Genomic DNA, 143613 nt, shown 5'->3' on the forward strand with positions numbered 1-143613 from the left:
TTCCTGTCCCGCAAAATACCCCACTAGACTTAAGGGTCAAGTGAGACACAATTCGAAGCTCAGTTGGATGGACCGAAAGAGGGATTGTTTGCACGTGAGCCTGTTCTGTGCACCTGATCCAGACGCATATCCATCCAGTTCTCGTATTTCGTCATTAATGCATGAATTAGAACACTAGAACAACAGGTACCGAACTCCTGAATGGGGAAAAAGGTACTTGCTAAAGGTAATATTGTCAAATTGTCATCAATGATTGCAACCTTGCCGTCTTGGAGTTTAGCTATTTCTTGCACAAGTAACGTGCGTCCCGTTGGAGTGATCACCTACTCTTCAGACTAGCCCGAGCAAGATTTGCATTTTCAAAATGCAATCAGAACACTGCTAGCATCTAGTACCTTTTCTTTGGCAATTTTTCCATGCTTTCCATTGGAGACTGTTATTCTGATCTGAATTTCCTGAATGACAAAACAGCTGCCTTGGTCATGTCCAGTAACCTAATTTTTTGAGTTTAGAGCTGCTCTTATGTGAACTGAGATTTGTTTCAGGTTTGATTTGTACTTTCGCAAGAACCCATTTGGTGGTGAATATACCATATTTGCGGGTTTGGAAGAATGCATAAGGTTCATCGCCAATTTCAAAATCGCTGAGGAGGAGATTTCGTTTATCAAGCAATGCTTGCCACCTTCATGTGAGGTAAACTTGTTTGGTGTCGATTGATTGACTGTTTGGTTTGCATAGATTGGTCATGTGGTAATGGGGGTAACATTTAACTACTGCATTTAGAATTCCATTGGTCAGTTTTACTTGGCATTCGGTTGAGTTAGATGCCCTTCCAAATTCGACAATTGTTTGTGAGAAGCTGTTGCACTCTTCAAGGATGTGAAAGGTATACATGAGGTTGCATTTTCTTTCCAAAGTCATGGTTTTGGTCATAAGGACAAAAGCACAGTGTATGTGCTTGTGTTCTTGCCCGAAAGTTGCTGAAGAGTTCCCCTCTGATGGGACATGCTGGAGTTTCCCGTATCTGCTCCAGTTCATGTGTCCTACAGTAAGACTTCTGTAGCTGAAATTGAGGACATTTGGCACATATATCAAGCTGCATAGTCCTTTTCTCTTTTCAATATTTTCTTCTTAGGAGGACATTATTGCAATGTCAAGTGAGTGAATCCCAAAACTAGTTTTTTCTTTAATTTGCGGATCAAATAAGCACATAACTCAACAAACATCCTAATCTCATCGAACATCCTGATCTCATCACTCTTTTCCCAAACATATTTGGAACAGTACATTATTATAGACAAATTTTCAAGAATAACGTCTAGATTTTAAACATCACATCATCAGCTGAATGCAGGAGAGCCATGTAAACAAGCATTCCCTGGAAATGCATTTTCAAATGGATGCCAAGTAGTGCAACTCAGGGCTTCGCAAAGGAAATAGAGCATGTGAAACTTGAATGGGAGTTTCCTCTCCTTTCTTGAAAAGTGGAATTTGGAATGTGGAAAAAAGAGTGCTTGCCCTTTCAGACTTATGCGTTCATGTGAGGTTGCCTCCTTGAACTCATATCAAGACCAGACCAGCATATACCATCATTCCTCCCTTTCATGGGCAATCTTTTGTTGGTTGAACAAGGTTGCCCAACTCTTCCATGGTAAGCTAAGGGACTCAGAAAATGCTCCCTCCAACTGGCCCAAGATAAAAGGGCATAGGATGATTGACCAGAGCTCTCATTAACCTGAGAACTAATTCTTAGTAATGTTCTCAGATGTGCTTATATCATGGATAATATTGACAAATGTAGAGCCAAAAGGTTGACATGCCCAACTTTACCAAAAAAAAAAAAAAAAGGTTGACATGCCCAAAAGTTGTGTCAGGTTTGCACTACTGTAGTCTCCTGAAGACCTGCCAAATACATGATTTGTTGCACTGGAAAACCATAATTAGCAGAATTTCTTCGTCTGATGTCTATCTGTAATTATGCAGGATGGGTTTTATGATTATCTAAGAGAAGTCAACTGTTCTGATGTTGAAGTGTATGCCATTCCAGAAGGGTCGGTAGTTTTTCCAAAGGTTCCCCTGCTGCGAGTTGAAGGGCCGATTGCTGTGAGCGTAGTTCCTCTTATGTTTGCTTAAATGTTCTCCTATTGGAATGTCTCAAGTATTTAATCTTCTTTGTGTCACTGATTTTTTTATGTACTTATTGAATAATTACTTTTTAATTTGATACTTGTAAATTTTCATGTCCTTAGGTTGTCCAATTGCTTGAAACACCATTTGTGAACCTTATAAACTATGCATCACTAGTGACTACGAATGCAGCAAGGCACAGATTTGTTGCTGGAAGATCAAAAGTTTTACTTGAATTTGGGCTTCGACGAGCTCAGGTTGGGAGTTATTCTGACAATTTCTTTTACGACTGTTCCTGTCTTTTATAATGAAGAATTACCTTTTTCTCCATTTTAAATCTTAGGGGCCTGATGGTGGAATAGGAGCATCCAAGTACTGCTATATGGGTGGATTTGATGCAACGAGGTATCTTGTTGTCCTTTTAAGATATAGATGTTGTGCCATAGCCAGCCAAGTATCATTACTCTTCTTGCATGTTTGTTGATGAATGATCACTTCTCTATCTTTTCTGATTTTTAATGGTCTCAAATGCATACTGCATCAGCAATAAATGTGTGGACTATGTAGCATGAGCATTAAGACTTGCAATGCTCTGATATTAGGTATTTTAGTTTTGTTCTCCTACCTAGTACATTCATACCTAGATAGTTCAAAAATGATTAGCAGTAACCATTCAGATTATGTTGTGGTCTTTGTGTTTTCCAATAAGAAACGGTCCGGTCATCCTTGCCAATAAGAAGGGCCTTGCATATTGTACATGAAAAGAAAAAGGAATATTTTAAGAAAAAAGCTTTACTGTAACAGACAGTCGCAATTTGAGTTTTCATCTAGACATAGTTTGAGGAGCTTTTTCAATGAATTTATCTCTAAATGCTCCTCCACTTTAGTTTTTAATGTTCCTCTGGTAACTTATAGACACCAGTTACATTTTTAAATTCGATCCAGGCTCCTTCTAGAAGCAACCTCTGTAATCTGAGTCAATTCTTGAGTCTTTCTCTTGACAACTTGAATGTATACTAGTATAATGTACTTTCTGATTTTGTATTGACAGCAATGTTGCTGCTGGGAAGCTGTTTGGCATACCAGTTCGAGGAACACATTCCCATGCTTTTGTTAGTTCATACATGGTATGTAATTTTGCATGTATCTTTATTTGCTTTTATTTGAGAATTGTCATCGGCTCAGCCAGAGCATACAAATTATTATCATCGTCAATATAATGTACATCTTTTTATCATCACCTCTTTTTCTTCATTTCATTCTGAAAGAAAATATCTGTAAAATTGAATCAGGTGGGTACTCTTTTACTATATTCCCTGAAACTAGATAATTTCCAGTATATGTGCTCACACTCTATCCTGCAGTTTGTATTGCTACCTGCTCACGCTCTTTCAGCTCATCTTTACTATTTGACATTTGGAATTCTACATCACCTTTTTTTGGCTTTTAAATTGTAATTTTCTGGCAGTTATGCCATGCTGCACCTTCCCTGTTCTCATATGCTTGCTGATCACAGAGTGTAGATGAGATAGCAGAGAAGTCTCTACGCAGTTCTGATGGCTCAACTACATGTGAGGATTTTGTTAGCCTGGTTCAATCATGGTTGGGAAAAATCCAGGTGCTTTATTGGGAATTTATTGCTCTAGCAGTAATGATTTGATTCATTGTTATGCATCCAATTTTGTTTTAGTTCACAGGAAGTATACCTTTGTTAGAGAACCAACTATACCCAAATTTTAAATCCTTACGTAATCACGTCCATAATGTAAAACAGCACGTGTTAGAGCTCTCCCTCATAAGTAGATACTCATAAATCATTATCATTTTTATCCAGAAATATAAAGTTTGGACCATACTGGCTAGACTGGACTGGAACTGAAAGCAAGATGGGATGCAGTCGGATTTGGATGGAAACATTGGGAAGCTGCTAAAATGTTGGGTCGTTTTTTAATCCCGAGAAATCTAAACACTGTGGGGAAACAAAAAGAGATGTACAATATTATTGAGCTGATGGTAGTGCATAAAAATAGTAAATTAGAAAACAGTTCATATTTAAACAGTAATGATATGGAGAAAAATACTAATGATATTTTGTCTCCACCTGCAAGGTAAGGTACCACAATATTGAAGGTGACTCGTCTGGAATATGAGTACTAACTTGAAATTGTTAAGCAAGCTGGCTGAATGAAACTACTGCATTTGACTGGAAGCAAGGAGAGGCAATCTTACACGAATATTAGATAATGATTAACTATATAAACTAATAGTTTAAAAACAAGATAAAATGGACATGAAATTTTAATTGCAGCATCCCTGAAAGAACATTTTTTATGATGTTGAGAAAGGTGGTACTGGTGCAATTTATTTCAAATAAGTTTAGAATACATAACCAGTGATCATATGGGAATTATTGCTTCTTTCACCACTTTGAGAGAGTCCTATGGTGTGGCTGTTAAGAACTTGATTTTTTTTTTCGTTAATCTTTATTTTTGTCTTCTGCATGTCTTTCAGCGGTCAAAATCATTACATGGCATATTTGGTGAGACCAATTTAAGTGAGCTAGCAGCATTCACTTCTTATGCGTTGGCATTCCCCACAAACTTTCTGGCTCTCGTTGACACATATGACGTACGTGGATCAAATTTCTTGCACCTGGCTGTTTTTTTTTTTTTAATCGATTTCTAAGGCAGCTTTCTGTTATGTTGTTTCTTTGTATTGTCCATGGCCTACATCAGTCTAATATGATTCTCACTGTTAAATTGACAATTTTTTCCTGTTCATAACATTGTGCTTCTGATATACAATATAGCATGTGATTGTCTTGGAGCAATTCATGAACGTTGATGTCAGTATATGCCAAAGCCCATCTTTTTCTCTAGTATGTTGCATTCAAGGAATCCGTAGCCTGGTCACTTTCAGAGTAAATGAGGAGCAACTCTAATGATCATTAAATGGTTCTTGGTTTCTCCATACAGTAGAGCTGGATATTAACGTATGAAATAACAGAATTATTACCTGATAATTCTCATTTGTAGAAGTTGTCCATTCTTGTCCACTTGTAAAGTTTTGCTCTAAAGTCACAATGTAATTGTCTTATCTCTTCAATTGAGTGTTCATGTACTTCACTCATGATGGTAACTCCTCCTGTCTTGTACATGATACTTTTCTTATCTATTTCAAACTTCTAGTTATCATTTTTTTTTTCAACATAACAGCATTTATTTCCATTTCATCAGGTAATGAGAAGTGGAATTCCGAACTTTTGTGCAGTGGCGTTAGCACTCCACAGTTTGGGGTATATAAAACCGTACTCCTTGTCATTTTACTTGGAGAACCAGTTAACTCAGTTGAAAACTTTTCATTACTTGCTTTCTTGTTCCAATAGAATAGTTTGGGGATCATTGGGACATGCAATCTGTGTGTGAGATGTTTATCAGCATGCATCATCAGCAAAAATCATTTTTTTATTGGATTCAAAAGCACTTTAATGATGAAAAAAAAAATGGATCAATGATGAAAATGAAGAGGAGAAAAAGTCACAGTATGTGATCGTACTGGCGCCCTACAACAAGGTGGTGAGAAACATCAGACATTTCATGAAAGGATTAGAATTATTTTTGAGACTTTAGAGCTTGCCTGCAGACCCAGCTATCTATCGATCAGTCAGATAAGAGCTACTGGGGGAGGTGTAATGTGTGAGTAGAAATTAAATTTATACCAATTTATCTGCCATTACGGTGTGATTACACCTCTTCTGTTCATCTTTAACATTGTCGTGTCGTGATTTTCTTTATTACCTATGCGCATCGCATATTGAGGAATCTGGATGCTTAGTTCTAATCAGATAATGTGCAGATATAAAGCAATAGGCATCAGGTTGGACTCCGGGGACCTAGCGTATCAGTCCTGTGAAGCTCGTAAGTTCTTCTACAGTGTTGAGAACGAATTCGGCGTGCCTGATTTTGGAAAGACAACTATCACTGCTAGCAATGATCTCAATGAAGAAACTTTAGATGCCCTAAACAAACAGGTAACTATCTCACGAGAGGCTGTTTGATGAAGAATCATAGTAGATTGTTGCCTTGAAGTCTGCATACTCTATAGCATGAGGTTATGAATTTCCAAAAAAGTAAGTAGAGTGTTTGAAGATCTCTTTTAATATTTTACTGAATCAAGCATGTCAACATGTAATGGCTAAGAATATTGTTTGTATCTAGCTTTTCACGTGACAGTTATCTAATTACTTTTATTGTCAGCGCTCTTCGTTAAAAAGCTGTCAGTTCATCCGTTTCCTGTGTTTTCTTATGTGAAATGATTTGTCAGTGAATTGTATGCATCACAACCAATTCTTCCAGATGTCTGGACTAACTTGAGAAATTCAGGATGGAGAGCTCACAGGATGCCTAGTGTAAATTTTCTAAGAAGAGGCTAATTTGCACAATCTCACTATTTACTGGAATTTATGTAATTTATCCTATATCTGGACAGTTAGTTGATTCTTGGGTCACTTAGCATGTTACTTGTTAGAAAATCGAGGAAAGAATAGGAAAATAACAAATGAGATTTACGTGGTTGGGCATCTTGTGAACTAAATCGACAGAAGAGAGGACAAAAGGTCCGGTAACCCAAATGAAAGAGTGGGTACTCTGCTTCTGGGCACTCGACCTCCTCTAATGCCCTATATCATATTGTAGCAAAGTGGTGGATCAAAACAGCTTAATACAAGAGAAACTTCACATGCTGTTCAGACGAATTATAGACTAAAAGGTGACGTGGTCTATTTTATGGGAGCTTCGCTCACCTGACACATGTATGCTAGTCTCATCTTTGCTCTTCGGTCTGATCTTCTCTTCTACCAACTTGATTGCTGGAATTTTCTTAATTTTTTTTATTTGTTTATTTGATTGGGTCTTCAAATTGGGTCCCATTTGTCAAAACAGGCTTCTTCTCAATACTTAAAAAATGTCATCTTTTTTTCAATAGACAGTGGTTGAAGATCCCTCCGCCCTATTAGCTGATTGGTTGTAATTCTTTGCACATTTTTGAAGAGAGAATCTTCAAGCTTGCAAGAGGAAAAATTGTATGCTATGACAATCATTTGCTAATAAGTGGAATATCTATTTCTAATAGGGTGGATGTTACAGGCGTTTCTTGAGTTTCCCATGGGAAGTATAACTCGTCATATGCTGGTACTGAGCTTTTCTTGCACAGGGTCATGAAGTTAATGCATATGGCATTGGAACCTATTTGGTCACCTGTTATGCTCAAGCTGCTCTTGGTTGTGTATTCAAGCTTGTTGAGATAAATAATCAGCCACGCATCAAACTGTCAGAAGACGTTTCAAAGGTATGATCAAGATTTTGAGAAATCCACTGTAATTAACTGGTATTTAGTGGTTAGATTAATTCCTTTTAGGTTGCAGGTATCTATTCCTTGTAAAAAGAGGAGTTACAGATTGTATGGGAAAGAAGGTTATCCGCTGTTGGACATAATGATAGGGGAATATGAACCGCCTCCTAAGGTACTTGATTGAAATGATGCTCCACTAGTCTCTTTCTGTTCCGCCCCGATTCTGATTGGATGCTGGCTTTGAATGATTTCCGTTTGGTTAAAGCCTATATAGGTCATTTTATTTGGAAAAAACCTTTCATCAATGGCATTTAACCAACCTCCATCTAAAATAAAATGTTTTTTCTTTTCATAAATCAACATAAAGATGAAGCTCATTATTGTCACGGGCTGTACGGGTTTCTTTCTGACTAATCAGGTTGGAGAAAGGATTCTCTGCCGTCACCCTTTTAGTGAATCAAAGAGAGCAAATGTGGTTCCACAGCATGTCGAGGAGCTGCTCAAGTGTTATTGGCCTGGATTATCCGGTGAGAGACTCAAAGACGCTTGATGTTCTTGCTCTCTGGTAGCGAAATGGAGCGGGTCTTATGTGGACGGTTTTCCGGCATCATTGTCTGACAAATGATGTTTGATGGTTTTTGTTCGGTGTTTGACACTGTTAATCTCCATATTAGAGTAGATTGCCAACCGGTCTCTTTTGCATCAGCTATTTTTTAAGTGCGCTGATGATTTTTGTGAGACGGGTTTTGTCCACCAAAGAGGGACCATATGTAATTTTCTATTTGGTTGGTTGGTGAAGGTAAACGAAGAGAAGAGTTGCCTCCTCTTAAGGCACTGAGGGAGCGCTGCATGGAGCAGCTAGGCCAAATGCGCCCGGACCATATGAGGAGACTCAATCCGACGCCCTACAAGGTTCGGCAGATCCACTCTTTATCTTCTTGTTTTACTCTCTTTTGCAAGAGCTCACATGCATATCCTGATTTCAATGGTCAAACAGGTGAGCGTGAGTGCGAAACTGTACGATTTCATTCATTTCCTGTGGCTCAACGAGGCACCCGTTGGAGAGTTGGAGTGAAGACAGTTCAGTGTCTTCGGGGGCTGTGTCAAATTTGCAAGTCGGAGGAGCCACTTGCTGGTAGTCAGGATCTACATAATGTCATTCCGAATAAATTCGCCATTTGGTTTTTGTTGGACAATAAGTTGATTTCCATTGTTTAATAGGATGATGAGCGCCTTCCCTTTTTTTCGTTTCCTCAATGGAGACGATTCACCTCCAAATTTTTGTACATATGTAGACTTCTTTATTCTCTGTCCTAAACTCTGGGCTCTGGTGGATTTGCTACGGTGATGCCACGGGAGACATCTCTGTTGGAGGTGAACCACCAGTGGCCGCCTTCTTATCTCTCTCGCGGAGCAAATACGGAGTGCTGCAACAGCCATTGATGGTTTGCAATCGCGAACCGATTCGCTTGGAAATAACAGGGAGAACCGAAATAAGAGAACACTAGATCATGGTGACTGTCGACTCTCTGTATCACGCTCGAGTGCCGCCTCACTGCAAGGTTGCAAACATGCTGTCGACGACGTCTGAGACTGATTTGAGTACTCATTCGTGGCCAGGAGCATCTCATCGCCATACAACTAAAGACTTATAAGACAAAATAGAGTCTAGTTCAGCAGCTAAAATGGCAGCAGAAGTTATATTTTGCTTGCATAATTGCGGCGAAGAACTAAGGACCCGCATAGATCTCCATCCAGTATGAATGGCTAAACACTGCCTAAACAGCTTTGGCCTCTGTTTTCAATGCGATACTGCAGCTAATAATCGCATCCTTCCCTTAACTCAAATTTCGAGTCCATGAGAGCTACGATTCTATATATTGTCTGCCAACTCGTGCTTGTGCTCGACACACCCCGTTTCCCGCATCTGCTCGAGTCTTCCTCTCAGCCGGAGATGTTAGGTCTGAATATAACAACCAAGAGGGGCGCGACTATCGAAACGCAACAAAGAGTGATGTCTCGAGCTCTTTTCCAGCAAGGTGCAGATTTTGGAACTTTTACAAGCTGCAGACTCTGAACCTTCTGCTAAAACTATGTGTGTGGTTGCGAGAGTGATCTCAAACAAGTATAACGCAACGACAGAGAGAGAGAGACCCAATTGACGCCGCCGTGCAGAACTCGTTTCTCCTACAGTCCACCTTTTGGAAAACTAGTTCCCACATTTTGGCAGTAGAATCGACTTCTTTCTTTTTGCCGATGCCCCGCAAGTGCTAGTGTTTAAAGAAGATTTGCAGTGAAATCGGAACGCAATCAGACTGATAATAGCATTAGCTCCCAAGCACGAGCCTGTGTCCGCAAATTCGAGTATGTGCAGTAATTCTTCTTCACATCTCCACATGCTTGCTCTCGGATTTACAGTTGTCCAAATCTCAACACCGTAGCTTGAAGTTGTGGCCGTTGTATCAAACTTAAACTTCCTTGAATAATATAGCCGTTAATCTAAGAAATCGGCTGTCAAAAATATCTTCCAATCTGTCCAGTTACCACCTCGTAGACAATCTTCTACATATGCCAATGTATCTCATGATCTTTGATTAGCAATCAATTGCCAGAATTGGTCTGCAATGATATATAATACATCAAGACAGTATCCCTGAGCCGGGACATGATCATCCTGCAATGATTATGTAGAGCATACGTCTTCTGCACTTATGATTTTCAAAGTACATGAAGTAGATTGAAATATACATCAAGGTCGTAATGTCTCTTTGTGTGTTCGCTCCTTCCTTTCTCGAGAATTAATTGAAATGTAACATTCGAAACACGAATGTTTTACTTTTGAGGATAGTGTAAACTCGTAGAAGATCTTTAACCTGCGATACTTCTTCTGCATTCACTCATAAAACTCATCAAGTACTTTGATAAGGTTTTGTGATCATTAAACGATCTTAGGGATTCCAACGTTGGTTTTCAAATTATCCAATATCAAATCCTCTGCCCACCAACATGACCTGATCCGTAAGGGTTTGTTCATCATAGAAACTTGAGAGACAAATTTAGATATCTCAGGTCCATCTCCAGCATTATAGCAGACTCTTTCCCATTCTTTTTAGCAGGCCCAAAAACATAACCATGTTTGTTTTCAGCTAAAATGGGCTGACAAAGACCCGACCCACCAACTTGTGGTTTCTTTGGAGGAAGCTATTTTGTAATGATCTTTTGGGAAAATGATACAAACGATCCATAAACTTTGATTCAATATGTAAAATTTAATTACTAAAATTTTAATTTAGTCAATATGCATCCTGAACTTTAGCTCAATGTGCAATGTCGTCCTTGAAGACAACATTAAATATTTTCATATAGTCCCGAGACTAAATGACCAAATTGAATAAATTAAATGTTCAAAACGATATTGCACATAAGCTCAAAGTTTATGAACAATTTGGGTAACTATCTCTAATCTTTTTTGGGCTGCTTAACCCTAGTGTCTCCATATTGCCAAGCTTTAGGAACAAATACGTTATTACACTTGGCATGTAACTTTTGCACCCTTTTAGCATATAAACAAAATGGCTCCACTTCCATGTATTTAAAGATTCACCTCATCATTAGTTGAGATCCTACTCGTACAAAGATCCTTCGTCAACGGCAACTTATCCAACCTCTGGCTTGGTCAACCCCCGCTGATCTATCCCCTGCCATAGTGCTAACAAAAATTGGTTCATCAAGGAGAAATGCCACGCTTTGCAGTTGTTTGAGCAAGTGGACATGCAGAGACCTATTTTCTCGACCCAGATCATCTTCTCCATCTAAAACATCATATCATCGGTTAATCAATACCCCGAAACTCCTTGTTTCGAAGCATCGATGATAGATTTTTCAAAATAAAATTCTGAAAAAATACCCAAAACTTGAATTCGTGACCTAAATCATATCGGCTCTGATACCACATATTAGCTGCGATTTTAATCCTTATGCACCAACCCAAGATCATCGTGATTAGAGACATGAATCACTATAATGGAGTAGAGGAATTTTACACACCTTGTTTCGGATCCATCGTTCTTGACGCGGAATTTGTGACGATCCGTTACTCAAGAGTTTCTCTTCTATGAACCTCCCTTATCACCGGCTTCAATGAGACGGCCTCTCACGTATCGCTCCCGACGACCCTTTTTGTGAAGTTATGTGGACATTATGGTTTAGAAGAGGGATTTGAGCTCTATTTATAGAGATTGAAACCTTATCCCCTCATTATAGATAAGGTTTATCTCAGTCCATACTATCCGATCTCATCTCCAACTAGAATTAGAAAATATTTTATCTATCTTTATTAGACCAATTAATATTTACAATAACAATTAATAAAGCCCACATTGAATATTAAAAATATATTCTAACATTCTCCCACTTGGGCTAGATTAATTGAAATTGTACTGTATATGCACATCTTTATATTGGTCTAGAGGTAATTCCCAATAGTCAATCCGATCCCATAAAGTCTTAAGCACTGAATCATAGCAGTAATCGCATCAAAAGACACAATGCCATTCATAGTCACAAATGCTCTTAACTTTACTGATATGGGTTTGATATAGTAGTATGGCAAACGGGTAACATCTAAAAAATAGAGACACCTTATATGTTATCCTCTTTTTCAGTCACCATTCTCTTACTTTTTGTGTCACAAAACCCGATGTGTCATACGAGAACATTCTTATGGTTCTAACGAACCCACATACATCTTACCTTTATAGTTAACTATACTTCATGTATAACAAGACATATGCACATGGCAAAAAATAAATGTCCCAGCCATTACTCAAGGTTTACACAATACCTTGAGATTTTCAATAGATATGCATTCAATAACACATTCATAAACACTCAATTGAATGTAAAAGAGTCAATACATATCAAAAGCATTACTAAAAGTAACATAATATAAATGTAAACTTTATTAGAGTAAAAATAGAAAGCTCCCACTAAACAATGGCATCCCACGATGCTTCTAAGCCCATGCTAATAACATGTCATTCAAGTACACAAAGGCGTAGACCTTTAGTTAGTGGATCAGCAATCATAGCATCCATAGTAATATGCTCTACTACAACGTTACCATTCTGTACGGATTCCTTTATGGTAAAAAACTTGACCTCCATATGCGTAGACCCCTTGAGACCTCTGTTGTTGTTAATGAACAACACTGTAGAGTTATTGTCACAATACAACCGTATGGGTCTATCAACAAAATCAAACACGGTCAACTCCCTAATGAGATTTTGGAGCCAAATAGCTTGAGTAGCAGCTGAAAAGCATGCTATAAACTCCGCTTGCATAGTAGAGGATGATATCGTTTTATGTTTCTCACTTTTCCATAATACTGCACCACCTGCTAGCATAAAGATGTACCTCGTTGTCGACTTCTTGTCATCCCGACAACCAGCATAATCCGAATCTGAATACCCTATTAGCTGCAAGTTTTGAACATATTTATAAATTAGCATATAGTCTCTAGTCCTCTTTAAGTACCTTAAAACCTTCTTGGCAGCAACCCGGTGATCGTGTCCTGGATTTGAGCGATATCTGACTAGAAGTCCTATTGCAAAAGCAATGTACGGCCTAATACAAACCTGTGCATACATGATACTACCAAGTGCACTAGCATGAGGCACATTCTTCATCTGTGCTTTCTCAATATCTGAATGAGGACATTGTGAAAGACTCAATTTATCACCTTTGCAGACAGGAGCAATTCCTGGTTTGCCTTGTTGCATATTGAATTTCTCCAAAATACGATCAATATATGCCCTCCGAGATAAGCTTAATATGCGATGAGAACGATCCCTGTGGATCTCAATTCCAAGGACAAAAGACGCTTCTCCAAGATCCTTCATATCAAAGTTTTGTGACAACATTCTCTTTGTCTCATGCAGTAATTCAATGTCGTTGCTAGCAAGCAAGATGTCATCAACATAAAGAACGAGAAAAATAAATTTCCTCCCACCGACCTTGTAGTAAATACATTGATTTAACTTGTTCTCAATGAACCCAAAAGAAGTAACAACACTATGAAACTTCAAGTACCACTGTCTAGAAGCTTGCTTCAAACCATAGATAGACTTTTTCAATCTATAAACTAGACTACATGTATCACTGCTGCAAAACCTTCAAGGTTATGCCATATAAACCTGTTCATCAAGGTCTTCATTTAGAAAAGCAGTTTTGACATCCATCTGGTGAAGCTTCATATCAAAATGAGCTACTAAAACCATGATTACTCTAAAAGAGTCTTTAGAAGAGACTGGAGAAAAAGTTGTCTCTTAATCTACTCCATCTCTCCGAGTGAATCCCTTAGCTACCAATCTGGCTTTAAATTTTTCAATCTTTCCTGTGGAGTCTTTCTTGGTCTTAAACACCCATTTACAACCGACAGTTTTATATCTTTCGGGTAAGTCAACAAGCTCCCAAACATCATTATATTTCATAGACAACATCTCATCATTAATCGCATCTAACCATAAATCAGACCGAGGACAAGAAATAGCTTATGCATAAGTCACTGGATCAACAACACAACCGATATCATAATCCTACTCTCTTAAATAAACTATGTAGTCTGGTGGTATAGCTGATCGTCTCTGTCTAATAGATCTCTTTATAGGAGCATCCTCTATCTCATTCTGTTCTTGAGAGACGTGAGGAACTTCATCGGGAACCGCTTCATGAATGGGTTCTTGAGCCTTAACAAGTTTAACTTGTGGAGTAGGAACCTCCACAATTGTCTGCATAGGTATAGAAAATGACATAGAAGTACTCACTCTACCGTTATCTTCAATAGTCTGCGAATAATCACCTTTTTCTGCCACATCAAGTTCTAGAAACTTCGCTGTCTGTGAATCCACAATTCTCGTTCCTCCATTGGGATTATAAAATCGATATCCCTTTGAATGATCTGGATAAGACACAAAATAACATCGAGTGGTTTTGGAGTCCAACTTGCTCAAAATTAGATTATACAATTTTACTTCTACGGGGCATCCTCAAACTTTTAGATGATTCAAGTTAGGTTTCTGTCCGGTCCATAACTCGAAAGGAGTAAGAGGCGCATATTTCGTAGGAACACAATTCAAAATATAAAGCGTCGTTTTCAAAACTTCACCCCACAAAAAATCAGCTAAATTAGTTCTGCTAATCATATATCTCACCATATCCATAAGTGTACGATTACGCCTTTCTGCTACACCGTTGCATTCGGGACTACCGGGCATAGTAAACCGAGCTACAATCCCGTAATCCTCTAAGTACTTGGCGAATGGCCCTTTAAACTATCCAACATCGCCATGTCGTCCATAATACTCACCACCACGGTCGAGATCGACAATTTTTATGACTTTTCCCAACTGTTTCTTGACTTCAGTCCAAAAAATCTTGAAATTGTCAAGAGATTCAGACTTTTCCTTAATCAAGTACAGATAACCATATCGGGAATAATCATATTTAAATGTGATGAAATAAAAAAAATTTACACAACGTTGCTATATATGGTCCACTTATATCTTTATGGATGATCTCTAACAAATGAGAACTACGGACTGCAGTTTTCTTTTTTATTTTAGTCATATTACCTCTACAACAATCTATGCATGCGTCTAGGTCACTTTTGAGAGTGGGTAGAATATCTATTTTTATCAGTTTTTCCACTCTTTCCTTGGAAATGTGACCAAAACGTTTATGCCATAATGCGTAAGACTGTTCCTTAGGTAGAGGTCTTTTAGAAATAACTTTTTTAATTGTATAAGCGATGTATATTTCGTTGGGAGACAAACATAATCTGTATAATCCATTGGACATAGTGCAATACCTAACTTTATTTGAATTAAAAGAAATAGAAATTGCATTGTTTGAAATCTCAAAAGAGTAACCACACATGTCTAAACTTGATACAGAAATTAAATTCCGTCTAAAGGAAGGTACACAAAATGTATTCCTTAACATCAAATTAAAACCAGAATCTAGAATTAAAATGACATCTCCCACGAACTCGACGTTACCCTTATTGTTGTTTCCTACGGTGAGCTTTGATTCTTCCTTATTTAGCTTGCTCCGATTTATGAATCCTTGTATGGTAAACGCAACATGATTAGTTGCACCGCTATCCGGCCACCACAACTAAGATGGGGCTTCTGATAGATTAGATTCACAAACTAGTGCCAAAGAATCATTACCTTTAGGCTCACGCTTAGACAACCAATTTTTATACTTAGCGCGGTATTTCTTTACGTGTCATCCCTTCTTACAGAAGAAACAGAAACCATCCTTACCAGCATTACCATCCTTTTTAAAGGTCGGTTTCTTTGAACCCAAGTTGTCAAATGCACCAACGGATGAATGAGTTCTTTTGTGAGCACGATTTTTGTGTCCCTTACCCTTCTTAATACCAAAACTAGAAATAGCATACATAGCAACATATGCTTTACTTTTCTTCAGCTTAGTCTCCTCTAACACCACCCTTGCAATCAAGTCATTGATTGTCCATGGCTGATTGGCGATATTATACGGTGTTTGGATAATACCAAATTCGGGTGGGAGGGAGTTGAGTGCAAGATGTACAATACAAGCATTAGGGATAAGAACATTAAGCGCTTTAAGCTTTGATTGCAGATCAACCACCCTTAGGACATAATCCCTAACATCAGCAAAACTATCATACTTGAAACTGAATAACCCCGACATATATGTACCAACTTCGGCATGAGGAGAGTCACGATTTCTAGCCACCAATGCCTCCATCATCCGTCTAGCGGTGATGTCAGCATCAAAATCACTTCTAAGATGTTCCTATATGAATCGCTTCATCGACAGTAAGCAAATGCTATTGCTCTTTTCCCAAGCAAAGAACCGTGCTTTTTGGGCATCTATACTAGCATCAGTGGGAGCTATCGGTCTATCCTCATTAAGAGTATCATGAACATCCGCTAGTTCCATACCAAACAGAAAATCCTCTCTCTACTTCTTAAAATTAGAACCAATAAGAATCTCAACAACCATGGAGTTGCCGTTCATAGAAAAGGTGACTGAAAAAATTAATATCTATAATTAGCATAACGTGAAAATTTACTTTAAGAGTTACATACATCATCATATAATCACCTTTGGGCAGAAGACATGATATGCAATTATATACTCTCTACATTACGGTGGCCATGAGAATTTATTTTAATGTTTGTTAATCACCACCTTTAAATGCATGAAAACACTTAGACCAATCAATTCTCAACCATATGTTGTACATGCAACCCTCCATATAATAATACGTAATTACCTCCTTTGGGAGTATAATTACGCATTAAAGTAGGAGACATCCCAATATTTTATAAACCGTTATTTATTAAACCAACCAAGTGTGCCACTTTGGTGGTTACAACCCAATTGAATTTTTCTGAAATTGGGATATAAACTTTATATTTCACATTTACCGTATGCAAGTAATTTCATAAACTAGGGGCAATTATCTATAAATTACATGCTGTGCAAATTCACTCAACAATACATGTTAAACCATATACATGTAATTGATAAATTATGCTCCACATATCCGTATGTGGTACTCACATGTGAGATTGCACTTGTATTTCACAAAATCATATAGAAATACATAGAAATACCCCAAAAATACCCCCAAACAATACACATTTTTAGAGTTCCATAGGTATTTTCCATCCATAAATGCATCAAACATATAAAATAAAATATACCACCTTGTAGAGCATGAGAATACGCGCCCGTCAATACCTAAAACACCTCGAACGCATCACACGCGCGCCTTTCTCTCTCTACGCGTGGTCCCCACGTGCTAACACGTGCATCGCACGTGTTCGGTCTCAACCAGTACTAAAAATTGGTCCGACTGGTTTATCCTATCCAACCGCTCCCCTTGACCGGACCGGAGAACTAGGTCATGCTTAACCCAATCTGACCGGTCAACGATCGATTCGATTAGGAAACCCGAATCAACAGTCAACCGATTCGAGTAGAGAGTCATAAGTCGAGTCGGGTCACCGGGTCGGATCGGGTCACTCGATCTTGAACAACGTCAAGTGACGTCAGCTTGCACGTGTCGTGCCATGCGGGCCCAAGTCTAGCATGCATGGGGTGGACAAGTGTGCTCCATACAATGCGAACATGCACTTATATCGCCCTTCTTTTTTTATTTGGCGAAACAGTAACGGCACCGATTTTCTTTTAAGGGAATTCAACGATGAGTCAGAGGAAGTCTTATTTGTGCAGACTTGAGCCCAAAAAAGAAGAACACGCCAACTTAAGCAAATTGTGTAGGCACAAAACCTTTCCTCCGTTCAGATTCTTGATGGACCGTTTTTTTTTTCCTTCTTTTGCGGTTCTATTGCTATATCAAGAAAAGATTTTGACTTCAAAAAAAAAAAAAAAAAACCTCATAACGCCAAATCCTTCATCGATAGAACGAGTCAAAATCGGTTCGATCACTGAATCATTTTCAAATTGTTCGCGCAAGAGGGGTGGTTAATCAATACCCCGAAACTCCTTGTTTCGAAACATCGGTGATAGATTTTACCAAATAAAATTCTGAAAAAAATACCTAAAATGTGAATTCGTGACCTAAATCATATCGGCTCTGATACCACATATTAGCTACGATTTTAATCCTTATACACCAACCCAAGATCATCATGATTAGAGACACGAATCACTATAATGGAGTAGAGGAATTTTACGCACCTTGTTTCGGATCCATCGTTCTTGACGCGGAATTTGTGATGATCCGTTACTCAAGAGCTTCTCCTCTATGAACCCCCTTATCACCGGCTTCAATGAGACAGCCCCTCACGTATCGCTCCCGATGACCCTTTTTGTGAGATTATGTGGACATTAGGATTTAGAGGAGGGACTTGAGCTCTATTTATAGAGATTGAAACCTTATCCCCTCATTATAGATAAGGCTTATCTCAGCCCATACTATCCAGTTCCATATCCAACTAGAATTAGGAAATCTTTTATCTATCTTTATTATACCAATTAATATTTACAATAACAATTAATAAAGCCCACATTGAATATTAAAAATATATTCTAACAATAAATAAATGACTTTTGGTCTAATGTCTAATGTTATGAATGAATTTTTAATTTATTTACTATGATTCATAAATTATTCGTAAGTGTTCCATCTAGTTCCTCAACTTTCCATAACGCAATCAAATAAGTACTTTGATACCATGGGTGAGCTGTTTTGGCCCTTCCAGGGTAGGTACCCGAAATCCGTCCTGTCGAGAACGGTTCTCGACTTTTGAAACTTAGAATCTACCTTGTATGCCTTGAAACCGAATATCCAGTTCTAGGGTTGATTCCAAGATTTACCTAGGAACTAGCCAATTCTCCTTTTTTATTCCTTTTTTTTTTCATTTTTTAGCGGAGCAAAATGAAACTTAAAGCAACAACCAAAAAACCTATCTACCAATAGCAACAATCCATAACAGATGAATAAGTAAAATGAAACAAATAATAGAATTTCAAAACTCATAACATAAAACCTAAAAACTTCATCCCTTGTTCATCCATTAAAAATTGCACTAAATTCTAACCACTTAAAAAGAGAAAAACAAAAAACAAACGTAGGTAACCACTTAACAATAATTTCATACTAAAAGTTCTATTCATTGAACTAAAATAATTATAGGAAAACCTTGCCACATAAATTCATTCCACTTCAATTTGTAAACTTCATTTACATATGGTAATCCCCTCGCTAAGACAATCAATATCTATGAAGAAAGAAAACATTAAATAAAACATTCACCCATTAGATAAACAAAGGAATTACTATATTAAAAGAATATACATCACTTACCCAAATCAAACTTTTTTGTATTCTCGATGCACTCTTCAATATTAATTGGCACATGAGCATCTGTTACCCAATCTTGATGCAAATCAAAGCTTCCCCCAATTTAGGAGTCAAAGAAATCAAAAGCCATCAAGCACATGACCCGATATACTAAAAACTAACTCTGAAGCAATGATATTAACAAGAATAGACAATACATATTGAGTCATCAAAGATCGGATTTTATACTTGAACAGGTAGTCTTCCACTACATTAAAAGGTCAAAATCAAGAACATCTTCACTTTTAGCTTCTTGATACAAATTAAGCTAAGATTTGTTGTCATTGCACACTTTGTTCTTTGAGTGCAAAATGGTTTTCCACCAAGCTTGGATGCCATACTTGTCGTCACCTTTATTGTCATCAACATTGAAACCACTACTACTAGCGGTTAGACTTGAGACACCAAAATTTTGATTACTAGAACTAAGAGAAGATTGCTCATAAAATTCATATGTTCTTCATCTTATCATGCATCTCATCAATTTTCACTTCATCATCATAGAACTATCGGGAAAATTACCAAAAAGGTCCTAAACCTATTGTAATTATGCTAATTTAGTCATAAACGTTTTTTTTTTTTTGCCGATTCAGTCCTAAACCTTTTGCAATTGTATCAATTCAATCCATCCTGCCAAATTTGGCCGGCCGACTATGACGTGAACGTCGGTCAACGGCGGCCATCCAGCGACAGAATATTTTAGTTTTTTAAATATTTTTTAATTTTTAATTTTCTTTTTCAAATTTTTTTCCTTCCTTCTTCATCTTCTTCCCCTACAGCAAGTGGCTTAGGCACTCCGTAACTTAATCTTGTCCTACGATGTCCATCACGAGCGGCTTGGAAAAATATCAATGTCCCAACAGTGAACGTGAAATCCACCTCGCCGGGGGCCGAGCGAGGCTTGCCATGGATGGCCGAGATGTGGCGAGGTTTCGGCCTGTCTCGCCCGGGCATCGCCGGACGAGGTAGGCCCATGCTTCGTCCGGCGACGGCAAGGTTGAGCCTCGCTATGGATGGGTGAGGCTCGATCTCGCCAGATCCGAGCTAGCGAGGCAATGGCTGGGTGAGACAAGCCAAGACCTCGCCAAATTTGAGCCGGCAAGGCTCGGCCTCCCGCAGCCCCAACGAGGTGAGCCTCACCCGCCCATAGCAAGACCCGACGATGGGGAAGGCTCACCTCTCCAGTGGGTAGTGGGGCGAGCTTTACTTGAGGCGGGTTGCTGTCCAAAGGAAGAAGATGAAGAGGGAAAGGAAAAAAAAGATAAAGAAATAAAATAATAAAATTTAAAAAATATTAAAATAATGTGTCACCGGACGGCCGACATCCACGTCGGTGCCGACCTGCCAAATTTGGCCGGATGGACTGAATTAGCGCAATTGCAAAAGGTTTAGGACTAAAACGGCACAAAAAAATAAAAAATGTTTAGGAGTGAATTGGCACAATTGCAATAGGTTTAGGACTTTTTTGGTAATTTCACCTAGAACTATCCATAATAGAAATTCATATAATGCAACCTTTTTGTAGGATCCACCGCAATAGCAATCAACAACATCATATTTCATTTATCAAAACTCCCATTATATTTGTCAAATTCCTTTTAGTTTTAATACCATATCTTCAAGCTTAGGATTCAAAGCACTCGCCACATCTTTCAAATATTTATATAAAAAAGCTATCCCCTAAAAATAATCGTTTGAAATTTGATTAGCGGCATCTTAAAATTGTTCTAGAAATTTAGAAAAACTAATGGCATATGGTCATTCTTCATTTTTAAGAAGAACACCGTAAGCTTGCCTGTGAAAGATAAATCATCTTCTTCCATCATTTGAAAAGCATTTTTAAACTTCATGGCGATGCAAAACATGAGGTAAGCATAGGTGACATCAAGATAGACCAGATCCTTGTAAGTGATCCTTTTACTCTCAATGCAAAATTGTAATGTTTTGACTTTCATGAGAGAATCCTTCACATACCATAACTACATTTCACATACGTGTAGTAGATTTATATACCTCAATCAATCCATCTCTATAATCAAGTTAAATATGTGAGTTGTGCACCTCATTTGTCAAACATTACCATCTAAGATCATTACCATTTCTCTTGAAATTTTTTGTTTCAAATAGCCAGTGTCAACATCATTTGAGTTAGCATTATTCATGGCATCGGTAGATATCTTTTGTTGGAGCTAACAATACAACCGTAATCTTCAAGACAATTTATAATCGGTATGTACTGCTCTTATCAAATTATAGATCACACTATCGGGACACAGATGCTGCTATCACTCTTATATTTGATCTTTTCACAATTACATCCAGTAGCACCTCACATAGATGTTATTAGAAGCACACGGTTACTACCAGCTATTGATGCCTACATTTTGGGACTCTATTCATTGCATAGAAAATTAGGGATCGATCGCGGCCGCTAGCAAAAATAATTTTCATTAATATGCATATAGTTTTAGGAATATTTTGCATATAGGTTATTTCAATTAATTGCATTTAATTGGACCGGCGGTGAGAGGACTAAAATGAATGGTTCGGAGCTTAATTTAGCTAGTTGGACTGAGCAAATTGATAATTGGATTTGTGGGGATGCGGTGTATCTCTTAAGAATTTGAATTTGGAAAGTAAATTGTAAAGAAAACCCTAGTCCATTATCTATATAAAGAGGTTTTAGGGTTCACAATAGGCAAATGCTTATTCGGATGATTAAATGGATGAACAACCTTTTTTGTTGGTTGAGCATGTCGCATTCTGTAATTTTATCAATCGGTTACAACCTCTCTTCAACCACATCTCAAGATTTACGGTGGCTAGAGATTGCATAAGGTTGTATCTTGGTGAAAAATAAGTTTGAAGACTTAATTTCACAAGCTTAAGTCTAGGGTCGCAATCACGATCGATACATGATGTTCCATTCAGAACTTGAACTATTTATTTCTCACTACATATTTTATTGATGGTGACTGGAAATTGCACAAAGGGATAATCAATTTGGTGGTGATGTCTAATGACAAGGGCAAGGACATTAGGGAAATGATTGAGAAATGCATCTACTAGTGGGAAATAGAGAAACATGTGTCCATAATTACTGTGGATAATGCTAGTTTGAATGATGTAACCATTAAGTTTTTGAAAGAAAAATTATTAAGAAATAAGCTGTTGATCTTAGATGGTGATATTTTACACATGAGGTGCACGACCCATAAACTTGATTGTGAGGGATGTTTTATCAAGATACGCGATTCTATTGCATGTATTCAAAATGTGGTTAGGTGTGTGAGGGGTTCTCCCATGAGAGCTCAAACATTTCAAGCTTGCATTAATAGTGTAAGTTGAATTAAAACTCTAAAATAAGTGGAGAAGGCTTTGGATCTTAGGGTGAAAGCTATGGCGTGAGGATAAAGGAAAATTTTGACAAATACTATGATAGTTTTGAAAAAGTAAATATGATGGTGTTGATTGCGGTAATATTGGATTAAAAAAAAGTTGAACTATGTGTAGTATTGCTATCAACTAGTCTTTTGATACTAATAGTAATTGGAATCCCGATAGCCATGAGCATGGTAATAAAGATAAGCTTGGTTTCCATGTGAACAAGGTGTATGAATGCTTTCTTGATGAGGAGAAAAGTGTCCGAGGACATCTTATCTGAGATCGATAAGTATCTTAAAGCCGAACGTGAAGAAGGTCGTGATATTGACCTTTTGATGTGGTGGAACACTACTGGCCAAAAGTTTAAAATCATCTCTTTGATGGCTTGGGATATTTAGGTTATTCCTGCGATAATCGTTACTTCGAAGTCCACTTTCAGCGCATCTGGTCTTGTGCTTGATGGCTTTGGAAATTCTTTGACTCATAAAGTGGTGGAAGTTTTGATTTGTACTCAATATTGATTGTAGTTAACAAGACGATTGATGTTGTGGAAAAATTCAAGTGGAAGAAGTTATGGATATATTTTTTATCTTGTGGCTTTTCATGCATCTAATGAATGAATGCTTTATTTAATATCTTATTTTTGTTAATTTTGGATGATGTTCACTTAGAGCTTATCGGTAAATAGAGTTCACAAATTGAAGTGGAAAGCGGTGAGATTTTCCATTAACTATTTGATATCGATTTCTAGAAATTTCAATTTAAAATTAATGCTCAATGATCACATATATTTGTTGCAGTTGGGCCGCTCTTATGCTTCATCCATCAACCAACAAGAAAGGACTTGAAGACGAAGTATTTCACTACTCTTTCAGTTAATGATCGACAAAGATGATTTTTGTTTTTCTTTTGGGTGGGCTTTTAGTGGGCTTTTTTGCTGATCATATGAGTATATATTTGTTATTGTGTTTTGAAGCATTAGCCTCGACACTGAACAATGTTTAAGAGTTGTTGTCTTTGAATTGTTGTTATGTTTCTCCAACAGTGTTGAGAGTTTGTGCTTCATTTTGAATTGTTGTTGTAATTTGGAGCATTAATCTAAACAAGCTCCCCGAATTCTATGCATTTTGAATTGTTGTTGTGTTTTGGAGTATTAGCTTGGACATTGTTCATATTAATGAGGATGATTGACTAATGATCGAGGAACATTGATAATCAATTATCGTTATTTGTATTATGTAATGGATGTGCTTTTATATTTAGTATTTTCATTGAGGAAACTAGAACATGGTTATGCATAGAATAAGGATCAATTATGTAATGGGTGTGCTTTCATATCTGGTGTTTTCATGGAAGAAACCAAAACATGGTTCCGCATAGAATGAGGATCCTGCCTTTCCGAACTCGACTAGCTCCAGCGACCTCCCGTACACGGATTCGCAAATTGGGAATTGGTCCCTCCAATCCGATTCTCACTGCTGGGGTGGGATCGGACCGGACCGGGAACCGATCACCTCTAGTTAAAATGAATATCTCCTGGATCCACTTAGAAGCATGTGTGTCGGGTTTGAATTTCTTGCTTGAAGTGGAAGAGTGTTGCCGATATTGGAGATCAATAATAGATGTCATGCAGATGGGGTAGGCTTTTCTTAATTAATCTATCTTAAAAACTAGATCGTTTGCTTCTCAAATCGACCGGATCCTCCCTTATTGAATATTGTGGTGTGCTCTACTCACCCTCAGCAATTCAAAACCGAGACGACTATTTTGTAGAGGAAACTGTGAGATTTTTTGGGGTCTAAAAACTTAGGATGTCAAATCAGCTCTCTTGGTTAGTGAGACCTCTAACTCAACATGGTATAAGAGTATGAGGTCCCGAGTTCAAATCTTTCTAAACTCCATTTACCTCTCCAATTAAATATTTTCATGCTTACTACTTGAAAAAAAAAAACAAAAACAAAAAGGCCGGACCAAGCATGAAGGGAAGTGTTGAAATAATTATATATTAACGCATTCATTTAACAATTTAAGCTTTTAGAATAATTGACAATAACCATGTTGGTGAAAGCATGGTTGCATCATTGTTGACATTGTAGCGCGGTGTGCCCAGCTCCGTTACAATCTAACAAGAAAGATGAGGTTTAGATCCAAAAATACCTCCCTTGGCAAATGGGGGAACATAGGACCTTCAACCACCATGAGGCCAACTAGAGCAGTGGAAAGAGCAACCAGCATAGGGGGTGGAGAATGACTGTGTATTGAACTAATCATTGGATGATTGCCAACCCCGTGATCAAGCAAGAACCATCCACCTTTTAAATGAAGTGGCATGATTGATCAAAGCATGTTGAATCACGGATGAAGACGAGGTGTTCAATTTACAGAGAAATCATTCTTCTTGGATGAAGAGGCGTGACCGCAAATCACCAAAGGAAAGAATAGTAGGGCCATTAATGATCATTGTGACAAAAGATGATACTCTCATGGAAGCCAAATGGAATGAATTTGTACCAATATGAAAAGGTTAAGGACTAAAAATAAAAAAGAAAAGAATAAATCAATAAAAATTTATTTGAAAAAATATTTAAAACAAATTTTAAAAAAAATGTCCATAGCATCCGTCAGTAATTTCCGGCCTAAATTGACTAAATAGAATGAATTTGTACAAATATAAAAAGATTTATGACAAAATTAGTCTAATTGAAAGGTTTAGAAATGACTTGTACCAATGCAATATGTTGATGGCTTTTTTTTAAAAAACTTTTCCCTTCTTAAACGTGGTTGTGACTTGTGAGGTGATGACTTAGTAATCGGCCTATTTCCATTTATAACATTATGATCTCAACCGCCAATTGGCAGAAATTTGGACCCGATGAACCGCGGCCTTGAGAGAGCACTTTTTGTATGTCTATTCAACGTCTAGATGCGTCGAAACGAAGCCATTCCCGAGATTTGTTTGACCGAGGAGCCCTACATGGCACCAAGTGCCTTGCCGTCCGGAACGCTTAGGATCAACTACTTGGGCGATCGAACGGTCTTGCATTGGCGCAAAGCGTGATGTTTTCTTTGGGTTAGAGCGAGAGACAAGTCCAACCCGTCCTCGATGCCGGAGGACAGGGGCAGCCCGTGTTGATGTCGGAGCGAAAACTGGCCGCTGAGGGGATATTCGAACAGATTTTACTAGTGCGTAACGAAAATGGAAGAATTGGTTTCAATGCGATTGCAGGTGAGCAATGTGGACTAGGTAATGGAGAAAGTTTCAGGAGGCTCTTGGGACACGGTCTATTTCGTTTCCTTCCAAGATTTCATCAAGTGATTGTGCTGATTCCAGACTTCCTTAGAGAAACAAAGTTGGGCTGCCCGAATGCAGCAATCCGATAATGGTGAACTGAATGCGAGTTCTAAGTTCGCTCTCACTAGGGAAAAAAAATGGACTTTTCGATCACGATCATCTTGAAAGTTCACGAAATCTCTAAGTTATTAACTAAGATGAAATTGATGATGATTTTTGGCTCTCAAATACAGTCGAGGGGACCCAGCAACAGGGTAGCGAGTATGCTAGTGCCGACCTAAGTTAGCCGGTCGGCTTTAAGGTATTTGAGAATCGATTTCTCTAGATCATTCGGCAGAGTATCCCACCAAGACGGAAGGATGTCTTATTTAGAATGAAAAAAGCCGAATACAACGTCATCAATTTCGCCCTGTATAGAATTTATTCCTAGATACAATGTGGAAAATGCTGAAGGGCGACAGTATACCTCCCATCCTCTGGGTTCAAAAATCAAATAATGAGGTAAATGCACAAGATGGAAACAGTGAAAAAAGCCTTTCATAACAAGGAAAGGAAAGCAGTGACGGAGAACAACCCAAACAGCCACCGCAGTCGAGCTGGCCTTGCATCAGAATGAGCAGAATTGGAGTCTGGGGAGGATCCTCCGGTGCTTGTGGTGGTTAACGCAGCCGGTGGAGGAGGCGCCAGTTGAGGGACATCACATGTTCCAAAGGTTGCATTTGCCTGCTTATGTGTGACACAACATTTCATAGTACAAATATCTTTTGTTAATGTCCTCTCTCTCTCATATGACAATAAAGAGACTTAAATACAGCCATATTCCCTTGTAATTCATTAACCAAAAAGTCTATGAAGGATGAGAAAATAATTACCTTGCAATATGAAATGCTATCACACCCACAAGTCAAATGGCCATTTGCTTCATCTACAGCTTCTGGAGCTCCGCCTCCATCACTTCTCTACAACAACAATTGAAGCCAAAATCAGCAATAGACAGACAACTACTCTCCTGTTACAGTATCCTTCTACAGAAGAAGTTATACTGCTTAACTGAAAAATAAATTCTCTCAGAAAAAGAAGAGAGAGAGATCTAGGAATTCCTGACAAAACCTGATAAAAGTCGACGGCGATGAAGTTTGGCCACCTTTTACTGGCCGCTTTGTAACAAGTATTCATCATGCTAATCAAGGAAGCTGAATTATCCATACAGGCTGCTGATGCATTTGGATTATCAGGGAAATAGTTCTCCAGAACCAGAGATATTGATGTGGTGTTCATTGGTGGAGATTCAGCACGATTTGGGCACGAACCAGACACCATTCCCGCATCTCCATCTGAAAGTCAGCGTAACATGGAAAGCAAGAAAACATCAACATATGAACAAATTCACATCATCCGTAATGAATAAGTTATAGACCTCCCTTACTTTAATAAACCCAAATGTAACACTCATAAAAAATGCTAGAGCAAATTTCAAAATGTAAAATCAGCTAAATTGGCTCTAGATGAAATTAAGAAGGGAGTCTTACACTGATTTTCCACGACATATTTCCACTGATAGGCAATTCCTTCTGTAGCCTCTTTCGACGACTTAGAAGTGAAAACAACTAAGCGCTGATTCTGCCGGACCATGTCATCCACTGTAGGCCAATCTGCGCCAGTTTTGGGCATGCTAGATACAGGGAACCAGTACTTGCTAAGACCAGACTCATTAAAGACCTTTGTCAATCCTAGAGTGGAAGTGACATAATCCTCAATAAAAATGGTGACTATCTCAGTAGGATTTGCTTCCAGGAACGTCTGTATCTCTTTAAGAACATTGATGGCCGGTTGCTGAAGGAAGAAAAATTGATTAGTTATCAGAAAATGTCTTTCTTATATCTCTTGATACAACTTATACACTGTGAACACTTACAAAGGCAGTGTAATTGTAGCACTTCCCCTCAAAAGAGTGGCACAACCATATGTCATTCTCGAAGTCGTACATGTCAAGCATAAGCCCTCGAACTCCATTCTATGTACACAATCAATCAGATTGTCAGATCAAATAATATAGAGAATTTCGACCAGAAAAAGAGGGAACAAGAGATTGATTTTTTTCAAAAAGAAAAGAAACTAGAAGCAGAATTGATAAGTTGACCATTATTAGAAAAGAAAACTGAAAAAGGTTTCCATGATCATCTCAAATAAATTCAAAATCCTTTCTGTGCCATCTGTTATTCAACCTATGATTTGGATCCTCAACTTCCTTTTCTTAAAACTCTCAAACTACCGCCCCCGAATGATTTCCTCACAAAGTTGTTCCAAATTACCCAACGGAAAGAAACATGCCAATGGCGAGAGCTCTCATTTCCTTTTAATATAGGACAATCACGCCTTTTTTCTTCCTTTGGTCATCCCATAACGCAAGGTAAAGCTATATTTTTCTTTTCTAGGTCAGAAAGGTAAAGCTATATGAAGTGTATCATAAAACAGACTAATCATTTCTCTTGTTGCACCCCCCTCTAAGATGAGAGGTGAAAACAAACCCAACATCAGAAAATCTGGCAGCATCAAAAATTTGTCAAGGGATAAATGGATAAAAGGGATTGATATCGGCAGAGGGACTATTTCATGCTCATGTTTTGCTGTACAACCTTTCTGTCAAGCTATGTGGTAAATGCTGGATAAAATTTTGAATAAATCTGCGGCAGCAACATTAGAATGCCATCTGTTGTGTATCCCTTTTACTCCGTGAATACTAATCACAAAAGAAATCGATAAATGGGATCAGCATGATAGGAAAACATATGAAGGAGGTTTAGCATCCTCATTCACGTCAAGGTTCAACCCCTCAAAAAGAGAGGTGCAGGACACCAGGCCGAGAAACCCGGCTAGCTCTGGGTTCGAGTGGCCCAGTTCAAGAGGACCAAGAAGTCACAACCGCCAGATATGTCAAGTTCAAATTAGCCAGCAATGACGATATACCAAGTCTACCAAGTTGGTCAAGATCATAGTCATTCAGAAGCATCATTTGAAAGTTTCCCATGTTGCCTGTAGACCATTGTGATTTTCGCTTTCTTCTTGTTTCTTGGAAGGTCAAAGTTATGGCGCTATACGCAACAATCTTAACATATTACCAGTCATCCAGAACAAGTCAAACTAAGAAACCTAAAATCTAATCATAAATCAGCAAGAAAGAAACACGGGCGAGGAAAAGTACGTACATTGAGCTGACTGGTGACGGAGTCTTCTTGATTGGTGGGAGAGAGGAGAGCCGAGCCGGTGTCCGACTTGACACCGGAAAGAGCGTACGAATTGTGGGTCGTCAACCACGAGTACTTGTTGAACGGCAGGCCATTCACCTGTTAAAACCCAAATTTATCAAAAGGGAAATAAACGGAATTCGACGTTCCAATAATTGCAAGAAGTTCATCGTTTTAAAAATTACTTTGGAGGTGGGGCTCAGGGGTTGAATCCGGGTGCATCTGGGTCGGGTGTTGCCATTGGCGGGGCAAGTCTCGCACTTGAGGCCGGCGTCGCAGGCGCTGTCCGACGAACACGTCTCTCCAATCTGCGATTCAAACAAAGCAGACATTCAAAAAACCAGTGCGCGATTTCATCCCCACTGACGTTAAAAATGCCTTTCAAATTTAGGCGTTTGAGGGAACACCTGGAGGGTCAAACCGCGAGCGAAGAGGCCGAGCAGAAACAGAGCACCAAGAGCGCACGAACCCGCCCTCTGAAACGGAAAACGCGAAGCAAAGGGAAGGAAATCGTTGGTGGGGTGTTAGAGAACCGTCGGAAAAGGGAAAATTACCAGGGAAAGAAGGAAAGAATGGCGGGGATGGAGAAAGACGGCTTACCTTCATCTTCATCTCGTGATTACCCTGTTTAGAGAGAGAGAGAGAGAGAGAGAGATGGAGGAGGTGGTGGTTGAGAAGAGTATTGAGTTGAGATGCGTACTAAATTGGGAGTGGTTAGAACAGAAAAAAGGGTGATGGGGTGCCAAAATATTGGCGGGTTTGAAACTTTTTTCTGAGTTTTGACCCTTCCCCTCCTCCCTCTCTGCTCCGTCACCAACTTACTTACGTCTCCATTGTTGTTCTCATTTTGCTCTCGCTTTCAGGTGAGAGAGAGAGAAACGCGTTTCGCCTTCACTAGCCGTTGTCGCAGTCGCCTGTCCTCGCTTCCTCCGCTTTCCTTAAATTTTATTTTGTTTAATGATATGCCCGAGAGTCAAATGAAAAGAATGTTCCGTCCAAAAAATTGTACTGACACGATACTCACCAACTTCTAATTTATTTTAACTTGATTTTTAGATTTTTAAAGAATATTCAATTTAATTTTTAGACTATAGAAAAATATAGCATGTTAAAGGTATTTATTGATTTGACTTATATGAATTTAAAGATAGAATCAAAATTTATAGATCATTTATATCATTTTTTTCTATAGAATTTCATGCTTTTCTTCGTGCTAACATGAATCCTTTTGGATTTAGTGCCAGTCCGAATTGGCACAAGTCGTCCTTAGATTAATAAGGATAAAAGAATTAAATCTTCCTAATTTAAAAAAAGTAAATCCACGTTTTTTTTTATCAAAAAGTAAATCCACTTTATACTCTAGAAAACATGACATGTTGCTTAAAAAATTACAGATGCTAGTTGTGTCGAGATCTGCTTCAAAATAGTGTTATGGGTAAAAATGTGCTAACATTGATTTGAGTGTCATCATTTGAAAGCCACAATTTTTACAGAAAGTTAATATCATAAAAAATCTCAAGTTGGTACACTTATGATAAATTTAGCCCAAATTAATTTTTTAACCATAAAAAATTTCAAACTAATACACTTGCGATAAATTTATCCTAAACTTGTACACCTATGACAAATTTACTCTTAATTTTCGTTAAATTTAATCATCAAATTACTGAGTTAAATGGCAAGTGACAGTTCACGGGTGTATCGGTTTGGAATTTTTTACCTTCTATTTGTCACAGATGTATCAATTTGAATTTTTATGATATTAACTCAACTTAACGGAGAGTAAATTTGTCATAGATGTACTAGTTTTGGATTTTTTATGGTAAAAAAAATTAGTTTATGGTAAATTTATCACGGATATATCAGTTTATGAGTTTTTGTGCTCAAAAAAATAATTTATGATAAAATTGTCGCATGTGTATCAGTTTAGGATTTTTCATGGTATTAACTCTTTTACAATACATTCACTCAAGCTTTATTTGTTTCGCGAAAAATGACGGGTTGGAAAAACATTTTCATCATTCACGAAATGTTTTGGGCATAAATCGATGTTGATAATAAAAATATTTTTCATTGATTAATTATTTTCAGCAATACGAGCAATTATTTTTAGGAAAATGTTTTCCAAATCATTCATTTTTCAAGAAACAAATAGAGCCTTAAATTTTATAACTTTTCAATCGATCACTTGAGAGAGGGTATCATAATTTTTAGAAAACGTTCAAGCAAGTGTCATGATAATCCAACAATCGATTGAAAAGTTATAACATTCAAGGATACATCATACAAAAATTACAGCACTCAAGTTAGTGTCATATGAAAGACATGACACTTGTGGTATTCCTTTTTTTCCGAAATAATTTATCCGCGTGTCATGCACAGATGGGATTCAATAGATAAGAAGAAAGTCAATATTGGGATGCTACGAAAAGGTAATTGAAAACATCGCGAAATAAAGTGTGAAATGAACGACTTCTTTGGGAAGGCGCCGGTGAAGTTTCGAAAATCTCTAGAAGATTAAGATTTACTTTAACAAATTGACAATTGAATAGTCTTTATAAGATTAATATCTCTCTCTCATGTATATAAATAGAAGAAGGTTCTTCGGCTGACAAATTCACAACGACATGCAGATCCGATTGACTTGGGAATGTTATGAAATATAATTCTATTTGTTTCGCTTGTCTCGCGAAAAATAAATAATGGAGAAAGCAGGTTTCAGAAAATGGTCGCTTGTAATTCTTACAAGAATGAAAAATATTTTCATGATCCACGAAAACTTTTAGACAAGAATCGTTGTTGATGATGAAAATTTATTTCATTGACTAATTATTTCAAATAATATAAACGATATTGTGAGAAAAATATTTGTCAAATCATTCATATTCCGTGAATAAACGGATCCGTAATGGAAAATAACATGTCGAAGGGCTGGCCACTTGGCATAAGATTAACAAAAAATTCCGGGATTAAAATAAGAGTGAACCGCGTGGGTGCTTCCTCTTTCTTATTGACTTTTCAATTAGGTGAATTTTCCCTAAGATGCTTGAACTTCTATTTTTTTTTTAATATTTGTCAGATTAATTGTATATTCTTTAACAGTTCATCAAGTAGGATCACGACCTTGGAGCTCTAGTTTGTGTGTTTTTTTCCTTTGGTTAATGACCATTAAACTAATAACAAAATGGGGGGTTGTCGAGCTAACCAAATGGCTCCATGGAGAGTTGTTAAGACATGCACGTGTAGCCACATTTGTGTCGTAAAATTATTGCACTTTCAATAATTCAGTTCTAAATTTTTAATTATATAAATTCGGTCTTAAAAATTTTCATGTTTTGCCAATTGAGCTCATTCGACTAATTTTGGCTAAAAATCACCGATGTGGACATCGACCAGCCTATGTGGCACGGCTGGCACGGAAGTAGATAATTTTTTAATATTTACTTTTGTTGTAATATTTGTTCTAGAATTAGATCCACAATTAGTGGGCTAATTGATGGAATATCATAAATTCCATGATTAGTGGGCTAGTTAATGGGATTTCATATTTTGAGGGATTTGATTGTCACATTGTTAGGGATTTTATTGTACGTGATTGATTCTCCTATTAATATAAATACGGGATGATGCTCTAAAAAAGATCATCAATCCATTCCAAAAACTTCTTTCTTTTTGCATAAAATTCTACATGGTATCGTAGCTAGTTTTCTGGTTCCCATCTTAAACTTCTCCGTTGTTGTACCATCACCACCACCACATCTTCCACCACATCTCTTTGCCGAAGCCTACAACTCTCTTAGTCGATCTCGCTTTCTTTTATTTTTTGGCCTAACCTCGGCCTATAGAGGTCACTTTTATGATCTAATCAGATCATAATCTTTTTTTTTTCTTCCATCTCGAGTTATTGTCATTTAGCGGTGATGTCGGAAAATTCTGGTGATAAGGTTGATTCTCTTACTTCTGAAACCGGGCGGAAATATGAAAAAATTCTCTTCCCCGCCGGTTCGGTTCAGTTTGATGGCCTTAATTACCTACTTTGGTCACAATCTATGATGATCAGTATTGCATCGGGAGAATGTACTGGTTTTCTCACGGGGGAGAAACCAAGACCTACTACTCCTCCGACGGCCCTCTCGAGATGGTTGGCTGAAGATGCCTCTATAAAGGCATTTCTTTTGAATCATATGACTGATGGTATTCGTAAACAATATGTTTTTATGCGAACAGCACGGGATATTTGGGTATTGGTTAAGGATACCTATTCTGAGACAAGAAATGATGTTCAGATTTATGAATTGATGAAGAAGATCCAGGAATTTCGACGGGGAGGTATGTCCGTTAGTGTTTATTTTTCAGAACTACGTACTTTGTGTCGGGAGCTGGAGGTTTATGATGACACTTATGAGGGACTTGCTGCGGACGTCGTTGTTCGATTTCAACAAAAAGAAGATAAGAAACGTGTATATCAATTTCTTATGGGTTTGAATCCGGAATTTGATATTGTGCGTCAAAACATTTTGCAAAAAGATCCTCTTCCTACCCTTCAGCGAGCCTATGCCTTGGTCCATAAGGAAGATAACCGGCAGCGCTTATATTCTATAACTCCTACTCCCGCTCCCGACCGTTCGGCTCTTATCATGTCTTCCACGTTGAGATCCTCTCAAGTTCATATCCCAAGATCAACAGATAAGTCTTCTATTCGCTGTGATTATTGTGGTAAACCTTATCATATCGTAGAGCAAGCTTGGAAACTTCATGGAAAACCACCAGGAATTGGCAAGGGCAAAGGTGTGAATAAGGGTCGTTCACAAGCTCATGAAGCCGAGGTGGTTGGGCCAACTAGTTCTGAGTCTACAAGTCCTAGTGATATTGGGAATTTTGTCACCAAAGAGGAGATACATCAAATTATCAAGGATATGATTAATCTGAAGGGTCCTAATTCCTCTCATGTGGCATCTAGTGCATCTGCCATTTCTTCTACTATTCATCCTTTTTCAGGTATATCTTCCCATTCATCTCCTTGGATCATAGATTCGGGAGCTTCTGATCACATGACGGGATGTTCGAGTCGGTTTGAATCATATAAACCATGTCCCGGATGTGACAAAGTTAGGATGGCCGATGGATCTTTTTCTCTTATATCGGGAAAGGGATCAATTTCTTGCACTCCATCCTTGATATTATCTTCGGTTCTTCATGTTCCTAAATTTCCAAATCAATTACTTTCAATTAGTAGTCTTACTCGAGATCTCAATTGCAAAGTAATCTTTTATCCTACATATTGTGTCTTTCAGGACTTGGTGATGGGGGTGAAGATTGGCGGTGGTAGTGTACGTGATGGACTTTTGCGGCTAGATGGATCACCGGCAGCACCTATCCAGGCTAGCACTGCAGATTCCAATTCGATCGCTATTTCTTCTTTGTGACAATGGCATCGACGTTTGGGGCATCCACCACTTCATACTCTCTATTCATGTTTTCCTAGTTTAAAGAATCAAGTTAAAGATCATCAGTTTTTTCGTGATACTTGTGCTTATTCTAAGCATGACTAGAACTATTTATCCAGAGTCAAATAATAGAAGTCTCGTTTCATTTGATTTGGTTCATTCTGATATTTGGGGTCCTTCCCCTATTAAATCTATTACTGGGTATGATTGGTTTGTGACCTTTATTGATGATTATAGTAGAGCAACTTGGATTTTTTTACTTAGACATAAAAGTGATGTTTTCGAGGCCTTCAAAACCTTTTTCAAAATAATTAAAACCCAGTTTAATGCTACCATTAAGGCTCTTCGAACGGATAATGGTAGAGAATATTGTGCCTCTTCCTTTCAATTTTTTTTTAAGAGAGCTTGGTATTCTCCACCAAACTAGTTGTGTGGATACCCCCGCACAAAATGGTGTGGCAGAGCGAAAAAATAGACATCTTCTTGAAGTTGCACGTTCTCTTTTATTTCAAATGCATGTCCCACCATCCTACCGGAGTGAAGCTGTTCTTATAGCTGCCTACTTAATTAATCGTATGCCATCCAGGGTTCTGCAAAATAAAAGCCCAATTTATGTGTTGACTGGGAAAAATACATTTATCCTCCCACCAAAAATCTTTGGGTCTGTTTGTTTTGTTAGAGATCATCGGGTGAAGAGTAAATCGTCTCCTAGGAGTCTTAAGTGCATTTTCTTAGGTTATTCCTCTTCCCAAAAAGGCTATAGGTGTTATCATCCATCCACTCGCAAGTTTTATGTCTCCAAAGATGTTATTTTTAATGAGTCTCAAGCTTTTTTCGATAATCCACTCTCCGAGATATCTAGTTCGACATTTATTGAACCATTCCCCGAGCTCTCGGTGCCATTATCAACGAGAGCGCATGAGAGGAGCCTATTGTGAATCAAAGTGTAACCCCGGAAGAGGTTTCACCTGTTCAAAGAGATTATTCACATGTTTATTCTCATAAACAGGCTGCTATGCCCGGTAATCCTCCTGGTGAGTCTTCACGGGTAATACCAGAATCCAATACAACACCGCCGGAGCCTAGTCCTATCGATGACAACAATATTGAGGATGAAACAACTCCAATTGCTCTCCGTAAAGGTAAACGGTCTTTTGTTGGTAAGCCTCGGTATCCTATCGATGAATATACTTCCTATTATGTTCTTTCTCCATCATATTCATCGTTTGTTTCTTGTTTAGACTCTGTGTCTATTCCTAATACTTGGCGGATTGCTATTCAACAAAAAAAATGGAAAGATGCCATGTTAGAGGAAATGGAGGCTTTGAAGAAAAATCAAACTTGGAATTTGGTGCCCCTCCCTCCTGGGAAGAAAACAGTGGGGTGCAAATGGGTCTATGCGGTTAAGCAAAATGCTGATGGAACCGTGGATAGGTATAAGGCTCGACTAGTGGCCCGGGGATTCACTCAAACTGCAGGTGTTGATTATCAAGAAACGTTTGCCCCCGTAGCAAAGATGAATACGAGAAGGATTCTTATATCATATGCCGCAAGTTATGGATGGGACCTTCAACAATTAGACGTGAAGAATGCATTTCTTCACGGAGAACTTGATGAGGAGGTGTACATGGACATTCCACCAGGTTTTGTAGATAGCATGACCATTGGAAAGGTTTGTCATCTCAAACGTTCTTTATATGGGCTTAAACAATCACCTCGGGCTTGGTTTGGCGGGTTCACCAAAGTTATGCGAGCTCGGGGATACACTCGGAGTAATGCCGATCACACCTTGTTCATTCGTCGTAGTGGTTCTCTCTCAACTTTCTTAATTGTGTATGTGGATGACATTGTGGTGACTGGAAATGATGGTAGTGAAATCATTACATTGAAGAATGCATTGGGAAAGGAATTTGAGATTAAAGATCTTGGAAAACTGCGATATTTTCTTGGAATTGAAGTAGCTCGCTCCTCACATGGGATCTTCCTATGTCGGCGTAAATACATACTTGATCTTCTATCTCGGACGGGAATGCTTGGATGTAAACCTATTGATACTCCACTTGATTCAAACGCGAAGATTCAGGCCAAGACAGGGGAGCCGATAGATCGCGAAAGATATCAAAGACTTGTTGGAAAGCTCATCTACCTTTCTCATACACGTCTTGATATTGCCTATGCTGTCGATCTTGTAAGTCAATTCATGCATGATCCGTATACTACTCATATGGATGTTGTGACTCGAATTCTTCGTTACTTGAAAGGCACACCGGGTAAAGGTATATTGTTTCGGAACCATGGTCATTTGAAGGTTGAGGCATTTTCTGATGCGGACTAGGCTAGTAGTGTGGATGACGGGCGATCTACTTCGGGTTATTGTTCTTATGTTGGAGGTAACCTTGTTACTTGGCGAAGCAAAAAGCAAGACGTTGTTGCTAGATCAAGCGCAAAGGCTGAATTCCGCTCTATGGCTCAAGGCATGTGTGAATTATTATGGGTTCAGAAACTTTTGGATGATCTGGGATTCCAATTTCGGAAGCCATTAATGATTTACTCCGATAGTAAATCTGCTATCGGTATTTCACATAATCCCGTCCAGCATGATAGGACTAAGCATGTGGAAATTGACCGACACTTCATCAAGGAAAAGCTTGATACAGGAGAATTTTGTACTCCATTTGTTCAATCCTCAGAACGGACCGCAGATATATTCACTAAGGCGGTAAGCAAGCGAGTATTTGATTATCATGTGTCCAAGTTGGGCATGTGCGACATCCATGCGCCAACCGGAGGGGGGGTGTTGTAATATTTGTTCTAGAATTAGATCCACAATTAGTGGGCTAATTGATGGAATATCATAAATTCCATGATTAGTGGGCTAGTTAATGGGATTTCATATTTTGAGGGATTTGATTGTCACATTGTTAGGGATTTTATTGTACGTGATTGATTCTCCTATTAATATAAATACGGGATGATGTTCTAAAAAAGATCATCAACCCATTCCAAAAACTTCTTTCTTTTTGCATAAAATTCTACAACTTTCAAATTATTTATTAATTTATTTATTTTCTTTTTTTTAAATTGTGGCCGGCGAGGGTTGTCGGGCCCTCGTCGGCCACAAGAAAAAAACAAAGAAGGAAAGGAGAATATAATAATAATAATAATAAAAGATTAATAAAAAATTAGAAAATATCAAAATATTATTAAAAATTCTTTACATCGTAGCCGACCATGCCATATAAGATAGCCGACGTCCACGTCGGTGATTTCCGACTAAAATTGACCGGATGGACTCAATTGGTAAAACGTGAAAATGTTTATGACTCACTTTACTCAATTAAAAAGTTTATGACTAAATTGATAAAAACACAATAGGTTTGAGACTTTTTGGATAATTTCCCCACCCTATAAAGAATAAAATTCAACAAAGAACATTGTAGAAAGTTGAAATTTATTGCATATCACGGAACCCTCGTCCCTCGTCATAACTTTTAAGAGTTTTATCATCCTCAAGTTGTAACATGACATAAGAAATCGTGGAATTGCACACCAATGAAAACATAAATCTACATCATAAGGCTAGGCCTCGGCATGGCAACATACTGATGATTGACATATAAGAATAGCAGCTCCCAAGTCAGAAAAATTATCTGATGAACCTCATACATGTGGTAAATACAGTAAGACCTATGAAAAATCCACGTGGAACTTACTATATATATATTACTATATGTGTGGCGGCATCCCAATCCCGCCACCTACTTACCAATCACGCTCTGTTTTAATCTGATATTACATATATAACAGAGAATGCATGCGGAATCCCGACACCTACTTACCAATCACGCTCTGTTTTAATCTGATATTACATATATAACAGAGAATGCATGCGGAAGGCTACAATTTAAGCATACAAGTCGGGCATACAAGTCGGCCATACAAATACATAGAAGTGAATGCAAACAAAAGTAGTGCTCCATACGTCAACTACCACTGTGGTACGTAGCCTCCCACAATGCATGAAGGAAGGATAAGGCTCAGTACGCACCTTCCATGGGAGCACAATAGGCATGGGTGTGCCAAAGTGGTAAACAACCCTGGCCGGAAGAGGAGTAGATGACATATCTAACTAGCTGAAAAAAGATGACAACCAACGAGGGTGGATACGAAACTAAGCAAATAAAGTACTAATTCAAACGGCTAAACAACCCTTTGCTCGGCAAGATCACAATGGACTAATGAAAATAACATTAAGGCAACCATAAGGTAAAATGGCAATAATGACACGTAAAAGAGATTTCGGCAAGTCAAGGTTTGGTCGGAATGCAATATTCAAAGCCACAACGCGCCACACAACTAGGACCCAGCGGACAGGACCTTCACAAACTACCTTCCTGAACCGCCACTGTAACCCTCAACAATCAATCGACAAATCCATGACCAGCAGAAGTCACCGAACCCCAATTCAAGATCACTAATCTTCAATTCACCTCCCCCGTACGCCCCACGCAAGCACACAAAGCACCCTAACCCCAATAGACTTCTCGGCCAACCCACTATCCACGCCGCAACTCGGACTTTCGCCACCATGACAACGACTACTACGCCCCAAGCTTCGGGACTCGACCACCCCCGGCCTGGGGTACACAATTTATCAGTGAAACCAATCCTCAAACAAGAACTAGTATATGCCCCTCATGGGTTTCTCGCCCGCCACTCCTCTACTCCCCTCCCATTCCAAATCTGCTCATTTTAACAACCACAACGACGATCAGCCTTCAGATATCGCTTAACCACGTCCATAAGGATAGAAGTTCGTCTTCTACGCCAACATGCATCGCCATTCTCTAGGCCGCGCAAGAGCTTTTCATCTTCGGCAATACAAGGGACCAATCTGTGCCGACTAACCCAGTTTGCGGACAATAGCTATTTTAGTAGTGAGAATTAGTAAACCACTTGCCTTAGGATCATGCTCGAGGAAACGGGACTCAGATCATTGTTCGAACGAACTCGGGTCGCCTCCTCCTACTCGAGCGTCACACAGGATTGCGGGGACAACGGGCGAGCAGCGGGCTGGGTGACGACGGGACAGCGGCCGAGGAGGAACTTGGTGGCCTTTGTGGACCGCCTGCAAGCTGCAACATCGCTGGTGCTTGCTTGAACAAGGGGGAGACATAGCACGATTTTGCCTTTCTATTTATCCCAAATGACGATTTTGCAAATCGTTCCGAAAATCCCGAAAATTCCCAAACAATCTCTAAAAGTAGGAAATGGGTCCATTCAACTCGGCCAATCCTTTTTGGTGATTTTGCTTCTGATTTTTCCTAAACCCTGCCTAATTTGTTGCCAGAATACCATGCTGCATCGGTGACTATTCGCATGGTATCCAAAGGTAAAACTGAACCATCTATGTGGTAGAAACGGAATCTATTCATTCTGAGCAATAAAAGATAATCAGAGTCACCTCTTTCATCCTTGGCATATGCATAGTCTCAAGAGAAGCATGGAAAAGCAACAATTTTAGCGTATTATCCTTCTAATGACCAAATCTAAAGCATCCATATTTTAGCCAAAAAGATGTCATGATGTAAGAGGATCTCAACTATGGGATTTGAGGAAAGTCATCAAACGTGATTATGTAATTATTTGATTTAAAAGAGAAATTGGGAAGAGAAATTATTTCCCAGAACGGAAATTTTGTGCGGTTATCAAATGTGTTTCTGTTCCGAGAGCAGAAATTTTATGCGGTTATCAAACGCATAACGATTCTCTAAAACTCATCTAGGAAACAAAATCAAAAAAATTGATTCTAATTAGAATTACTTTTTTGGAACAGAAACGTTACCAAATAAGCCCTTTGTCACGCTCCGATCCTCAAGCATCCAAGATCCTCGCCAACTCGTCCCTCGGGTCATAAAGGATAACATCCCGGGCACGCCATCGACCCTTGAAATTAACTACGCATGCGGAAACGTATAATATTCCCGGACATTAATATAAGGCATGGATAGACAAGTAGAAATCGCGTCAATTCAAAAACACAATTTCATTTACAAATACGTCTTAGGCCAACTAAGACAACACGCTAATCAGCCCTACACTTCGGGCGGGGGTAGGATCAACTTCGTATCTACTCCAAACAAAGTTACATCACCCTCGTCCTCATCGACTACTAGCTCCATTACTCGGAACCCGAAAATGGTTTAACAACGATAGGGTGAGAAATAAATCTCGGTGACTCAACGCATAAGCCTGGCTAAGGCGTTGATTCGTCCAAAACCCCTACTAAGTAATCATAGAATCATATTATGAATATTTCGGTCAAATGCGAGCTTACCTGCCGGAAGCCATACATAATGTAATGTAAAGCATGACGCGACAGTCATATCAATCGGATCCCGGGCTAGGCATCACATCGACTCATTCGGAACGTTCTATTAATCAATTACATATTTCAATGCAAATATTTCAACCACATGCGACTTATCCGCCAGAATGCCACACAAAATGTAATGATAACTCGAATATGTGTGAATATGTGCTTCCGTCGTTCTATTCAATTCGTCACATACCAAATTTTGTAGTCGAGATGCACATACACTCGCCCATGAACGAGTCACAATTGCATACGATCTAATTATTAACGGTCGTTTGGCCCGGCACATTAGGCGGTTGGTGCACAGCACACTAGCGGTTAGTGCTCTACCAGCATGACCCGATCGTCCCTTACTTTCAGCGATGGCATCTAATAGTTCGTGTGATTTCGATCGTCACGGCACGGAATTACCGGGAATTCTTGTAAGGGCTTCGATCCGTCACAAGCCGCAACCAGCATCCGCTCAATCCGGCGTCACGTAAAGGCATGCATCTAACAAGTCGTGGGATTCCGATCAACAAAGCAAGACATTGTCGGGAAACCCATTATGTGACCACTTAAGCACACTTGACAATCCATTAGTTTATAATTCCATTTTTAGCCATATGCTTACACGATATGCTCGTAACTCGACCCAAGGCCGTTTTCATGCCAATACATGCAATTGATGCCGAATATGGTCATACGAGTATACGGAATTATCTACTCGACTCTACATGCTTAGCGAGGCGATTAACCCCCAAAGCGGACCAATCAGTCAATAGATAATCAATCCATTCAATCGGACAATCGATATGGATGATCAATTCAAGCAAAGCCAAGCGTATCAATATGAGAATTTAATCCAATCTCGCTTATTTAGGCTTGATTCATACATCAATTCATTATTACTCAATCTGATCGTCAATCGAACGTACACTCGTCTCTAATCTATTGCTCGCTCGCAATCAAGCAATAACAATCATTCAATGAATCAATCTAATCTAATTAGCCACAAAATCATAGCTAATCAGGCTAACTTAACCAATTATGGCTATTGAACCCGAATCAAGTTTCTAACCTAAACCGGTCCTAATCGAACTACCTAAATACCTAATAATCTAAATAAACTAATCCAAATGTAACTAGCGACCTAACCAAGGATTCGAGGTCAACTCACAATCAATGGCACGTGCCAAGTACAACGACGATCCTTGAAAATCCTCAGGTACGAACTTAGGACGTGGCTCGGACTCACGGGCACACGGTCTCGGTCACTTGAGCCCAAATCTTCGGACACGTGGCCCACGGTCTCGGCACACGGGCCTAGACATTCGGCACAAATTTCTCGGCCACGGCCTGGCACGCGGCCCAGGTTCTCGGCCAAGTTTCCCGGATACGGCCCAGGACAGGCTAGGACATGGCACGGGCCAAAATGGGCCACGGCCCAGTCTTTGGACAGGACACAGCCCAAGGCTGACCGGCACCACATCCCGCGGAACAGAGCACGAAACAGGGGCAGAACAGGGCTTCGGTGGCTGGGGGAACTACTCCGCGGTGTGGTGGCTCGAGGCGCGGCTGGTTGAGGTGCGTCGGGGATTGAACGACAATGATGGATGGCCAGGACGGCGAATGGCAGCAGCGGGCAGGAGCTGCGACCAGGAACAGAGGCAGTGACAACAACACCAGCAGAAACAGGGACGAAAACAGGGGAATCCGAGCAAGGGGGTGTCGGTTCAAGGCTGTTCTGGGGTTCAACGGGCAACGGGTGGCCTTGAGCGACCATGGTGGGCGACAAGCGGCTGAGAAGAGTGGTCTGGGGCAGTCGGGACAGCTTGTAGGGGCAGGAACGAAGCAAAGCAGAAGCTGTAGCAGCAGCTCGAGCAGAGGAGGGGGTCGGGAAACAGGTGTCGGGAGCAGGGGAGGTCGGGTTGGGGTCTGTTCAGCGGCGGCGGTGGCCGTAGGTGGAGGAGCGAGGCGTCGGTGGGTGGTGGCTGAGGCGACGGAGCAGGTGGGAATGAGTGGGAGGTGGTGTCGTTGGGCTAGGAGCCGAAAACCAGGACATCAAGAAGAAGAAGAAGATGAGAGAGAGAGAGAGAGCGTGTCGTTCCAAGGAAACAGAGAGAGAGAGAGAAATGAAATTGTTGACCTTGAAGGGGTGAAAAGATGAGGTGCGCCCCACTAGAGATCCTAATTTTCTTACCTCACATGCATAATTTGAGGGGAAAAACGGTCATTTCACCCTTCGAAACAAGCCGGACATTTAGCTCAATCAATGGAGGGTATTTTAGACTTTTCTCAAGTTTTGCTTAGTTAGGATTAGGCTCGGGCATGAAGATTTCGATCTTAAAGCGCAACGACTATCAATCGGAGCCTAAACTAATCCGATCAACGTCTCAAGAAAAATTCAAATATCGTCACTTAATTTCTTAAAATCCAATATTTTGTGACGAATTGAAATTCAATATCGGATCTTTATTGAATTTCGTTATCCTACCGACGTCGAGATTTCAAGGCGTCACACCCTTTGTATATAGTTTGGATATAAGACAGCTCTTCTAATCAACATTTACTTTTCTTTGGGTGACTATATTCTTAGAGTCCCCTCATAATTTAATGAATTCCTAAAATTATTGCCTACAACAAGAATTTGAATTACTTTCAAAAAAAAAAAAAAAAGGAAACTGCAATTATAGAGACCAAATCAAATTACAAAAATCTCTTCTAAGTTATTGAAATGAAGTAAAGTAAGACTATGATGACTAACGCGAAAGTAAATTAAGCATGCTCATATGATTCTATTGAGTAATTCTCTCTAAAACTTGACCATAGAAACAGTCATATACTAAAACCGTGCGCAGTACGGGCAATACGACCAGTGTCGTGCTTTTGCACGTTACATGCAATAATTTTTTAATGAAGGATCTTTTCCAAATGAAAACTTAAGTTTCGATGGAGGCTCGAGCTTTGGTTTTTCAACCTAAAGTGCAAGATGCTGATCACTTATATCAGGGAAAAGGCAAAAAATATAGGGTTAATATCATGAAAAATCTTAAATTGATACATACGTGACAAATTTATCTTCTGTTAGATTTTCTTGTCAAATTGCTAAGGTAGATGACATGTGAAAATTGACTGGTATACTAGTTTGAAATTTTTACTATCTATTTGCCACATATGAATTAACTTGGGATTCTCGTGGTATTAACCATTGTAATGAAAACTAACAAATAGTAAATTTGTATCAATTTGAGATTTTTGGTGGTCAAAAAATTAGTTTGGACTAAATCCGTCAAATGTATACTAGTTTGAAATTTTTTGTGGTCAAAAAATAGTTTTGGGTTAATTTGTCACAATATAACAGCACCAATTTGGGATTTTTTATGATCAAAAAAATAATTTATGGTAAATTTATCACGTGTATTTATGTTTGGGATTTTTCATGATATTAAACCAAAAATATAAGATGTTCTTACTTCAACTACCTCTTCGATCCGGAGTTAGGTTCAAATTCATTCACAAAAAGTGACAATTGAATGTTAGTGTGTGTTGGGGTGCGATTCATGCTCCTTATCGATAAGAAAGCATGGGAGTTTCGCTTTTCGTTGAGCGGACGAGGGTCTCTTGGGAGCATTGCCCCTTGGATGTCATAGAATTTTTATAGTTTGAACCCGTATTTTATTGATAATTTGTGTTTTCATCTATGAATAGCTGCTAGTATGTATATTCTTTTTCGTTTATAATTGAGTGCTATAACAGAGAGGTAAAATATGATAATCACAACAAAATCTTCGATATAGTCATAGTTTAAGATGAGTCGGGATAAACCTTGTATCTCAATTTTTCTTTTTCTCTTTTACGGCCTGTTTCGTTATGGTTGTGTGTCGAATCTAACAGCATGCACGTGTCAGAAGAACTTAGGGTTCTTGCTTTCATGAAAAAGTTTCACCATGGGAGACCACCGCAAAGCCTTTCCGAGCAGGACTAACGATGAAAAAGTTGCCCCAGCTTCAAATATCAAGAGAGGGAAAAGCAACGGAAAAGTGTTTGTCCCAATGAGCCTATGAGGTGTTTCCCACTTACCAGCATGCCTTTAAGAGAAAAGAAGTCAAAAAGCAACAGACAAAGCTTTGGCTAAGAAACACAGAGAAGCACTAAACATTTCATTCCGTTCGTGTTTCGAATGAAGCTGAGAAGATTTTGGAAAGAAGAGAGCGAATTGAAACATAGCACAGAAGCAATCAAGGCCATGTCCAAGGTAGCAACCACGCTCTGCTTCGTGATCCTGCAGTTTTTGCCTTCTTGTCGGTCACAATCCAAGTCCCAAACTTACATCGTTCACATGGACGCTCGGTCCATGCCGAAAGTGTTCCCTGACCAGCGCAGCTGGTACTTGGCCACTCTTTATTCCATATCGGAGGATGGAACAATATCGAATCCTCAAGACAAGCTCATCTACGCTTACAGGAGCTCGGTCCACGGCTTCAGCGCGACTCTCTCCCGGCCGGAGCTTGAAACTCTCAAGAGATCCCCTCACTACGTGTCCTCTACCCGCGACCGCCCCCTCGAGCTCCACACAACACGCACTCCTGGCTTTCTCGGGCTGAACTCTGTCTCCGGCGCTTGGCCTGCTTCCGAGTATGGCGACAATGTGATAATTGGGTTTGTGGACACCGGGATTTGGCCGGAGAGCGCGAGCTTCCGTGACGACGGGATCCCCCCTGTTCCGGTGAGATGGAAAGGGTCGTGTGTCTCTGGAGGCGACTTCAACGCCTCCTTGTGCAACAGGAAAATAATTGGATCCCGGTTTTACCACCGGGGCTTACTAGCGAACAATCCAGAAGCAATTAAAGTTTCGATGGACTCGGCACGCGACACTGCTGGCCACGGGACACATACTTCTTCAACGGCTGCCGGCAACTGGGTGAGAGGCGCCTCTTATTTCGGTTACGCTCCTGGAACAGCTGTAGGAGTGGCGCCGAAATGCCGAATCGCCGTGTACAAAGCGGTTTGGAGACATGGGGTCTATGCTTCAGACGTCATTGCAGCCATAGATCAGGCCATAGAGGACAGAGTCGATATACTGTCACTGTCCTTGGGCGTAAGCTCCGGGGACGCCAGTTCGCTTGGGCAAGATCCGATAGCAGTGGCGACTTTTGCTGCTATCAAAAGGGGGATTCTTGTGGTGGCATCAGCTGGGAATGATGGGCCGCTTCATTGGACATTAGTCAATGGTGCGCCGTGGCTGTTCACCGTGGGCGCGAGCACCGTAGACAGAGAATTCCTTGGAACTTTAACATTGGGAAACGGTGTCCGGATCGACTTCTCAACCTTATACCCTGGCAAACATTTCTCTAGCCAACTTCCTATCACATTCATGGAAGCTTGCGACAACGTCGAGGAATTGGAGAGATTTCGGGACAACATGATCGTGTGCGTCGCCAAACTTATTAGCATCGGTAAACAAATCGATAACGCATTATCTGCTAGAGTGTCCGCAGCTGTTTTCATTTCCAGCATCTACTTATCAGAATTCTACACTAGAAGCTCGTTTCCAGCTGCATTCATTGGCGTGCAAGCTGGTCAGGCCTTGATAGACTACATCACTAGGAGCAATGATCCCACCGGAACGCTCGAATTCCGAAAGACCGAGCTAGGAAAAGAGCCAGCGCCGCGTGTCGAAGGGTACAGCTCAAGGGGGCCGTACTCGAGCTGCCCCGACATCCAAAAACCCGACATCATTGCCCCGGGAACACTAGTATTGGCATCCTGGACTCCAAATACTCCTGTTGCCAAGGTTGGATCGGGCCGCCTTTTGTTTAGCGATTTCGATCTCATGACAGGCACGTCGATGGCCACTCCACATGTGGCGGGTGTGGCGGCCCTAATAAAGGCAGCGCATCCAACATGGACACCCGCAGCCGTGCGGTCTGCGCTCATGACCACGGCCTATCCCCTGGACAACACCGGGAGCTCCATAAGAGACGCTGCGAACTTCGACCTGCCGGCCAGCCCGCTCACCATGGGATCGGGCCACATAGACCCAAACAAGGCTCTCGACCCTGGGCTGGTCTACGACTTGCGGGCCGAAGACTACCTAAACCTCCTCTGCGCGATGAAGTACAGTCCGAAGAAGATCAAGATCATCGCGAAGTCCAGCCACAGCTGCAGAGACGCCTCCAACATCTCTCTCTCCGGCTTCAACTACCCATCTTTCATTGCCCTTCTCGGCGGCAGCGGCGAAGCTGGTCCAGGAACCGTGGCGAGAGAGTTCAGGAGGGAGGTGACGAATGTCGGGGAAGGCCGATCCAGTTACAGTGCAAGAGTGGCGGGCATGGAGGGGTGGAAGGTGAGGGTGGAACCACCGAGGTTGGTGTTCAGGCGAAGGAATGAGAAGCTGAGGTACAAGCTCATCGTCGAAGGGCCGAGGGTGTTGAGAGATGGGTTGGTCCATGGTTCTTTGAGCTGGGAGGATGATAAGGGCAAGTACATTGTGCGGAGTCCCATCGTGGCCACAAGCCTTGTTCAGGAATCCGCTTGAAGGGCACAACTGCTGTGACCAAGTAAGCGTGTCATGTTCTATATTGTTATGACGGACGACTTTGTGCCATTCTTTTGGTATTTTGCTTTTGATGTCCGTGTATTTTCAACGCCTTAGGTTCTCTTTGGTCGTCCAAATTCGAATTGGGATAGGATAGGATAGGATAACGTGAGATTAAAATGTCTTCCGGATTGAAAAACATCCCGTTGTATGTTTAATGCAACCTAGGATAAGATTGAAATTCTTTCTTTCGAGATACCGTACCGTGTCCGGCTACTGCAGCCTCCACCCCGCCACTTCCAGCACTCTCCATGGTGGCCCGAGTCTGTTGCCGGCTGCCTCAAAAGACTGTTAACCCAGAGTCGTTTTCTTCCCACTTTGATGGAGGAGGAAGAAGTGAAGCACGAACAAGCACTGAGCAACATCCGCAAGAGCAACGAAGCAAAGGACCAAATCGACTTCAGATTACTTTTCACACTCAGTCGTTGGGAACCCAATCGGCGGCAATCGGAGGCGACAACGATCTCGCGACGGTCAGAAGTGAAGACGATTAGGGTGTCGCGGTGGTGGCGCTTACGTGGTAGTCAGCGACGCAATATCCTCATTCATCACTCCATCTTTATAAGATGACAGGGTTTGCTTGTTCTTCTTCTTCTTTAATGTGATGGTTTAGTCTCATATGACTGACAGAGGAAAATTGTCCAAAAAAGTCTTAAATCTATTGCATTTTGCCAATTCAATCCTAAATCTTTTTAATTTTATCAATCGAGTCGTAAATCTTTTCACGTCTCGCCAATTGAGTTCATTCGATCAATTTTGATTGGAAAATCGCTGACATGAATAATTTTTTTTTATATTTTTTATTTTTTGAATTTATTATTATCTTTTCTTTTTCTTTTCATTCTTTTTGAACGGCCAGCGTGTCCGAGATGAGTTATAAGACGTCAAAGGAGTCATTATATAACATTGCGAGCCATCTTAGTCTTGTGTTGAATACTTGGCCCAAAAGAACTTGGACTAGGCCCGCGTTTGATTTAAAAATAATAGCATATCGGATACCGAGCCCGCCCAGTTTCGATTTGGGCCGCTCACTTGGGCTTTAAGCCCGCATCTTCCCCGCTCCGTGTGGTTAGTGGGATATTCTATAGTTCGAGGTTATCGTAAAGGATAATGGCACAAATGGTCTCTGAAGTTTGATTCAATATCAAATATGGTCTATGAACTTCTAATTTGTTCGAATTGGTCTCTAAACTTTTGATACATGCTCGATGTCGTTCCCGAACTATATGAAGATGTTCAACATTGTCCTTTCATTAATTCAAGACGATAGACAATATTAAACATTTTCATATAGTCCATGAATCACATTAAACAAATTAAAAGCTCGAGGACTATACTGCACATTGGATTAAAGCCTTGATTGAGTCAAAGTTAATGAACCATTTGCGTGATTTTCCAAGACTGGTTAATTTAAGTGATTATTTTTACAAAAATGTTCAAGTCATTGATTTTTTGCGAAACAAATGGGAGCCTTGGAGCGTGTTTGTTTGAGTGAAAAACAAAAACAAGGGGAATTAGTTTTCTGAACTTTCACATGTTTGGTATACTATAAACGACTAGAATGTTACAGTCAAAGGAAAACATGCCTGAAAAGATAAAAAAAAAATTCCCTGGAAGATGATTTCCCAAAAATAAATTTGTCCCTAAAATGGAGTTTTCAGTGAAACACAGAGAAAACTTCATGATAAAAGAGAATTGTTAGTTTTCATCCATTTCAAACGCACGAGAGCCGGCTACTCTTGCAGAGATCCCATGAGGGGGTTGCTAGCCTTGCCAGGGAAGCTCGTTTTCCCCTTCCTACGAGGGTTATCGGCCCTGCCGGTGAGACTCATTGCCCTCTCTTTTCAAGTTTCGTTTTTATTTTTTCATTACAAAAGGGGAAAAAAAAATCAGTCGACGTTGATATCAATATGTAATGCAAAATAATACCGCATCAACAAACGCATATCACATTGTTCTGGTTGAACCGTCACGTTAAGTGCTAATCGAGACAAAGATTGACTCGAGTGGCTGAACGGGGTTCGCTTCAACAAGCACGAGGTACCAAAATTGAGTAAATCAAAGTTCAAAGATCAAATAACATAAGCTATCATTTGACGTTCATCCTAGCCTTTAACCTCTTGGAAACACCTCTTTTGCAAGTCAAGTAAACACGAATTCCACACATCATTCACGATCGACACTAGAAAGAAACCATTACAAGCCCCACTTCGGAGATTCCAATTAGGGGCTAATGCAATTTGCTTTATTGGGACATTCACTGAATTATTTTTTTTTTCCATTTATTTATTTTTGTCCCAAGCTTTAAGTGAATTTTACTTAAAATAGAGAGGAGGAGCAATGAATGCGTTCATACGCGGGAATCGCATAAAGACAAGATGCTCTATGGGGAAAACCCTTTTTGACTTGTGGGATTATCAGGAACCGACCCCGCCGCTAGTCGTGCTTGGTTTTATTCTTCCCATCATTTACCTTAAAGAACCGAGGAAGGGTCATTCGTGTCTCCAACTTGCCTCCTCCACCAGCACTCTGGTCCGGCAATCGTGCCCAATTTGCTCAATACCCATGTCATTTTGTGGATTAAAGACAAAAAAAAAGCACAAAAAAATCACCATGAAAGATCAACTTTGGTTAAATTTGGCGAGACATGGAAATTAGGGCCTTTTTATTTTAGTAACGTGGGGGTTGAGTACTTCTTCGCAAATATCGCGACATTTATAGGGCGCTCGTTTTGGCGGCATAAATTTAAAAAAAGACGTTCACACCACAAGTGCTATGAATTTTAATGCCGCGTAGAGTTTTTCGGTACTAGAATGATCAGTTGAAAAGTTACGACATTAATATGAACGATTCAAAAGTTATGGCGTTGCTTTGAAAAAGCATTCACCACAAGTGTTGTAAATTTTGATGCCGTGTCGGATTTTTCGACACTTAAGTGATTGGTTCAAAAGTTATGACGCCAATATGAGCAATTTTTAAAAGTTATGCACTCATATGAGCAATTAAAAAATTAGTACACCAAAGCGAGTGCCATGTGAAGGCTATGGTACTTGTGGTGCCCTTATTTCCTTAAAATTGTGTTTGAAGAACCAAATTTTTCATGTAAGAACGAACTTGATTTAAACATAGAATCCTTAGAGATTTTCAATTAAAGCTGCATTCTTTCGCGGGAAAATTTTAAATATTTTGCGAAAGTGGAGCCATTTTCTCAACAACAACAACAAAATTGTCGAAAGTGGATTTAGTTTCAAATAAAGATATGGAGTGAATAAGTTAGTCTCGAATGAGATTTCGAACTCACCAACTGTCCAATGCACTATGGCAATTTTGTCCAGAATTTGCAACGGGGGTTAAAAAAAGGGGTAGAAATCCTAAACCCAATCAACCCCCCAATCGAAATCCGGCCGAAGGGTTCTTATTGAATTCTTCCGTTCTCCGTGTGCCGCCGCCGGCGGTGACTCTCCGCGATCCTCGATTTGGGCCCTAATAGTTTCATACCTAAACAAGAACCACGAAGATATTCTTGTAGCAATTTCCTAAAAGAGAAGGATTGGAAGAGAAGGGTGGAAACCCTTGAAAGGCAACTTGCTCGTGTCGGAGATCATGGACCCTGAATCCAAAGCATGTGATGGGAGCGGATTGGATCGGAATCAAGAGGCATCAATTGAAAATCCGAATCCCGCGCGCCTAATACAGCCAAAAACCCAACTTGCACTTCTCACCATTCTATTCTTAGGCGCCAAAAGCAGAAATTACTAGTAATCCCACTGCTTTTAAATTGATGGTCAACTGCTTCACTGCAATCAATCCGTCAACACTCCACTTGGAATGAGTCGCCAATCAAATCAAGTTAAAAACAAAAAGTTGGCAGAGCATTTCCGTCCAACTTGCACAAACTAATTGCAGCCGCAAAAAAGATCTGACCTTTCTTTTCCATTGCTTCGTAGAAATTATCTGTCTGTACATCTCTCGTCTGCATTAACCGAATCTATCTATATTCACAGTCGCAAATTGAAAAGAAAAAAAAAAGCGAATCGATTGAATCAGAATCCTGGATTGAACCAAAAAAAAAAATTCCCAAGATTCTGCTCTGTTTGCTCTGTTCTAGTGAAGAAGCTTGACTCTGCTTTCGCAACTGGAACGATTCCTATCATCTCACGGTGACCCATCCCTCCGAATGTTCCCAATTAGGCCTCTCCTGGCTTGCCAACTCACCAATCCGATCGATCACTGATGAAGAATCATCTGCCCAGATCTCCAACGCGGTGAGCGACGGATCAGAATCTATCTCCGAGGAGGGCGAAAGGGATCCCGATTCCCAACTCGTTCTCGAACATTGCGTGGAAACCCAGTCTTGGAAATCGAAGTGGCATCTCGGAGAGGAATCAGTGAATTCGGCTCCGCAATCTCTTACGACCTCCTCGTCGTTGAGGGCTCCGTCGAGGGCAAGGAAGGGGTGCTTCAAGAGCATGCGGGCGGTCCACCTCTTCTTCGGATTCTTTGTGAAGCACTTCGTCAAGAAGTCCTTCCCCTGCTCCGACAATCCCTCCGGAATCTCCGGGATTTCGTCTCCGACCCCGATTCTGATCATAAGAGCGTACGCGTTCGACCCGGCCTGCAACCCCCATGCTGGTCTCCCCGTCGCCATCTCCACCACCGCGCACCCGAGTGCCCAGATGTCCGACGGCGGCTCGTACTCATTGCGGTTCACTGACTCGGGCGCCATGAACATAGGAGTCCCCCGCCACTCGAACCCGCCCAGCTTCCCGCCCTTTGCCAACCGCTCACCCGCTCTCTTGGCAAGGCCGAAATCGGCGATCTTGACATCTTCGCCGCCGCCGTTGGGGAATACGAGGATGTTCTGGAGCTTGACGTCGCAGTGGACGTACCCTTTGGAGTGGACGAACTCCAGGCCCTGCAGGATCGACCTCGTGTGGCCCCTGATCTCAGGCTCCCAGAGAGGCTTCCCTCTGGACTTGAGGCTGTCGGCGAGGCTGCCGCCGGCGGCGTACTCGAGGAGGACGTTGTAGAGCTCCTCGCAGCCGGTGAGCGCGTCGCCAAAGCAGCGGACAATCCGCGGGCAGTCGCCTAGTTCGCTCAGGACCCGGGTCTCGTGCCTGAGGGAGGAAGAGAGGGCCGCGTCGCAGGACTTGACGGCCATAACCGGAGTGTGGTCAGAGGAGCAGGTTTGGGCGGGAGTGGCGAGGTGGACGGTGGAGAAGCCGCCGCGGCCAATCTCTTTGCCTCGGACCCAATCCATGGTTTCCCAAATCTTGAGGGTTTTCAAGGTTTTCAGAGAAGCTTTTAGAGAGAGAGAGAGAGAGAGAGAGAGAGAGCGCGCGCTCTTTTGCTCTCTCTGTGTCTGCGCGGGTTTTGGCTTTTGCTTGGTGAGGAAGAATGAAACAGGGGAAGACACTGATGCGCCTCCTTTATATACTGACGAAGGAATAGAAGAAAGGAAGGAAATCTCTCGTTTTATTTTATTATATTCCATTTATAAATTTTGCCCTTTTTTTAAAAAAAAAAATTCTTTTTTTATGTGATGTTGGAGATGAGGGCGCTTTCGCAAAAAATGTTCTAGCTTGGCTTGGAATGGGCACGTGAAAGATAAGATTAATGAAGTGGGGATGACCTAGACGAGTTTCCTTATATGGCTTACCAATCGCGGAAAAAAGCTTTCACATATAATATCTTTAATAATTTTTTGCGAATATTCTAAATAACGGATTGAATTGTAATTATTTTATTAGATAAGGGCTTGAAACGCATTCATTTTCTTAAATAAGGGTCTGAAGTGCGGTTTATTTCAAATAAGGGCTTGAAGTGGCCATGACTAAATAGCACAGACACGGACGTGCGACACGACACGTTATTTATGGAAAAAAAAAATAGAGAATTTTGACATGCTTTGAGGCGCGTTGTATATTAAATGTATACCTTTATACACACATGATAAATCCGTTAGGAATTCACGATTAGATTTTTTTCTTTTTCTTTTTTTGATGGCATGATATATTAATTTTATGATGGTTTGGTACATGACTTAAGTATATATTATTTTTTATCCTTAAGTTATTGAAAATACTTAAAATTGATCCCGTGAGTGTCGAAATAGTGTGTCGAGATGCTGAACTTGCATGTCGTTGGCGTGTCTAAAGTGCTAACCAATTATATATTGCATGTCGAAGAGTGTCGGACACAACATAATACGACACGAAAGCTCTTGGAAAGTATCGGTGCTTCCTATACCATGACAATCTAAAAGAAGGGTCTGACATCATCGGATGGTTAAGGGCATTTTCGTCATTTAATTTTTTTGTTTCATTTTTTCTTTCTTTTTTAAGTTAAAAATATATATATCTTAAAAAAGAAAACACAAGAAAGAAGAAAAAATCAGGTTCTCAACTTTTGGCCACCACCCCATCGCCGGCGACCTCGCTAGAATCGGGAGAGGGCCGCGACCCTCTCCCAAGTCTAAACTTCCCGTCGGGTGTAAGATAGACTTTGACCTAAGCTTAAAGAGGGGAAATATGTAATTGGAAAGCAAATAGGGACTTGAAAAGACTTAAACTCAAGATCTCATATTCCGACACTATACGAGATTTTACGAGACCATTGCCAACTGTCCTAAAAACTCGAAATGTTAGATGAAAGCGTAACTTTTCATCCATATATAAAATGACAATACTAAAGATATTAAAACGAGCGCACTAGATAGATTTTTCAACTCACCCGATAAAATCTTAATGGATACTTGGCTAGGTTTTACTAAGCGATGTGCCCGAAACTTTTGTACGGAAAGCATCCCGTCGAGCATCTCAGTTTGGAGTGACCCCAACCCATCAACATCGACTAATTACTGCGCAGATCCATGACATGTGCCGTGTCAAATCAGTTACAAATCGAGAAAATTCGATTGCGCGCATGCACGATCAGAACCATTCGTCGCGTCCTCTATCAAACGAGTCATGTTGACTATCGATCGAAGTGGATGGAAAAGCATCCTCCGTGCGCGAAACATCGAACCCGAAATTACTGAGCGAGGAACATGATTTTGCCCAACTGGGCATTGATCGAAGTGAGCTAAGAGAAGCCTTGTCCCTCAAGCTGGCAATGGCAACTCTCCCGGCACACGACCCAGAGCAGCACAAACGCCTTGAATTCAGTGACTCGACTCAGCCCCATCTTGAAGTTAGCTGCTGTTACTTATCAGTCACTTCCCCATCACTCTTAGCACCATCACATAAAATAAACGAAATTATTAAATAAACAAGGAAAAATAAATAAATAAAAAATCGATAAATGTCCCATCTTCTTTTATGCAACCTTTTGTCGCATAATAATAACAACATGAATACAGACATATAAATAATTTTGTGTTTTTGTTTTCTCCTACAACTTGACATTGTACCTGTGATTTGACAAGGTTTGTGGGGCCCATTTAGGGTTTGGTGATGAAGGAGGAGGAGGAGGAAAGCCGCTGGCTATGGCGGACTTACCGGTCTTAGTTGATTGGCCCCGCCCTCGCATCGCTGTCATGACATGCAGATAGTTTGGAGCACGTGATGGAGCTGGCTTTCTTGTACTAGCAAAAACGACATTTCGTGCTTTATTCAAGGGGAAAGAATAGATCGGAAGCGAGTTTCTACTACTATTGACAGCGAAAAGAGGATGACAGGGAGATAGTCGGGCTAGATTATTTGTTGGATCCGTGAAACGCCCACTGAATCGCATGAACTTGATAATACACGGGACAGCATAGCGTAAACATGAGATTTTTCATATCGGGTTGAGAAATTAGATATTTGACGAGTGTTCTGTGCATGTACATGATTGGACTCAGATGGTAATAAGAGGCAAGCATACCGAATCGAGATAATCAAGTAGCTTTCAACGACGTTGCAAAGCTAACCAAAGAACTGATCCCGATTATTGATTTTGACACCCTCAAACCGGTTCTTGTACCTTATCGAAAAAAGGATTTTACGAATGAATGCTCCGAGAACACTTGCTAAGCAACCAATTAAGGAGGCTTCGCAATTTTCGTTGCACTAATTGTTCTCTTGCAATGCACAATCTCTATCGGTTCCTTGGAAATTGTATTATTCCAAATAAAGTACACTTCAAAAGTGCCCCTAGGACAATCATCAACAAAATTGTGAGAAACATAAACAAGTTGAAATGGAGAGGAATAGAAGATGTCCCCTCAGGTATGAGGTTAATTCGTGCTAGTTGACTAACAAGTAATTACTGAAGCAATATATCCATGACCTTTTCTTGCTTGGTGAAATGAAATGATAGGAGCCGCCAGCACCGACGACTCTCCCTAGGCATTATAGGACGCTCGTGATCAAAATTTTTGGGTCGCGCATAACTACTGCTCGCGGGCCCGTGATTGCCGCACCACCGAATGCGAGTTGGAGTAAAGTCGGAGCGATCCCTATGCTCGGTACACAAATCGAACCTACACCGGTTCAACCAGAAACGGACATTAAGCCAGCCATTTCAGTTTTGATCTAGTTCCAAGTATAACAGGTTCGACTTCTGATTCCGATCTTTCGAAACCGGAAGCTAAGGGTGGGTTCCATAAGTTCTGGACTTCCCTCCCTTTGTGTTTTCAGCAGAACACAAATGGGACTTCTCTTCCTTGAACCGACCATCCTTCTAAACATCAGGTCCCCCTCCGTACACACACGGCGGAATGAGACATGGGTTGCTCTTCGTCGACCCTTTTCATTTTCCCTTCGCGTGGACCACGACCCAATTTCATTCAGGTCGTCTCTTAAATTTTTGCTACATTTATCATTGCCGATCTCATTTCGGTCTTAATTCCCGTTGAACAAGGACGCTTTTGATTTCCACACACCGGACCTTTTCTTTTCTTTTACTTTTTCCGCGGCATTTTTCTGACTAGATCGCTATAGCCACGGGAAATTTAGTCGCCGGCAAACATTACTCCAAACAGAAGTTTACCTAATTCGAGTTAGGTCAAAGAGAAGTATTGATTTAGTTTGACAAGTAACATTCAGAACCAATATGCCCGTCCTACTTCATTTTCCCCAATAAGTCCGATGATCAGCAAATAAGACTAAAAAGCCATGGAAATAGGATAGGTAGTGGCTAATGACAACTTACGTTACATCTTATTCTGACCATGTTTTGTCATGTTTAGTAATGGACACGTGCACTATTCAGCTGCCCTTGTGCCAAAAGATGGGAATAGTGAGTGACTATTCAGTTTGAACAGATGGCAAACATACATTCCTCGACCAATTCCTAGGAATTAGTCACGTTTTTCTAAACGTCAATCTTTAAACCCACGTCAATGAATTTGTCATGTAAAAAAAAAAAAAAACAAGATTCGGAGCATATGCTCGTGGAAAATGTCAAAGACACCAAACTCAAAACGACTGGAACAAGTCGCACGGGCAGGTTCAACTACAAGAGGGAAAACGTGGTGAACCCATTGACCGATTTCTTTTCTTATTTCTCAATTTGATTATAGTCTTAGGTGTGTACATGTGATCTTTGGGACTAATGGCATGGTCAAAGAGGGGGGGTCTAGTGCATTCACACACTTCATTTTGATACCTTTGACCAACCATTTTCACACCCACTATTGTCTGAATTACATCCTCTAATTATTAGGTGGATCAATTAATTAACTGAATGCCACGGGAAAAGAACGTCTTAATCCATTTTTTTTTTTTTAATGGTTAGTGTCAGCGAGCCAGGAATCTTCATGGCTTGGTTCAGTTGAAAGCCGATTAACCACCTTCCCCCAAAATTTGTGGATTTGGAAAAGCTTTTTCTACGACGAATAAGATAAACCAAATAACGTTTCTAACTCGAACCAATTTCGCTAATTAGCTTGGTTTCGTTTCAAATATATCATTTAAAATTTAAAAGAAAATTTTAATGTTTTATTTGTCTGTTCTAGCTTTTGACCAAGTCTTTTTAAATGGGGAGACAAGAAAAAAACCGTCCCACTAAAAATATTTTTAACGGTTTAAAAACAAGAGACACCGATAATGTCATAGATATCAAAAGTTCATCGGTTCGGTTCGATTTGACTTGAAAATTCTATAAAATTAATACCAAAATAAATTTTGTTTGAACACGATATAAACTTGAATCGCCCACTTTTCAATTTACATTGTCCATGTGAATATAATCACGTGGTATATTAACAGTTTCCTCACATGTTCAGGGCTCCTAGTCTTAGGAAAAGTCAAAACAAGTGTTCATGTGGGTCAAGTGGATTGGGTTGATCAGACACGTGGAATTAACACTAGTAGTGGATCACCCAATTGGTGTAGAAAAAGCATATGGCTTTATACCAAGGATCCTAATCAAGGATCTTAATCCGTTTAATCACTACTCTGCTAAGCATTACCCAAGACAAGCTTAAACATGTTTAGCAAGAAGGTCGGATCGTCATCTTTGTGGAAATTGCCCAACAAACGATTATTATTATTATTATTATTATTATTATTATTATTATTATTATTATTATTAAAAACTTGCGCGCTCTCGAGCAATTAATCCTTAATGTTTTCTTGAGTATTGTTCATGATTTAGCTTAAGATACTAATTAAGCTATCAAAAGAGATTACTTCTCTCGTGACGTGCATAATCTGTTGTATCGGATTCACTGATCAAATACCACCACTCCACGAAATTTGACCTTCACTAATTGAGATTCAACGTGGAATCGTAAAAAATATACATTCCACGTCACATGCGAAGTGAATAATTATAGTAATAATAGCAATTACAATAAAATAAAATAAACAAAGATCTCCTCCTTTCCTCGTCAGCATTAGAAAAAAAAAAAAAATTACCCGTGTCTCCTCTGTTTCATCCTCCCTCAACAAGCAAAGCCTAAATCCACGCAGACGAGAAAATTACCAAAAAATTCATAAATTGGCAAAATTTAAAAATATATTTAAAATTTAGTTAACTCAATTAAAAGATTTATGATTAAAATGAAACAAATGTAATATGTTTGAGACTATTTTGGTAATTTCCTTTATGAAAATAGAAGAGACAGAAAGAGTCCCCCCGCCTTTCTCTGTCTCTCACCGAACTTCTCTCAAAATCCTAAAAACCCTCAGCAATCACAAACCATGGATTGGGTCCGTGGCAACGAGATTGGGCAAGGCAACTTTGCCACCGTCCACCACGCTACGCCTCGCAACATCCCGCCCCTCGCCCACCCCCCAATTGATGGTGGTCAAGTCTTGAGCGAACTCAGCAATTGTCCACGGATCGTCCGCTGAGCTAATGTAATTTTCACCAATATAATTCTCAAACTTGTAAATAATGAAATCAAAACCTTTTAACTCGAGCTTTCCTAATCGGGTGCATTTGCGGTTGTAGATGATTCCGATAAATTGAAGCTATCATATTTGGCAATGTCCATCGAAAATACGATCCGAAGCACAAACTATGCCGATGCCACCTTGAATAATCATTTTGTGACGACACAAAACGATATTGCTGGATTCGATCAAGCAAATTTTCGTATGGCGAATAAAAATGAGCGCAATTTTTGGGTCAAATACTTAAAAAAAAAATTGGAAAAATAGAAGGGAGGCGTGGAGGGAGTAGTCGACGAACAGAGAATCTTTTTGCCCCGAGGAGCCGTGCAAAAAAGAACGCAACTTGGCGACGTCGCCGTCAAAGAGAGGTGGCTCCGCCGTCCCGCTCGAGCCCCGAGCAGGCCCACTTCTTTTTTTTTTTTTTTTTTTTGCAGCACCGAAAGGCCAAAGCAACGGCGCTGCAGCATCGTCCCCGTCATCATCAAATCACTGACACAAAAAGATCTGACGAAGTGAAAAAAAACAATGATCCTCGCTAACTGCGCGGGACCCACAGGCCCCCCCCAACAATAACACGATAACGACCTCACTTGGTATCTGCAACTGCAAGCGGGGGTCCCACACAACCCCACCCCGCCGAAACTCCGCACCCATTTCACCACGGGCAAAAGATTCACCGCCGATCCGGATCGCACGTGCTCCGCAAGATTGCGCGCGCAGCTGCACACGATAACTCCTCCGGCGGGGGTGGGGCCATCCCTTCGAAACGGGGAAATCCGATTTCGCACGTTCGCCGTCGGGGGCTTGGTCGGGCCTCGGGGGGCCCCCCCCACGGGGGCTGCATCTCGCGCCGACCCGGCAATTGGGTGGCAATCCACATCGACGGCTGCAGCCTGCACCTTCGGCGGTCTTCCCCGTTTCCTTTTGCCTTTAAGGAATTGACCGGTTCGTTCGGCCTTATTTTTTAGAATCCATGTTCGAGTGGTTGATCCGAGAAGCGCCGTGTTATTTTAAAGTATTGATCGTGGAGTATCGCCGAGAAAACTGATACGTCGAAAATCGCAACGGGTCCTTTACGAAAGTTGCTAATGTGTGCTATCATGGCAGTTTTAAGGAAACACTACAATTTTGACCATAGCCAAAACCCAAATACAATCAAGGTTTCTCAAGGTCGTGGACTCTTAAAAACTCGTGCGGGCTTTTACGTGCGCTGACCAAATCCTACCGTTTCTTCTCCGTTGCTTCTCCACTCACGACGAGAGACTTAAAAAAAAAGAAAATTTGACCGTCGCTTGATTAGATTTTCGTTACAACGAAAGGTAATGGATATGTCAAAAGGAAGACTTTTCCTCCGTCGCGTGGGAATTCGAAAACGTCCAAGTCAAGATCGCGGTTTAGGTTTTATACCTGGTACGACTCTTTTATAACTCGTCCTACCTCATCCATGATGTCAAAAACACAATTACGCGTTCGGAGAACAAAGCAAACCTCATCCGTGACGTCAAAAACAATTAAGCATTCGAAGAACAAAGCAGACTACCTTTGAAATGTGTACGCGAGATGAATGCGACTGATAAGGATCTCGACGACGGTCGTGTTTCGGCTTTGTTTAGTGTATGTTCTTTTGAAATGTGCTACTATCATAAGGACGACAAAGTTCGCGCTTCGTACTTATATTTGTATTTGTTGAGGCGTATCGGATGGAATTGAATTTGCAAATCTACTTCATCCTAGCGGGTATGGGAAACAATGTGTAGCTGGCGCTAGTCTAATTGATACTTCCATGCATGCATTTTTCAATACACGAAAGACTTTAGTGAACCTTAAGATATGTTTAGGGGTATAGAGCGAGAGATGCTGCTACACAATTCTATGTCGGGGGAGATCGAAAGAGAGTTCAGATCCGAAACCATCTGCGATATCCAAGTGAAACCACTGCGGACCGAAATCTTAAGTAAATAAATAAGGAAAATTACCAGAAAAACCTCAAGACTTTTAATTATGTCAATTTAGTCCTAAAATTTTAGATGATTTGCTAATGCAATCCTTCCAACTAATTTTGATTGAAAAACAATGACATGGTGGTCCAGTTAGCACCGGCCATTCTATGTTGTGTGACCGGTGCTAATGTGGATAATTTTTTTAAAAAAATTATTTTTTTCTTTTTTATTCTTTCCTTTTTGCCGGTGGCCATTCATGGGAAATGATCGGTAAGCATTGGGAGAGGCGACCCTTGCCCAATTCATGGGGAGGCCACCCTCGCAGGCCATAGCGAGGCTAGCAACGGCGTGGACCAAGTGGCCTTCGGCAATGGCCGATGAGCACTTGCGGGACCTATATTGGACCCTTGATGAATGCAATAAATAAGAAAAAAAAAAGAGAAAAAAAAAATTTAAAATTTTGCAAAAATTATCTACGTCAGTACTCGATGGTGCCACGTAGGATAACTAACATTCACATTAGCTATTATTAGCTAAATTTGATCGAATGGATAACATGGGCAAATTGTCAAAAGGTTTAGGACCGAATTAGCCAAATTAAAAACATTGTGACTAAATTGACACAAGTGCAATAAATTTATGATTTTTTTTTTATAATTTCCTCGTAAGATATACAAATTGCTCCATATTATAATGAATTTATCATATTGAACTTCTTCAACACTTTTTTCACTATTACGTTAACAATCTCCTCCTAGTCGCGTCTTTTATATCAACGATAATGGCAATTCCTATTGTAAATTACGTTGATCATGGGATGTGCAGTAGAAACTCAATACATTCATCTAATAAAATAACTAAGAGAAAGCTCAAGCTCAAGCTCTTCAATGTATCCAATTATATCCAAACTATGTTAGATTTTCGATGTTGGACTTTTTAAACACAACTAACATGTGCACTTTAAGACACGAGGTAGTAAAAAAAAAAACTCGTAGATAATGCGAGAGATACTAAAATCTATATTAAAATAGGCTTATTAAGTTATGTGATAAGTTGTGATTGACCAATGAAATTACTAGACTCCTTATGTTTTAGGAGGGACGTTTTGCCATATGACCTATAAGTTTACCAATTTTGTATAGTGATAATTATCCAAAAGTCTTAAACATATTATACATTGGTCAATTACATCACAAACTTTTCAATTAAGCAAATTATTTTTAAACTTTTTGACAATTTGTCAATGCAGCCATTCTGGTCAATTTAAGCCAACCATCACCGATGTGTAAGTTGATCGTTCTATGTTTCACGACCAACGTGATGTGAACGCTTTTTTTTTGTTGTTGTTGCAATTTTTGTTATATTTTTGAGTTGTTTTTCCTTTCCTTTTCTTTGTTTCTTTTTTATTTTATTTTATATTTTGATTTCCTCCTTCCCTCATAGGTTGTCGATAATATGCTTAGGTGTTTCTTGACAATTTCCCCTAATACGACTCATCTTTATGGATTTCACAATGCTAGAGTACACTAAAATGGAGATATTTCCTTTTTGAGGACGTGAATAATGCAAGGGTAAATATAGTAAAAAAAGGGCACAAATCCCATTTCTGGTTTTGGGGAAATCATCTATATTTTATTTTTTTGTTTAAGTACAGTTCATGACTGCTGCAATCTGTTTCCCATCAAAAGCAGCAGCAGCCAGCAGCACTCCACAATGAATGAGTCGCCCACGCCAATCAACTGAAAAAGTGCAGAGCATTCGGTCCAACTTGCACAACTAAATTGCAGCCGCGAAAAGATTACGATTTTCCTTATTCATTGCATCGATGAAACCATCTGTCTCTGTCTGTACATCTCTCCTCCGTAATAATCGAATCAATATTCACAGTCGCCCAAAAAAAAAACAAAAACAAAAACGAATCAATGGAATCAGAACCCTCGGACTAATCGAAAAAAAAAGAGGACATCATCCGAGGTTCTGCCCTGTTCTAGCTGAAGCCTGACTCTGCTTTCGGAATTGGACAGAATTCAGATCATCGAACGGTCGCCCATCCCTCGGAATGTTCCCAATTAGGCCTCTCGTGGCTCGCCAACTCGCCAATCCGATCGATCCCGGATGAAGAATCCGACGAGATCTCCGACGCGGCATGCTCTGCAATGAACGACGGGTCGGAATCCGTCTCCGAGGAGGGCGAAAGGGATCCCGATTCCCAACTCGTTCTCGAACATTGCGTGGAAACCCAGTGTTGGAAATCGAAGTGGCACCTCGGAGAGGGATCCGTGAATTCGGCTCCGCAATCTCTTGCTACCTCCTCGACGCTGAGGGCTCCGTCGACGGCAAGGAAGGGGTGCTTCAAGAGCATACGGGCGGTCCACCTCTTCTTCGGATTCTTTGCGAAGCACTTGATCAAGAAGTCCTTCCCCTGCTCCGACAATCCCTCCGGAATCTCCGGGATTTCGTCTCCGACCCCGATTCTGATCATAAGGGCGTACGCGTTCGACTCGGCCCGCGACCCCCATGCCGGCCTACCCGTCGCCATCTCCACCACCGCGCACCCCAGCGCCCACACGTCCGAGGGCGGCTCGTACTCGTTGCCGTTCACCGACTCCGGCGCCATGTACATCGGCGTCCCCCGCCACTCGAACCCGCCCTGTTTCCCGCCCTCCGCCAACCGCTCGCCGGCTCTCTTCGCGAGGCCGAAATCGGCGATCTTGACTTCTTCGTCGCCACCGCGGGGGAATACGAGGATGTTCTGGAGCTTGACGTCGCAGTGGACGAACCCTTTGGAGTGGACGAACTCCAGGCCCTCCAGGATGGACCTCGTGTGGCGTCTGATCTCGGGCTCCGAGAGGGGCTTCCCTCTGGACTTCAGGCTGTCGGCGAGGCTGCCGCCGCCGGCGTACTCGAGGAGGACGTTGTAGAGCTCCTCGCCGCCGCGCTCGGCGGTGAGGGAGTCGCCCAAGCAGCGGACGATCCGCGGGCACTCGCCGAGTTCGCTCAGGACCCGCCTCTCGTGCCTGAGGGAGGAAGAGAGGGCCGAGTCGCAGGACTTGACGGCCATCAACGGAGGGTGGTCGGAGGGGCAGGTTTTGGCGGGAGTGGCGAGGTGGACGGTGGAGAAGCCGCCGTGGCCAATCTCTTTGCCTCGGACCCAATCCATGGTTTCCCAAATCTTGAGGGTTTTCAAGGTTTTCAGAGAAGCTTTTAGAGAGAGAGAGAGAGCGCGCTCTTTATCTCTCTTCTGTCTGTGCGAGTTTTTCCTTGGTTTGCTTGGTGAGGAAGAATGAAACAGAGGAGACACTGGTACGCGGTTATATATTGGCGAGGAAAGGAGGAGATCTTCTTTTCTATTTTATTTTCATTATTTATTTATTTTTTTCATTTCAAATTTTTTTTTTTATGTGTGATAGGGAAGATGCTGAGGTCGTTATCGTAATTTGATTGCGGTTGGATTGAAATGTGCACGTGAAAGATAAGATTGTCGAGGGGGAGCAAAGGGGAAGGAAGAACCACACGACTTTCCTTATTTAGCTGAAATAGCGCTAACCTCAGTTCTGATCCTATAGTTTGGAAAAATTAATAAAGATTAACAGAAAAACTAAAGAAAAGCCAAACGTGTTTGGTGTGAATTGCGAGAGCATTACCACTACATTCATTGTAACGAGAGAAAAGAAAAGGGAATTTTCACTTTTTATTACTCCACGTCTAATGTTAATCCGCAGGTGTAGATTGGACAGTGAATCCGATTCGTCGACGGGTGCCCTCGTTAAGAAAATTTGCTCGCTAGATTATTTATTACACATGTCACGAGAAGAGATTTCACGTTGCGTATTCCGTTATTTTGTGGAAAACATTTTTCAAGGAGATAGTAACGAGCACGCATGTGTGTTTAAAAATGCACCGGATAGAACAAACCTTTTGTTTGGCAAGATGGAGAGCGCTTAATAAAGATCAGATTGATTATGCGGACCCGTATCACTAAACATGTTTAAGCTTATCTTGGGTAGTCGCCATAGAGAAGTAATGCTTAGCAGAGTAGTGACAAAAAAAAGAAGAAGGATTGCGATCCTTGATTAGGATTAGCTTTGTGGGGGGTTCAATGGATTAAGTCAGGGACTGTAAAGCAGTATGCCTTTTTTTGGGGGGTTGTCCTTTGTTCTAATCCAGATTAGAATAGGAGATGTTAGGTTTCCGCCTCCACTTGCACACGAAAACAAAAGAAAAAATTTAAAAAAAAAAGAGCTTTTTTTTTTTGCTCCAATTGGGTGATCTTCTTTAAGAGATCTATTTGAATATTACCAGTGTTAATTCCACTAGCATTGATCAACAAAATCCATTTGACCCACGTGGGCACTTGTTCTGACCTTTCCTAATTAAGACTAGGACCGTTGAACATGCGAGAACACTAGTAATACACCACGTGTTTATGTCCACCTGGACAATGTATTAGGAATGTAGGGGGCAATTCGAGTTTATACTGTTTGAATTCGAAGTGCAAGAGCCTGGTTCTTTTCTAGGTCATCTGATTTTCCGATAATGAAAGATGGCGAACGTAATGAACTTAGGCTGGTATTGACTTTAACAAATTTTCCGGTTGACGGGTTTTTTTTTTTTTTTTTTCCAGATTTATAAACAGCTGGTCGAAAGACATAACCGACAAATTAAACACTGATTTTTCTCCTAATCTTAATTCGAAACATTTAAATTGTAACTAAGCCGATTTGTGAAATTGGTTCGAGTTAAATTTTTTTTTTTGTTGGGTTTGTTGTTTTTCTTTATTGAAAAAGCTTTACCAAATCGGCAATTTTTGGGGGATGGTTGATCAGCTTTCAATTGAACCAAGCCATGAAGATTCCTCGCTAGATGACACTAACCATTAAAAAAATGAAAAAATTCAAAAAAAAAAAAAAGGCTCGAAGTGCTTTCATTTTCTCAAATAAGGATTTGAAGTTGATATTGTTTCAAATAATAACATAAAGTGGATATTTATTTCAAATAAGAGCTATAGTGGCCATATAATCTCAAAAAAGTTCCTGACTCACCGGTTGATAGGGGCATTTTCGTCATTTAATTAATTTTGTTTTTCTTTTTTTTCCTTTTTTCTATTTTGAAAAATTTTAAAAATAAAAGTGACAAAAAGGAGAGAAACATAGGCGGGAGGCTACCCTCTCACCTGTATTTTTTTTTTTTTTACTTTGAGTTTTTATTTTTAATTTAATTAAATTAAAAATTAGGTTAAAATTGTATTTTGACGAAAATGTTCTTGATTGGCTGGAGTATTTGGCCGGCCGACAAGATCGAGCCCTTATTTGAAATAGCCACGGCAGTTCATGCCTTTATTTAAGATAAAAACTACTTTATATCCTTATTTGAGAAATTGAGAGCATTTGGGATTCTTTATTTGGAATTTTTCCTTAAAAAAATTATTTAAGACATTCTTTTCCCATGTCATTCAAATAATTAATTTATCCAACTAATAATTAGGATGTTATTCGGATATTAATGGTTGAGAATGGTTGGTCAAAGATAATAATAATAATAATACTAGTAATGTGTGTGAATGCACTAAACAAACCAACCCCCCTTGACCGTGCCATTCATCCCAAGATCACATGTACTTACCTAGGACTCTAAATAAAGTAATTAATTACACGGATAAGGAAAAAAAAAATCAGTCAATGGGCTCATCACGTTTTCCTCTTGTGGTTGAACCTGCCTTGTCGCCCTCTGGCTAATCGCACGTGCCAGTTGTTCCAGTCGTTTCGAGTTTGGTGTCTTTGACATTTTCCACGAGCATATGCTCCGAATATTGTCTCATTTTTTTTTCTGAAAAAATGAGGAAAAAAAACCATTTTTTTAAACACGACAAATTCATTGGCGTGGGTTCAAAGATTGACGTTTATAAAAACGTGACTAATTCCAAGGAATTAGTTGAGGTTGAGTACCTATCTCTCTCTCTCGTTCGTTTGGTCGAGGAGGGTGTATCTGCCATCTCATCAAACTCACTAGTCACTCACTATTCCTAAAAAAAATTTTGGGACACGTGCGAGCACTTGAATAGTGCCACGTGTCCACACTAAATAGATCTTTTTCGAAAAAAAAAAGGGCAATAAGATGAAAAGGGCTTGTCAGTAGCCACCGTCCTTCAAAGTCACGTGTTTTAAATCCTCCTATTTCAATTTCCTTGGCCCTGAAATCCACGGAGTTTGGAGCACCAGTTGAAGGTCGTAGTAATTCATTCGAAAAATATAGCCATTCGCATTCTATGAAATCTTACTCAACTTATTCATCTTATTACGTTTAGGGAGACCGATGAAGCGCCTCTATCAAAATATCTGTATTGCGAATCGACCCCATGAAAAAATTACGACGCGAGAAGAGCTTCAGGGGCGAGGCCCGACATCTCGGATCTCAACTTTCGCGTACCGAATTGTAGGCCGCTTGTTCGGCATAATTGTGGTAAGGTGGATTTTCAGTTCGGAGTGAGTTTTCGCGGGGCGACTGAGTTAGGTCAGCAATGACGTCGGGTCACGGTCAAAGGGAAAGGGGGAAGGTGAAGAGGGTCAACGAACAGCAAACCCGTGTCTCGCGCCGTCGTGCGTGAACAGAGGCAACCTAATGTTCAGAAGAATGGTCGGTTCAAGGAAGAGAAACTCACGTTTTTGTTCTGCCCGAAGACACCGGATTTGGCAGTCGCACGTTGGCACGTTGTGCATGAGAATAGGGTGGAATGTCAAAATACCAAAACCTTTGGGGCCCAACCAACGACCGCAATTCTTCAATATCCTAGTGGGGTGTGGAGATTGAGAACCACAAAAAAAAAAAAAAAAAAAACAAAAATTGTTCTTACTTGCATTCTTCCAACTTTTTTTTTTTTGGTGATCTTTCCAGATATAATCGGTTTTTTAACTTTTTGACCGGTTCCGTTTTGAAAGAGCAAAAAGGGGAGTCGAGCCGATTCTGATTCGAACCAGGTTCGAATTGAACTAGCCAATTGAAGGCCGAGATCTCGGCCTGTGTATGAGCCACAAGAGGGATCGCTTCGGTTTTGCTCGAAATCGCATCCGGTGGTGCGACGATCACAGACTTGCTCAAAATTAACAATCGTCATGGCGCATTCCATGCGGGTGTTTTAAGTTCCTACGTAAACGCCCGAAGAGTACCGTTAGTCATCCGTTGCAAATTAACCTCCGACTCGAGGAAAAATCTTCAAATCCTCTCTATTACGACTTATTATTCTTTTCACTACTTAGTTAATGATAGCCCATGGGGCACTTGCAAAGTGCACTTTAGGTGGAATAATTCACTCGTCAAAGCGCCGATAGCGATCTTACATGACGACATAAAACGAGAACAATCAATGCATGAGAAACCGTGAAGTTTCCTGAATTGGTTGTGTAAAAAGTGCCCTTGCGAGACTAATTAACAAAGTCTTGTTTTTTTTAATTTTTAATAAATAAGTTATAAGAAGGGTTCTAGAAATATTCGGATTTCTCACCCTAGCATAAATAATTTCATATTTCGGCTAAGCATTTGGATTTTGACTCGTGTATTACCTAGTCCATACTATGTAGCGGGTATTTCCTAGAATCGTAGAATGCTTCTCCCCAAGTTGAGAGTAAAATTTTGATGTATCATCACAAGATCCGCTTTCTTTTATAGTTGTCGATAGTCATAAGAAAATCTAGCTTCTAATTTAAGTTTTCCCTCGAATAAAGTAAACACAAAATCGTTTTCGCTAATGCAAGAAAGCCAGCTTCATCACGTGCTCCATATCATCTGCATGCGACGACAGCTGATGCGAAAGCTGGCCAAATCAATTGGACCGGTAAGTCTGCCATGGCCAACCGGCTTTCCCTTCTCCTTCTTCTTCTCCATCTAACCCTAACTTTGCTTGCGAACCAGCACAAAGCAGTGGGGCCGCAAGCCTCCTCAAATCACGAGTACTTGTCAAGTTGCAGGACAATATGACAAATCGTGTGTATTTTTTGTCTGGATTATTATTATTTTTTTGTCTATATTAGTAATGTTATTATCGTGCGACAAAGGTTGCATGTAACACGATGGGATATTTATCGATATTGTTATTTAATTTAATTTAATTTAATTTAATTTAATTTATGTGATGGTGCCATGAGTGATGGGGGGGTTGTGTAGTTACTGAATTTGAGACACTGCTGCTCGGGATCATCAAAGTGCCGAGAGGGTTGCCAAACTTGAGGAACATGGTTAGCTCGCTTCAATCAATACCCAAGTTGGGCAAATCAGGTTTCTTTGCTCAGTGATTTCTGGCTTCGTGTTTCGTGCATGAAAGGCACTTTCGATTCGATTCGCTTCGATCGGTATGCGCGATAGACTCGTCGTCCATAACCCGGTGGATCGAGCCGATCGTATTTAATCGAGTGTTTCTATACATATTCGGTTGTTTCTTGGGCCGTAATTGATTCGATTCGGTACGTGTCGTCAAATTATGTGATAATTGCTCAATCTTGATAAGTTGGGTTCACCGAAAACCGTGATGTTTTCAGCAAGAAGCTCTCCTTACGGACCCAAAAAAAAAAAAAACTTAAGAGGAGCGTGACCGAGTAAATCTATTCAATCATCCAACGGGAATTTGTCGGTGACTCAATAAAATTCATCTAGTCTGTCGGTGTAAATATCTATGAGATTATGATTGACATGGTGATGAGTAACATTAGAGATATTAATGGTGCATTTGTTCGACGAAAAATAAATGATTTTGAAAGTACTCTCCTAAGAACGAACACTTATATCGCATACGAAAACGAATGAAATCATAGTACTTTCATAACACGCGAACATATATAAATTTAAAATTTGTATCGATAAATGAAAAAAATTATCAAATAACTATTTCAAACGGTATAAACGATAGATTTTCCTAAAGACAAACACCCATTGAAAAAACCCGCGGACAATTTGTCACATCAAATAAAATTTCAATTAGAAACCCGCTTGGTCAATAAAAAAAAAAAAAAACACTGCTATATCTGGTCATTGAAAAACATGTTCATACTCGAGCGGTGCTTAATATTTTTCTTGGATTTAGTTAAATGAGTTATCTTCAAATATTAATAGAGCTATAATAAGCGATTAAAATTTTATTCTCCCCGGGAGAATATCGTACTTTCGCAACTCGCACCAATCACGTAGTACTGAGTTACGCCATATGAGGAAACTCGTCTGTATATTAATAAATAAAAATAAATAGTAATAATAATAATAATAATAATAGAAGGTCTTCCCCTTTCCTCGTCAGTATATGAACGCGTGCCAGTCCGCGTCTCCTCTGTTTCATTCTTCCTCACCAAGCAAACCAAGAAAAACTCGCACAGACAGAAGAGAGATAAAGGGCGCGCTCTCTCTCTCTCTCTCTCTAAAAGCTTCTCTGAAAACCTTGGAAACCCTCAAGATTTGGGAAACCATGGATTGGGTCCGAGGCAAAGAGATTGGCCACGGAGGCTTCTCCACCGTCCACCTCGCCACTCCCGCCAAAACCTGCTCCTACGGTCACCCTCCGTTGATGGCCGTCAAGTCCTGCGACTCGGCCCTCTCTTCCTCCCTCAGGCACGAGAGGCGGGTCCTGAGCGAACTCGGCGACTGCCAGCGGATCGTCCGCTGCTTGGGCGACTCCCTCACCGCCGAGCGCGGCGGCGAGGAGCTCTACAACGTCCTCCTCGAGTACGCCGCCGGCGGCAGCCTCGCCGACAGCCTGAAGTCCAGAGGGAAGCCCCTCTCGGAGCCCGAGATCAGACGCCACACGAGGTCCATCCTGGAGGGCCTGGAGTTCGTCCACTCCAAAGGGTTCGTCCACTGCGACGTCAAGCTTCAGAACATCCTCGTATTCCCCAACGGCGGCGGCGAAGAAGTCAAGATCGCCGATTTCGGCCTCGCGAAGAGAGCGGGCGAGCGGTTGGCGAAGGGCGGGAAACAGGGCGGGCTCGAGTGGCGGGGGACGCCCATGTACATGGCGCCGGAGTCGGTGAACCGTAACGAGTACGAGCCGCCCTCGGACGTGTGGGCGCTGGGGTGCGCGGTGGTGGAGATGGCGACGGGGAGGCCGGCATGGGGGTCGCGGGCCGAGTCGAACGCGTACGCCCTTATGATCAGAATCGGGGTCGGAGACGAAATCCCGGAGATTCCGGAGGGATTGTCGGAGCAGGGGAAGGACTTCTTGATCAAGTGCTTCGCAAAGGACCCGAAGAAGAGGTGGACCGCCCGTATGCTCTTGAAGCACCCCTTCCTTGGCCTCGACGGAGCCCTCAGCGTCGAGGAGGTAGCAAGAGATTGCGGAGCCGAATTCGAGGATTCCTCTCCGAGGTGCCACTTCGATTTCCAGCCCTGGGTTTCGATGCAATGTTCGAGAACGAGTTGGCAATCGGGCTCGCTCTCGCCCTCCTCGGAGGTGGATTCTGACCCGTCGTTCACAAGAGAGCTCGCTGCGTTGGAGATCTCGGAAGATGATTCTTCATCGGTGATCAATCGGATTGGCGAGTTGGCAAGCCAGGAGAGGCCTAATTGGGAACATTCGGAGGGATGGGTGACCGTGAGATGATCGGAATCGTTCCAGTTGCGAAAGCAGAGTCGAGCTTCTTCACTAGAACAGAGCAAACAGAGCAGAATCTTGGGATTTTCTTTTTTTTTTTTGGGGTCAATCCAAGGGTTCCGATTCAATTGATTCGGTTTTTTTTTTTTTCGACAGTGAATATTGATTCGGTTAGTGCAGACAAGAGATGTACAGACAGATAATTCCTTCGATGCAATGAATAAGAAAAATCGCATCTTTTTGCGGCTGCAATCAGAGGTTCTCTTCACCTCGTCTCTTACAGCCCCACTTGTTAGTAGTGTTAAGAAAAGTCAAAACTTCGAAAATCTAGGTGAACGTAACGCGATAAATATATCACGGTTGGTAATAATCAATAATTATCTTAAGCTTTTGATCGAAAGTAGATCTAATTGGGTAATAACAAAAGTTTGGTTTCGGAAGGCTCTCTACGTGATTTCCTCGGGCGAACCTATTGGGTTTCCACCCCGCATTTCACGATCAACGTGGTTGCAGGTGGAAATTGCCATCGCGATTGATCTCGGGTGACAAGCTATAGAGCAAAGTGGTCTCCGAGTTTGCCATGATTGTTTGTTGCAATCCATAGCAACAATGCGGAGCTTCGTGTTATGATATGCTGGTGCGGAGGAGCATGATTGCTAAAGTGCTCGCGAGAAAGAGTGTTGGAGGACTCCGACGTCATTGAAATTTGGTGTAGCATGGAGCCGCTCATATATTATAATATGCTCATTAACTTAAGCTTTTTTGTACATCATGAAAATGTCTCAAGATTCATTGAAAATTTGATTCACGGGGATGTAATTTCAATTGAGAAACCGATGTGTAGACGCGCCGGCTACACCTTTTGTTTCCCATATCCACTAGGATGAAAGTAGATTTTGAAAATCAATTCCACGTGATAGGCCTCGATAAACATCATTATAAGCATACCCCTAAGACATTCATTTGAAAATTCGTGCTAATTACGCTAACAAAGTTAGGAACATGACCATCGTCCACGTCCTTGTCAATCAGTCTCCTTCATCTCATGAATATTCAGTACGGTTATTTTGTTCTATTACTCTAAGTGCATAACTATTTTTGACGTTATCAAATGTATATGCCTTTGACATCTCTCCGTGGCAATGAAAAATTAGATCAATTTTTTTTTCCCCATAAAGACCCGTTATGTTCTCGACGTATAGATTTTTTCGACAATATTTATGATCGATTTTCAAAAACCCCCGAGTAATCTTTTCATTAACATGGCGCGCCTTTCGGGATTACCTACTTTTCGAGGAGAGCGACACCTTTTTATTCGTCGCAAAGTCGAGATTTTTCCCCAGATTTTTCAATTTCGCATCGGACCGTTGCCGTGGACTGGACTCATCAACATTGGTTGTAATCAATAGGGCCGAATGAACCGGTCAATTTCCGAAGGCAACGAAGCCGGAAGACCGCCGAACGTGCAGGCCGTGGATGATACGGATGCCCACTATATGCGGTCAGCGCAAGGGCAACAGTCCACATCGCGTCTCGCCCCACTAACGCTGCGTACGGCGTGGTGGGCCCCCACAACCAAGCCCCGTTCGTACAAAATTCGGTTTCCATTTTTCAAGGTAGGTAGGAAATTGTTCCAAAAATCTTAAGTGTTTGGAAAAATTTTCAAAAAATGATTCGAAATATCTTTATTTTTTCAAATAAAAGTTTGAAATGATCTTCATTTCGTTCCTTCATTATCCCAAATAAGGATTTAAAGTGATTGTGACTGTTTCAAATAAGGATCTGGCCGACCAAGAGCATTTTAATCAAAATACAATTTTAACCTAATTTTTATTTTAAATTAAATTAAAAAAATTTTAAAATAAAAGTTAAATAAAAAGGAACTATTGGTGGAGGGTTGCTCTCTTGCCTATTTTTTTCCAGTTAAAAAATAGAAAAAGGAAAAAATATTGGGAAAATTAAAAAAATAAATGACAAAAATGCCCTAACCAACTGGTGAGTCGGGCTTTATGGCCATTTCATTTTTTTTATTTGAAATAATGTCAACTTTATGCTCTTATTTAAGACAATGGTGGTACTTTAGAATGAGGGTGTTTCGAGCTCTTATTTGAAATAAGATCCACTTCGGATGCTTATTTCAAAAAATGAGGGAGTTTCGGATCCTTATTTAAAAATTTTCCTTTTTTTTTGCGCTTAATCTTAAACTCTTTGATAATTTATCAATTTAATTAATCCGACCAATTTTAATATGAAATCACACGTTCAAATGTGCGATTTGCGCCATATGTGCGGTCCAAATTGACGCTCTTCGATTTGTTCGAGCAATGAAGTGGCGAAAATTGTCGCCGGCAATGCGATCGGCACGGGGTTTCGGCCCTCGTCGGGAGAGGAGATGGCCAAGTCCGGGGGCGTGGGTCCCACTTGCGGTTGCCAAGTGGGGGCGTTATCGTGTGTGGCTGGAGCGAGTCCCGCTTTGAATGAGGATGTTTTTGTTCCGATCTTTTTCTGTCAGTGACGGTCAAGGGGCTTTGAGGATGCAGCGCCGTTCTGTGGCCGTTGGTTTTGCTCCTGCCCTCTACGTTGCTACATAAAAATTGCGAAAACAAGGGCTGCTGGAGGCTCGAGCCAGACGGCGGAGCCCCCTCGCGTCGACGGCGACGCCACCGAGGTTGCCATCTTCTGGAACGGCCTTTTTTTTTTTTTTTTGGGTGGTAAAAAGATTCTCCAATCTCTCCATGAGGCTGACCCGAAAGCGTGCGTGATTGGTCTTTTCTTTTCGTCTGTCTTTCGGGGTTTATACTAAGTGGTAAGGACATAATTTCCTTGAGCTGTATGTTCCTCGGAATGAACAATCGACTCTTCCACTCTTTTGGGGGTCACCCAAATTCGATGGTCCCCCGATCAGCCCCCCAAGTCTTCACGGACGTGAATGTTTTTCCCCCCGTTACCCACCACCCATCTGGCTTCTCGGGTGATCGATTCTCCGCCCATTATTGAAGGTCATTGTTGACACCTGAATTTTAATCATTTTTCTTAGAAAATCCATTAGAATTCACAAAATTGCAAAATCAACTTTGAAATCCTTGTCCAAGCCCAATGAACAATTTTTGATATTTTTTCGCATTTTTTTAGTGTTTTCTATATTAGAAAAAATACTTGATAAGTCAAGAAAAATAGTATTCATGGCCACAAAAATACACAAAAATATTCAATATTTTTATTTTAATTCTATTTTTTTATCTTGGCCATTTAAAATTTGAAAAATTCAATTTGGGATTACGAGTCTCTTCATTGAGCATAATCCCGAATCGAACCAAAAGTTTACATTTTGAGTCATTTTATTTTCTATCTTCACATTTTTCAAGTCATGACATCCATATCTTTAATACCTCATATTGCATTTTGATCCAATTGTTTGAGAAATTGCACGATTTTGGCAAAAGGACTTAATTGTACTTTTTATTTTCAATTTAGCCCCTGGATATCACTCTAAGTGTAATTAATCAACTTTTAGGGACAATCATGCAAAACCAAGTATGCTATGCTATGCTATGCTATGCTTTTCATCATTCTAAATATTACCGCGTACGATGAGAAGATACTTCAAGTTAGAAGTAGTTGAGCAAGTTGGGTCAATTTCTAGCAATGGCGACAAAAGTTTACGCTGCATATTACAGGGTTGAAGCTATCTATGGATAAGTCTTGAGATGGAGAGAGATTTCGACATCTCAACAACTCATGTGTTGAGATCTTGGGTCGGTATCCTGACCTCCCATTATGAAAAGACAAAAGCAAAAAGAATCCCTCCTGCTGTATGCAACTAAGCATTTGTTCCAGGCATACTTGCCCTGTGTTTCAAGCGTACTTGTTTGTTCATCGCGGTTGTTGTCTATACGCTGATTACTCATTAACTTCTGCTTTGGCAGATTTGTGGGAGCAATAAAGAAGATACTTCATGCAGCAAATGATGATGCATCAGCTGCGGCAAAAGCTCAAAGCCAAGGTGTCGCTTCTCCAGAAAGAAGCGTAGTTACCGAGTCCATTTTCTGAGGTTCTCGACTCAAGTGATGCTGTTGCTACTCCTTTGTCTACTCCGAGGCAAAGAATTTTAGGATGCTTCCAACGTAATGTCCATTCTAGGAAGTCATCCCTCACGACTTACTGATTTCTCTGTTTTCCAGCGGTGCGTAATTTCATTGTTCCATAGGCTTGGGAACTTCTTTTTGTTGTGCTTTACCTCTCGCTAACTACTCAGACAACTCTATAATATGTCCGAAAAGTTGTTTAATTTTTTAAGGTTCTGTCAAACAATTGACTTGGATTTCATCGCCTATATGTAGTTGGAGCTTTTTTGTAAGCTCTTCCTCCTATTAAGCTCCAGTTAGCAAACAGTTGACTGTGATTCGACTGAGTCTAGTCTGCTATAAGCTTCTTGCGTAATTTCCTCGTGTACCCTTCTTTGCCACATTTCTGCGTCTGTGATCATCAAAAAGTTCTAATAAGCTCCTTTATGAACAGAATACTTGTCTTATACCAACCCAAATGGTCGAAAACATCAAACATGTACCGACATAAGTCGATCATTCCTTTTCTTTTTACGTCTCTTGGCTTCATGCAACATAATAAATATTCCGCTGCAATTAACTTGATCCTGAGACATAACTCATTATTTGCTCTGTACATATTCACTTGTTTGAGGAAGTCATTAGTTTAGTCGTTGGCTCATACGTATGCACCAACTTCAATCTTTTCATTTTAGGTGAACTTTCAGTGGACTGGAACGCGAATTATAGGTATGCATCTGTCCTTTCTCTCGCATGTAAAAGCACGCTGCCAAGTTAATTAATCAACCAAGGACTTCAAATTTCAGAAGCAATCAAGAAGAGGGTGCTATGGAGGGACAATAAAGACTCTATTTCAGAAGCAACTAGCTGTGGAGTTGGAGGATCCAACATGGCAATGGAGAACAATTCTAAAGAGTTCAATAGGGGGTCATGAACATAATGGTACCGATGTTGAAATTAGGCAGGCTAACCATCTTCGGGAAGAAAAACAATACTGGTTGTTGAAAATGAAAGTAGAATCGTCAATGGAGTAACAAACGATGGAAATTCTAGTGGTTTTCTTGATGAGAGATAGAGAGCAAAGTTTGGGGGATCCTCCAGAAGCAGAAGACCCGGAGGATGACATGCAGGGTAGTATGGCTTATAGCGATGACGGTGCCGATGAAGCTGCTTCCCTTTTGAAGCCTGATGATGCTGTTGATGGAAGAGGAATTGGTCCAGATGGCTATGTAAAAATCAAATGCATAGCAACTGGTACGCGCAGCCAAAGGTGGGGTAATACTCTTCCATGCATTGGGACTAACAGTGCCTGCATTTTCTATTTGCTTTCAAATGCAAGATCCTCTGTACAAAAAATAGGAACAGCCACGGTTGATCCATGAAGCTGGGGGCTATCACAGCTCCGATTACCTCCTAACTTCATTAAGACTCCGACGACTATCCCTAAATTACAGAAAACATGAAATCACCTAGACCCCAAAACTTTTAAGGAATGTACAAAGAATGTGAATTTAACTAGATATGTATCGCAAAAAAAAAAAAATTACTTAAAAGAAACTTCATGAATCTCTTTACCAAGTAGAAGCCACACTTTTCGCTGCCTCGGATTCTGGTACTTCAATCGTCGTGAGTCGTGAGGCAAAACCAAAGGCCGCCCTCCACTCTAAAAGACCAAAGCCGGACAAGACCATCCTTTCTGAGTCCATTTCCCTTGCTCGGATGCGCGATCGCGTTCCACCGGTCGGTCAACACATAAGAAAAAGTTTTGGTCGAGTAAAACCACTTCTTGAGTTGCAAGCCTTGATGTACTTCGAGGCATGGGTCGACGAGAGAAACCTTAATGCCTCCCTTGTTGTCTAGTGTCATGATCTCTTGGTGGTTCAAAAATTCCGTGAGTACCTGCGACTTTGGCATGGAGAGCCTGCTTTGGCCCGGGTTCATGTCGCTGGCAGAGAGTTGCTTCTCCACCACAAGCCTCACATCCCGGCCACACACCTCCAGTACTTTGTCCATGAAGATTTTCGGCAATTCGCTTAAAGCCTCGAGATTTTTCTTCAGAGTTCTCTTGGGTTTCTTGGCAACCCTATCCACCTCATGGGTTTCGGTGGAATCGAAGGCACGCGGTCGCTTCTTGCAGTGCTCTGCGTGACCTCTCCAGGTTTCTTGCTTGCTGTTTTGGACATACTTTGTATCAGTATTATCAATAACAGAAAGCATCGTTCAATGTGGTTGCCTAATATAGATGATCGAATCGAACATTGGAAAAACAAGAATTGGACGACATTATCTTCGCATCAGAACAGGAACAGGAACAGAAACAAGAACTGCCAGAACAACAAGCACAGAGACAAACAGGCGATAAAAGAACTCAACCCAGAAACAAGTCAACAGGCATTTTGCGGAAAAGCAAGAGTTTCAGAAGAGCTAATCACTGAATCGTCCATTCAAACTCCCATACCTAACAACTGGATCAGATTTCAACTTCTGGGCGTGGAATGTCGGCCCTCGCGCTCGCGGCGTTCTCTTTTTTCTGACGACCCATCCAACCCAGGTCGGCCCAAAAGTGGTGGTGACGACCGTGTCCTTCTTCTCATCATCAAGATCAAAGACGGGAGAAGGGAGGCTGAGCTTTCCCTCCGAGACCAATGCAGCTGCGTCGGCCAAGAGATGAAGAGATGAGAGATCGAGTTCCATCTCTCTTTCCTTCTTTGAAAGACGATCTGTGAACTGACAATAGACCATCGCCGCTGGAATACTTCGAATCCCCATCGCAACTGAGAGATGAAGAGATGAAGAGACGACGATCGTGGGTTTAGGGAGAGATCGACAGAGACAATGATCGTGGGTTTACGGAGAGAGCCACAGAGAGGAAGGCGAGAGAGAGAGAGAAACAGAGCGGGAAGAACCAAGAGGCGTGGGAATTCAATTCGTACTTTCTAATTGCAAAGGAAATTAGGAAATATTTGGGCAACCGGCAACAATGTTACCGTTGGTGGCCATTGAGACCAATTGACTGCTTACTCCCGACGCATTCGGTGAAAGAGGGAGGGGAGGCTGGGTCACGAAAAACAGAGCATGACTTCGAATCTTGAATTAGCACTTACGGGGGAAATAAGTTCCATTCTCGACGATTTTTCTCATTCACAGGTCTTCTTCGTCCTTCTCAATAGCCAGAAATCCGCCGTCGGTCCGTCGATTTCCGCTGCTCCCACCACCGCGCCAAAGCTCCTCTGTTCTAACCCTGTTTTCTGGCCGGGAAGCTCGAAGTGCTTCGTTCTCATTTGCAAATCCTTTCACTGGCACCTCGCTTACGAATGAAACTGAGGCCGTGAGCTCTGTTTGATTTTTGTTAGAAATTAGGTCATGATTGAAAGCTCTTGAAATAATGTCTTGAACGTGTTTACGCGCAGAAGAACAGCGGAGAGCGCAAGGAGAGTTGAGAGAAGAGACGGACTGAGAAAGGGAAAGTAAAATAGATAAAAGAAATAAAAATTAAAAAAAGCAATAAAAATAAGTACATAAAAATGTCAAATAAAAATGATAGGAAAATACAGATCGTAGTAGGTAATTAAGTCTTAGAAATAGTTTTAAGTATATTCCGTTCATTTAATGACATTATAGCTTAGGAAGTTACATTTCATGATTTTTAGGATAAAATGAATTTTGATATCTTTTAAATTTACATTAAATAGAAAATAGATAAAGAAATAAAAATGTTGGAAAAATAATAGAAAAGAGAAAGGATAAAAAAAATTCTCATCCGCTTTTATGTTAGAATTACGTTTGGTGATTACTTTTATAGGTCTCCACAATAAATAATAAGCAACGCAAATTAAAAAGCTCCTAAATATTTTAAAAGGCGTAACCTATTAGACATGGCCATGGCCCGTAAACCACCGATCCCGGTTCATAAACCGGCAATTTCGGTTCATGGCCATGCTTAAATCGGAACAGTCCCTTGAAGGGGTGATCCCGATTCCGATTCGGAATAGCCAGTTCAAGGGCCGGTTCCGATTTTGAATTTTAAATTTAATTTTAAATAATAAATTATGAAATAAAAAAATAAAAAATTATCAATTATAAATGATAATCAAATTATACATTGTAATCAAATTTGAGGGGAAAAAAAGGGAGAGGGAAGGGATTTGAACTTAATGAATTATTATTAAGCGCCTACATATCTTCTTGGGGATAGAAGAATCAAAGCCCATGTAGTTCTTTTACTTTTGATAACCGCAACTCACCTCATCGTCAATCATCGCTACTCGTTGTGGTACCCTGTGGCGGTGGTATCTCCATTATCATCATTGAATAATTCGCCGTCTTGACTCAGCTTTTGTTATCGAAATTTAGCATTTATCCAATTATCGACACAAGCTTGAGCCTCCATAGCATCCATATTTAATCTTGAATGGCGGTTGTCCAAAATTAATCCTCCTACGCTAAATACTTGTTCAACTACAACCGTTGAAGAAGGGGTCGCTAACATCTGTCTTGCGATGATAGCAAGGACTGAAAATTGGGTTGAATGAGTCTTCCACGACTCCAGAATTTTGAAATTTGTATTGTATTCAAAATTACGAAACTCAAAAGCAATGGTTAAATAGTTTTCTAATTTGAAAATATTACATGTTGCTCCCTTTTGTCTTTTTTCCATACTAATGAGCAGATTGTATTATTTACTAAGTCTACCACTCTCCTCCCTTTGTGAGACATTAGGTTGAGAAAATCCACTATCATCTAAACCATATCTACTACAAAATTCATTATATAATGATACTATAGCATCTTTAACCTCTTTTTGTATAGTTTTAATATCTCTTGTTTCATTCAAATTTAAACAATCATAATAATAATCTTTCGGATAATCATATAAACCATCTAATTTAGTATGTTGATAAAAAATAATAACAATCAAATAAATAAGAGGAATGTAGGCATAATAATGCAGTCGGAGCTAATTGAGCATCTTTTTCATATTCATAAAAAACATCAGCAATATTAATACACTCTATTAAAAATAAATGCGTAGTAGGATAATAAACACTAGATAAAGTATAAGTTACATCATTAAAAACTTTCAAAAAACGTAAATTTTTTTTTGCAAACAACCCAGTCTTGCGGGAGTAAACTAATTTCCGAAACATTATTCGAAATAAATGTACATAATAAATATTTATAAGCAAAAGATTAATGAAGCAACTCGTAGGTAGAATTTCAAAGAGTCAGAACATCTTTTGGAAATATTTTTCGTTTTTGTGCATGTGCTTTGCAAAATCTACCCCATTCTTTCAAAATTTGGAGACGACTCCATAAAAATTTAATTGCTCTCTTTATTAGGGTGAGAAAAGTCTCAAGAGTTTGTAAATTATATTGTTCACGTAAATTTAAAATATGGAAAACATATATAATGTGAAAAAAATATCCACCAAAAGAGGGTTTACAAATGTTTTCTAACTCGGAAATGGAAGCAGTATTTGACGCGGCATTATCAAAACCAACTGAAAAAATTTTATTAATCAAATTATGATAATCAAATTATGTTCTTCTAAAACTTGCCTAATTTTTCTATAAATATTATTGGCTATATGCCTTTCATTAAACACTCAAAATGCAAGTACTCTTTTTTGAATGTTCCTATCGTCACTTATCCAATGACATGTTATGCCCATATAAGAATGAATTTGCTAAGGATCACTCCAAATATCGCCACCTATATACACACGTCCATTGAAATCGGTAAAAAAAAAGATCCGGAGCTATTGTGTAATGATCAACATCAACATCACCTTTATCTTAAATTAGTTGGGGTTGGCGATCGATGAACCCAAAAATAAAAAAAATAAAAGCAAGATCGATTGAGGGAAAAGAAATAATTATATAAAAATAAATATATATAAATATATAGGGAAAAATGGACTAAAAAGGACAGTCTGGAACATAGAAATTTTGCCCATCCACAATGCTAATAGCTTTCTTCCACTATGTCCTAAGACAAACCCGTTCCCCAATCTATTTTTCTCTTCATTAAATCTTGTTTTACTACTTTCCCCCAAATAAATTTTGGTCGACATCTTCCTTTCTTCATGTCATGCTCTATGTAACAAACTTATGTTCTTACCGGAGCATCTAGGGATATTCGAAGAATATGCCCAAACAATCTCAATCTATGTTCTCTCATCTTTTACGCCTCCGGTACTATTCTAACTTTTCGTCGAATATCTTCATTTCTTATGTTATCCATCATTGTATGACCACACATCCACCTTAGCATCCTTATTTTCGCTAGTCCTATTTTATGCTCATGTTACCTTTGTGCTGGGCAACATTCAGCTCTGTATAGCATTGCAAGCCTTGTTGATGTTATGTAAAATTTTCCTTTTAGCCTAAGAGGGATTTTGCAATCACACAAAAATCCCGATGCACTATGCCATTTCATCCAACCTGGTCTAAGTCTATGGCTTACATCCTCATCAATCTCCCTCCCCCTTTTGCAAAATTAATCCCGGATATCTAAAAGCATCTTTCTTAGGTACTTCCTGTCCGAGCATATTCATGGATTCTTGATTCTCTCCTCTTGCCTTGTCGAACTCACACTTTATGTATTTGGTCTCACTTCGATCGAACGTAAATCCTTTAGACTCCAACGTGCTTTTCCATAATTATAATTTAGCGCCAATTCCAGCCCTGATTTGATAAATAAGCACAATATCATCTGCAAATAACATACACCACAGCACCTCATCTTGAATATCTTTTGTTAGCTCATTCATAACTAGGGTAAATAAAGATTCAAAGCAAAACCTTGGTGTAAGCTTTTCGTGATTGGAAAATTACTTGATGTGCCATTACAAGCCTTCGAGCTATTGTGTAATGATGTCAAATTTCTTTTTTTTTTTTTTGTCAGAAAAAGCGATTCAATTCAATTAACTTCACCAAAGAGAAAAGACATAAGTTTCTGAACATAAGAGGTTCCATAGAGGTGAAGGTGGATTGGAGATGGAATGGCTTTTTGGCATTGGGCTTTTGCAATCCAGTCTGCACACTGATGTAGCTTCTCTTGGACAACGGGCCACTTTGATTAACTTAGATCGGGCTAGGCTTTGCTTGCAGTCTTCGATCACTCCCCTAAGCACCCATGGGCTCGAATGTTCCCTTTTCCCCGTGTAGAAGTAACAGAGTTCCGGCGTCGAAAGTTCTTGTCCAGAGCATGAGCATTCTCGATAATTACATTCGGATCCGGTTGCCGAGACTGGAAGATGAAGTCGTTACGTGCCTTAATTAACTTAGATCGGGCTAGACTGCAAAGATTCTTCCGGGTGGGTAAGGAATTCTGACAGAGACTCCACATGGAAGTTCTAATTTTTGAAAGTGTGGTGAGGTTCCGAATATTCTTCCATAGGTTCTTGCCTTGGGGAACTCGGTATGAGGAAGAGGCCTGATTAGAGTGTTGTTGTTGTTGTTCTGTTAGGAGAAATCTGTAGTAGGCGCATTTAACTGAAGTATTTCCCGGTTTTACTCCTAGTCCAAACCAACTCGTTCTTTATGGAACCTCTTATATTCAGAAACTCATATGGTTTCTCTCTTTCGTGAAGTTAATTAAATTGATTGCTTTTTCTTACCCCCGCCCTCCCAACCAAAAAAAAAAAAAAAAAATCCCCCGTCTCGCTCGTCTGCATGCTCGAGGGCTGCCATCTTGATTGGTGCTCGTTGAGATTGTTATGTCGGAATAACTTTGTGCCGGATAGTGATGAAAAACAATCTCAAAATTTCCTCGACTAGATCTTGCAATATCATTTGCGATGTGTGGCATCGTTATGTTTGGTTATTCGATTCATTTTTCCAGTCGACATTGCCAGCCTCAATGGAAAATTTCGAATTGAAGGTTTTGATTGCACGACTTACAAATTAAAGAATTACTTTTATGCGAATTATATTTGTTCAGGGACCAAAGTGTGGAAGTATGAAAAGGCTGGTCTACTTCGAGTTCAATATTCTTATAGTCTTTCTCAAGTTTTTATCAGGTTCTTATCACCGATACATTGTTTAGTAAATGAAGATGCAGTTGTGTGTTATGTGTGCATTGTTGTTTTTTATTTTTATTTTTTTCTCTTTTTTCCTTTCATAATCTAGGAACACCGGGTGTGGAAATCCGACTACTTAGAGGCTCATGAAGCACCGTACAAATGCCATAAACCGATTAAATCTAGGAATTTGCCCGGTGTACGTAGCCGTGACCTAGGGTATTGTGCATGCAGCAGAGACCTGAACATTTGATATCTAATTTCTGAGCGGGAAATCTCCCGATCCACCCAATCAACCACGCCGATCTTGAAGGATGTGTGTGTGTGTACGTCTTCTAATTACCAAAATGTACAATTGAATTCTCTCTCTCTCTCTCTCTCTCTCTCATTGCTTATTGAATCAACCGTCATTCATTATGGGATTCGGGATACAAGAACCTTCCTATTCATGATTTGGGACGCAAAATTGACAACTAAGCCAAGGAAATAGACCACTTGCACTGTGCTATGACTTAAAAGCAACCTTGATGGCAAATTTTCCTTACGGAAAGTTAATTCTGCGGAAAGAAGTAGGACCACATAAGAGGACAAATTATTTTCCCAAGAGAACTTACTCACTGAAGCGTAGACAAATCCTCTAATGTTGAGCTTAACAAGAATCGAACTTGAAATATCAGACAGCAACTTTGGCATGATGCAGTAATGAGAGCTTTTTACTTGGAGCAAGATGATGAATCGAAAACTAAGGTCCTATATGGCCCACCAAGTTCCACTTCTAACTCTCTGTTTTGGATCTAACATGCTCTTTCCGCATCAAAAGTCAATCCAAAGTTGATCTGAAAGAAACCACGACCATATATAGATTTTGATTGACATAATCATGAAGGCTCCAAAGTAATCTGGACAATTTCCCACTTCTAATACACATTAAAGAACAAAGTATATTCCAATAAGGAGAGAAAGAATTCATTAAGACCATCATAATACTCCCTGCCAATGTGCCTAGGCATCAACTTGAACTGTCCATTAGCCTAACTATTCCTCAACAGAGCATCACAACTTCATATAGTCAGCATCCTCGACATTGGCAATCGGGAAATGCGAAAATCACCACGTCCCTAGTATGGCCTATACCTGCTATCAGCTCTTGATGGTCTCACGCCGCCATATGCATAACCCCACTGCATCTATAGAAAGAGCATCACACACCAATTAGTGAAGGCACACTCACTTCAGAAAACAAGTTGTGCTAAAGAGCTGCTCTACTTACATCATCAAAATCCAGGCTTCCATACATCCTGCCGTAGGAACGTATTGGACCACCATAGCCTCCAAAGGGTTCGGCACCACTCATCATTAAACTTCCTCCAGCAGCAGGATCATCAACAGGGGTTGCTGAATCTATTGCTACCTGAAAAACAAGTCGATGAAGAGAACACTGATCATGAAAAAGGCAGGAAAATGCACCGTGAATAGCATCTACACTCATCTAGTATCCCCTATAATAAGAAACTAAAACCTTTAAATGCTCACTGACCTATTAACTAGAAGCATAGCATTGACTTTCAGAAGCATCTAGGACTTACAAATCCACAGTATCCTACAATTTTACGAAGACTACTTCGGCTTAGATTTGACCATATCCTAGATTAAGATGGCATCACAAGTACCAAATGTTTTATTTGATAGGTCCAAAGTTTGCTGAACCTGGAAAGTGCCGACCTGGATAGTTGTAATCCAATTACCGTCAAAGAGGAATGGGCTTATCTTGGTTGGTGCACTCATTTCCAAGGACAAAGCTCACATGAGGCATGTAACCTAGTCACTTTATCGAACGTTCCCTCTGAATGGAGTTGACCATGAACCGAATTTGGCCATACTAAGTGTAGATTTATGTGGTAAATTAGTTTAAAAACAAATCATGTGATCTCCTTTACCATTAGTAAAGAACAGATGCTCTCATCCCCATACCCAAAGATACAAGCTGGAAAGTGAGAAATTCTAGGCAGCATTTGATTAAAGGAAACTTATGAGGGGATTACTTCAGTACCTGGTGTCCACAAATCTCATGCGGTCTGCGAGAGACCCGATCAGCTACTCCATCTTCCGCAAAAGTTACAAAGCCAAAACCTCTATGTCCTGATCTCCTAGGGTCCTGCATGAAGTAAACATTCTTAGGGCAAGATGATCTCGACAATTGTCATCATTTGCACTTTAAATTCACGCCTATTACCTTGGGAACGTAGACATCCAGTATTGCCCCAAATCTACCAAAATACCGCCGAAGATCTTCTGCGCTTGCCTCCTGAGGAAGCCTGCCAACAAATATTTTTTTCCCCATTCCGCGAGCATATTCACCTCCTATTCCATAAATACACCAGTAGCCGGTAAGGAAGTGAATGGATGCATAAAGTAGTCAGTCATGTAGATTGCAAATGAAGATGTACTTCATGGAGCTTACTTTCATAACTTGAGCCTGGATGATCATATAAGGTTGGAGCACCAGCAGCCGCATATCTAGTAGCAGCTGATATATAAGCATTATATGCACCATATCCACCCTGTGCCATTCTGCCTACTGGCCCCTGTGCCATTCTGCCTATTGGTCGAAAGTCCTCTTCCTGAGAACGTGACAATGAGAGATGTAGCTCGAAGGAGTACATTTACTATGTAAATATTACAACTTTGTTATTATTTCATCTGAAATCTGCTAAGAAAAGGTCTTCCATACAGCAGAAGATACCAGGTGAAATTTTCATACCTTCGGCGTTGCACGATCAACAACCACTGTGGACCCTCCAAGCTCATGAGATTCAGCCATTAAATTGTCCACTGAGTCTAACATCAGGAATAAGAGAAATCAATGATATCTAATCTAATATGAATGAGAAAGAGAAAGAGAGAGAGAGGCAGATTCATCCCATCACAATGTTCCCAAAGTTCATGAACACCCCAATTGATGGGAAAACAAAGTGAGCGGCGACCACAATCCCCCACATCATCAAAGCTATGCAACATGAACAAATAGAATAGAAAAGACCAATGATTTATATTTCCAGCTAAGCAAACATTTGCTAGTTATAGAATAAATTAGCGCTTGGTATTTGTCAGCGATGAAGCACCAATGACTATCAAAGGAAAAATATTTTATTTCCATAAACATAAGAGTAAATATCAGGTGAACAACTCAGACAGATGTTCGATCATATCATCTCATATTTTAAATTAACTCTCAAGAAAATCGAACTCTATCTTTTAGATAGTCCAAATCAGTAATTTGATATCACAATATAGCTAGATGTCTTCAGTCACAAATTGGCTTCAGCTGAATTGCTCACAAGCTGCTTAGCCACAAGCTGAGCACCTAAAACAAAATAAAGAAGCTACAACAATCTAGGCCGTGTGACATTCTCTAAAACTTCATATCCTGAAAATAAAAGCTTCCTCCTAAAATCAGCCTAACAAAATATTCCGATGCATGCAAGATGTAGTTTACTTAAGTCATCCCCAGAAGTATGTAGTAGCTCTGTATCTGTCATGCCATGCATTTTCCATTCAAGGAACTGTTTCTCTATTCCAAAAAAAAAAAAGCCAATCAACAGAAATAAAATAATCTTCATAAAAAGGACCAACCTGCACTTGCATAAGTAATAAAACCAATTCCACGGTGTGTTTTGGAAGCATAGTCCTGTACATAGCACATGTCAGAAAAGGATATATAGACCTTGGATAGAACTAATGCATAGTTAGCACAGACAATGCAAAGGTAGACGTATGCACAGTATTTAATTTTTTCAACAGCTTTTGTATATGGACCAAGTCAGTCACTTCCTCAAAACTTAATGATTGGAGAGAGAGGTTCACCTTCGGCATATATAAGTCCGATATCTCACCATATTTCTCAAAGTGACTGCATAAATCAAGGATCACGCTCATCAGGACTTTCTATAATTCAACAGTCAGTCAGTCTGTATCTTATCAACTTGATTAATTACCTCCGGAAGGTTGACTCAGTGACAGATGGTGGGATCCTAGCAACAAATATTCTGGTAACTTTCTTTGGAGGGGCTCTCATCTCCTCCTGTCAAAGAGGAGAAAGGTAAAAAATTTGGTTGTATTTATATCCATATATAAGGACCTGTTTCTTATTTGCATAATAATTACCTTTGGTGTAGCCACTTTCACTTCCAGTGTTCTATTGCCAAGAATGTGCTCGCTGGATAATGCACTCTGCAGGGAGAACAGATATTCAGTCCGAAGTACCAGAAATCTGCATTAATTTTAATGAAGCAGGTAACTAGAAAAAGTAACCTTAGCATCTTCTGCCAATGCAAAAGTCACATATCCAAAACCGCGAGATCGACCAGTTGAGCGCTCCTAAAATGGAAGAGGAGAATCTCATATGTGGTTGGAATGAAAACAATAACCATGATACCAATCATAGGGAAACATACAAACATAATGAAACAATGAAGTTGTAATTCTGCAATTACGGCAATTATAAAGCTAACTTCTACCAATATAATCCTATTAAACAAATGACCCTGCTTGCTTCTCAGAAAAGTGTCCTCCTACATATATCGACTTAGGTAATCACCCAAACGAAAGCCAAGGGGATTATAGAGTTTCAAAAGTCGAGCTCGCTTTGCACTCCCCTAGCATAATTAGCTAGGAAAATCATACAGAATCTTAAAGCTACATGGTTCAAAATGTTAAAAACGGTGCATATCCTAATTCCTGCCTTTGTTTTTTAGATGCTAGGAAAGGGCCAAATACTTCCAGGAGTCGGAGGCATCTGGCTGCAGTGAATAAGTATGGTGGCATCATTGAGGAAAATATCAATGAAGATGGGTTCCTTTCGCAGATTTATAGGGGTAAATTGGATCAAGTGCGGGAAGATGCTTGGATCACAGCCAACAGAGATCATGTGCTACATCCTTTGAAGGAAGAAGCTGCAGTAAAAAGCCAAAGGTTGGGGACCTGATTGATAAAGATTGTTTTAGCTTGAACTTGTCTACCATTTAAGTGTAGGGGCGGGGGTGGGGCGAGAGAGATCCCAATCTGTTAGCTAGAAGGCCATCTAATTCTAATGTAGTAGATGAAAGGACATGGAATAAAATTTGAAAATTAGACCGTGTTACCCCTCTTTCTATTATAATATCTGACCAAAAACAAGCAAGGTAGGGAAAACCACAAAGAGAAACCTACTACTAGTACAACAGTTTTTGTAATTGGTACATGCTCTTGTAAATATCCCATAAGAACTACATTCTGACTTTTATCCGGAGAATATGCGACAATAGCTTCCATGCAATGAATAATTCATCCGGATTGTAAAAAGAACAATGCTCTCTAATAAGAGTAATCAAATGAAATAAAGCGGCTCGATAAGACCCCATACCTAGAGCTAACATCATATAACCCAGGTGACACATTGTAGAATAAGCTAAACCTATTTCAAAATCTTTCTGAGCAAGAGCTACTACACCAAAACATTTTCTGTGAGATTTTTGTGCAAATGCAGTGGCAAGTGGCAACCAACAGCTGTTTGTTTAAGAAATAAAGATGTGGCAGTGCTTTCTCCGATTCAGAATAATCAGGGATTCAGGGAATGTATGAACCTGTTGTGTGGTTGGAATGTGTATCTAGTTTGGAAGTCTTGGTTATTAAGTTCAAATAGAAACATGCAATAACTTTTGACAGCTGGTTGCAGAAGAACTTCAGAGATAAAAAAGCATCCAGGAAAAGAAAAGGTGGGCATGACGTCAACAGTACCAATCCTGTTGCCAGTGGTGTTTAACAATCCACCAGAAGTTATGCAGAGATGGCAGAGAAGTTCCCTGAATACGGTAGCCTGAGGAAAACTGACACGAAATGGTAATAAAAGAGAAAGCTAACCAAAGAAGAAGGAAGAGATCAACTGTGAAGCAAACCAGGAAGAGGAGACGTTCCTGATGGAGCCATGGGGAAATTGACTAAGCATCAGGTGTTGCGATGTCAATGAAAGATGTAAATGGAATTCTTGTTGATGGGTTTGCAAAGAATTGACACTACTTCAGCAGAACGGACTGAAGCTTCTGATGTTAGAGAAGTTTGACATGGATAAAGGAGAAAAATAGGATGACAATTGGAGAGGTTGATACAGAGGTAGTCTATAGCCGTTCGGTGAGGAACAGGAAGCCTGGTTGCAGACAAGAAGAACCAACATTGGCAGAGAAAGGTTGAGTTTGGATGACTTTGAAAATGTCCAGCTTCGTCAGGATCAGTTAGAAGGATTTTATGGCCAACGCATAACTATCTAAGGGAAGAAGAAGGTGTTTCTTCTAACTAGGGAGTCAATATCACTATCTATTCATACTGTTTGTTACTTGACCATTCGAAGCAAATCTTCAATAGTTGGAGGGGAACCTCATGCAACTTGATCAGGCGGAACATATTCAAACTCAACCAAAACAAAGTCTATGCAAGTCTTCGAGGTCTCAACCATGGAGCAAAGGAATCATGCTCCATATTCGAGCGACATCATCCGCAAAGATAAACTTTTTCCTTATCTGCTAATGTGAAGTCATAACTTCCAATTTAAGAGAGAGGCAAACCAACATTTCCGATATCAAAATCGCGGGTATTCGCTAAAAATAGAGAAAAAACACCAACTTAATTACCCGGATTCGTAAGAAAGATAAAAAAAAGTAGAAGCCACAGAGCCTACCACCAAAGACTTCCTAAACGCTCTGCTATCTATTCAGCCAAATAGGAAACAGAACAAGAAGATAACAAACCTTCATGACAATACAATCCTCCAATTCACCAAACCTGCTCATGTATTCTCTCAAGCCGTCGGAATCAACCTCCCACGGGATACCCAGAACCTGAAATTGGGAATCCAGCCGAAACACAACCAAATCAAGATTCCGCGTACCCAGAAACAAAAATCAAAGCGAAACCGAAGGACGAATTGCAAGAGCTGCACCGCACCACGAGCTTGCGGTCCATGAGGAGAATCGGAGAAGAAGCGCCGGCGACGGGGAGGGAGCAAAGGAAACCCAGACACTCAAAAAGCCTCTCGCTCGGAGCTCTCGCGGCCTCACCACACACTCTCTATACCTCTCACACTCGACCGCTCCTGCACACAGATAGCACACCTCTTTCTCACACACATACATCATCGAATTCCAAATCAAACTCACCATTGCCTTCAAGAAGAGAAATCAATTACGTTCGGGGGTCGACAGTTTTTATGTTCAAATCACGCGCTCACCCGACCTCTGGTTCATTCGATTTTCTCACAAACCCTAGAAAGTCAGCCTCTCTCGTTCGCTCTCGCGCGCTCTTTCTCTCTCTCTCGCTCACGACTCAGGCACGGTCGTGTTGTCTTACCTCGTCCCTCCAATGTTGTTCCGAAACACTGGAGCGGAATATAAAATATTATTTATTATATAAATTTTAGGTGGGACACTGGAGCAACAAACAGCGCCTGTGGCCTAATGGATAAGGCGTCTGACTTCTAATCAGACGATTGTGGGTTCGAGTCCCACCAGGCGTGCTTTATCATCTTCCCAGCCTTTTTTTTTTTTGGGTCTTTCGAACTATTTTATTTTAATTTTTGTTTTAGGCTTGACGTCTCTAACTTGCTTGATTTTGTTTTCTTTTTCATAGAATCAAATTCGCTAGTGATGAGACAATTAACAAAAGGGCCAACAAATTCTAACGACAACAATTGAATGACATTGTTGTATTATGGTAGGGAAACTTGGGTAAGATAGGGACTCGAGAAGGTAAGTGCGAGATTTTGTGGACGGATTAGGCTCATGTCCAATCCGACTAGAGAGGGAGGGGTGATCACTAAGGCGATAAGGCTTTGATAAGGTGCGATGGTTGATGGGCTTTTAGGATGGTGGAGGGGACAAAAAAAAAAAAATAGTTCGAACTACACGTTGAACGGAGGAAGTATCGAATGGCTGCATTTGATCGTCGGGATTTCTAGTCGGGATAGGATTGAATAGGATAGGATAAGCAATCTAGAGATTTGGTCATATCTTATCCATTGTTTGGTGAACTTCGGATTTAAAGTCAAATATTCTCATATCCTATCATATCCCGCATTTGGTATAAACCGTATATCAATTTAAATGACATATATGCCCCTTCGTGACGCTCGTGAAATATTCCGATCTTATTACTATAAAAATAACGTTCTCATACACAAAAAAACTTAAAAATATACACATTTTATTAGATTTTCAAACATCTCTGCAAAAAATAAATAAATAAAATGAAAATAGAGACAAATGAGACAAGAAAATTGTCGTCATTCTAAAACTTATCTTCTATATGACGGATAAGAGAAATCCTATCCGACCTTATCCTACCCCCTTCCGTCGGATTTTTTTATCCGGGTTATATCCCCTCTATATCCGACATTATACTATCCAGGACACCTACCAAACACGGGATAGGATAAAACATATCATATTCCGAACTTTATACGGACGGCCAAACGCAGCCTTAGTTGTTTAAGTAGGGGAGTTTGCAAAGATCCCAATTACCATAACAGATAGAGACGCTCTCTCTCCCTCTCGTGTGTTACTTTGAGTATGCCTTTTGGGGGGCTTGACTCACGTGAAACGGGCCGAGTCAATCCTCTCTCTCCAAGTGATCATCCCCTCTTTCGTCAGATCGGGCACGGGCCGTCTCTTCCATCGGACATGAGACTTGATATGTTACGGGGTGTAGAGTATAAATGAATTGTTCTTACTATTTATTTTTTGTTAGTCAGGAGTGCGATGAATTTATTGACTGATGGAGCTGAAATCTTTGTGATGAATAGTTGCCTTGCTCTTGAATTTTAAAGTCGCAAAAGACAAATCTCACTAAATGGGACTTTCGATTTCCAAAGGAAACGGAGTAAACAACATGCAGTGCAGACGGCACCCTCACTCTCCTGTCACCCTCGTCTCCCAAAGTAAATGACTACAGATCAAAAAATTTCTCGAGAAGCAATTTGTGCTTAGGTGAACACCCTTTTACAAGTTTTGATATCCATTCTAAAAAGTTTCATAGATTTGACCCCAAAAAATATTGAGACTGAATTTAGATGAGCTGGTTGGATTAGGTGAGCTATCGTCGATGCCGGGCTACCACAACCTCAAGCGGGGTTGCCAAGGTGGCGTCACCTGAGGCGACGCCACCTCGAGGTTGCACGACATCAATGCTAAGGTCGTGCGAACTCAGGCAAGGAGCACTAATACGGGATTTGGTTTGCTGACTTTGGATATGGCTCGCCGGCGGTAAAATCCAAGCTCACGGTTGGCGAAAGCGCAAATTCGTAGAAGAAAACCTGTGATGGTAAAAATGAAATTTAGATATTTTAGCCAAGACAAAGTTGGAAGAAAAATATCAAATGTTAATGTTGGGGGTACTCACATTCGGCTAAGAGCATTTGAAAATGCTAACTTTGCCCCAAAGGCTTTTGCATTTTCATTGCCAAACATCGGACAAAAGGGTACTAGAAGTGACAAAAGGTTTAATGGGTGAATCTTATCTTTTGATTTTTTAATCTAATTTAATTAAGATATTGGTTAAAAAAAAGGGAAAAAACCACCAAAAACCCTGAACTATGCCAACTGTGACATATTTACCATAAACTTTTTTTTGTGACACAAAAAATCCCAAACTTTTACTTATGTGACACATTTACTCCAAACTTTTTCTTGTGACATTGAAAACCCTAAACTTATACCCGTGTGACATATTTACCCCAAAATATTTTTTTGTGACATCAAAAATCCTAAACTTATATTCGTATGACACATTTACCTCAAAACTTTGAGGTAAATGTGTCACACGAATATAAGTTTGGAGTTTTTAGTGTCACAACAAAAAGTTTGGGGTAAATGTGTCACACGAGCACAAGTTTGGGGTAAATGTGTCATAGCGGGCATAGTTTAGGATTTTTGGTGGCTTTTTCCCTAAAAAAAATTAAGATTTAGACCAAAAACCATGTTGTTTTAAAGATAGGAATCAATTTACTAATTGATTGTAATAGAACTTGCCTTTGACAATAAATATGTTTTTTCATGCAAGGATCGCAATCGATTTACAATAAAATACATGCACATTTACTCATATAGATATGCAAAGTATCTAGGTATCTTCAGGGGCGATGCTAATTTTACTTCTTATATTACTAAGTCCACCACATTTACACTAAAAAGATAAAATTGACCTCAGTCATTCAATTGCAAAGTGATGGCCCCATTTAATTTTCTTTTCATATTTTTTTCTATTCCTATTTAAGATCTAGTTGCCATAATTAAACATTTCATACTTTTTTTTTGTTTTTTAAGTGTATTCCTAAATATTCTTATAATGTTTTATATGCTACGTATAAAAATATCTCGCCAATTCTGAGGGGAAAAGACAAATTATTTGATATTGTAAAAACCTTAAAAATCTCTTATAGTATATTTTTCATTCTTCGTCTCTCCTATCTCAAAAACTAATTCTCTTGATTAATTTTTTTATTTTTATTTTTATTTTTATTTTTATTTTTATTAGTCTAATATATCGAGTCTCTTTACTAACTATATTGAAATGTTTATCGTTTTTCATTACTATTGACGAGATATTTTTACACAAAGCATATAAGACAATTATAGAAATTAGGAAATGTACTAAAATATTATGAAAAAAAGACATCTTGATATCTTTTCATAAACACTTTAAAGATGATATTCATATTTGTTAATCCAAAATAAAGAGATTTCGTGGCATTTTAAAAAAATTCTGATTTTATGCAATGTTTTGATTCAATCATGTTTTGTCTTTAAAGTTTCATGTTGGAGAATGTAATTGTGATTTTATTTTAGAAAATATTCAAAAAAAAAATTTCTTTTGCTTCAATATATATATAAGAAGACTAATAAGAAGGATTTGACAGTGATATGCACAACAAAGGTGAAACTTTGTAAACAAATTATTGTGCTAAAAAAATTGTCTACGTTAAATAATTTCTAGATTGTACTCGATAGTGTATCCATAAATTTGTTCAACAACATAGAAATGAACAAAGTTTTCAGGGAATTTCTCTTTTTGACAAAACTAATTTTTATAGAAGTAAAATCTAGCATTTAAAAAGTATAATGCCTTTTAATATACATGAGAGTTTTGTCTTAACTAAAACCTACATAGGAACACAAAAACTAAAAAAGAAAAAGATGAATGTAAATAAATTTGGGGCCACCACTTTAAATTGCAATTGATTGATTGAGAGTCAATTTTATCTTTTTGGTAAAATTTGTGTGGATTTAGTCATATAAAGGGTGGAATATTGCCACCTTACCTTCAGTAATTGATAATAAATTAGTAGATATCATTTTAATGGCTCAAAATCTTGAAATATATTTTTTCTCATCCACGTTTAATATCAATTGATCATCTTTATACTTGTCCTTTACAAATTTTCATTTTTTTCGCTAAGTAAATAAATTTGATTGACACAATGGAGGGTTGACTTTGAAATTATTCACTTTTGTTTGAAACAATGACAAGAGGGCATTTGATACAAAAAATAAGAGGAAATTTCACTTAGTATATCCATGTGTCGGAATATACTAAGGCTCCGTTTATTTCACGGAAAATATTTTTTTGGAAAACATTTTCCCCAATTTATGGTGTTTGGTGGTCGGAAAATGAGCGGTCAATGAAAAATATTTTCCGGTCAACAAAAAAACCTTATAAAACTAAGGAAAATGATTTCCTCATTTTGAGAAGAGGAAAACATTTTCCACACTTTTCATTCCTCCTCTCTTTCAACTATTTTTTCTTTTTAATTATTTTTTTGCTTTCTTTTCATTTTTATTTATTTTTGGGAAAATTCCAATTAAGGGCCTCAAGTGACTGATTTTTTTCAAAAAAGGGCTCAAAGTGGACTTCGTTTCGAATAAGGGCATGAAGTGCTCCTTTTGTTTAAAAAAAGGGCCTGGCCGAAGGGTATTTCTGTCTTTTACTCTTTTTTACAATTTTATCTTCTTCTTTTTTCTGCTTTCCTTTTCTTTTCATTTTTCCTTTCCTTTTTTTCTTTTTCCCCTCCCCTCCCCTCCCCTCACCCAGCCATGGTCCACCATTGACGTCCACCTGCAATCCTCCCAAAAAGAAGAGCATGGCTCGAGACAACACCTCCTGCGGGGAAGGGACCGTGCCGAGGCCTTTGAAGATATCCCGGCAAGCGAGGAACAGATCTTAGAGGGCCATCGGGAACGGCACAACGCGGTGTCGCTTGATCCTCCTGGTGCACCTCTTCCTCCCGATAACCCCATTGATATACCCAACCCGCTATGATTCACGTGCCCGACCAACGTTCCGTTCATGCCCCGATCCACCAACGTCGCCCCTATCCTCATTCGAAACTCGTTTCCAATCACTACCTACCTCTCTCGAAGTAATGTCGCAAGCTGGTCAAGAGCAATCGCAAGAGGTTCTAGAAACCTCGATTTTCATCTCGATGCTTCAACTCAAGCCGAGATTTTTCCCGCGTCGATCGGCTCCGGAAGACTATTACGAATTGTTCAACGATACAAGGGACTAAAGAACCGTGTTGAGTCGAACCAAAAACCAAAGTGATAACTTCGTTAAAACACGTGGACCCACAACGTTGAAGACGACCCGGTTGCTCGGACGAACGTACGTGGAGCCTCGTCTCGTGACGACGATCAATGGGTAGGCGACGAATCGGATGGAGGAGGAAAGAGTAAGCGAGAAAAAAAATAAAAGGAAAGCTTTGAGATGAGATGGAAGTTGGGGGGAGAGAGAGAGGTGGTGGGAAGTAAACAGTAAGAGGAATAAGATAGATATACAGGCGCTGCAGGGGAGAGGAAAACCGGGGGCCATCTCGGGTGGGCGCGTAGTCCTCCGCACGCGACGATCACCTTCCTCCTCCACCCTCCCATGTGTGCGTCGTCCTCCTCCTGCTCCCCCCTGCTCCTCCCGGTTCGGCGCTTTGAGCAGCATGCGGGCCCTACAGATCGGGTAGTACACCACCAGCATCGACAGCACCATGACAACGCGCACGAGCACGAGCACGAGCACGGCCATCACGATGCCGAGGAGCGGCTTCTCCGCAGGCGTGAGCTCGCTGTGGCCCATCTTTGTCGTAGGCGTTGCGGTGGATGTACGCAGCGAACCGCTTCTTGAGCTCGGCCGGGTTCTCCGGCGTCGGCCTCCGGCTCCGGCTTGGGGAGGGGGTAGTCGTCCTTGTCGGCGGGGCGGTGGGGAGAGGTCTTTGAGCTCGCTTTTCATGGAGGAGGGAAATGCCGACGCGCGGCGGGGGCGTTTCCATGGAATCGGAGCACCGGTGGTGGCGGTGCACTATGGAGGAGGAAGAGAGGAGTGCTTCGTCAATGGTGGACCGTGGCTGGGAGAGTGGAGGGGAGGGGAAAAAGAAAAAAAGGAAAAGAAAAAATGAAAAGAAAATGAAAGCAGAAAAAAAGAAGATAAAATTGTAAAAAAGAGTAAAAGACAGAAATACCCTTCGGCCAGGTCCTTTTTTGAAACAAAAAGAGCACTTTAGGCCCTTATTCGAAACAAAGTCCAATTTGGGCCCTTTTTTGAAAAAATCAGGCCACTTGAGACCCTTAATTGGAATTTTCCCTTTATTTTTTCAAAATTCGAAAATTTTACTTTTTATTTTTCAGATGAAATTTTTTTCTCTTTTTTGTCTTTTCTTTTTTTTAGTATTCCTTCTTTGCCGGTCGCCAGCCATAGCTACGATCGGTGGGCGGGCCGGTGAGGCCTAGCATCGCTAGCCTCGATAAAGGCCAGGCCTCGCCAACCTTGCGCGAGCCCGGGCTAGGGATCGCCGGCCTCGATCGAGGCCAAGTCGATCGCCGTCAACCTCGATAAAGCCGGGCCTCGCCCGATCCGGCGAAGCTAAGCAAACCGTTGCCGGCCTCGCGCGAGCCCGGACCAGCAGTCATCGGACTTGAGGGAGGCCAAGCATTGCCTACGGCCGGTCGCCGGCCGTCGTTGGGACCGGCGGCCGGCTTAAAACTATAATTGAAAAAAAAGACATTAACAAGAAAAAAAAAGAGGAAGGAGAAAAAAGGAAAAAAGATAAATAATTAAAAATATTAAAATTCGATTTTAAAAAATAAAAATGAAAAAATCGAAAAACAATAAATTATTAATTGAAGTGCATGGAGGAAAATTATATCCAATTTTCCATCCCAAACAACAGAAAATGTTTTCCTGATTTTTTTCATATTTCAACCAAACACCGGAAAATATAGTGATTTTCTTGAAAATTGACTTCCTATAAAATATTTTCCAGAAACTAACTCATTTTCCGTGAAACAAACGGAGCCTAAAGGAAAAATGTCAAATGGCGGTTAATCACAGTAATTCAAAAAAATATAACTTATATTTTTGTTTTGGTCAGAAATATTTATCTATAAGTCAAGTGTATGTAAAATTTGAAGGTTAAGTAAAGCGTGAATATTAAGTGAAGTGTTGCTTTAGAATGTAAAGTAAAAGAGGAGTTTAGAATGAAAATTATCGCCTTTTATTTACTTTTTTTGTTTAAGGCACGAATATAACTATAAATAGAAAGTACTCGTACACGACAAGAACCGAAGATACCGGAGCAAAAGCAATCAATCATCAGCAGCGTTCATCCTCTTGAAGTCAACCAGGCGCCGCAGGATCACAATCGTGCTCTCCTCTCGTCACCGTAATGGGATTGGAGCAGCCATCGCCGGCGTCAAGCGAGGGCCGCCCCTAGCCAGCGCTCAGCTTCGATTTTGCTACAAGAATGGCAAGAAGAGCGTCAAGTGGACCGAGGAAGAATCCACTGAAACTTACGGAAGAATTTTGCAGAACCGAGAAGATGAACTTGTTTATGTTCGCGGATTCTATTAGTTGAGGCCGAGCTCTGTTCAATCGGAAGATGCTGTGAAGCCGTCCATGTAGATGATCAAATCACAGATCAGCAACGACATGAATTACGAGTCTTTCCGGTTCTACAACACGAAATCAAACACGAAATCAGAGACAGAAAATTAGAAATAGAATCGGGAAAAAGTAGGAGTGAAGAAGGAGAATGCAGATTCTCTTCCGCCATAGCTGCTGGACTCTCGGCTGGAATGGATGAAGAAGCACTGACCAGATGAAGAATTGAAGATGAAACTCTCGGTTAAACTTGGAACTAGCTATTGTGAAGCTTCCACAAGCTTGGAAGAATCAAAGAAGAATTTAGTATTCTCTCCAAGAGAGAGAGCTACTGGAACAAGAGATTTTTTTTCCCAAAGAGAACCAGACAGCTCGTGAGATTCCTCCTACAAAAGAGATCAAAATAAGAGAAGGATGGTGAGGGCTTCCCTCGCCCTCGCCGGCTATCGGCAAGGGAAGCCTTGGCCAAGGCCGACCCTCGCCAGATTCTGGCGATGGCCAGGTGAGGAGGGGAGAGAAAAAAAAATAAAAAAAAAATAAGGAAAATAAAAAAAAGGAAAAAAATTATAAAAAAGCAAAAGATGAAAATACCCTTTGACTTGACCTTTTTTTGAAATAATGAGGGCACTTCAGGCCATTCTTTAAACTAGGGTTCACTTCGAGTTCTCATCTATTTATTCTCTAGCAATATATTATCCAAATAATTTCCCCTCTTCTATAAGTGTTTTTTTTTTTAAATCGTGTTGTCTACTTTTTCAAGGGAAAATTGTCCAACAAATCGTAAACCTAAAGTACAACGGTCAATTCAATCCTCTAAACTTTGCAATTGTGTCAATTTAGTTTTAAACCTTCTAACAATTTATCAATTTAATCCTAAATATTTTTGAAAACTTATCAATGTAGTCCTTTCGGCCATTTATACAATTAACGGGTTTATGACTAAATTAACAAAACTTCAAAATGCATCGGACTAAATTGACACAATTGAAAGATGTATGACTAAATTGGCAAAAATTGGCGCAATTAAAAAGTTTAAGACTAAATTGGCCACTATACAATTGACTTAAGACTTTTTGGACAATTATTCCTAGGGTCTTGCTGGCATGACAATGTAACAGTACAACGGTAGAATGCTAGGCATGGTCAGAGGTGGATCCAATCAAGATTGCTAAATATATTTTTTTGTCATTCATAACACTTACGATTAGAATTGCACCGTTAATACTGTTATATCGTCAACTTCTCAAATTCCTTATTCCCCTTTCCATGATTTTCACTTTGCCTCCCTTGGCCCTGATTCACACGCCGGCCTTCGCCTCTCGACGGAGAAACCTCATTTGATCTCAGACTTCGAAGTTAGTCAACAATGTCAGTGACTCCTGATCCAGGATTCTCGATCTCATAAGCCATAATTGTCGAACAACTGCACCGTTCCACATCGGCTCCTCCGTTCTCTAAACAAAAGATATAATGAAGTGGTCCAGACTTCTTCCCATGGTCGGGCCGACATAGTTTATGTTTGACGTCCCCACATTATCTTAGTCATTCAATGCACCTAAGGTAACCTTTTTCCCTCGATTCAGTTGTTCAACGCATTCGATCATCGTATAGGTTTCAATTCAAATTCAAATTTTCTCTTACATCAGCAAGACGGTAACTTCAACACACATGCAGCAACTATCCGTGAACGAAACTCGACCAGATCCCAAAACTCACGCCTCTTTCCATTCCAAACATCAAGTTGACTTTGCTTCGACTTGAGTCGAATGGAATTGCTCGGTCTGGATTGTGAATTTCCGGCTTAATAACTTGGGCAAATCACTTCAGCGAACTACAATGCAATACATTGATGTCGCTGAACATCATAGAAAGCAGAAAAATGACATTACGACGAGTGATGATATTTTAATGCTCGTTGCTTTACATGTATCATATACAGTATTACATTATCTCGTACAACATACAAAAAAAAGAATCTGAGAGCACATACAGCTAGCTGGTCTCGGCAAAAGGAATGCCCTAAAGCTTTGCGAAGACAGAGAAGTTGAACAGAAGAAGAGGAAGAAACGCACCTCGTCGGGGATGTCCAATCTTTAATCAGATAGAACTTTCGCAAGGTATCATATTGAGCCGATTTGGTAGAAACTACAGTTCGTGGCAGTGCAAGCAATTCCTGAAGGAGTTCACCCAGAAAGGCCTGCGAAAGAGTATGTTCTTCTGGGAAGCCTTGGAATCCTGATGGCGCAGCGAGATCGAGCTTCTCATTTCTTGAGCCCTTACCTCAGCCGTTCTCAGTTTGTTCAATATCCTGTCCATCCCTGTGGATCGCTTCCTTTCCAGTTTCATCTGAACCAAAATTACACATTTGCAAAGTGAATACAATTGATTTCCGTGACTAATATTGTGAAAATTCAAATACCGGACTGCATTGTACTTGAGGAGTTCGAGTATAGGCTTATAGTAACCTAGTGCATTGTCAGAGCCAAAGTAGACAAAGCTGATTCAAACTTTGAAATTTAAAGACTAGATCATGCGTGCTGCTCTTTTGTTTCTGAAATTAACTTCCCGTCCACTCTGTACCATTTTAGCTTAGAAATATTCTCCTTTGTTGGCAACTCATTCAATTTCACTTAACATCATTGAAGTAGATACCAGACGAGCAATCATTCGAGCTAAAATAGCAGAGGGCCGACCTCTAGTTTCTTTATTGCCGCTTCTGCTTTTGCCTTCTGTAGATTTTCCCAGGCTGTGATCTTTGCTTCTTCCCTCTGCAACCTGCCAAAGAGAAGATTCATATGCATACCGGCTTATGCAACATCTCCGTCCATGTGTCAGATTCTACTTCCTAGTGCATTCATCGGTGTTCAGATCAATCCAGAATATTATTCACGCGAATGGGGAAAACTAGGCATGATACCTAACAATGGCATTAAGTAGAACAATACCAGGACATGTTCTTCGTGGTCTCTACCGTGTCCCAAGATGATCCTTGAGCTTCTCCTTTGCCAAATCTGTTCGAGTCCTCGACCCCTTGCCCGCCCTTTCTAGAGAGTCTTGCGGCATGCCTCCTCGACCAGCTAATCATGGTTGCCTGCTTGTCTATCCCCACGTCCCGCACTTCCAACTTCTCAGATCGTAAGCTCTGGGATGGAGGCGATTGACAATTAGAAGGCCTGATCTTCGGAGACGAGCTGGGGCTACTCTTTGGGCTCATCTGAGTCGCCATGTCCCTTCGTGAGACGGCGGGGGAAACCCCATTTCCATTGTTCTCGGTACAATCGAATTTCTCATCTGCAGATCGTTAAACCATTAAGGTTCCAAGCTGACATAAATCCAAATTTCAAGCGGAAGCAGAGGTCTGTTTAGTTTAAGGTTTAGTTCCACAAACGACTTGCATTTAGCTCAAGGGTTTCTCATCAATACCTGCACTACCTGACCTCTGTTTTTCCCCAGAAATAATTCAGAAGACAATGAGTCAAGAAAACAGCAGAACCAGATTTGCTTTTAATTCCCTGAATCGTAGTGTGACTGGCTTGCAATGTAAAGCATAGAAGTGAATGCAACAAAACCAAGAAGTGAATTCTCAGTTTCCACCACAACCAGAGAGAGAGAGAGAGAGAACAACATGCCAGAAAAATTATCTTCTACAAGCTTAAACACAAACCACAAGAACCATCTTGAGAAGAGCCTCTCAACATCAACATACCTCAACATTACCCAGAAATCATTTCTAAAACTGAAGCAAAGGCCCTGTTCACACACATCTAATAATGCACCACGAATCACACCAGCAACAACCACAGAAAGGGGGAAGAAAAAAAAACACAAGCAAGTCAAAATTGGAACTCACCCACCATCTCCGACCACCCAAGGCCGCTAGCAGACCGGCCCACATTGCCATCGTCATTACCCTTCTCACTCAGCACACCACCACGACCCAACCCGACACAGCCCATCACTCCTTCGTCGGCCACCATCACGCCCGTGGAGAACGGCGACCCCACGACGAAGCTCCGCCCGCTCCACCCGTCGACGACGCCCGGGGAGTAGCAGGGGTAGTAACCGGACTGGCCCAGTGGCCCGCTCTTCGACTTGGGCCGCCTCTGGTGGACGTTGGGGTGGGTAGGGAGGTGCGAGATATTGGCGGAGACGGGGCTGCAAATCCACCGCTCGGCGTCTTCCCATTTGGAAGGCAAGGTCCTGTTGCTGTTGAAGGGCGAGAACGAAGGCGACGAAGCGGGGTTGACGTGGGCTCTGGCGGCGGCGGCGGCGGCGGCGCCCGAGGGGACGCGCTCCGAGGTCCAGCCCTTCGGGGTGCCCAAGTCGTGGAAGGGAAGAGAGTTTCTCCTCTTCATCGACGACGATGGCGGAGACTGTCAGGGCGGGGGGACGAGGATGTGGCGGCCCAGTCGAAGTTCAAGATTTTGACGGAATTACATTATTACACACAATTAGAGGCAACAAAAAAAAAAGGGAAAAAGAAATAATTTTTTCTAGCATGAAGTCTAGTTTCCTGACAAAAAAAAAAAAAAGGAATTCTAGTTTCCGTATCCGACAAAAAAAAAAAAAAAAAAGGAGCCTAGTTTCCGTAGGTTTTGCTGTGAATAAAGAAAAGCTGGACCAAGAAGCAGAGGGACAGGTATACGGTGACAGACATCTGTTTGTTTTGTCATTTTGGGGCCTGCTAGTGTTGATCTCTCATTTTCCTCTGTCCTATGTTCCAAATCACAATTAAAATGGTACTTGCTGAATTTCTTAACCTAACAATATTTTATACATCTTCCTAACAATGTAATTTTCAAAGGTGCACATGGGCTATACTCTCAATGTTTGGCATTGTATTTCAGAAACTATATACTATCTCTGAAATGCATTTATATGACAGAAGAAGTTTTTGTCTACTAACTAAGGGCGAGCATGGCGAAACTTCTGTTCTAAAAATCAATTTCTAACTAGAAATTGATTTTTCTACTTTTGAAAAGAAGTAATTTTTTTTTTACTCCCTTAAGTGGCTCTAAAATTACTTCTGAAGTATTGAAATTGCATAACCAAATGGATTTCTACTTCAAAAGTACTTCGGGAGCAGAAATTCTATTCTAGAAGTATTCTCATACGCGCCTTAATATAGAATAAACTTTAAATCTATGTTATCATGTTAAATGAAAAGGCTTAAATATAAATGAGTTATGATTAATTGGTAAATAATGATGAGAGACAAAAAGGATGAAGGAGAATCAATTAGTGGTTTCACGCGAGAGAAAAGCTCTAATTTTGCCAACCAAGCAAATTGGCAATTTTTTTTTGTGGCACAAATGCTTTAAGATTATCACATTTGCAATAGCTTTCGTATCGTATACAGACATAAACATCTTATTAGTCATTTACGGTTCCTTACACTGAAAGTTCTCCAACATTCCGATCGATTGCGCTAGCCGTAAGAGGTTAACATATATTTTGTTTTTATTTACGAAAAAAAAATAATAAACCTCTTCTCTAAATGATCTTAATTGTTGAAGATACAAAACACATGCTTGATTTTTACCTTTAGAGAACATTTTGCACCTTAGCATCAATTATCTGTGTTCCTATTTGTGGAAAATGTCATTTTCTTCCCAAAATGCCCATCCTCGACAAATCCACACACCTGCCCAAAATCCTTGAAACCATCTTAAAACCTGAATTACCAACCGTTCAAACCCTAAGCAAGATGAAAGCGGGAGGAGTAACTTGGTCTTTTCAATGTGGGATTCTGCTCAGAGGTATGTAAATGATATTTGCTGAGAGGTAGATTTATGTAAATGTTCATTGGATGAAAACTGAGGTGTGTTTTTGGTGATTTTCCTTTTTATTTAAAAAAAGAAACTTGCATTTGGATCCTACGGAACGATTTTTTTTCGAACTTAGTCCTTCTGAAAAATAAGGCTAGAATGAGGCCGGTATCATGAACGAGACGTAACCACTTAACAAAAAAACGAATCATTTCACCTTCGATAGACTTTTATCTTTGGAGAATATCTACACTAGCATCATACTAATTGCGACCCCCCCCCCCTCGCGTACTCAACTCGGACATAGCTGGGGGCAGTCGGTGGAGTAAACGAAGACGACGCGGGTTTATTTGACGCTAATTAAATCACGTGCATGGGTATTTCTTCTTTCGCATAGTACAATTGGAGTTTTTTCTTCCTTGCCCTGTTTTTGGGAGGTGACAATTCGAGGTGCGTACTTAGATTTTGCTACGATCTGGACCAGCGATCGGGGAGAGATAACCGGGAAATAATGCCAAAGAGAAGGGTGGAAATCGTGCGTTTGCCGTCGGAACGTGCGTTACAAAAAAGAAGCTTCAAAGTCAATTTTTTTTTTTTTTTTAAAACATTGCAGAAGTCTGCTGTCTTCCAATCTTTTGTCCAAAACAGACAGCGTTATTGTATTCTGTCGCTGCCGGCTGCTCTCCTTCCGCAAGGAAACAACGGACATCACATGCGAAGCAGCATTTCACTGTCTTGGGCAATAATGGTGCTCCCGCAAAAGACAAAAGAAGGACATTGCATAGAAATGGATACTCGCCATCTAGGGAAGGTGGGAAAATTATTACAAAAAAATAAAAAATTATAAATATCATATATTTGTGCTAATTCAATCCTAAACTTTTTAATTTGGCTAATGTAATTTTAAATCTTTTTGACGATTTGTCAATTTAGCCATTCCGGATTATTTTGATCGGAAATCTCTGATGTAGATGTCTACCGTCCTACGTGGTGTGGCCGGTTCCGTCATGGATATAATTTTATCAAATTTTAAAAAAAATCAAAATTTTTTTTTTTTACCCAGTTTTTCTTTGTTTTTCTTTGCTTTTTGTTCCTTAGCGAGGATCGCCGAATCCTCATTGGCTGTGGACTAGGTTCACGGTCCTCACCTGGCCTCGCCTAGACCATCATGGCCTCGAGCGAGGGCCCTGCGACCCTCGCCAGTCATAGTAAGAAAAAACAATAAAGAAAAGGAAAAAATAAAAATATTAACTTGAAAAAATATCACAATATTATTTAAAAATCGTCCACGTTCACGTCGGCGTTAGTTGTGCCACGCAGGGTGGTAGGTGTCCATGACATTGGTTATCGGCCAAAAAATTAATCGGATGGACTCAATTGACAAAATGTAAAAATGTTTATGACTTAATTAGTATAATTAAAAAGGCCCTTACCAAAAAAAAATTAGTATAATTAAAAAGTTTATGACTCAATTGATAAAAGTGAAATATATTTAGAACTTTTTGAATAATTTTTCCCCGCGTGTTTGGAATTCGTGCTTGTCTTAGGCTTGGTAGGGCTATCCTCGCAAAGGAGAGAAGGTTTGGTGCTTATTACCGACATAAATTGGATCAATGATTGGCTGGCTCAAACGTTGGGAGCAGCTAATGATTGACAGTATTCTTATCTGAGATTAGGTTGGCATGTTCTCCGAATCTGAATGTATATGCTCATTAGACGGTTGATAACATCTCCCTCTAGATAATCCATAGCAATTAATTAATAAGCTTGCCTAATTTAGATACAAACAAGTTTTATACAGATCAGCCGGTATAGACGGGTGCTAAAATACTGGAGTGGACGTCGGATTCATCAGATTGGCGTGCATGGAGATCGTTAGATCATTGTTTTGACTCCTAAACAGTGATTAATGAGTTGGATTAACTCAATTCGAACCCTCATTTTGTTGTCATCTAGTGCGGATGAATGTGAAACCAAAAAGGTTTGGTAGGATCATGCAATGGGAAATGGGCTTGGCCGCAATTGAAAATTTGTGAGGTATGTTCCTATAAAATTAAAACCTCCTGTTGTATAACTTTGACCTAGTTGGTTGGTCCAATAATCATTGTTTAAAATGTGGGGCTGTTTCCTCTCCACAAAGGGAAAATTAAATGAGAACTCGTGCTGGACCGATAGGGCATGCACATGGGGAAGTCCATGTATGAATTAATTTAGGTGTGAATTCGTCAGTCAAGGTTCCATCATCGAATATTTCTCTTACCATAATCTATATTATCGATTTCCTTTCGACGGAGTTGAATATAAGTGCTTTGAAAGACAACCACCTAAATCTTGGTAGGCAAAGTTGTTGGACGTTTCGAACCCTAAAATGGACAAGATATCCAGCAAAGCGTAATTTCAATAAAAAAAAAAATTGTAGAAGGTATAAAACGACTTTTGTTGTACCTGGCAAAATTCGATTTTATCTATCGGTTGAGTTACTCTAGAGCATTATAGTATTAGAGACATCATTTTAATTTGGAAGGCTTGAATTGTGTGCACGACGTGTCTATTATCGGAGTGATATTGGTGATATTTGCCGTCATTTTCCGAAAAAGTAATTTTGGTCGATGAAGACTTTTTAATCTACATTACCCATTTTGCTTACATGAAAAACTCCCATCTTCGTTTTGAGCTCTTGGTTGTGCAAATCACGAATATATTAGAAAAGAGATGAATTTATCGTAGCTACCAATGATAAAAAGTGTACAGTCTTTTACATATAAATGTATGGAATTTTAAAGATATGACATAATGATTGAATCGAGAAGAAATAATACATAATTATTTCCAAGAGTTGGTCAAATGAGACATATGAAACGATTGTTAAAAGTCCAATGAATCATTCAATCTCATACAACGTTTCATGTTTTCAATACGATAAATCTTCAAAATCCTCTTTGCATCAAACATTCAAATCAACCACCTGTATGCATATGATTTGGCATTTTCATTAAGCGCACATTCCGGACCCAATTCTTATTCCCTCTGTAATATTTCCAGACTAATTATCTTTTGATTTGGGTTTCCGAGTAATCCGCCGGTGAAATAGTTACCTACCAAATAAATTGTGTTTTATGTCATGCATCTTAAATTGATTCTTTTACTTTAAATAATTAAGCTTTATTATATCATGTCATTTGAAATTAAGGGTGCATTTGTTCCATTGAAAACTTCATGATATAAGAAAATATTTTCCGTGAAAATCATTTTAAAGGAAAATTATTTGTTTTCGTTTGTTTGGTGACTTTAGAAAAAGTGAATTCTTTCTTCTTGTTGCTTTTAGCTGTTGCGTCCCTCCTGAATCGAGAGCCTGTCTCGCAAGGTGTCCTCCCAATAATATGAATGTCTCATTAATTGTCGAAACGACTTATGAGGGGCATCATTTCAAGGGTAGGGGCCCTCCCGAACCTCATACATTTAGGCGATGGGTTAGGACATTCTGTTTTTCAGATCTTTTTAATCAACCTATTTATCTGTTTAAGAGTTGCCTCTAATCATTTTTGGGGTCAGGTTGAAACGCGATAAAAATGCGGGAGAAGCATTTTGACCCCTACACAGCCAAAGTTTTAGAATCATGGACTTGATTACACTAATATTTCTATTAGCGTGCTTTCGGTACCTAACTAGCTGGGTTATTTCCCTAAAGTGGTCACATATGTTAGTTTACCATTTAATCTTAGAGGTTTTATCCCAAACCAACACTAAATGGCCATGCAATTTGTTTTTGTGATTCATTTTCGTGCAATGTTTAATCTAAATCCATCTTAATCTAAAAACAACAATATATTGAAATTGCATTGCGGTAAATAAACACGCAATGTATTGAAAAGACGAGCTGTTCTAAGTTCAATGAAGGAAAACCCGCAACTTGTCAAGTATTGCGAAAAAAAGGAAAATTGTGATAGCTCCCCTGAATTTTGGATCGAAAGCTTGATATATTCAAATGCAAGACCAAATCTAGGCCCTTGGATTAATCTACAAGTCTAAAACGAATACTAATCCATTAAGAAAGCTTACCATTGGATCAAATGTATAATGGATGGTCTAAAGCAGATGTTCGCTAGGATTGATGATTTGGCACAAACCTTCTAGGACATCTCTATGGCATTTTTGTAATTGAACCAAATGACATATTTTTGTAATTTTTTGCACAAGGGAGAAGGGTGGGCGCCGGCCATGGCATGAGATGGCCGGCAGGCGTTGGCGATCCTGATTAATCAACCTCGGAGCTCGATTGAAGCACAAACTCTCGCGATACACACATCAAAATACACACAAAAGGACAACAAATTGATGTAGATGTACTGAGCACGGATAGACAAAGATCTTGAGAGAGCACAAACAAGAGTGTTTGTAGAGCCTTGTTTCTTAGTTGCTGTTAATAGTTACCGACGAAGCTCGGAGGGAGAGGTGGGTGACCGGCTCGGGAGGTCACCCTTTGGCCATACGCCGCAAAATGGCCAGAATTGCTCGGAAAGGACCGGTCAACCAACATCGATTGGATCGGGTTGACCCGGCCGAGTGGGGTTGACCGAGATCCAAACCAGGTTGAATGGCTGGTCTTTGGTCCTATTTTTAACCAATTTTTCTGATTTTGGTCCAATCTTGATGAATTAAAAATTTTCTAAATGAATTGGATCAAATTGAATGTAATTGGGATAGCCTAAATTGACTTAGTTTGGTTAAATTTCCAATTAATATTTGAATTCTCCTAGTTTCTATCAAGTCATATGACCAAATTTTGAACATGCCTAAACGGCCAAATTGAACTTCCATTTCTCAAATTGGAAGTAGTCTAGCATGGACCAAGTCAAATTGAGACAATTGCACTAAGTCCTCATTGAATTGTGAACTATCGTATTGCAAATTGATTCAATTTGATAGGTATGCTTGTGAATTTGGCAAATTGACTTCGAATGCATGTTTGGTATATGCTCAATTGTATTGAACCAAAGCAATTGTACACTAATCATGAAGACTCAACCGGATGCTAATTGAAGCTCAAAATTGTGGCTTTTTGATTTTGTCTAGGAATCTCAAAATTGGCTTAACAATTGGATGAGGTACGTTCCTTAGATCAAATGTCATGAAGGAAACTATCCTTAAAAATGATAAGAAACAAAATAATTTGATTTTTGGTCAGTTAGGTATCAAAATTTTCAAATTGGGGAAAAGTCGATTCTTAATTGATTTTCGTAAAATTGATAATGACAAAGTCGAACAGTGGTGAAAATGAGTTGATTTTGATATTTTTATTTTTCTATTTTTTTTTGAAGAAAATGGTGACCAGTAGTTTGGTTTTTTGGTCAAAAGGAATTAATGGGTTAAACTTCAAATTTTTTTGTTGAAAATTTAAAGCGCATAAATAAAATCGACACTATTTAGAGTGTTTACGTGCAAAAAGTAAAATTTTGACTTGGAGTTGACTTTTTTCGAAGTCTGACGAAGTCAACTTTAAAGTCAAACTTTTGAGTTTCCAATATATATGACTTGTAAATATAATGCTAATACCAACTCAAATGCGAAGTGACTCTTTTTTGTTGTTGAAATATAGACTCTGTCGCGTTCATAAATCTAAATTTCAAAGTTTGTATTTTTAAATAACTTGTCGGCTAAAATCAAGTGTCAATGTTAGCTAATGAGAAATATTTTTTTTTATAGTTTCCATCATCCAAATACCGAAAAGTCGGAAAGTAATTTACTAAAAACAGTTTTCCTCTAAACAAATGAACCCCAATTGTCCAATGCTTGGAAGTTAGATAAACTCTATTGGGCAAAAATCCAAAATTCAATTGCTCTTTGGTCTTGTAATTATATCTTTAGTCTCTTTTCATTTTGGCATTCTTATAGTGCTCTTTGGCAACTTTTTTATTAGGTACAAAATATACATGAAGCATATTTATAAGAACGCTGGGCTCATACACTTCAATAATTTTAAGAGGAAATTCGGTTAGAACTATCTTTCCAATTGAATGATTTTTTTTTTGTAATTAGAATGAGTAATAAGTTATTTTTTTAAGTATCAAACTTGTAAAAGATTAAAAAGAAATTTCCCTGTTCTAATGGTGTTATGGCATTTGGAGATTGGTTGAAATTTGCGCTTGACATAAAAAATTCCTAGCTTTCACTTTGCCATATCTTACATGATGGGTTGGGCCAATTAAGATGAAAGGCCTGGCCCCTCCAAATTATTCGGGGACCGGGCACAATTCGCGTGTGGCATCCCTAGGTGACCTACCATGTCTAGCTTTATGTCATAACTATGTAAAAATTCGTGTTTGCGAAGGATTTTTAACTCATGGGTACGACCATAAACCCCAATGAAATAGTTAAGTTCAAGTCCTTACTCTTTAACGTGCGCAAAAAGAGGTTGCATGACAAATATGAGTCGTGCGTCCTCATGCAGAGGCCACGCCGATTTGGGTTATACGCGACCGCATCGCCGGGGCGCATGACGATACTGGGGAGCCCCATGATAGATCCGGTGATTGTCGGCAAGCTGGCTTGGGATGCAAGAGCACTTTGAGAAGTACGGCGAGATCTCGGAGGCTATCGATTATCCTCAACAAAGGAAATATGCAGATCCAAGGGCTATGGGTTGGGCGAGCTCATTTGACTCAAATTTGTCCCTCGTCCTTGAGTGGCTAGAAGTAGTGGCCGTGGCGGTGGGGCAAGGTATGGCAAGTCTCCCTGAGAATTAATTGGAGCCCCCAAATGAAGCGTGATTTAGAAAGTTGAGATATTCGATTCAGAAAAGAAAAATTCAAATATTTGATAGCAAGAGTATATAATGCTCATGATTTATCGACCAACAATAAATAATATCACTATGTTGCAAATTAACATAAAGTAGCACAATAGTCACGTAATGACATGCAAAACACATTAATAAGTGGTTAGGATGCACGTGCGAGTTGTGTCAGAAGTCTCACATTGGAGAATTGGTGTGGAATTGAGCAATTTATAATTAATATATCCAAGTTGGCCCATAACTCATTTACGTAAACTTTTGAGTAAAAACGGGTCCAACTGGATATGTTGATAGGCTTGGACTTGGACTCCCTCTTGACGATCTTTCTGGTTGAAGGTGCTACGCGCTTTCAATAAATGGTATCAGAGCCGATGGTTGATTGGTGACCGGTGCTTGGTAAATATCTCAAGGAAGGAACTTGGTGACAATGGAGGTTTCCGGGTTGGCGGGCGTTGTGGTGTAGCAAGGCGGGCTCAATGGGCATTGATGGAGATTCAAGTTGAGATATATTGGTGTAGAATGATACTTGAATTAAGGGGGAGCAGACCTAACAATGAAGCTCACATGTGAGGGGTAAATTGTTAGGATGCACGTGCTTATGGAGAAATTGTTAGGATGCACATATTGATGAAGATGGGTATTGATAGAGATTCAAGTTGAGATATGTTGGTGTAGAAAGATACTTGAATTAAGGGGGAGCGGACCTAGCATGATGCTCACACGTGAAGGGGAAATTGTTAGGATGCACGTTCGAGTTGTGTTAGAGAAGTCCCACATCGGAGAATTGGTGTGATGATGAATAATTAATATATTCAAGTTGATTCATAACTCATTGGCTTAAGCTCTTGAGTAAATGTGGATTCAATTGGATATGTTGACGGGTTGGACTTGAGCTCTCTCTTGGCTATCTCCTCGAATGAAGGTATCGGACTTCTGCTGCTCGTTACCAACAATCGACATGCATGAATGACGTGCCTTTGATTGGACTAGAAATGTGATTCAATCCATTGGGTCGATAATAAATGGAAAAACCAGAACAAATTCGAATAAAATGTCGGATGAGAAATTCGAGACTGACGGTGACGCAAATCCGAAATAGATAAATAAAATTGCAAAATATCTTAACAATCCCTGTTAGCTTCCGATAATGGATGACGTATACAAATATTTCTTTGCCGGCCACCGAGCAAGGAGAACCACCACTACAGCAGATCATCGTCGCTTTGGACCACCGTGCAACCGTCATCCCCTCCAACGACTGAGGGTGAACATGAGGTTGAGGATGATCGTCGTCCCCTTTGACCACGGGGCTGATTTGCAAGCTGCTAGAGTCGAAGTTCTTGAATAATGGCTTTGTTGTGGTTGCTAACCAATGAGCTTCTTGCTGAAGTCGCTATTTCCGGAACGGAGAGGAAGTCGCCGTTTATTGATGTGCTTATGTTGTCGAAGTTGTTCTCCTTCTATTTGGTCCGTCCAAGCACTTCAACGACCCCAAGACCCTCGCTTGTTCACCAAAATCTAAACGTTGTTCCAAAACTCTAGCATCATTCTTTATTTGCATACTGAGGAAGGCCTTTATCACAACAAACGTCTTAATATCTTTACGTATGTGAACTGTACGTAGGATATCTTGTCTGGCATTCACGCATAATGTTTGGTCATCTTAAAATAAATGGTACGGCTAGAAACGAGTTATGAACTGTGGGTCTTTAGTCTTTACCCTATAAAAAGGGCGTTTGCTAATATATGACTAACAACTGTTTAATTGTCGCGACTTCTATAAGAAGAAATAGTTCTTTAAAAACATATATTTTTCCAACTTGTTAGATGTGTCTACAACATTTTTTTTCCCCCTAACTATACCTATGATGTTAGAAAACCATAAATACCAGCCATGATAAGGTCTCATTCTTATTTTTTGATATCACAAAAATAGTGACTTTGAATATAAATCATTTGGGTTCATTATGTCTGATCATCCTCATTTCTTATATAACAAATGTCAGATTCTCACAATCAAATGGTCCAATCCAAAGACAAATCAAACTCTTAGGAAAATTCATGCATAGAATTAGAAAAGTTAATTTCTAAATTTAAAGAGGTGAAAACACTTTTCAGAATTACCCACCCGCGCATGGTGTAGTTGGTTGAGCTTGAGCCCTTCTTCCTTTCATAAAAGGTTGAGGGTTCAAATCTCCTGACCGCGTTCCGCGATTTAAGTGGGAGGCTCCGGCGATGGGTTGATGAGCCGGTCTCCCTCTAGGTATAGTTCTTGGTTGGCCCTCGGGCCAGACGACGGGCGAAGCCTGGTGGGGCCGGTGGATCCTGGATATAAAAAAAAAAAATTTCAGAATTGCTCATCTCGAATTTATTTAATATGTAATATTTTGTTTTATTATATATATTTTTATATTCTTTGCATTATATATTTGACATTTTTTATTTCTTTGTTTTTCTTCTTCCTCCGCTGGTCGCCAAGCCTTGGCGGTGGCCAACAATCGACTACGGATGTGGGCCGGTGAGTTGGAGGCTCGCCGGATCCCATGAGCTCGAGGCTCGCCGGCGACTTGTGAGTTGAAGGTCGCCGGATCCTGCGAGCTCAAGCTCGCTCGAGGTCGACATGCGCGAGCGTGTCCAGGGAATGGAAAAAAAGAAAAAAAAAATTAAAAATCCGATTTTTTAGGTAAATAAAGTTATGAGATCGAAATTATTTTTTAAATGAGATCCAAACACCAGAAAATCTTTTAGATTATATATCACCAAATATTGAAAAACTAACAATTTTCCCGAAAAACATTTTTTCGGAAAACATTTTTTTCTTTTACATGAAGTTTTCCTCAACTAAACGCACACTTAGATTTTGTTTGTTTTACAAAAAATCAACAATTAAAAAAATATATGTTTTTCTAGTTTTTTTTTCAGTTATATAGCTCAAGAAAATGAGTTAACAAAAAACATTGCTGTTGATAATCAAAGGAAAAAGTACCAAAAAACCTCTAAATCTATTGTATTTGTGCCAATTCAGTTTTAAACATTTCAATTATGCCAATTTAGTCCTAAAAAATTTTGAAGATTTGCTAATATAGTCCATTCGGCAAATTTTGGATGGAAATCATTGCCGTGGATTCTAGCCATTCTACATAACACGGTCGGTGATAACTTATAATTTTTAATAATATTTTGATTTTTTATTTTATTTTCTTTATTTCTCTATTATTTTTTTTGTTTTTTCTGCTTTGTTTCTTTTTTCCATTATTTTTGGTTAGCGAGGGTCGATTGGGTGAAGCCCATCAAGCCCTCATCGATCGCAATGGCCTTAGGCGAGGCCATGGTAGACCTACCAGCTACGGGTGAGGCCTTCACGGTCGGGCCTCACCTAGACACGGCGAGGGCTGCAACGCTGCTAAAAATGAAAGGAAATAAAAAGAAAGGAAAATAATAAAAGATTCAAAAATTCGAAATAAAAATTTAAAAATTATCTATGTCAAGACCGACATTGTCACGTAGGATGGCCAACGTCTACGTCATTGATTTTTAACCAAAATTTTCCAAAATGACTCAATTAGCAAATTGTGAAAATAATTAGGACTCAATTATTAGAATTGAAATGTTTAGAATTGAATTGATACAATTACAATAGACATAAAACTTTTTTGGTACTTTTCCCAACAATCAAAGTCTTATCATTGATCATTCGTCAAAGTGATAAGAACAATCAAGGACAACATTTTTCAACTTAGTGATTTTCCGCTAAACAAACCAAAGCTTCACTTGGCACTAACTAGTTATCTTCCTTTATTATCTCCATATGTACGACAGATATAGATGAGCTTCAATATAGTTTTCACGAGCAGATTCGGTAATGAAAAAGGATTTTTCGCAGTTTTATGAAAGATTTAATGACCAATCACATCGCAACGCCTCCTAAATTTTGACAGCTCACAACGATTCTTAAGAAAAGCTGTCCATCCAGTTTTGAGGTCTGCAATATTAAATTAAGTATTACCAAATACACTTATCATAAGACTTCACGGTAGCTACGACACAGTCACATTTCTAGTTCCGACATAGCTATACCAAACTAACTCACAGGTAAGTCCACTGCATTCGGAAGCATTTGTTATTTCCTACTGCCTAAAGGCCACATTTCCAACAGAGGATGTTTCAACTTACAAGTGCATACCACTTTCAATACCTACAAGGACTGATCAAATAATTAAACTGAGAAATAAGTGCACTGAAAGGTCCTAAAATTTGTCACGAAAGTACAATTGAGTTCTAAATCTTAACTTGTCAGATTGATGCAATTGAATCCTTCCGTTAACTCCGTCTAACTTGGTTAATGAAAAATGTTGAAGTGACTTTTTTTTTCCTATCCTACATGGTGCCGACGTGATTAAAACGACGTTGTTTTGATCTAAATCTAATTTCTCAATATAAATTTCATTTAACTTATATAAAATATTAAGTAAAATTAAAAAAATTACGAAAAGAAGAAGGAGGAGGAAGATGCAGGCGAGGGTTTGCCGTCCTTGTTGCCGCCCCATCATTGTTGGTTAGGGCCGGTGACGGTGGGGGAATGGATGACGAAGGTCGTTGGGCCCAGGCCAAGGGCCGGCAACCCTCATCGATCGTAGTGGAGGGCCTGTAAGCCCTTACCTAGATCAGAAGAGGGTCATCGGTCCTCGCCTATAGGCCAGCGGCCCTCGATCAGACAGGGGGAATGGCCGGCGATCCTTGCCAGATTTTGGGGAGGGTCATGACCCTTGCCTGATTTGGGGAACGGCTGCGATTTGAGCGAGGGTTTGCAGGACCTCGTCTTCGGTTTGCAACCCCCATCGACCATACCCGCACCTTCGCTGGACCTTCCTAGCAATGGCGGGATAGCAGCGACAGCGACGAGGGCTGCATGCTTGTTATGACGACCTAAATTTCTAGCAGATTTGATTAACGAGTGAAATAGTCAATATCAAGTGTGGATTAATAGAGATTACAAATTCGAGTTTTAATTATTTGGTGCAGTGGATGATTGAATCGAATTGTGGTGGCAAACGCAACCAAAGTTAAGCGAGGGACTGTTAGACGTCAGCATTGGTGATGGATCGTATAGTTTTCGTTCGTGTAAGAATTGTTTCGCAAATGGACTGCCAAGCCATCGCCTCTAGCCCTCTCTTCCATCGCCATGGCCCCTCACCCCTATAAAAGCATCTTAATCTCTCTCTCTGTCCTCATTTTCCCATCCATTTTGCGTGGAGCAACACCCCCACCCCCCCAAAAAAAACGCTCCCTCTCCTCCCTCGTTCGTTTCTCTCGACCTCGCGCTCTCTCTTCTTGACTGGCGACTCCATGGCTCGGCAGTGGCAATCCTCAAGGCCCCCAACTGCCGTAGCTCGCCCCAAGCTGCGCTTGATATCGCCCTCTTGCTCGATCTTTCCTTTACTCGCCCTTGAGCTCGCACGGTGCGCCAAAGGAGAAATCGTCAGTCTAAGCTCATCATGACGGCAATCGAGTCCCGCTTCTTCATACACAATCCTAAGGTTGTGGGTGACTCAAATCTATGGGCTGATCATCAAAGAAGTTGATGGAATGCCATGAATTCGAGCTGCACCGGCGTAGTAGGAAGAAACCCGTGGTTCGTTTGGTGTTAATTCAAGCCCCGTTATCTTCTTACACAATCCTAGGCAAGTAGATATCTAACCTTACTACTGGATTGTTCATTTGTCGTTGGTTTTAACATGCATCCTCGATGTTCGAAAATAGGTATGCTGGTGAGTAGTCGAGCTTGCATGGTGACGAAGACAATGATGAATTTCCAATCCATTGCTTGTAGACATCTCTGGGTCTTGGGTTAATGGAATAGGTGAGCCGATCATCTTAATTGTCGTTCGTTTGTGACGAATTGAAATAGAATTGTACACGTTGGGGTTGGCTATATGGAGTGGGGGAAAGATCCGTGAGTTTCTGTACTTGCAAGGAATGTCCGCGGACTCTATGGTTACTGTTTGACTTTGGGTAGGTTGGAATTAGAGAGGATTCGCCTGACAAGTCGCCGGATGGTTGCGGAGTGGGATCGAGGTTAAATGGGGGTTCGGTCACAAGGATTGGGTGGAAAGGATTCATGAGGTTTTGTGTTTTGGGTGTTTACTTCGTTGGATAGACTCTGATTGCCTGGTGACTGCTCTATGTATGCGTATCGTGGTAGCCTTCCTTGATATTTTGTCTTCCGGTTGCCTGTTGAGATATGTTTGATCGAATGAACAAATGAATAGCCTAGTCATTTGGCCGGATATCTTACTTGCTGAGCTTCTAGCTCGTTCCTCGTTGTTACCCTCTTTTCATATATTCAGGTATCGGCTGCTATAGATGATCGTGCCAAAGTTCGAAAGAGAAGTTAGTGCTAGCTTAGTACTCGGAGTAGAGTTTCCCCTTTTAATCCTCCCAGTGTATTCTTGTTTTTAATTGAGCGAAGAAAGATGTAAACAAACAGTTATCTATTATATATAAAAATATATATTTTTGTTATGTGTGGATGTTTTTAATGCGTGTTATACAAGTTAAGGAAACCTTACGAGTAAGGCCATATCCTTTAGGCGTCGTGTCTGCTTGTTTCTTTTCAACCGGGAAGGAAGTAGAGACAAGCTCGAGCCTCAAGCAGGTATGCTATCCCTAATACCAGGCTCTCATGGCCAATTCAGGAGATTGCCTTTTAGCTTCCAAGTTCAATCTTGAAACTCAACCCTCAAGGTGCCAGAAATTTCTAATTCACGGGACAATTGTCTCTTTGGGACTCAAAACTGCTCATTCCTTGTTTCAGAAAGTCATGTGTAGAATCTTTTAGTCAATTTTGGCAAATGCCCATATCTATATTGATGACATACTTCTTTATAGCCTTGATGAAGAATCCAACTGGGTCATCCACCTCTTCATCATCAAAGGCATACTTCACATTTGATGATCTTCCATATCATAAGTGGCCCGAGCGCCTCCAAGAGTTTCATGCACGATTGATTACTAGGCTCCTTACAGAGCATAGTACCTATGAAGTTCTTCTTGAGTTTGCTAGTATATTCATTGGAACTCTAAAGGATTGGTGGAAGATCGCACCTGAATAAGGCCAGATTATGTTCCTTACAATGAGTTTTGATGAAGCGATCCAACTTATTCATTTGTTCTATGTCAGCCACGGTTCTGTTTTGCTCGTTTATTAACATAAAAGGTTTCACAAGCCCATTGAGAATCGGAGGGTTCGATGAGACCCCGAGCGAGCAATTCAGCACATTCTTATTGAGCAATGGTAAGATGTTCTGGGTTCATGCCATAGTGATCGGCCTTGGTAGGATTGACATCCTCATTTTTCTTGAATGAAAGTGTCATGAAAAAGTTTGAATTTTTCCAAAGAGGATTAGGACAGACTTGAGAGAAACATGATTGATATGTTGCTATGGTTTTAGCCACTTAGTGCTTGGAAAGAATTGTTTAGGATGCAGAGACGGGTATGAAGACCTGAACCAGAAAGACACACAATCATGATTTTCCACGGACCATGGACCTTCATGGCCGCTAATTGTTCTTAGTTTTCTAAGCTTCCACATGCGCTCTCTGTTATGTATAATATAAGATAAACTAGATCTCATAAGCAAGACGGACGCCCTAGGACGTCTCGTAAGTTACACGCTTGTAGCCCTTGCATGCATCTTCCTTCTTCCTTTTTAAATTTTGTTTAATAGTTCTTTTGAATATTTTTAAAATAAATTTTATATAAAAAGTATAGATTTTTTCAAAACGACATAGCTTTAACATTATGTTTCATGTTTTAGCCACGTAAGATAAAAAAAATAATAAAAAATTCATGCCAACATATTCTGTTAGTTAAATTTGATGGAGTTAATGGAAGGACTCCATTGCACTAATTTGATAAGTTTTAAAAATTTGATTATACTTTCGCGATAAATTTTAGGACTTTCAGGCCCCTTATTTCTTAAAATAGAAATTGGCCAAACACCACCATGACTGATCCTGAGGCATTGGACCCATCTCCAAACCACATATCTCCTGAATTGGCCAAACAATACATAAAGGAGAGGCAATTAAGAAGTCACATGCATTGGCCAATTTAGATTGGAAAAAATCCAAGTTGGTGTCCACATCGATTCTAAATGTCGTAGGATGACAACTTATTTGTAGTAAACCGTATTCATCGAAAGTTACACGGACCTCATTTTTATTAAATAATTGATTTGTTTTCAAAAGGAAATACAATTAATGTATTTTGACTTGAATTTGAGTTATTTCTGACAAAATGCTAACGGGTCCAGAAAGTCTATCATCATTTTCCATACTAAAAATTTTGCTAGATCGGTGGCTATATTCCGACTGAAGTGCAATAATCACAAAAAATAAAAAATAAAAAATGAAAGTTTAGTGCATGAATTATTGAAATTAATTTTTGTGTGACTCAATTGTAAGACCCACTATAATCTAGTAACGATAAGTAAAATCCATACCTTCTTTTACTTTCCATCCTCTCTTGGTTTCGAATTTCTTTCTTCACGTTGTCCACCTTTTATCTGAAGAAACAAAGAGAACAATTTAACCCATAAAAAAAATTATAATTATCCACCGTCAAGATCTCGAAATTCACACGCGAATCGAACATGGCCGCTAACCGAGTCCCCGGTCGAGCCGATCCTGATTCAGGCGAAAACTAAAGAAAAAGTGATCCAATTTGTATAGTATTGTCTCATATTCAAAAGAAAATCATTTATATATATTTTTTGTTGGTCATCTAAAAGAAAATTAATTTGCCCATGACATGGAAGCAACTGAAAACCTTCGGAGCTGGGTTTTCGTCCCGCGGACCACTCGAAGCCTCCCAGACCATGGCGTTGCCACGTACGCCGTAAAGAGGAAAACAGAAAACCTGATTGGTGACACGTGTCACAGATTAATTTCAGCCACCTAAAATATAAAAAAAAAAGGGAGGTCATGAATATATATATATATATATATATATATATATATTTATTTATTTATCTCATCACCGTCCCCTGAACCTCGTTGAAAAAGGTGTCGCCTTTCCTTTTTTTATTTTTTTACCTCTTAGACAAGTTCTTCCCTACCGATATTGACTTCCAAGCTCCTGCATATTTGTCTGCAATTTAGTTGGCCATTTCCTTCACAGTAAACAAAAGCTTCTTCTTCTGTAAAGGGTGTTCGCCAAAAGGGTGTTCAGACACAGATTATCAGATACTTCGCGCGTGTGTTCTTTTCTCTGTCTTTTTAAAGATTTTTGCTTCATTGTTGTGGTTGGATTTCTTGTTAAATCTGAGCGTGGAACAAACCCACTCTGTTCTTTCTTCTGGTAGGGAAATAACCAACCAAATTCACGTTGGGTTTTTCTTGAGTTGACCACCGGAGGAAGACACTGTCATTATCAAAGCACTTGCAAGCGAAAAATCGAGGCCTTAACATGCCGTAGAGAAAACTGAACAATTATCTCCAATCCCCTTCGTCCCCACCACACCATTTCTATTCTGGTCGTGTGGTGTAGTCTTGGACTGAGGAGTGATTGGATCATTCGAGCAGGAGATCGTCCCACTACCACACAAGCAAGCCACCTAGCAACATCTGTTCCATAGATTTTTGTTCAGTCCCCTCTCTCTCTCTCTCTCTCTCTCTCTCTCTCTCTCTCTGTGCGTGGGTGCCAGAGAAATGCGGGTGTGAGTGGGGCTAACCTGAATTTGCCACTTGGCGTTTTGGTGTCTCTACGATTGGCTTCGATTGGCTCTATATCTCTCTCACTACCACCATGGAAAAAGAGAGAAGAAAGTAAAAAAAATTCCAGACTTTCCCTTCTTGATTCTTTCAAGAAGAAGGTTCAACTGCTAGCAAAGTGTTTTTGCACATAATCAATCAATGGCTTCCACTCTGTTTTTCAACTTAATTCACCCTTCATCCTCGGTTTCCTCCAAGACCCACTTCTCTATTCCCATCTCCAAGGATCTTCCACTGGATTCCTCTCCTTGTAACCACTCAAGAAGTGGTAAAATCAGTTCCCGGAAGAGGAGATGTACCCCACAACTGAGAGCCACTGTGGTTGAATCCCCCGTAGTTCAAGCGGATAACTCGGATGCCGAAGCGAGCCGAGCAGTGCCGAGCGAGAAGCTCCGGGTGCTTGTCGCCGGAGGCGGCATCGGAGGGCTGGTTTTCGCACTGGCGGCGAAGAGGAAGGGGTTTGAGGTGGTGGTGTTTGAGAAGGACTTGAGTGCAATTAGAGGGGAGGGTCAGTACAGGGGTCCAATTCAGATACAGAGCAATGCGTTGGCTGCTTTGGAGGCTATTGACATGGAGGTTGCTGAGGAGGTGATGAGGACTGGTTGTATAACTGGGCAAAGGATTAATGGCCTTGTTGATGGGGTTTCTGGTACTTGGTGAGTTCACTTGGCTTTGTCTGTTGATTTGCTTGCCCTTTCTGGTTTCAATTAGGACTGATCTGGTAACTTATTGGCATGAGAAATATCCACTATTTAAGCATCGGAAAAGAGATTTTGTGTGTGTTGGTTCTGTTGGTTTGGCAATCTTAACTGAGGGAGGATTTGGAGATGTGATATTCAATGCTTACTATGTATAACTTTATGCATCTTACGAATATATTGTTCTGTACTATGCACTGACCATTTGAGTCTTAATTATGAGAAGTATACATGTACTGGAAAATGTTTCAGATTGACGAATGAATTGGTTTGAGCCTGAGTGGTTAAGATTTTAGCCCACTGGATTTTCGCAGTGTGTTCAGTATATGAAGCTATATTGTCATACTGGCATTTTAGAATTCCACAAGAATACAGAGTACTGCAAGTTTCAAAGTGGTTTGAGACTGTCTGAGTATTTTGAACCATTAGGATTTTGTGGAGGCTTGATATATAAAGCTGCCATTTTCTGAATCTCACACTAACATCATCAATCTCATTGCATTTACATTAGGTATTTTCAAAAAACTATATACCTACAAAAAGAAAAACATAATGTATGGTCAGCACTGCCGCCACTGCCATTCATGGTTTGATTTCTTTTCCAAGTAAAAGTTTTGCACAAATCTCAGTGGAGGAACTTATTTTTCGAGATAAGTCTCAGAAAGTGATATGCAGTTGTATACAGGTACATCAAGTTCGATACGTTCACTCCTGCGGCGGAACGGGGGCTTCCAGTCACTAGAGTTATTAGCCGAATGTCCCTTCAGCAGATTCTCGCTCAAGCAGTTGGGGAGGATGTTATATTAAATGACAGTAACGTGGTTGACTTTGAGGATGATGGCACAAAGGTAAATTTGAGCACTGAGGCTTTATCATTTCTTCACCAACTGGTTTCAGGGACTTGAAACTGGAAGTTTTTTCCCTTATGTATGGAAAATGCACTTAATAAGATAGTCTTGTTGGTTGTTTCTTGGCTTCATTTGACATTCCTCATCATGTGGTGCTTATTATCGATTTAAGGTTACCGTCACTCTTGAGAATGGGCAGCGTTTTGAAGGTGATCTCCTAATTGGAGCCGACGGCATATGGTCGAAGGTACCATGTTCTTCTCTGTTCTTTTCAGAGAAAAGAGAGAATGTTTGCCCAATGAGGGAGTGAAAGACTTTTTGGAGCAAATTGTCGCCCTAACATGATGAAAGAAAATCTTAATGAGCACTGAATTAGATATCCAGACAAACTGCATCATCCTATTCATCTAGGCAAGTAAGGAAGTCTTAGGCCTAAGGATCAGGCAATATCATCTAATTCAATATGGTTCCTTCTATCATTAAAAGCAAAGTGAAAAGATGATCACAAAATCTTTGTCCGCGAAAAATATTGTTGCAAAGTCGTTATTCCAATTCTGTCTTCTGAGAGGTCTTCTTTTTCCTTTGAGAATAGGTGAGGAAAAGATTATTTGGGCCAAAGGATGCCACCTATTCAGACTATACTTGCTACACCGGCATTGCAGATTTTGTACCGGCTGACATTGAGACTGTCGGGTAAGTATGTAAAGCCTTTTCCTCTTCTGTCAGTGTCAGGGTCATGGATTAGCTTGATTGGTATGGTACAAAAGGGAATCTAATCATGTCCTGGTATATGTTTCGATCGTCAAGTCTCTCACAAGTTGAGTTATTCTTTCTCCAAAGGTATCGAGTATTTCTGGGACACAAGCAATACTTTGTCTCTTCAGATGTTGGTGCTGGAAAGATGCAGTGGTATGCATTTCACAAAGAGCCACCCGGTGGTGTCGATGGTCCAAACGGTACATTTCCTGCTTTTGCTTAAAGATTCTAAGTTCATTCTGATCGTGCTTTATATTTCGGAACTGATCTGCGCATTCCATGGTTTCGGTGCATGTCATTATATCGTTGACTACTAGTTTTTACGTTTTATGCTTAAATTTTTTTATTAATGGAAAAGCAGTTTTTACTAGAGCTGCATTTGTCATCATAAGTTTCATGGCTTGGATACATTGTTGTGACTGGGAGCCGTGGATTCGACCAGATCTTGTAATAACCCATTCCTGTGATGTAATGCTGATTATCTGATTACTCGTAATGACCTGCATGTGATGATTCCGCAGGTAAAAAAGAAAGGCTTCTGAAAATATTTGGAGGTTGGTGTGATAATGTGATAGATCTATTACTTGCCACGGATGAAGAGGCGATTCTTCGACGCGACATTTATGACCGGACACCGGCTTTTACGTGGGGAAAGGGTCGTGTGACTTTGCTTGGGGATTCTATTCACGCTATGCAGCCAAATATGGGGCAAGGGGGATGCATGGCCATTGAAGTATGCATCCAAAATTCAAGTGTCATAAGTTCTAAGTCAAGAAGACTATGTCGCTTGCTTTTACATGTTTGTTCTTAGCTCATTCAAAAAATTTCTGATCTTTTCTTTTCTGATGTTTCAGTATAATTCTCATCAATTTTTTGGTGCTTTTTATGAATCAAAACATAACTGCTCTTTAAATTGTATGTGATCGGGTAAACATGCTTGGTCACATTTGTTGTATGGGCATGTTGTAGTTGGCATGTTTTTATCTGCTTCATTCTCTCCATTTAGCATCTTATAAACGCGGTGGAAATTTGTACTGAGTGCTCAATAAAAATGCTTGAACACGGCCTTTGAAATAAAGCCAGTAATTGCTTTATCATTTGCACAGGATAGTTACCAACTGTCCCTGGAGCTTGAGAAGGCATGGAAAAATAGCGTTGGATCTGGGACCCAGATTGATGTGATTGATGCTCTGAGGAGGTAATAAATCCTTTATTAGCTTCTTTGTTACATAATGTTCAGAAGGTTAATTCCTTGATCTTGTCAACTTAGTCATGTGTATGACAGTAACTTCCTGTGAATTCCATGTTTTGTGTCACATATTTTACTCTCTTTGTATTTATCTTCTAGTGACAAATGGGAAGACTTTTACCCTTTGGTTCTGAAACTCTATTTGACTTATCAGCAACTATGCTCTGCTATTTGATGCACGGTACAAAGCATGGATGTTCAATATGACTCTTGATAAATTGATGCTCTATAGTGCAAGCAAAGCAAGCAACCACCCCTGAATAAGCACAGTTTACTATCATAGTTCTTGCTTCTTGGAACGCCATCTTTCTGTTTTTAGGAGCAAGTATTGACATGAGTCTAGTTTCTGCAGTTACTGCATGTTAGGAGACATACTTAGTGAATATCTTTTATATGCTAAGAGATTGATCAAAGTTTTCATTCTGTCAGTCAACTTAGCTTATTTTTCGTTTTCCAATATCCTCTAGCTATGAGAATGCAAGACGGCTGAGAGTTGCTGCCATCCATGGATTGGCAAGAATGGCTGCAATAATGGCCTCGACATACAAAGCTTATTTAGGTGTGGGTCTTGGTCCACTCTCGGTAGGTACTTGTCAAAACTCAGGCCATAAAAGCAAGCATTATGTTGATATCATCCTTCATGCGTTGATTCTTGCTACGCCAAATATTCACAGTTTCTGACAAAGTTTCGGATACCACATCCTGGAAGAGTTGGTGGAAGATTCTTTATAGACATCGCGATGCCGTTGATGCTTAACTGGGTATTGGGTGGTAACAGGTCAAATCTTAGGAACGCTGGCTGTTCTTTCCTTCATAATGATCCTGCAACTACAAAAAACTCGAGACACAATTCTTTTTGGAATGTGTTTGGACTGACTGAAATTATGGTGCTTGACAGCTCGAAACTTGAGGGGAGGCCACCCAGTTGCAGACTTTCAGACAAAGTATGGTCCCTGCATTCCTTTAAAGTAACTTAGGAATTTAGATGTATAACTAATTCCTCTCATTGTAAATATATGACAAATCCTCAATGTCGAAGCTAATGTATATAAAATCCATGTGAATAAAGGCAAATGACCAGTTGAGAAGATGGTTTGAAGACGATGATGCATTGGAGCGTGCTATGAATGGGGAGTACGTATTTGAGCCTTTGCATTTATTTGTTCAGTTCCCGTATTTACTCTCCATTGCTGCAAACCACTCTTTATCACGCACTTGTCATGTATTTTGCAGATGGCTTCTTTTACCTTTGGGAAACAGGACTAGTCCACCGCAACCTATTTGTTTAAGTAGAGACGAAAGCACCAGCTGCATTATTGGGTACTTAATGTCTTTTGCCTCTCTCTGTTATGATGTAGTACAGAGGTGGCGTGGTATCAACTCAGTTTCCTGCAAGTTTTTGAATGGCTCAAAAAGCAATTTCATGCTGCATCTTAACTGTATCATAACCTCTCGTATCAGGAGAAAGCACTTTGAATGTGTATTATGAGATAGGGTTCCTTGTTTAACTTAACTGGCAAGTCAAAAGCAATGTAACATCGACATCGCTGTTCGTTAGCTTCATGATTCCTGCCTTCCATATTCTTGCTATTAATAGCTTTTTGGGCTTATAGGAGTGAACTAAATGATGATCTTCATGGCGTTCCAGTGACAATTCCTTTGCCCCAGGTGAATGTTCATTTCATTTTGGTTTCTTTCGCACGTTTCCACTGTGTTTTTTGGTTCACACGGCATTCTTGTCTCAGGTTTCAAAGGTACATGCTCAAATAAGCTATAAGGATGGTGCTTTTTTCGTGACCGATCTGCAGAGCGAACATGGTACCTGGATCTCCGAGTAAGTAGCTCAGAGCAGGGTCTTCTTTATTTCTTTTTCTCCGTAGTGTTTACCGAGTTGTAGTCATATGATGTGATGAGATCACTTTTGCAGTAACGCGGGACGTCGGTATCGGGCAACTCCGAATTTCCCAGCTAGGATTCATCCCTCGGACACCATTGAGTTTGGTTCAGACAAGAGGGTCAGTCTTTCCGTTCCTCGTGAAGTTTTGTCATAATTTGTAACACTAATGATGGCTTCCACACGGTTTGTTTATCAAAGTTTATGTGATCCTCGGTTCAGATTTGCTATAACAAAAATGACTACAAAAACCTGTCACGGTTATTTATTTTTGCAGGCAATGTATCGAGTGAAAGTCGTGAGGTCTCCTACGAAAATTCCGGAGGCTGAGAGAAGCGGAATGCTACAGGCAGCATGACAAGCCGGAGTCAGACACTCGATTTGTATAGCGATTGATTTGAAAAACATCAGAGTCGAAGTGACATAGAGACGTGTAAATCTAGCTCGACGATTTCCGACACATTGAATTTCACACACGGGGAAAGATGTCATTGATTGATCTTATAATTGGTGAAATGAAAGTATTGATTAGTGATTTTGAGACAGCTTTGCTTAAAACGTCTTTAGATCTTTGGCTTCTCATTGCTTTGCTCAAAGAACAATAGGACACCAGAAACTTGGGATTGAACCGCTAATTGCGAGTCAATTATGCACATTGCGAGCTAGTTACGCACATTGCGTGCCATGCTCTGTATATATTATTACTTGAGACTAGAGCAAAATCTTCAAAAATGCTTGCCAAATAGGTAGTAACTATCAATAGGCATGTGATTTTGCTAGTAAAGGGATTGGGGGGTGGGGACGCTATTATCATTGGTGCGGAGTTCGACTCCTACACTCTACAAGGAGGCAGAGCAAAAATAGAAAGAGGAGAGCTAGAGATATGACCGATGACAAAAAAAAGGAGGTATTGACCTTTTCCTAGGTTTGTAATTAATTTCAAATATACTCGATTTATCAAAAGCCCATGTGGCATTAATTTGGTTATAGAATTGGGAAAAAGTAACACTGATTTTCATTTTTAATTGTTATTAAATGAACGTGAACAAAAAGGTTCAATAGTTTGCTTTTTTGTCTGTCCATTCTCTAACTATGTTCTCTTAGACTTTTGCCCCGCCTCTTTGCAAAGCGTGGGAGTCGAACCTCTCACTTATCATACTAGCGTCCCCACCCCTTACAACCGCGGTCGGAATCGTTTCTCCATTTTTTGAAGCCTGAAATCTATCTTGTGTTGTGATCATGCTCATTTGTTACAAAGTTTGGCTGTTGCTATGTTGGGTGCTCAATTTGCTGGAGCTCAAGGTTTGCTGTTGTATTTTTTGTTTGAGTTGAAGAAACTAGTATGTTAAGTTGTATTGGGGAGACATTTGTTTGCAAGCTTTCATATTTGGAGCTGTTTAAAGGTTGCAAACATCTTGTTGCGGGTAATTTTTTGTTGTTGCAAATGATGGTTATCGGTTATAATGTAAGTGCTATAAGTTGTACATGCCGATCACTTAAGTGCCGGTTGGGGTTAAAAAGTGATCACTTCGGTGCCAACTCTTTGTAAAAGTGATCACTTAAGTGCCAAGTTTTTTCGAAAATTGGTCACTTGAGTGCTAACTTGCTTTGAAAGAGATGACTTAAGTGCATTAAAATTGTACCAGCAAGTTGCTGGTACATCAAAACCTGCAGTTCCCAAATTTGTGCCAAAACAAAACCCCAACAATATAATCACTCACCATAACTAAATATAATCAGCCAACAACCAGCAACTATAACCGACCGCTATTCACAAACAACCAAACAACACAATAAGAAGTGAAATCACAGCAATGTAAATGCATAATTCAACAAGAAGAAGTTCCATCGTCATTAAGCTTACAGTTTACATTAATAAAAAATACGAGTACGAGTTCCCAACAAAAAATGACAACACTAAATACAAGTTCCACTCCAGCTCATTTTCCTTTCGATGGCTTTTTGACTTGGTTGATGATCCTAGCACTCTTTCTAACATGTGCGGGTTCTGGCTCTTCAAGTGGCATATCCGGCCTTGGTTGAGATGGAACTCTTGCTGGCTTCTTCCTTGGTGGCTACTTCGGAGTTGCAGCTTTTGTCATCATCTTTCGCAAACTCTTGTTTGGCGCAGCCGTTGACTCTAGGGTTGGCCTACCTTCGAAAATAAGCATCTCCGAGCTTCTCCCACGCTACAACAACATAATAATAGAAGCAAATGATTCAGAAATTTTTAAATCGTTGTCCTTAAATGGACAAGTCCTACGAAACTTACATGCAAAATAGTCATTTTGGTGCATTCGTCTGTGAATATACCATAACCATATTCCTTCAACCTTTTTCCAAGAGCCTTTCTTGTTAACCGGGGAAGTGGTGGCTGTGCGGCAGGTTCTTTTGGCTTCTGGGGTGGTGGTGGTGGTGGTGGCTGGACTATTCTCCGAGTTGGTCTTCTTCTCACCTGAAGTGTGGAAACAAAGTTACAATACGAGCCATAAAATAACACAAACAAAGAATGTATATCTTACTGGATATTTTCTCTTCGTTTGCTCAACGGTAGATTCGGTGTGGTGCGGTGAAGATGGCTGGGTTGTCCTCATCGTCATCGTCGTCTCCTACGAAGCCGACATTTCCCATAGCTTCATCATCGTCGTCATCATCCTTGGATTCTGCAATATCCCAATCTAATTCAGTGATTGCCTCATCAATTGTATTGCTTACTCCTCCCTCCTCCCTATCCTCCCTCTCCTGACCGTCCTCCCTCTCCCCACAATCTTGCCTATTAGCCCAATCTTCCCTCTCTGCTCATTCCTCATGCCTTTCTACAACAGTTTCACCTCCATGAGAAGTGGAATCAATGCCTACTTCTTTTATTTCAGTTATGTCTTCATCCCAAGCATCATCATCACTATCACTGTCTACAAACACTTTTGCTTCGTTGCTATGGAGATAATGATAAATCATATCTTTAAACCCATTCTCATCCCACAACTCTCTCAACCTATCCCTCAAACGCTTCCCAAGAAGATAATAGAGTAATTTACCTACTTTACAACCGTATAAATGCACTACATCCCTCACGAAAGAAACATACGACAACGTCCTAACATCGAGGAAAATTGTTCCTTCATTTCCACCTTCGTAGTCCCACTCGCCGGTGCCAATGACAAAATTTCCACCATAACAAATAATGATAGCAACAAGATTCTTGTCCATGCCTGCACGAAAAGAGAAAAAAAATTAGTGAAGGTATCGGCTTTTGGGACCGCAGCCAACAAATACACATGGAGGTCCCCACAGGCCTGCTTTTGATTAAAGACTCATTATTTGTCGTCTAGTATCAACAAATCAATAAGACAGACAACCAAAGCGCAGTATTTCAGATTCCACATTTTGAGGTCCATTGGCATTCGGTTCACTAGTTCCTAGCAAATAAAAAGCAATTTTACATTGCAAAGGTGTCAAAGGTTTGATTAAACAAGTGGACCAAAAGGGATGCAAAAAATACAAATTCAAAAGGGACCGAAGGGATCTTGAGGGCCACTATTTTTCTTTATCAAGAAATCGAAGACAGAGGCTGTGATTAAAGTAGTATACATCCCAATGCATCAATCTCGAGCCTTCATTTACCATATTCGCCCCTAATTTTGCCCTTAACCTTAATTTTCCTCTCGAAACCCTAATTTCACCTTAATTTTGCCCTAATTTCAGTTCTAGTCTAAGCGAGAGAGGGATAGAGGACACGGACGCATACCTCACGACGGCGAACAGGCGGCGGCGGCTACTGACCGAAGACGAATGATGGCCAGCGATCGACGGCCGTGACTCCACAAATGACGACCGCGACCGGATTTCGCACATGTCCATCGGCCCCTTCGCACAACACCTAAGAAGACAACACTCGGTGACGTCGTTTATTTGAATACATAAACGACGTTCGTTTACATTTCCTCCCTTTTAAGCCACGTCGGATTCCACCGTGGCGGTCGCTTTTAAAAATTCGCTACTTAAGATAATAAAAATCAATTATAAAATACACGTAATTCATTTCACCAGGATTTTGGTCGGAATGGCACTGAAGTGCAGGATTTTATCCAAAATTAGAACCGAAGTAATCGAAGTTACAAAAACTTAGCACTAAAGTGATCGATTTGAAAGTTTTGATACTAAAGTGAGCACCGTACGCAACTTATGGCACTTGGAGTGTACTTAAGCCTTTTTAATTCCGATTTCACATCACTTCTTTCAATCGATTTTGTCTTATATCAATCATGTTGAGAAAAACCGTTAATTGATTTTGAAGTTGACAAAATAATATATGTTCTCTTATATCCGAGTTAATGCAATGAAATACTTATCTTGCAGATTATCCTAAAGTGTAAGTTATGCGGGATCGAATCCAGCAGAAAAGGCTTAGAAAATGTTTTGAGGGGCTCGGACGGCGTATGGAGCTCGGACATTAAGCGAGGAGCTCGGACGTTGGAATGAAGCTCAAGTTCTGAGAGAGTATTTCAAGTGCAACGGCCAAAATATCAAGAGATATCTTCGAGATGATTTAATTAATATATTACATCATCACAATGGCTAGCAAATCAAATTGGATCATTCTTGAAGATTCTCAAACTTGAAATTCAATCAAGGCTGTAGATTAAAGGGACACGAGGATGACTCACATAATGAATAACTTTATATATGGAAACCCATAATCACCATTGTATGGGCGATTTGATCCAATGGGGCATTCTTTCCTTTGTCGACCTCAACAACTACGGGATCTTTTTGATACAATCTTGTCCAAATGGGGAAGTTTGTAGAGTGATCCTTAGACGCCTTGCAACGGGTAGTTAGAAGTGGAGGAATATACAAGGACATCTCAAAGTCGAAGAGTAAAAGCACGCAAGAGAACGCAATTCTAAATTCCAAGATCAAGAGAGCTTTACATTCTTTACATACCTTTGATCCAAATATTGTAATACTTAGAGCAGAACATTCAAGTGTGTGAGTGTTAGGCGGGAAGTTTTTCGACTCGGGAGCTATCACCGAGTTGTGACATTTGAGCTATTTACTAGTGGCATCTAACCAATTGGCTGTCAATGTGAAGGAGTGAACATAGGCTTGAACAAAACCGAACCACTATAGACTTTTTGTGTAAATTCTCTATCCTTTAAACTCTCTATTATTCTGTGATAGTAGTATTATGCACGTTGCTGCATCTGAAGACACCTAAGATCTTATTTAAAGATCATGTTTTGAGCTTATCCGTTTAAATTTCCGTATTAATTTCTAAAATCTTTTGAAATAATCTATTTACCCTCTCTAGGTGATAATGCTAGTACTAATAATTGGTATAAGAGCATGATGCTCGTATTTTGTGAAGTGCTATTACTTCTGAGCTAACAATCTCTATGGCTAGCAATTTTTCCTCCACTTGGATTGAAAGAGGAAGTAAAAACCGGCCACCTTACTCCGAGGGAAAGGAGTATAGAGACTAGAAGAACAAATTCAAGGTATTTCTCGGATCCAAGATCCACAAATATGGGATGTTGTATAAAGAGGCGTTGATTCCTCTACAAGCACAACAAGAGGTTCAAATTCAAATGCGGGGGACGACAACACCAATAGCAAGAATGTTGCTCCCACTGCTAGTCTATCCGCAATGGAACTAGCAAAAAGAGATGCACGTAATGCTAAAACGATTTATTCATTTTATAATGCACTGTCTCCTACCGAATATAAACATATTGCAGATTGTCCTTCTTTGAAAACGATATGGGATAACTTCTATGTGACCTATGAGGGAAAGGACAGAGTTAAGGAGACCAAAATTAATATTCTCTTTGGCCATCACGAAACGTTCAAGATGAAGCTCGCTGAAATAGTGAAAGAGATGTTTGGCGGATTCACCGAAATAGTGAATGGTCTTACTTATTATAGGCTTCCAGTGTCCGGCCGAATGAGAGTCAACAAGCTATTGAGAGGACTCACAAAAAAATAGGATAATATCAAAATATCCATTCAAGAGACTCGGAGGATCAGTCCTTTATCCATGGACGAACATATTGGAATTCTCCAATCCTATGAGGATGAAAGGATCAATGAAGAAACATACTCAAAAGGTAAGAAAACCATTAGATTGAAATCCAATGCTGATTTTGATGTCTCAAATTCTGAGAATGAAGACGATGAGGAACTAGCACTCATGATCAAGAGGTTCGGAAGAATGACAAAGAAAAATAAAAATTCAAAGGCAAAAGAGGTTTCAAGCAACATGATCCGGGACGATCATTTGGTGACAAAGAAGAAAACAAAGATGTGACTTGCTATGAATGCAAAAAGAAAAGGCATATCAAACCAAACCGTCCTCTTCTAAAGAAGAAAGGAAGAGATGAAAAATTCATGAAAGTCGTTGTAACGACCCCAGGATCGATGTCTCGATCGCTATTTATTTTTCTTTTTATTCTAAATCTACAAAATTCTTTATTCCTTTCCTAATATTAATTTCGAAAACTATATCTATTCATCCTACATTATTATTTTTGAATACTGTTAATAAATATTGACTAAGACCTCTCAAGCTAGAAATTTCCTTAAGGACCCTTAATTAACCAACTTAGGAGCCACTTAACTTTAAGACACCTTTAGTCTTCTAACTTTCTTCATTATTTTTTGCCAACCTTTACTATTACTCATGGGGAAATACTTAACCGATTTAATTAGCAGACATAGCAGCTTCCAAGACGATTACAAAATACTTAATTTTATATAAGTGGGTGATCGTCCCTAAACCAACACTTCATGCTTCGAGCTTTCCTAATTTATTTTACACACAAAAATATAGGAAAGCCTACATACCACACTATATCACGGGATTACAAACCACTGCCTCTCAACCTATCTTACAAAGTGTTGACACTCGATTTTTAGTCAAGTTTTCTTTAGTTTCATTTTCTAAAATTCACCAAAATTTCACAAAAAATTAAAAAATCAAGTTTGGGAGCCTTGGCCAAGCACAAGGAACCAATTTTGAACAAAAAATAATTTTTCATATTTTTCACATTTTTTAATATTTTCGAAAAATAGGAAAATACTAGAAAATTCATAAAAAAATACTTTTCGAGGTCACAAAAATACAGAAAAATGTCCAGTATTTTTATTTTAATTCCCGTTTCATATTGACCTTAGAAAAAAAATCAAAAATTGAGTTCAATTTTGGGTGTTTCTTCACAATGCCTAGAGTTGAATTTGCACAAAAAATACAAATTGAGTCTTTTATTTGTAATTTTTGCACATTTAGAGTCTAGACATTCAATTATAGTCCTTTCAAGTTTCAATTTGATCAATTGCACCTCCAATTGCACGAATTGGGCAAGAACTTCCAAAATTTTTGCAATTTAGTCCTTCAACTTGCCAATTTTTGAAATTACTTTTAATTGAGGGACTTTTGTGGCAAAATTGGACCGTCCCCCTATGTTTTAATACATTCCAAATCAATTGGCAGGGGTGTCTTGGTCCAATTTGATAAATTGGGCGTCCAATTGAACTTTTCCTTAATTTGCAATTTTGAAAAAATTTGGGGCTTTGTTGAAATTGAAGTGTACTTTTGGGCAAAACCACATTTTTAGGTAATAGTCAGGCCCCTAAGTCCAATTTTGAGGTTTAATTTCAAAAATTCCCAGTAAATTTGGACTAATTTAAAAAATTACACGTCCGAACCGGTTCGGATCGGTCTGACCGCCGATCGGATCGGTCGAACCGGTTCGGAACAGTGTCATCTTCTTCAACAGACTCGCCCAATTCTGCAGATTCAACAACAAACTTTGACGATCAAATTGAAGGTCAATTCGGCCTTAATTGGATTAATTGACGTGGGGCTTTTGTTCCTCGGGTCAAGAGGCATCGATCGCCACCAACGCCACGACCAATCGTCATCGGGGCATGGCGGAATCGACGGTCAAAGCTCCGGAGCTGCGAAAGTCAACATTATGCAACCAGAGTGCAACTAGTGCTTGTTTTGGTTCAACGGCGAGCCAAACGGCCTATGACGAAATCATCCGTCACCGTCTGGCGACCAAAAATCACGTGATTAACACGTGTGGGCGTCACCGACTCAAGCTCCCGATGCGCCAATTTTCAAATCAAGTATAAAAGGGATTGAGAAGCTTCGCGAAAGAGAGGGGGGGCTCATTGTGTTCGTAGAGCAACAAAATAGAGAGAGAAAGAGAGAGCGAGTAGTGAGAAGCTTTCGAGAGCTTCGCTGTAGCTCGCCGGAGCTCGGACTGTTCATCGCTCGCCAGACTGATCCAAAGCAAATCGAAGCTCGCAATCCATTCCCGAAGCTTCATAGTAACTCCAGGAAGCAATCGCACTTGTTCAATTCGCCCGAGAACTCCAAAGCTGGTAAGTCGAGTTCTCAATTTCTTCACTGTGCGATCATGGCATCTCGACTTCCCAAGCATGATTCTTTCGATTGATGTGTGCCTTTTGATCCTGGAATACCTCTGCCATGATCGCATCCTTTTTCTGCATCGATTCCGCTTGATTACCTCGAGTCAAACCTTCGACATACCTCGGTCCGGTCGGACTTCGGCTAGGCTATTCTAGCCATTGCGAACTCGATCTGAGCTCGAGGTAAGTCTTCTCAACACCTCGTGATGCTTACGTGTGGAGGAATTGAACCGATATGCTCTCTGTTGCTTGATTGGTTGTTCGTAGCTAAGCTCTGTGCGAGTTTGATTAGTGGTGATTCCGTGGATGAAATTATTTGATTCTGAGATATATTAAACTAGATGATTAGACGAGTCGATCGGTGCCGGTTTCGAGTCATTCCGGCGAGATCTCACCGTTAGATCTCGCCGGAGAATTTCTGGCTGTTTATTCTATTTTGTCGCAAGGTTGAAGACGACGATAAGGTGGTAGGTCAACGGGTCAAAGGCTGAGGTGTCGCATCTCGGTTGGTCCAGCATGTTGCTGACTCGGCTCGGCCGTTGGCACGAGCGAGTTGAGTCGGCCTCGATCCGACGACCGGGATAAATAATAGTTGAGTTTGATTTAGGGTCGTCGGATCTGATTTTTGTATTTTTGAAAATTAGTTTATTAGATAGATAATACAAAAAATCATAAACGGTGCCGTTTAGTCAAGTGGTGTGCGGCGTCGTTTTAGCCTTAGAAGGAACAAACGGTCCAGATTAGGTCTAGGATCAATCGTGACCATTCAACGTTTTAATTGACACGGCGTCATTTCACATAGTAAGGCCAAAAGCGGTGTCGTTTTATAGCTTAGGAGATTCGACGGCCCATATTAGATTTGATTTTCAATCGTGGCCGTCCGTTTGTTTAGTTAGGCGACGTCGTTTAGAGGGTGTGCCGGAAGCGTCGTCGTTTTGGTTAGGGTTGGGTCAACGACCGAGATCGAGTCTAAGGATTTAATCGTGGCCGTCCATTTAGTGTTAAGAAACGTCGTCATTTTGATATAGGATGAGTCGACGGCTGAGATTAATTCCAGAGTTGATCTTGGCCATCCATTTATTTTCTTTATATCCGAATATTAGGAAATTGATTTTAGAAATTAAAAAAAAATAGAATAAATAGGCACGGCGCCGTTTTGATCTTGGGCGAGTCCGGTCCGGTCCAGGGTTGGGTTGACCGGTCGTTGACCGGTTTGACCCCGTCCGGAATATTAATAAAAAAAATTAATAAAAATTTTCAAAAATCCAAAAAAATTGCAAAATTCATAGAAAATTCATAAAAATTTCCGGACTTTCCCAAAAAATTTCTAAAAAATATTTAGGTTGATTCGGGACTCTTATAGTCTAGATCGAGAATTTTTGTAGTTTCGAGGGTCGACTCATGTCGATTCGGAAAATTCCAGACATTTGAAAAATAAATAAAAAATCCAAAAAAATTAGAAAAAAAATAGAAAAATTCTAAAAAATCACAATAAATGGGAAACGGTCACATCCAACTGGCCCGATCCTAATTTTGTGATTTTTGGGTTCCGACCCCCAAAAATGACCATTTTACCCTCTTGGGCGTTCAGTCCCAAATTTTCCCGAATCACCCCGGAACCCAAAATTGATATTTTTGTGGGCCGATAGGGTCATATTAGACACATCTATTTAACTGTTTGGTTGATCTGATCGTGTTTTTTTTTATTGTGCATTTTAATTTTCTGATTGTGGTCGTTGGGGTAGAAAATTCCCGTCCGCATGATACCCCATATCGATAGAGCCTACCTCACCCAAAATTTCGTCTGCATGAATTCTTAGGTTATAAAATCACTCAAACTCGGTAACCGAAAGGGCGTCGATGTAAATCTCGGCGTAACCAAGTCCCCGGATCCAAATCTCGGGTTCTCGTAGAACCGAACGGTTTCTCCCGATCGCTCGGTAGGGTTTCCGATCATACCCTCCAATAATTGATCGGTGGCGACTCCATATGCATGTATACTATACACATGTCACCCGACCACACAAAGGTCGACCCCGATAAAATTTTCCTCACATCGCGATTCGAGTAATGGGTCTTGGGAGAAACCTGCGATCCTAAAGATCCATTGTCAACCGGATCTAAAAGGATTGGCTCGTTAACTCTCGCTCGCATTCGTCGGAAGAGGGTCGCGACAGATCGACGACTCCATTGGGGAAAATTTGGTTACCAAACCATTAAGAGGACTTAAGGCGATAAAAATGTTGAGTGTTTTCTAACCCTGTTTTCTGCGGATGCTCTTGAAGGTGATGTACGTCTACTAACGAAAAGTGTTAAATGTTGATGCAGATGAGGAGTTATAAGGGGTGGCGTCTTTGCTAACATTTTTTGATGTAGATATGATGTTTCAGGCTGTGTGTTTATTTATACCCATATTGAAACGGTGTTTTGATATAAACCGCTATGCATGTCCCGCATATTTTGAGGATCACGACACTGCACACATAAGCGCCTAAACCCGAGCCGCGAAATCACCCTTTAGGTCGCCTTAGATAGGGATTAGTATGCGAAGCTCCTGTGTTTGATTGTACTTGGATTGACCATATTTAATCCCGCTCGTTATGCGAGGTTGATGATCCTACCCACTTGTTGTTTGATTGCGCTTGTGGGCGCTCATCAATTCGTATAGCGGGAGCCTTTTTAGGTCCATACCCGAGCCTTTTTGATTTTTTTAGAGTTAAACCTCACTTGTCTCATGTGCATGTGAATGGAAGGTTGGTATACCTAAAACCAAAAACCCAAAAAAAGAGTAACATTGGTTGGTAAGGCTTTTTTACCCTCTCTATTCTTGTAAATTTAATTTATGCATAACATGCATTTTCACGAGCATATCATCAAAAGTTGTAAAGATCGTTTAAGTGATTGGGGTTGAAGGTCAATTTTCCCTTTTTAGGATAGATGACACCCCAAGGTCGGACCGATGTCCTTGATGTGTTTACATGGGAGCGGATGACCATTCGACGCAAGGACCGAGTTCCCGCCACCTTCCAAGTCTTCAAATTTGTCCATGGAAGGGAGCTCAATGGACAAAACCGCACCCGTGGTGAAAGTTGTGATTATACACGTTGTGCACGCCATTTGGAGCTCAAGCGGGGAAAAGAGAGGATCCAAGAGCTGTACGCAAAATTGATGAGGTGACCTCGTGCGATCAAGACGGTTCCATGTCACTCACCGATCAAGAAGAAAGAAATCATCGTCATATCCTCCGATGATGAAGAAGATGTCAAACCTTCCGAGATAGTAGAGATATCATTTGATGAGGATACCACTTAGACTAGTTAGTCTTGGTCGGACTTTGGGGCATTCATGTTTAGGATTTATTGCACTCCTTCGGGATTATCTTTGTATTCGTCATTGACATGTATTGGTCGAACGTTTTTTAGATGTTTTTATATTCTATCTCCTTGGGTTTAATTATATTAGACTTGTGGGTTGTCAAGATAGTGGCTTTTTACCCCGATTACACTTAAACGATCCTAATCAATTACGTGCCATCTTTGGGTGAGATTTGGTCCATAACTACCCCATTTGGTTTATTTGGGTCAAATGGGAGTAGTTGACCCTCATGTTACCAAAAGATGACATGGAATTTGGTTAGTGCATTTGCATCACATTCCATGCATATACATCATGGTCCGTGGTAATTGACATAGAATCATCATTTTATACATGCTAGATCATGGGGAATGGAGATATCAAGATCATCCCGGTGCCGCGCAAAGAACTCTCTCTATGGTGGGATTGCCTTAACCCGATCAACCGAGCATATGTTGAAGGGCAATCGGGCAGACTAGTGGATTTGATTAGAGTCGAGTATCAACCGGTCCTCATTCAAGTTTTAGCCAAAGCATGGGATATGAATACAATGACTTTCAACTTTCAAGGCTTCGAGTTGACTCCCATGCTCGAAGAATATTCCGCCATCATCGGAGCCAATTTTGATGATCATATAGCTCAACCTCCTTTAGACATGGATTCTACCCATTCTCTATCCAGTTTTCTTGGCCTCAAAACTTCCGAGATAGAGAAAGTCTACAAATCCAACTCTGGCTGATTCACCTTCTCGTTCCTTTTCGACAATTACTCATCTTTATCCGCCGAAACCGGTCATAAATCGGGAAAGGTGTTTGTCCTAGCTTTCTTTGCATTCGTCTTATTCCCTACCTCTAAGACTACTTTTGACCCTTCCATAGTCCACATAGCCGGACAAGCATGTTGTCGTTGGAATTACTCCTACATGATTTTGGCTGAAACCTTCCTCTCTCTAAACCGTTCCAAAACTTCTAAAAAGGTCATTTTTCAAGCATCCAACGGGCTTCTCCACATGTGGTTCGTTTCTCATATAAAAATTTCCAACTCCGAGTAGGGTGCTATGAAATCAATGAGCATGTTCATCCCCTCAAATCCTTCCTTAAATGCTAATCCCTTGTACCTAAACACTCTTTCAAGAAATGGGTTGAGCTATTGGATAATTTGAAGCCCGAGCATATTCGATGGCGTTTGACTTGGCTTAAGATTTTGGAGGCTCGCATTACTGGTATTGATGATAGCCCTATTCCTTTGCTGGGATGTACCGGTGCGGTGGCTTATTATCCCATTTGCGTGGTGAGGCAATTTGGAGTTTTACAACAAGTACCACCGGATGTTTATCCTGAAATTTTCTCATTTGACATGGCACAAGGCAAGCTCACCAAAGAGGCAAAGAAGCTTTATCGAGCTCGGATCAAACTTATCCTTCACGTTTTGAAGAATTCCCTGCTGCAACAAGTGGAATGGCCCGACTATCCGGATGATGAAATGAATATCCATAGGGCATCCAAGGAGTATATTCGGAAGTTCAAAGAATATCGCAGATAATTGGTCGAGCCATATGTACCTGAATGCGTATCTCCTCGCATCGAGGAAGTGGAATCTTATGAACCCGAGTACATTGTACCGTATGTCCCGAGAGTGGAGCCATACATTCCTGAAGATCCGAAGCAGTGGATGTCCGAAGAAGGAGAAGACCCGTATTTGGGGGATTCGGACTGATCGGAAAAGCAAGAGGAGTGCAAGCATCATCGGCTTGGATAGATTTATTCCCCATTTAAATTTTGCATACTTGTTATCTTTTAGACACTTTTGAACAATTTGGGTTGTAATAAATACATATCATTTTCCTTATGAGTATTTCATGTACATGTATCATCATATAGGGAATACAATTACCACGGGCCAATCCTTTCAAATTCTAAATGATCTCAATACTGATTAATCTCATGAAAAACAGGTGATTGATGTCGCGACCTAAAAAATAAACACGTTGAACTCCATGCTAATGGGTTATCGAGTTAATTAATTAACTAACCTAACTCGGACTCTCCCAAGTCCATACCAAATCGCAACTTAAGGTTCAAATAATTAACATGCAATGTGATTTGAATTTGGAGTCGCCACTAATCATTTTCGGTAGGTTGATTAGAAACCTAAATAAAATAGCGGGAGAAAACTATCTTATTTTCGCGAACCGGAGATTTTGAATTCGGGGATTTGGTTACGCTAGATTTCTCTAACGCCCTTTCGGTACCATTTTCATGAAAAATATTTGATTTGGCAATTTTGATGGATTTTACTTGAAATTCAAAGATGCAATTTATTTGGTTTTTTATCTTCTTTTTTATGAGAATGTAAAACATTGAACTTTGTACGATATACACCATGGATGATTTAGAAAGAAAGAAAACGCAGCCAATCACGAGTATTTACAAAGATAAATTAACATGTAATAATGCTAAACTTTGGAACACGTGGCATGTCTAAAATAAACAAATAAATGTTCAAACCAAACGATTACATTTTTGTAGATCGAGACGAAGAAGATTACCTTCTATTACACAAAATCTTACTCACGTACACGTTGTAGCTTTGTTTTAAGATCCAGAAATCGGAAGAACGTGGCTGTCGTCGAAAATGGCAAGCAACGGCGTTGTTGGATGGCGAGAGGCGAAGTATGTGTCGGGATTTGCCAAAGAAGATGCTCGATCAAAGCTCTTTTCTCCACTCTCGAATTTTCTCTTCCGATTTTTCTCAAGAACTCTCTTTTTTCTCTCTAAATAATTCCTCTCAAAAACTCTCTCAATTCTTTTTTCTCCAAAAAACCTTCTCAATTCTCTTCCACTCCAAAAACTCTCTCAATTCTCTTCTACACCCCAAAAACTCCCCTCTCTTCAAGAACTCTTATTCTTTTATAGGCAAAGTTCTTCATCCTCCATTCTTCATCTTCACTTCCTCACCTTCCATTTTCATCTTCTCTTCTTCATCTTCATTTCCTCACCTTCCATTGTCATCTTCTCTTATTCATCTTCATTTCCTCACCTTCCATTTTCATCTTCTCTTCTTCATCTTCTCTTCACCATCTTCCTTTCATTATCTTCTCTTCTTCATCTTCTCTTCACCATCTCCCTTTCATTATCTTCTCTTCACCATATTCCTTTCTCCATCTTCTTTTGGTATTTGCAATACTGTCTACGAAGTTTTAAGTATTTGCAATACAGTCCTCGAAATTTCAAGTATTTGCAATACAGTCCTTGAAGCCCAAATCTTCTCGGTGCATTTTTCCACCCCGTGCCTAGTCTAAACGCATGCTAAATTAAGTGTTCTGCTTGCCCAATTATATGCCAATGTAATATACGCTAAATGAATACGTGAGATGATTTTTGTTTAGAACTAAAATTAGTTCTAATTTTTATGCAAAAAATAGATTAGTCAAAATTTAGGCGTCAACAATTGATAAACACGAGGACTCATAGCAAGACGCGTCAACTAAGAATGGAGCAAGAAGAGCTCGCACCTCGTGTGGGAAATCTGGAGAACCAAATGAACCCGATAGCCACAATGGTGGCAGAAATGAAGGCGATGCTGATCACTAGTTAGGGGAGATACCCCGTCGACCCAAACTCTCAAGCTCCTTCGAGCTCATCGGATGGTACAAGTGCTAATCCGGCCCCCGCTGTGAATCCTTCTACAAATCTGGAGAGATTGCCTAAAGAGCCTCCAATTGTGATTAACCTGGAAAAGAAGGAAAAACAAGCCCTCAAAATAGAGGAAGAAATCAAAAGACTTGCCAAGATCGAGGAATGCTTGGCTAGTTAGGGATATGAGCTCTCAAGGTTTGATAAAGTAACACCTTTCGAGAAAATCGAGGTTCCCGCTGATTATAAGGAGCCCGACTTTGTGAGAAAGTATAATGAGACCGGATGTCCCAAGGCGCATCCGAAGTACTATCTGCGCCGCATGTCTCAATTCTCCGATAATATCCCACTCTCGGTCAACACTTTCCAAGAAAGCCTATCCGGGGCAGCCTTGGCGTGGTTTATCGAGCTCGAACCCGAAAGACTCGCCGACCGGGACAAGCTAGCCGATGAGTTCCTCCGGCAGTACAAGTTTAACACTCTGACAACCCTTACTAGGGAAGACCTCTTCGGGATCGCAAAAGGAAAGAACAAAGCTGTCCGCACTTACGCCCAAAGGTGGAGAGCCTTAGCCGTGCAAGTAAAACCACCCGACCCCGAAGAAGAACCGATAGATCTCTTCCTCAAGGCACTACCCTTTGAGTATTTTGACAAGTTAAACATCTCTAGGTGTCAAACGTTCGCGCGCTTGATTAAGGTGGCGGAACGTCATGAATGGGCATTGCGGGAGAAGAAGATACCCGAGTCACCATTTAGACGCCAATATCCCTTGAGAAGGGATAATAGGGAGCAAACCGGTGATGTGGCGTTTGTCCCTAACCCACCAAAATCGAAAAATTTTTCACCTTCTACCCCTACCCAAGGATCTTCTTCTTAGACCGTTCCTAAACCGCCGAAACCAAGAAGAAGGAACCAACCTGTCTTTACCCCTTTACGTCGACCCTTGTCTAAACTGCTACCCATGTTCTTGGAAAACCGATTAGTTGCAAAAGAGCCTCCAAGAGCGAACCCTCCAAGATTCGTCGGGTTTGACGAAACTCGGACTTGTGTGTATCACATGGGAGAAAGAGGACACAATGTGGACAACTATCTTGCTCTTAAGTATAAGTGCAAGCCTTGATCGACGGTAAAGTCCTGGAATTCGATAGGATTGAACCAAATGTGCAAGAGAATCCATTACCGGAACATCGTGAGGTGAACGCGATTTTTGAGGGTGAAGATGAAGAAACTCTAGAATTCATAATGGTTGTGGATAAAATGCAAGACATCTTGGCCCTGGCTACACAATACCCCGAAGGAGGGAGTATTTCCTAGGAGCAAAAAGAGACATATTTGGAGCGATTAATTGATTTAGACGTCATCGGAAGAATTGAAGACGTCGCTTTTAAAGGGACTTATGTGGCCATAGACATGGCGGCAGAAGAATTTATGATGAGAGCTACAAGAAGAAAGACCTGGAGGATTCCATCGGGATACTTGATGAACGTTAGAAGTGGCAAAGAGATCGAAGAGCTGGATGATTATGAAATCCGCCTTGAAAAGGCTCGTTGAGGTGATAGAAGATTCATGCAGAAAGCTCTTGAAAGAGGCGAGGTAGTTGACAATCTGGGAGAAGATAGCGGCGGTTACAACTTTAAAGTCCTGTATTTGGCGCCGCCAAGCTTTTTCATTGATTCCGGTGATATAGTTCCCGATGGTTGGGGTGGCATGGATGACCCCGAAAACGAAGAGTTCATGGGGACAGTTGATGAAGCCAAGGATCAAGAAATCCCTCTGGATAAATAGGTGAATCGAGAGTCCAACATGCGACTTTCTAA

At 40.2% G+C, this 143613-nt stretch overlaps 9 protein-coding genes, 1 long non-coding RNA gene and 1 other non-coding gene across 16 annotated transcripts in view; 6 read left to right on the forward strand and 5 right to left on the reverse strand.

Annotated features, from left to right (window-relative positions):
• The window catches only part of LOC115756307 (nicotinate phosphoribosyltransferase 2-like), a 9614-nt gene extending 860 nt beyond the window's left edge, over positions 1 to 8754 (forward strand). Inside the window, exons 2-15 of the mRNA XM_030696017.2 lie at positions 546 to 693; positions 1984 to 2103; positions 2250 to 2384; positions 2471 to 2532; positions 3179 to 3254; positions 3644 to 3745; positions 4639 to 4755; positions 5364 to 5422; positions 5983 to 6157; positions 7339 to 7473; positions 7550 to 7648; positions 7895 to 8003; positions 8276 to 8388; positions 8474 to 8754. Coding sequence (XP_030551877.1) covers positions 546 to 693; positions 1984 to 2103; positions 2250 to 2384; positions 2471 to 2532; positions 3179 to 3254; positions 3644 to 3745; positions 4639 to 4755; positions 5364 to 5422; positions 5983 to 6157; positions 7339 to 7473; positions 7550 to 7648; positions 7895 to 8003; positions 8276 to 8388; positions 8474 to 8551 — 1528 coding nt within the window. The 3' untranslated portion in view covers positions 8552 to 8754. The remainder of the gene's footprint in view (positions 1 to 545; positions 694 to 1983; positions 2104 to 2249; positions 2385 to 2470; positions 2533 to 3178; positions 3255 to 3643; positions 3746 to 4638; positions 4756 to 5363; positions 5423 to 5982; positions 6158 to 7338; positions 7474 to 7549; positions 7649 to 7894; positions 8004 to 8275; positions 8389 to 8473) is intronic.
• A 17662-nt stretch (positions 8755 to 26416) lies between these two features.
• LOC115756303 (PI-PLC X domain-containing protein At5g67130) lies at positions 26417 to 30002 on the reverse strand. Its single transcript, XM_030696011.2, has 9 exons — positions 29924 to 30002; positions 29731 to 29799; positions 29509 to 29631; positions 29285 to 29422; positions 27994 to 28092; positions 27608 to 27911; positions 27189 to 27412; positions 26951 to 27037; positions 26417 to 26801 (listed from the first exon to the last, which is right to left on the reverse strand). The coding sequence occupies exons 1-9, from the start codon at positions 29933 to 29935 to the stop codon at positions 26616 to 26618; spliced, it is 1242 nt and encodes a 413-aa protein (XP_030551871.1). The 5' UTR covers positions 29936 to 30002; the 3' UTR covers positions 26417 to 26615.
• A 15169-nt stretch (positions 30003 to 45171) lies between these two features.
• LOC115756302 (subtilisin-like protease SBT1.9) lies at positions 45172 to 47743 on the forward strand. Of its 2 annotated transcripts, XM_030696010.2 has the most exons (2): positions 45172 to 45304; positions 45335 to 47743. In XM_030696010.2, exon 2 carries the CDS (start codon positions 45375 to 45377, stop codon positions 47664 to 47666), a length of 2292 nt encoding a protein of 763 aa, XP_030551870.1. In that variant the 5' UTR covers positions 45172 to 45304; positions 45335 to 45374; the 3' UTR covers positions 47667 to 47743. The 2 variants fall into 2 exon arrangements, with proteins under 2 accessions (XP_030551870.1, XP_048128281.1); XM_048272324.1 differs by having other exon boundaries at positions 45198 to 47743.
• Positions 47744 to 51673: 3930 nt separating this feature from the next.
• LOC125312548 (mitogen-activated protein kinase kinase kinase 20-like) lies at positions 51674 to 64260 on the reverse strand. The gene is made up of 2 exons (XM_048272325.1): positions 64213 to 64260; positions 51674 to 53058 (listed from the first exon to the last, which is right to left on the reverse strand). The coding sequence occupies exon 2, from the start codon at positions 52984 to 52986 to the stop codon at positions 51877 to 51879; it is 1110 nt and encodes a 369-aa protein (XP_048128282.1). The 5' UTR covers positions 52987 to 53058; positions 64213 to 64260; the 3' UTR covers positions 51674 to 51876.
• On the reverse strand, positions 62772 to 64260 carry LOC115756304 (mitogen-activated protein kinase kinase kinase 20-like). Its single transcript, XM_030696012.2, has one exon. It carries the CDS (start codon positions 64148 to 64150, stop codon positions 63023 to 63025), a length of 1128 nt encoding a protein of 375 aa, XP_030551872.2. The 5' UTR covers positions 64151 to 64260; the 3' UTR covers positions 62772 to 63022.
• Positions 64261 to 70319: 6059 nt separating this feature from the next.
• On the forward strand, positions 70320 to 71809 carry LOC115746966 (mitogen-activated protein kinase kinase kinase 20). The gene has a single exon (XM_030682967.2). It carries the CDS (start codon positions 70436 to 70438, stop codon positions 71564 to 71566), a length of 1131 nt encoding a protein of 376 aa, XP_030538827.2. The 5' UTR covers positions 70320 to 70435; the 3' UTR covers positions 71567 to 71809.
• A 4981-nt stretch (positions 71810 to 76790) lies between these two features.
• Positions 76791 to 89015, forward strand: LOC125312781. Its single transcript, XR_007196834.1, has 3 exons — positions 76791 to 76891; positions 86062 to 86064; positions 89006 to 89015. It is a non-coding gene; the product is annotated as an uncharacterized LOC125312781 (long non-coding RNA).
• Positions 84477 to 91056, reverse strand: LOC115746972 (RNA-binding protein Musashi homolog 2). Of its 5 annotated transcripts, none has more exons than XM_030682976.2 (14): positions 90909 to 91056; positions 90621 to 90768; positions 90425 to 90514; positions 87957 to 88022; positions 87810 to 87875; positions 87641 to 87726; positions 87510 to 87555; positions 87279 to 87333; positions 86407 to 86483; positions 86107 to 86266; positions 85879 to 86006; positions 85696 to 85800; positions 84916 to 85056; positions 84477 to 84832 (listed from the first exon to the last, which is right to left on the reverse strand). In XM_030682976.2, exons 2-14 carry the CDS (start codon positions 90636 to 90638, stop codon positions 84764 to 84766), a joined length of 1107 nt encoding a protein of 368 aa, XP_030538836.1. In that variant the 5' UTR covers positions 90639 to 90768; positions 90909 to 91056; the 3' UTR covers positions 84477 to 84763. The 5 variants fall into 5 exon arrangements, with proteins under 5 accessions (XP_030538836.1, XP_048128178.1, XP_030538835.1 ...); XM_048272221.1 differs by having other exon boundaries at positions 84477 to 84826; positions 90862 to 91026; XM_030682975.2 differs by having other exon boundaries at positions 90862 to 91026.
• A 59-nt stretch (positions 91057 to 91115) lies between these two features.
• Positions 91116 to 91188, forward strand: TRNAR-UCU. The gene has a single exon. It is a non-coding gene; the product is annotated as a tRNA-Arg (tRNA).
• Positions 91189 to 100444: 9256 nt separating this feature from the next.
• Positions 100445 to 103093, reverse strand: LOC115746988. The gene is made up of 4 exons (XM_030682994.2): positions 102439 to 103093; positions 101534 to 101879; positions 101282 to 101363; positions 100445 to 100934 (listed from the first exon to the last, which is right to left on the reverse strand). Exons 1-4 carry the CDS (start codon positions 102941 to 102943, stop codon positions 100734 to 100736), a joined length of 1134 nt encoding a protein of 377 aa, XP_030538854.1. The 5' UTR covers positions 102944 to 103093; the 3' UTR covers positions 100445 to 100733.
• Positions 103094 to 120872: 17779 nt separating this feature from the next.
• LOC115746964 (zeaxanthin epoxidase, chloroplastic) lies at positions 120873 to 126906 on the forward strand. The gene is made up of 16 exons (XM_030682965.2): positions 120873 to 121579; positions 122307 to 122469; positions 122642 to 122716; positions 123062 to 123162; positions 123310 to 123425; positions 123747 to 123958; positions 124332 to 124423; positions 124942 to 125056; positions 125149 to 125252; positions 125373 to 125418; positions 125544 to 125608; positions 125708 to 125794; positions 126088 to 126142; positions 126220 to 126308; positions 126402 to 126489; positions 126646 to 126906. Exons 1-16 carry the CDS (start codon positions 121065 to 121067, stop codon positions 126724 to 126726), a joined length of 2004 nt encoding a protein of 667 aa, XP_030538825.1. The 5' UTR covers positions 120873 to 121064; the 3' UTR covers positions 126727 to 126906.
• The last annotated feature ends 16707 nt before the right edge of the window (positions 126907 to 143613 follow it).

The sequence above is a fragment of the Rhodamnia argentea genome, chromosome 11, assembly GCF_020921035.1.
Source record: "Rhodamnia argentea isolate NSW1041297 chromosome 11, ASM2092103v1, whole genome shotgun sequence".
Lineage (NCBI taxonomy): Eukaryota > Viridiplantae > Streptophyta > Magnoliopsida > Myrtales > Myrtaceae > Rhodamnia > Rhodamnia argentea.

Bases quoted from the DNA above. Each gene is read 5' to 3' on its own strand.
- LOC115756303 (XM_030696011.2), bottom strand. The intron at 27,413-27,607 runs GTAAGACTCCCT...GCTGACTTTCAG, and splicing joins ATATGTCGTGGAAAATCAGT to ATGGAGATGCGGGAATGGTG. The intron at 26,802-26,950 runs GTAATTATTTTC...ACACATAAGCAG, and splicing joins ATAGCATTTCATATTGCAAG to GCAAATGCAACCTTTGGAAC.
- LOC115756302 (XM_048272324.1), top strand. From the start codon at position 45,309: ATGAAGCTGAGAAGATTTTGGAAAGAAGAGAGCGAATTGAAACATAGC.
- LOC125312548 (XM_048272325.1), bottom strand. From the start codon at position 52,986: ATGGATTGGGTCCGAGGCAAAGAGATTGGCCGCGGCGGCTTCTCCACC.
- LOC115756304 (XM_030696012.2), bottom strand. From the start codon at position 64,150: ATGGATTGGGTCCGAGGCAAAGAGATTGGCCACGGCGGCTTCTCCACC.
- LOC115746966 (XM_030682967.2), top strand. From the start codon at position 70,436: ATGGATTGGGTCCGAGGCAAAGAGATTGGCCACGGAGGCTTCTCCACC.
- LOC115746972 (XM_030682976.2), bottom strand. The intron at 88,023-90,424 runs GTTTGTTATCTT...CTTCCATTTTAG, and splicing joins AGGATTGTATTGTCATGAAG to GAGCGCTCAACTGGTCGATC. The intron at 86,007-86,106 runs GTAAGCTCCATG...TTTATGGAATAG, and splicing joins TCCAGGCTCAAGTTATGAAA to GAGGTGAATATGCTCGCGGA.
- LOC115746988 (XM_030682994.2), bottom strand. From the start codon at position 102,943: ATGAAGAGGAGAAACTCTCTTCCCTTCCACGACTTGGGCACCCCGAAG. The intron at 101,364-101,533 runs GTATTGTTCTAC...TCTCTTTGGCAG, and splicing joins ACCACGAAGAACATGTCCTG to GTTGCAGAGGGAAGAAGCAA. The intron at 100,935-101,281 runs GTCGGCCCTCTG...ATTTTGGTTCAG, and splicing joins CGGCAATAAAGAAACTAGAG to ATGAAACTGGAAAGGAAGCG.
- LOC115746964 (XM_030682965.2), top strand. From the start codon at position 121,065: ATGGCTTCCACTCTGTTTTTCAACTTAATTCACCCTTCATCCTCGGTT. The intron at 123,426-123,746 runs GTACATTTCCTG...ATGATTCCGCAG, and splicing joins TGGTGTCGATGGTCCAAACG to GTAAAAAAGAAAGGCTTCTG. The intron at 125,057-125,148 runs GTAGGTACTTGT...AAATATTCACAG, and splicing joins TGGGTCTTGGTCCACTCTCG to TTTCTGACAAAGTTTCGGAT.